The following is a 144,179-nucleotide window of genomic DNA, read 5'->3' on the forward strand; positions in this document are numbered from 1 at the left end:
CTGCAGCACGTTGCTCCTTCATCTAGTTCAGACTTGAAACTTGGAAGGATATTGTGTTGGCTGATTGTGAGATATGATTACAGGTCTGGTTTAGTAATGTTCCCCATACACGCCTGGTTGAAGATAAAGGCGGTCAGAATTGGATAGCAATAAAGAAAGATAAATTCATTTTCCCAGGAGGTGGAACACAGTTTATTCATGGAGCAGATAAATACTTGGATCAGATTTCAGAGGTTGGGCAATTCTTTAGTCCTCTGTAAGTATATGCATCTTTCTTTCTGACATTGATCAGTGTTTCTTATATTGAATGGGCAGATGGTTCCTGAAATTGATTTTGGCCGCAATATTCGAGTTGCCTTAGACATTGGATGTGGAGTAGCAAGTTTTGGTGCCTTTTTGATGCAGCGGAATGTGACCACTCTGTCAATAGCACCCAAAGATGTTCATGAGAATCAGATTCAGTTTGCACTGGAGCGCGGTGTGCCTGCAATGGCTGCAGTGTTTGCGACACGGCGTTTGCTGTATCCAAGCCAGGCTTTTGACATGATCCATTGCTCAAGATGCAGAATTAATTGGACCCGTGATGGTACTCTCTCTCCTTATTTTTCTTCTTTTGCCCCCTCATTATAAAACACTTTTTGTTTTTGAACATTTTGAGTAGGGAGTAAAGTTAATCAGCTAAAAGATGCATCTTCTTATATTTTTTTAAATTGAAAAATGAAATTGTCAGGATGAATTAGAAATTCCTTGAAATGTTGCCATTCAAAGTCTAGGAGTGTAAATAGGCTCATACAGTTCAAGATCGGCTCAAGTTTGGTTTGTTTTTAGCTTTTTTGAAACTCGATTATCAAAAAAAGGAACAAAAAAGGAGGCAATTTTGAACTACAATTGAATCACGTATGATATACAAGTTAATCTTGAATACTTCATTAGTAGCTCAAATTTTACAACTGTATATACAAATTATACTATTAAATTAAATATTTATAAAACTTATATTGCATGAATAATATTACCTGTATTTAACTGCATGGAAAATTTAATATAAAAAATTGAATATGTTAATAACTTATTGGTTAAAATAAAATTAAGGAATCAAATGCTCAAATATTTTAGCCAAAGAAAATGTCTATTTTTGTAGCTTTGAAGGAAATTAAGCTTGAGCTCAAGATTGAGCTTGGCGTTAACTTGATCTTTTCTTAAAAGAGCTGGGCCATTTTGAGCAATGTATTTCAAAATTTTACAATCTTGAGCCAAACTTCATTACTGTTAAAATTATATGAGCTGCTCTTGAGAATCCTATTAGTCATCTGGTTTGCACTCCTAACAGAGTATAATGTAATCTACATGAAATGCTTATTAGTGAGGTGACCAGTTGTTTTTATCGTTTGCTAGTAATGTATATGCATTTGGTGCTCCTTGACAAGTATATTTGACAGATTTGTTTACCTTTGGCTTGTGATGAAGATGGGATTTTGCTTCTTGAGGCCAACAGGTTGTTAAGAGCAGGAGGGTACTTTGTTTGGGCAGCACAACCTGTTTACAAGCATGAAGAAAGCCTACAAGAACAATGGAAAGGTAACTCATCATGCCAAGTTTTATAGCAGTCTGTAGCTGTCTACCATACCTTTCCGTTGTTTTAATATTTCAAACCAAAGAACCTGGCTAATTAATCTTTTAACTAAGTCTATTTATTAGTAACTCTTCCGATATAACATGTCATGAAAATTATTATATTTGGGCTACTCAGATTCATATTTGGGTTTATGAATTTACAGAAATGGAGGAACTAACTACTAGCATTTGTTGGGAACTTGTAAAGAAGGAAGGATATATTGCCATATGGCGAAAGCCTTTGAACAATAGCTGCTATCTTAATCGTGGCACTGAAGTGCACCCTCCGCTTTGTGATTCCAATGATGATCCAGACAATGTTTGGTATGCCCACACACTTCAACTTCTCTCAAGTAACATTCTTCCTGGACTTAATACCATCTGTGTGGAATGTCATGGAATAGGTCAAAGATGGTTAACTTATTATAGATTGGATTCATTTAATAGCTCGACTCCACAATTGCTATAGGATCCTTGCCTACAAATCCTTATTATTTTCTCCAATGATGATCCAGACAATGTAAGTTTATGAGGGCGACGCATGAGAGCTTAGGTCCATCACATGGAAGAAAAAATTTATAAGATGGGTACAGGTTAGGTTCCGCATGTAGATTGACTTCTTGGCATGATATTCCTTAGTCGCCATATTTTCCATGTTTATGAATGTGTAAACTTAAAGGAGGGAAGTATAAGATTATGTATGTAATACTAAAGAAGAGTATTAGGACCAAGGATCTGGATGTTAGCTATTGATGGAAAGGGGTAAAATCAAATCCATAGGTAAAAAGTTCAGAACACTCAAATAAAGAGACCAGAATTTTGTTAAAACTAATAGAAATCCTGCATTTCAGTTATATAAATTTGGGGAAGGTGAGGAAAGATGCAGAGGCACTGGCAGTAAGGCTATGAAGCGTTCCATGAGAAGTTAGCACCTAAAATAAACCATACATATAGTATGAATTTCAATTGCCCTTGACCAGATGTACAGATTGTTCTCCTTATTTTAACCATCTATGTGTACTATTTTACAGGTATGTTGATTTGAAGGCATGCATCACTCGATTACCTGATAATGGTTATGGGGCTAATGTTATTGCATGGCCTGCACGCCTTCAATCTCCACCAGACAGGCTCCAGACTGTTAATATCGATGCCTACATATCCAGAAAGGAAATCTTCAAGGCAGAAACAAAATACTGGGAAGATATAATAGATGGTTATATCCGAGCTTACCACTGGAAAGAGTTGGGTTTCCGAAATGTGATGGACATGAGGGCTGGATTTGGAGGGTATACAATTTAAACATAAATTTTTACATTCTTCACCTTGTTATTACATGGTCAGATTCAAGTCTTTAAAAATTTGAAATGTTGTTCTTAATTTTTCTGAAGAGATTTGGAATTATTTTGACAATGGCAGGTTTGCTGCTGCAATGCAAGAACTGCAATATGATTGCTGGGTTATGAATGTTGTTCCTGTTAGTGGATTCAACACGTTGCCTGTTATCTATGACCGTGGACTAGTTGGAGTTATGCATGACTGGTATGAACAATTGATTTTCTATTATATGTTTTGAGAATCATGGTTTTGGCCATTTCTTGGCATCTATACTACCATAGGAATCAAATATTTTTGCACAACAAAGCTGTGTCGAACATTTGTTTTCCAATAAAAAATGTAATCCTTGTGTTATTCTTGGGTTTAGTAAAGAGGGTCAGTAAGTTAAGTCATATTTACTTCACGTTTTCTGGTTCACAATTCACAATCCATCTCTCAATTTCTATAACTCGAGATTCATAATAAATCTTCAAATTTTAGTTGTTCTATTCTCAAACATGATGGCTTTATAAGATTGCTAACTCCTGTAAACAAGCCAACATTTTTCATTAAATTCTAATTCTGTTTGTGTAACAATTTGATATATAGAAGCATAATAATGGGTCAAGACAGAAAATAGCTAACATACACTTGAGCTCAGGGAAAAAAAAAAATTACAATACATGCGTAAATGTATAAGCATAGGCATTGTATTGCCTGTTGTATACAAAAGACAGCAGCCATCTCTTGATTTTTGTATCATTCAACCACCACTTAAAATAATCCTACATCTTCTATGGTCAACATCACCACTAGTAAGCTCTCCTGCAGCTAATTTACGACAATTGCTGAAATTTTGGAAGAGAATACCCTTTATATATACATATACATATATATATATATACCCTTTATATATACATATATATAGATATATATATCTGTGTGATGCATTTGCTCTCATATGTCACAGGTAGGAACGGTGAAGAACTCTTGAAAAGTTAATTTGCTGATTAAGTTGTTTTCAAAGCATTAGCTCACATCATGATGTTCCTAGTTTTTCTGTACTGCAGTGGATAAAAATACATTAAATTTCCATATCTCCTTGCTTGTTTCATGAAGATCCTGTCTTAATGCTTGAATATATATTTACCAGGTGTGAGCCATTCGACACCTATCCAAGGACATATGACTTGATCCATGCAGCAGGTCTCTTCTCTGTTGAGAAGAAGAGGTACAGACTCTGCTCTTTTGTTTGTGGCAATTTATTAGTTTGTACATTTCCACTGTCGTGTGGAGTAGCGCAAATGGAATTATTCTGTAACTCCTTAATTTTTTCAAAACTCAGATGTAATATCTCAACCATAATGCTTGAGATTGATCGGATGCTGAGGCCTGGTGGACGTGTGTATATACGGGACTCGGTATCTCTAATGGGTGAACTTCAAGAGATTGCAAGTGCCATGGGATGGGTACCTGCACTGCATGATACAGGTGAGGGTCCCCATGCAAGCTGGAAGATCTTAATAGGCGATAAGCGATTATGACATCCTCTAATGGTACAAAGCATGTTGATGTCCAGCCAACCTGAAATCTTACCAAAGTCAAATAGAAAACTTCAGCCTACCAATTGTACGCGTTTTTTATTATTATTTTTATTGTTTTGTATATTAGCTATCAATTCACAATGGTGCAGCGTCCTAATGGGGACAAGAAACAAAGGAAAAAAAAAAAAAATGATAGGGAAAGAACCACAGTGGTAGATGTTTCAATGTTCACTAGTTGTTAGTAATACAAGTCTGGTTTATTTATTTAACCTTTATCCTTAACACGGTTTTGTATTTCAGTGGTTTCATTCCAAAAACAGAAGTACTCGGGCATTTCGGGATACAATTTATATAAGCAACTGAATGGACTCAAAGCTATGATGGAAAGTTCTATCTCTTCTTAAAGAAAGACGAGTCTAGCTTGCTAGTAATCTAATTCACTCCACAATATTATCCTTTAACCAGTATTACTATACCAGTTTGAGACCATTACTACTCTCCATTAGTAACCTATAATCGACAATAAGCTCTAATGGCAATTATTGTCTATGATAACAATTTCCAGTCTTGTAATCAATTAAAATTAAAACGCATAGCTCATCAATCTGAGTTGACTGATATAAGCCGGATGCAGGAACAAAGAAACTCCAGCAGAACGCTCATAAGAAACAATATTCAAAAAACCTATACAGATCCAGTCTTTGTACCATATACCCCTAATGTGAAACTTGATATGTATAACAAAATTTCCATCTACAATTAAAATCTCATCCACAAGGAAAACTGACCAGGAACTCATATACCACACTGAATAATCGCTGCTTCAGATCAGCATGACAAGAAACCATCATTGGACATCCATGTTGTCTAGCTAGGATCCTTATGGGCTGCTGTATTGTCCTGTTTTGAGAGATAAGCTTCATATATTTCCACTACAAGTCGGGGATCTTTCTCGACAAGCTCCATATACTCCTCGCGTTTAGTAAGCTTGTCCATGTTGTCAGTGATCAATGACAAGGCTGCATCTAGCATATGTTTGGCATTGTGCTGGTGTGCAAATGCATAGTTCATAACTGAATTGTCCCAGTTAAGTTTGGACACCAGAAACTTTTCGCAATAGGCCTTAAGATGCTTCACCTGATATTTCTCAGCCAATACTAAAAGTTCACATGCCATATGTTCATCAAGGCATGCCTCAGCTGTGTACAAATAGTTAACAAATGCACGAAGGGCATCATATGATACATCACCAATCTTGATAGTGCCACTCAGGCTTTCTTCCATCTCATTCTCAAGCATGGCTCTGAACACTGGGGAACGACTTACCTGATTATATAGTTCAAATGATCAAAAGGGTTTTAGAAGTGAACAAAAATATGATCAAAAGGGTTTTAGAAGTAGACAAAAATATAATGGTATCTTCAAGGAATTCAACATCTTTAATCCAAAGTACAAACCGAGAAGACAGTAACTTGCTTAAATGATGAATCAAGAGACTCCAGAAACAAATAGAAGCCGTCTTATACATAGCATCCTATAAAGTTGGCAGATTTTTTTTTTTTTTTTAATGAAACAATACTAAAATTGAGATTAAAATATTACCATCTCTACTTCTTGATGAAACAATAGACTCCAGGAAAATCAAGACTGTGAAAGTAAATGTTAAGTGAGAAAGTCATGAATACAAAGCCAATTTAACTACCAGCAAACTTCTCACAATGAAAATTTGACTAGATAATGCGAGGTTAGCCAATAGTAGTTCCAGCAAAGCAAGTTGCCAAACAAAGAAGAAAGACAGAGAGAGGGCAACATATTCGTAGGAGATGCCACTAGAACGTGTTCTTGGTATGCTTGCACAACCTTTATAACATATTGCATGCTCACACACACGGCACATTTACAGGCAATGTTTTTGAAAAATTCCTCCAGAAATTACACTTCAATGTAGCATATTAAAAGAGGCGTCCAAATCTGTTATCCATTTTGGTTCCAAGGTTAATAAACCACTAAAATGAGCACCATTTCCAAACCATTTTTTTCTTCTCACCGCTACCAAAATTCATTTATTAAAAGTGTTCTCTTAATGCATAAAGAAACTGGAGCTTTAAAATTAAAATACGATATCTAGAATTTTTTTAACAATGTCAAATTACCTACTAGATTAACCAATGATTCATCAATATTTGACAAACCGATTTGACTAATTGCTATATAAACAAACGATTCTGTGAAGAAGTTATTCAACAAAGATCAATAGGCGAAATGGGTTTTCTTCTATTTCATTTTCCACATCGTAATCAACTACAAACAAACCGAACCACCAAAAGAATTCAAAACCAAAGGGGGGAAAAGGAAAAAAAAAAAAAGCATACAAGTCGAGCAATCAGTGAAATGGGTACTGACCAGAACGGCCTTATGAGCCGGCACAGGCACGGCGGAGCCACCGGTGGCATCCTCGGAGGCGACCAAAACGATGTCGGAGAAGCAAGGTGGGTGGGACCTACTGGAGTGGTGGTGATGGGGATCGATTGGGGACCAAAACTTGAGGAAAGCAACCTTGGCTTTGAGATCTTCGATCTCACGCTTGAGCTCCTCTTCCGTCTCGTTGGCCTCCTCGTAGCATTCCTTGCATGTGCCGGCGTCACGTGCGCCGTAGTCTTCCTGGCAGGATATGCACCTCATCGTCTCCTCCGTGCTGTCTGGATCGCTTTCACTTTCAGTGTCCGTCTGGTACTGGGGCCTCACCGACGTGCAACGGCGTCGTCGCATCTTACTGCGGAGGCGTGCGCGTGTTTGTACGCAATATGTATATGTGTGACTCTCAGCCGATGACTGGAAAAAGAGTTTTGCAATGTGGGACTTTTTTTTATTGTGGATGTTTAATTATATACCATAAACTCCAGCGAAGAAAATACACCCAAAAAAAAAAAAAAAAAGAAGGTAACTTTTAAGATATATTTTATTTTATTTTATAGAATCACCTTGAAAATTTTATTTATTTTGAAATCAATGTATTATTCTATATATAATATATTAATGTACCACTAAAGTGTGATCCTCCAATTGAATTATTAGATATATTTTACTGCAAATAATAATAATAATAATGATGATAGTTATTATTATTATTAGTTTTTGGTTAGGTTATAATAGTTAATTAGTTATTATTATTTGATACATTTGCATAGTAAAACCTTACATAATATTACATTAAATAACATATTTCGTTTTAGGCTAATGATACTCATACTATATCGTCTAAACTATTGTATATTTTACTTTGCTATCCTAATTATAATTTATATAATATTTCGTCGTTGTAGTTTAATCATGCTATTTGACAAATTTAATTGTATACTTTACATGAAATGAAATAAATAAATAAAATTGTAAATAAGTTTTTTAAGGAAAGTTATATGAAGCTTTTTATTCAGAAAAAAAAATTCCTTTTTTCTTTTTTAACAGAAAGTTATGTAAGATTTTTGTGGTTAATTACATTAAATTATCATTCAAATTTTCTTATTTAAGTGTCATTCTCAGACAATCCAATAGCAGAATTGTTGTTCTTTTAGTGATGATCCAAAGTTAATATATATATATATATATATATATTTGTGTAATAAAAAGTTAGTAAATAATGTTATAATTTGTTTGTTTATTTATTTATTTTTTGGTAAATAATATTTTAATTTGTTTAGCTTGAGAATAAATTACATAATCTATTTATCACCAAAAAAAAAAAAAAAAGTGAGTACAAAATGTATGTAATAAAGAGCAACTACATCTATTAGTTATTATTAACTTTGTAATTTATATTGGGACTCACATGTTATGAAAAAATAGAAGGTATATCTAATGTAAGAAAAAAAAGTATAAAAGATGGGTTTAGATTGTTAAGTCACGACTTTATACGTATTGTTTGTTAACGTATTTTTTTTTTTTTGTAAAGTGTGTATAATTATTTATTTAAATGATTTGTTAATGTTAATCGATGATAGTTAAAAATTTTCTAGTAAAAAAAAAAAATTAAATGAAATACAAATTTAAATTATATTAATTTTTATTTTTTATATTAAATGTTATATTTAGCAAATTCTAATATTTACTAATTAATAATTAAAATAAATAAACTAATATATAAGTATAAAACAAAAACAGAAAACAAAAATGATTATTATTTTTTATAAAAAATAGAAATTTAAAAGATAAACTAACGAAATATATTAACTATTAAAACTAATAAATAAAAATGAGCGAACAATATTTACATTATTTTTAATATAATATAAGCTAATATATTTTAAATAATAAAATATAAATATAGCCAAAAAACAAAAAGGGATAAAAAAATATAAAAAGAAAAAAGAAAAACAATCGAAAAGCGGAGTAAGAAGGCAAGCATTTTTATTTCAAAATTTAAAGAGAAAGTCCAAAGTCTTCAAGGATAAGACCTTCCCTCGCAGAAGCCGCTCTTCAAGATTTTAAGCGCTCCATAAAATTTTTACTTACTTTTCCCTCCTCTCCACGTAAGTTTCTACTTCTTTTTTTCTCTCTCGCTTTCTCTGATTTTCTTTTTCAATTTTCTTTCACTTTCTTTTTTCTACTTTCTGCTCCGTTTGGCTTTCAAGAAAAACCGTGTCACAAATAAAAGAAAAGAGAAAAATCTTGATAAATTCTTGAAATCTTTAGCTATTATCATACGCTTGAATCTAGGGGAAAAAAAAGTTTATTATTCCTGAATGCGACTCAGACTTCCATTTCGGCTTTGGTTCTTGTTAGAATTGTGTTTCCTAGAAAACTTTAGTATAGAAGAAATGCTTGGTAGTTGGGATTTTCTGGTTTTTCATTATGTTCGTTGCTCTACAGTTTTCTTGAATACCAAACGGCCGAATTTTTTAATTTAGAGAGTAGGTTTTGGGTTTATTTTGGATATGGTGGTGTTGGGTGGTTTGTTATTAATGCGGATTTCTTAAAATCGTGAGCACATAGGTTGCATTGGGAAACCCTAATTTCGTGCTCTTAAGTTGGGGGAACTAGGGTTTTTTTACTTGTAATGGGTGTTGAAGAAGGAACGAGCAATGGTGACGGTTCAGAATGCTCTGAAGGGGTTAGGTTTTTTCAGAGTGATGTAGTCAACAATGGGTTTGAAGTTGGCACTGGAACTAACATGGGTGACGGTAGCTCCGGAGCGAGTGAGTGTATTCGAACTTACAAGAGGCGGAAACATTTGAAGTCAACCATGGAGAGCAAACTACAGGAAGATGGAAGACCTTATGCAGAGGCAGCGAGTCAATTAGTGGACCAGGTTTGCTTCCCTTTCTATGCATGCATTGTCTGTGTGTATTTTTTATTTTTAGTTATTTTATTTTTTTATTTTACTTTGCTTGTATGAAGTGAATGCTGTCTTCCAGTACTTGTCAATTTGCAATATTGGTCTGCTACTTTTATTTATTATTATTATTGGTTATCCTTCGACCATTTATTAAGTTTAATCTTCAGGTCTCATTATAAAATTACAGCTGAAGCATTTTAAGATGTTTCGGTTAATGGAAAAGTCAATATAAATTTGTAACTGTATATAAAAGGAAAAAAAAAAAAAAGTTGTAGGTAGGATCATAATTTTTTGTGTAGTGAGCTGAAGATAGAAAATAAACCATCACTTTGAAGATTTTTTGAGGAGTGAGAGAGCTAGGCCATAGTGGAGGAAAATGTGACTGTGAATCTTTCTTCCCGAATGCATTCTGGAGCTCACTAGGATAGAATGAGCATAAAGAGGTTCATTTAGCAAGGAGGAATTTTAACAGGGAAATTATAGGATTTCATGGATGTATGTCAATAAGCCAAGTAAAAAACTTTAGGCCAACTGCTTTTTAAGCATTGTAGCCTAAGGCTTAGCCATTGACAGTTGTAGCTTGGGACTTAAACAAGTTTGGTAAGTTCCCTTGACAATAAGTAACTAGATTGTTGTTATTGCGGCCGTTTTGTGTTATAATTTGTGGAAATGGGGGTGATCAAACTTCAATTGGAGGTCCCCTGTAGATTTTCCCTTTTATAGTGTCATTGTTTTTTGTCTGGTGGATTTGTAGATTTAGCTATATTGAGGTTACTAATGGATAGAGGGAGGTAAAAAAGTCAGGTAAAGAGCATGTTAAAGCATCCACGACCATGGTTATGCAACTGATGCAAGAACCAGAAAGAAAAAGAAAAGAGAGAACCATGGGCGATATTCAATATTCCGTATTCAAATAATAGTCTTATTTATATCAAAGAGACTTAAACTACCAAGGAAACTAAATTAAAACCAAATCAACTAAATTCCAAAGTAATATAAAACTCTATTGGGATCCTATGTTCATGGAAATCCCAAATTGCTCAATATTCTAACAATATATTCAATGTTATTTGATAAATATCATGATTTAGCCTTTCTGCATCAACAGTCCTGTGTATACTTATATTCATGTTTGTTTTTTGTGTGGGAGTGGGCTACTTACTACTAGAGGAGTATATAATTGATCTAAAAAGCGTGCACAATATCTTACTGATTTGGTGTATGTGCAAACAACATGACGATGTATATTGGAAGATTAGGTAGGGAATGGATGGTTTGTGATGGTTAACAAAAGTTATGAAGTGATGTTAATTAGTATGCTCTTCAGAAATGATATATGTGTGAGAAGCATCTTCTATAGTTGTATGTAATATATGCTGGTATGCATATACAAGTATGCCAATATTTTTTACCGCATACATATGTACATTTGCATATGTGTTTGTGGTGTTAAAATGGCAATGGATTATAAATTTGTAGATCAAGATTTGAGTGTGAACTAGAAAGATGCACATAGGTGTCCTGGCTTGATTTATGTGCAGACATTGATGAAGACACATAAGTTTGTGTTTTTCTGCATGGAGAGAGGATGGGTTGGATTCAGTTTTTTTTCCTCTCTTTATTTTTTTGGCATAGAGGGAGGGGATAGGGGTTTATGATTGAGCAAGGGATGATATCACATTAGATAATTTAGCAATTGCAGTCATAGCATGCTTGCTTTATCCATATATCTGTATGCTAGTATGTGTTTGTATCGTACATTAACCTATATTTGTTGTTGTGGCATGCATTCTGATGCTTTCATACCTATATTTGTTGTTTATGAATTAATACTTGTTGTAAGATGCCTGTGATGGTTAATAGGTAAGAAGTAACCCATAAACGGTGGATAGTTGACAATAAAATAAGCTAAAATTTCAAATGTAAGAAACTTTATTATATAATAATCAAGGCAAACCAAGTTAGCAAATGATAGTCAAGAACCTCTGTGATTCATGGATGATAACTTATACAGTTTGAAGTACATGAATTGTAAATCAGGAAATGAATCATCTCATCATAAACAAATGGTTATGAAATTGATAACCAGGATTGGCCCACTTGTCCACCTTAGCTATGAAACTTCTAAAGAATACACAATTTACAATCTTAATTTCAAAAGTTCTGAGTTTCTTTTTAGATGGCTTATTAATTAGGTCTTGGGATATTATACTTTTATCTAAAAGCATTTTCAAGGATTCAATTAGAGTTGATTATCAGGAAACAAAAGGAACTAAGTAGAGTGAAGTGGTGAAGTAGGGTTTTTACATGCTTCTCAATACTCGAAATATTTAGGGTTTTGACATGATTGCTGGAAAGGAACTAAATTTGGATGACTAGAGAGGGACTAGTAAGCTGAATTTATTTGGAAAAAATAGCTGAACTTGAAATGATATATGGATTTGAATGATAGAATATGGAAAGCTATAAAATTTAAATTGTTTGTGGTTTGTCTTTGAATCTGGACAGTATTTTGTCAAAACACGTTAAACTGAAAGCAAAGCGTTTATTCATAGCCTACTAATTTGCTAATTGGATGAAGAAAGAATTTTGGACTTAAGGAGGCTATGCAATTATTGAGGCCTTCTTCCTCCATGTAAATGCTGGTCCTTGCTATGTGTTTCTCTTATTTCATGGAAGTTTGTAACAATATTTGAAGTTGCTTTTTTCCTATTTAATGATTGATTTATTTATAAATCTCCAAAATTACAAGTTTATAAATGCTTATGTGCTTTTGATGAGCAGAATGCATATAATACTTGTAACTCTGTGTAATTTTTAGATGCTTAGTACATCTTTTAGTTGGCTGATGTGCTTATAGTTGCTAGTATCGTATGATGCTAATCATTAAGGACTGAAAATAATATCTGTCTTACTTGTATTGGAAATTGCAACATATTGTTCATACATGGATATGCCTTGTAACAATATGTATGATACATAAAAATTTATTGAAACAATGTCTTTTTGTGTAAAACGGGCTACATGTTAAATTAGGGAGCAAAATTTCCTTAACACTCAAGGATGAAGATTATGATGCCATTAAAAACGAAATTAGTGACTGAAAAATGATGTATAGTTGTTGTGTGTTTAGGACTTTTATGATCAAATTATGATGTTCATAGTTACTTTAATGATTTATGCTTTTATCTATGTTTAAGATGTACGTCAGTCAGGGACAAGGAAAATGATTTTTTGGGAAAACCATAAACATCTATAACTAAATATGACAAATCCACATACAAAAATACGCATGTATAGCATATTATGGTCAAATTGTATCATAAGATATGCAATACTGTATGATACACTACACTTTTTTATTTTTTTGGCAAAACGATACATGTTATGATCCACATTTTGACAACTGTGGATGCACTGCTTACAACATTTATGGGGCTCAGGCAAGTGCTTTACAATGTGGCTATAGAGTAATAAACCTTATTTAATTGGAAAATTAGGCTCCTGTCGTTTTATGTTGTCAATTACTCTCTTCAATATTTGTGTCTGCTTGTTAGAACATGTTGTGAATGCTAATTATTATAGAAGTGCATCTGGCTGCATTTAGTTATCCATGATAATTGCTAGCTGAAGAGTGATTATATAGCCATTACATTGAGTGAATGGATTCTTCCTCCTTGAATTTATGGTATTGTTCTCAGCAACATTTTTCTAATTCTTAAATTTCTATATTGAGCCATATTTTATCTATTACAGGCCCTGAAAGAGCAACAAGTCATGGTCATAGGCAGCAATTCTTGTGAGCAAGTCTTCCTCCATTTGAATGGCTCAGATTATTGTTCACAGAGGCCATATAGAAATGTTGTATTGGAGCACTTATATCAGTCATTAAGTGATGATGAAGGTGGCATACAAGGATGCATCCGGGATGCACTCGAATTTTATCCAGACATTGGTCGTGTGATGACAGTTAAGGTTTGTGCTGTGACGATAGTCCATATGTTCCCTAATGATGGCTGATTTAAATAATTTATTTTGTTTTAAATCCATTTCTTTTTTTCCCCTTTGTGTGGTCAATTTAAATAATTTATTTTGTTTCAAATCCATTCTTGTTTTCCGTTTGTTATTTTTTGTATTCGCTGGTTATTTTGCAGGAGTATGATCATCATGTTGGCCATAGGCGAGAATGCTCTTCACCAACAGGGTGTCTCTTAAATGGATTTCGGAGAGAAGATAGTGAACATGCGGGTATCTCCTCTAATGGATACTTAGATACTTCAAAATGTACTGTAACTGAGACTTGTCAGCGTGCTTTTTTTAATACTTTAATATCGGAAGACTTTGCCTCATTGTGCAAGCTATTGTTGGATAATTTCCAAGGAATCAAGGACAATGTTTTTGACTTTAGTCTTATAAACTCAAGGATGAAAGATGGAGCTTATGAAAGTTCACCTATGCTTTTCCTCTCAGATTTTGAACAGGTAAGTATGATAGTTGTTATGTTATCAAAAAATTATTGATTGAACTTCTAGTTGTTGTCCAGTATCACGAAGTGGATGTGCTTAACAATATGACTTCTAGCTTTTAATCTTTCATGTATTGGTATAAATGATTGGTTTTACTGTTGGGCCAATAAATTTGCTTGAATTCTGATCTGGTATTTGTCATGTAAAAGAAATGAAGAGTGGAAGGTTAAACTGATTGTTCAGGGAATTTTGTAGAGATTATTCCTGAACTTATCTTGTGATTCTGTGCATATAATTGATGGTTTTCATGCTTTTACCAAGGACAGTTATGTGGTCTTCATGTTTCTGTTTTCTTTATGTTTGATGGTAAATGCATATTGATTGTGCCATCCTCTTCTGCTTCATTATCTGTTCTTTGGATTTTGAAATGTCTTTCTTTATTGAAATGTGAATATTTATTTTATGCATTTTCTTTTTTTTCTCATGGAGAAATTTCTCATGCGTCTCACATTTAGGAAACTTGAGATCAATGTCCAAAATTTTAGTCTTGTTGGGGCAACTGTGCAGATGTGTATTCTTTTTTTCTCCATGAAAGTGAACCTTATATTTTTGCTTATATGTATTTTCAACCTGAATATGTTTCCAGGTATGGGCAAAGCTTCAGGGAATTGGAACTCAAATGATTTCTCTTGCAAAAAGCCTCTCTGAAATTTCAAGGACTTCCTACAATAAACAGGTAAGATAAGTCAATTAAAGGTTTTTTGTCAATCTAGGTGTCTTGTATTTTATAGTTTATCTCTCTGTTATAGAAATTTATCTCCACCTGCACATTATGTTATGGTTTGCTTGTATGTCTCAAAAAAATTAGTTGTTTTTTGCCTAGGTTGGAGGTTCTGTCCGCAACACATTTCAAGATGGAAAACATGAGGTAAGTGAGTTCTGCAGTCAGTGTAAAATGAGTTTTAACTGGATTTCAAAAGTCAAAATGAATTTACTTAGTTTGGTTTGATACTAGAGGAAATGTTCCTGTGGTTTGCATTGTTACATTTCAAGTTTTGCATCTCTTTCAAACTGATTGGGATTGTCTAGCAACTTCCATATCCTTGAATTTAATGACTGTTTAAAGTGAAGAGTTTTGTTTCTTTGTTTTGCAGAGAAAATATTTGTGTGTGTGTTGACAAATCCTAGGGGTTTGGCTTGTTGTTTTGTGACAAATCCTATTGTTTTTTGCCCCTTTATTTTATTTCCAGTGTATGCTTTTTTAATATCTTTAGGGCATATACAAATTGATTATTGCAGAACAGCATGATGAGACGGTTAATTGACAACTGAAAAATTCTGAAATCTATTTTTGTTGGCCCATTTTTTAACATATGCATCTCAGTTATCACTCTTATGAATTTGTTTCAAGTGATTAGTTATGATGCTACTTTAGAGGAATATACTAAACATTGTTACTTCAATGCAGTTGCATACCAAGCAGTCTGACTCTCACCCTAAACTGGAGCAATCAGATGATTGTGGTTTATACAAAGTTTGCACTTGTATGCGCTGTGGGGACAGTTGTGATGGGAGGGATCGTCTAGTCTGTGATTCATGTGAGGATATGTATCATGTCTCCTGCATTGAGCCTGCTGTCAAAGAGATTCCCCACAAAAGTTGGTATTGTGCCACTTGCACTGCAAGTGGAATTAAATCACCTCATGAAAATTGTGCAGTATGTGAGAGGCTGAATACGGTTAAGACCATAGTAAATGGAGTTGGTAACGACAGTGCTCCGACTAATGGAGAAGCACATAATGAATTGGGAGAAAATTCAAACTGTAGTTCAGATGAATGGTTTCACTCATCAGAAATGGGAAAAGGCTCATGTGTTTGTAAAATTTGTGGAAATGAGATAGAAGATGGCGAAAAGTCAAAAACATGTAGTCACTCAGTATGCCCCAGTAGATACTATCATGTGAGGTGCCTGACAAAAATGCAGCTAAAGTCATATGGTCCACAATGGTACTGCCCTTCTTGTCTGTGCAGAACTTGCCTCACTGATAAAGATGATGAAGATATTGTTCTATGTGATGGCTGTGATCATGCCTATCACATTTATTGCTTAAAGCCACCCAAGACTTCCATTCCAAGAGGAAAATGGTTTTGCAGAAGATGCAACGTAAGAATTCGATCAATACGGAAGGCAAAGAGGGCTTATGAAAGAAGACAGAAGAAAGGCAATGGAGAATTTAAGGCATTTGAGAATAATGAAAAGAAGTGGGTTGATAAAGATAGCATGGAATCAGATAAAAATAGGGAAGGGATAGACATGCTTATAACTGCGATGAATTTATGACGATGAGCAAGTGGCTGGAAATTTCAGTGAAATGTTTTGAATACAAGAAGGTATTATATGAGTACGAGATTTTGAATGGTTTCTTCTATGGGCAATAAATATTAACATGTAGGTGTATCGCAGGATGCTCGACATTTTCCATTTGCCTCATTATTTGGGAAGACTGATATTTTGGTAGGGTGTAAACTGTGTTAGATTTGACTGACTTTTTGGATACGTATATCGGGGAAGACATGATTCTAAAAGCTGTATATCTACTACATCGGTCCCCGCTTAAAGTGGAGGGATTGAGAAACAATACCAGTTTGGTAAAGTGACCATTTTAACCATCTCTTGTTGAATACCCTAAACGCTTTGTACCATGTAAGTAGATATTTTTCTAGAGCTATTGAAAAGGCTATGTTTCTCAAGTCATGTTGTAAAATGCAGAAATTGTTGTGTAACACCTGCTCTTGGTAATCAAAGAGAAGGATATTTTTCTTCACGAAGCAGCTATGCTCTGTCTCTCTCTGTTTTTCATCTTTTTGGATTTGTTAATATTTGCTTTCATTATGACTTTTTGCCATCGTTTTATTCCTTTCCAGGAAGCATACTGTATCCTTTACTTGGGTTCTTTAAAGTGGATTTTGCAAAAGACTGGCAGTTGATTGTTTCTTCGACCAAAATTGCAAATTTTCAGGTTTCAGCCCTCATCCTTGATTTGGATTAGTGAATAGCATCATTTCCCAGGATTCCTTTTTCTACAACTTCTATTCCTTTGCTCATTTCTCCCCTATATGGAAGTCAAATGAAATACATCTTCTTCTTCTACTTTTTTATTTTTTATTTTTTTTGTGGTGGTGGGAGAACAATTGTTAAAATACCACATGCACTCTCAACGTGTCTATTCTTTAAGCACATCAAGCTAACGAACCACAAGCTGTCACCTCAGAGATCTAGACTGTCATTTTTTCAATGAAGTCTTTACTAAACAGCTGGGATTGATGTTTAAACTTCATTTGTTACTATGGACGAGCTGTTAGATTACATATAGTCTTGGAATTTCGTCCATGAATATGGTCAATTATTGGAATTATATGTAATCTGATCATCTGATAGGCAATGTCTAGTAATTTAGCCCACATCACTAATCATAGCAAAAATATATATATATATATATATACATATAATTTTGCTATAGCCGGTAGATGCATACTTGTAGTTTTTATATGTCAATAGCTTTTACATTGTCAGGCAGTATGTTGCCTAAGGTAGAAAATACTGTACACTTTCTGAAAGGTAAGCATGCACACTTTTTGCAAGATAAACATGCAAGCTTATCAAGTAGGTTATATATATATATAGATATTATATGGTGCGGATCGCATCAAAAGGCGTCTGTTTTGCTGTGTATATATACACAGTATACACAGCAGTCTGCATACGGACAATCCGTATCGTAGAACTACTCTAAATCTAAAAAAAAGCAGGATATATATTATGTGTCCATATTATCTCTTAGATCTAGGGATTTAAAATAGCATGGAAAAGGGGAGAATTAAGGGCATAACTAATATATGATAAAAAAAAAAAAAAAGAAGAAGGAATATATCACTGGTTGAACATGAATAGAAACACTGGTGTAACAGCAATAAAGACAAAAATGAGAATGGAAGATCCCATTCATATGTACATTAGGATTGAAACCGTGAAACAAGTGCGTCAGTGGGCAGCAGTAACTAAAGGGCAGCTCCGCAGCACAACAGTCTCGAATGTGATACCTGGTCCGATGCCCAACAGTAGACCCAATTCTAAACCATAACCAGTGGTCTCCTTCCCTTCCTCCATTGATTTCTTCCTCGAATAACAAACAGAACACATGGAGCTCCCATATTCCCATACTCTCTGAGCACATGCCTTGTGGCCCTCAGTTTGTCCTCTTCTAGACCCAGGTTTTGCTGAATCTCATCAACAACCGCTCTTCCACCTGGATGGACAGCATAGAACAATGAATTCCAATCAACATCATCCATCCCAAGTTTCCTAAACGATTCCTTCAACACCCCTTCAATGCTGCTTCCCACCATCTTGGGAATGTTCTCCGCTAAACGGTAAGCAAAACCCATCTCCCTCAAGTGTCCCACAACTGCATCTCCGGAGTCCGGAACAATTGATTGCCCGGTGGAAACCACCTTGAAAACCGGAGCTTGATCAGCATTGACATTGGCACCGACAATTGCGACTGCTGCACCGTACCCGAAGATTGCCTGACCTATGAGTATGTCCAAGTGTGTTTGTGAAGGTCCATGGAAAAGCGTTCCTGTGATGTCAGAGCAAACGAGAAGCACACGTGCACCATGATTGTTCTCGGCGAGATCTTTGGCTAGCCGGAGAGCTGTCCCTCCGGCGAAGCAGCCTTGCTGATAGATCATGAACCTGTTAACTGTAAGGTTGAGACCAAGAAGCTTTGTGAGTTGGTAGTCAGCTCCCGGCATGCCGGAAGTTGTGCAGAATATAAGGTGTGTGATCTTGGAGATGGGTTGTCCCCATTCTTTGATGGCTTCCATTGCTGCTTGTTTACCAAGTTTCGGTACTTCAGAAACCAGAAGGTCTTGCCGTGCATTAAAAGATGGAGCTTGATAGGTACATATATTTGGGTTGGATTTTAGAAACTCTTCTGTCAAGTGCAGGTATCGCTTGTTTGTGGTAGATTTTTTGCCTTCAAGCACGAAGTGTCAAAATTTTCTTAATTTTTCTCTTATCCTGGACAAATTTTTGTCCCATGTGCAATGTTAGGCAACATGTTGATTGATTTTTTTTCCTTTTAACATAAAATTTGTCCTGAATTCTTTGATTAGAGAATTAATACAAAATATTTATATGTTGGGTTTTGCATGATTGAGAGAATGTAACATAATTGAGGAAATGAAAGGGCTATAATATAGATAGAGAGCTTACAGATGCGCTTGAACTTTTCCTTTAGATGGGTCAAGTGGTCACTGTTGGTGATTAGGAAGTAGAAATCAGGATAGTCTTTTTGGTAGATACAATTTGTTGGATTTGCAGTGCCAATTGCTATTATTTTGGCTACAGCCTTCTCGGCTCCTTGAACATCTCCATTACTAATCTTTTCCATTGATGCTTGAAATGGTTTTGATACCGTAATATCCCAAAATTTGGAAAATTTGTATGATAAGCCTGCAATTAAGGGAGAGATAAGCAGGGTTTTGTTGCCGCAACTCTGTGGGCTTTTATAGACTAATCTTGTAGTTTAAAATGCTGCAATCTGTCAACCAAAAATAAAAAATAAAGTTCCAGTGTAACAACTAAGAATTGAATACCTTTGTGTACTATTTCTTGATTTGAATTAATTGCAATTCAGTACATTTATGCTGGAAAATTTGCATTTTGAACATTTAAATTTAACATATTGCAATTTAGTTCCTCAACTTTAATTTATTATATTTTGATTCAATTTGGATATTCTAGTTTAAAAAATTTTTGCTTATAAAAATGTCTACTATAATAGTCATAAATGTATTTAATCTTTTAAATAAAAAAAAAAATCTAAAAGTTTATGATACCCCCTTTCTTTTGAGTCTCCCATTTATGACCTCATAGTTGTAGATTAAAGGGTTTATCACTTGACAACCTCACTTGATAAAAAAAATAATACTATATGGTATAACAATAAATTAATCACTTACAAACGTCATATAATATATTTTGTAAGATGTTAAAATAAAATATATAAATCCTATAAATAATTAATTAATATTCTATTATAAATGTCTTATTGCACTGCATTACCTAAACAATATAACAATATAAATTTTTATCCTTCACATATCTGCTGTCGATTTTCTAATCTAAATATTAAAAGAAAAGGAGACAAAAAAAATGCAGCTTTAATATGTATATAAAGGCAATTATCAAAACTTAGAGGAGATAAATAATGTCTTCCAACAAAGAAGTAATTAAACAAAGAATGAGATTGCATCGACTTTAATTGGTAGATGCAATTCCATGTATGCCATCCAAAAATAATAATAATGATAAATGAATGAATCAAATGAATCAATTATATCGTGAACTCAATTAGATATTCCACTCATTTAGAAGCCATTATTTTCTCTCTCTATATATATAATATTTTACAATAATTATTTCGCCTCTATACACTTCTTTTGTATGTTTTATAATGGCTCAAAATCCCTTCTTCCAGTCTTAGTGACCGCGAAACCAGAAGTCTAGGACATTATTAGACATATATATGTATATATAATAGTACAGTTTATTATTGTAAATGCAAATAAAAAAAAAATCTTATTTTTTAAATCTCAATTTTTAATACACACGCACAAGTTGAAGTAAGATAATTTAATAAAATTTTGATGATTATTAAATTATATTAAAATTATAATTTAAAATTTAAAAATTGATAAATATGTATTAAATGATATACTAAAATTTTATTTTTAAAATTTTAATTTTTAATATAATTTAAAAATTAAAAAAAAAATTATATTAACGATCCTATTAAATATCTTATTTAATTCTGATTTTATATATAATTTTTTTTTTTATATTAGAGATCGTATTAAATATTTTATCTAATACTGATTTATATATATATATATATATATATATATGTTATATATATTATACTATGTTTTAAAAGATTTAAGGCCTCGAGCCAAGGCATTTTAGGATATGCCTGTGAGACATATGCTTTACGAGATGGGACAAAAATCTTAGGGCACAGAAATACATTTTTTAACGGCTCAAATGGTGAGGAATACATGTCATCTATATAGTTAAATCTAACCTCTTTGTTTTTTATTTTGTAAAAATCTATTTTACCCTAATTTAGGTTTATAAATTATTTTTATAAATTAAAAATGTATATGTATTGTATATTTATTTATAATTTATTAATTTTATATCTTATATAAACTTTAATTTTATGTATTTTGTAGTTTAAAATTTATTTTTATTTCTTATCTTTTTAGTATTATAATTTAATTCTTGAAAAGCATACGTTTCAATGTCTTCGAGCTTATGTCTCACCTCGTGTCAGTCAAAACACCCCATCCTATGCTTTTGTCTTTCAAAACATTGATATTATTACTATTATTAAGTGTATGGTAAATGCTAGGACACTATCATATTTATCAAATTTATTTATTAAATACTACATATTTAATATATTATTAATTGATATATTAATAGTGAATTTTTAAATAGATAATAGATTAAAAAAAAAAGCTAATGAGATATTATCATATTATTTATCACAGTAAATGAATTTGAAGAATATTTTTATAGTCCTAGCTTTATTAAGAATCTAAAACTACTACATCATTTTATACCAAAAGCTTGGCTAATAAATTTAGTACATATAGCAGCATTGCCATCTATAAAATCAAAGTAATTTTAAGGACCTATTTGAAGTGCTTTTCTTAAGTAATTATTTACTATAGCATTTTTTTTTTTAAATAAGTGCTTCATAAAATAAGTGGTATAATATTTGCCTATATATAACAAAAAAATACTTCTAAATTTATTTTTGGTATTTTTATATTTTAATTAATGCATTGAAAGGTTTTTTATTTATTTTATTTTTTATCATCTTGAAGTACTTATTTGGAGAAGTTTCAATTTGGTACTTAACTTTTTTAGAAACACTTAAAATGTTCTTTTTTCTTTTTTTATTTTATTTTTATTTTATTTTTAATGGAAAAAGCACTTCCTAGATGCTTTTTCTGTCTTCATAGCCCTTATTTAAACTCGAAAGCACTAAAAATGTTCTTTTTATTTTTATTTTTTTAATTTTAATGGAAAAAGCACTTTCTAATATTTTTGCCAAACACATAACCAGATGATTTTTCTGTCTTTGTAGCCCTTATTTTTTTGGGTAAATAAAACTGCATTAAGCACAAAAGAGGGGAGGGGAACCAGAAGGAAATATCCAGTTACCCCAAAGAACATACAGCAGTTTCCTCTGAGAGGATATGAGCTAAAACAGGAGGAGGACAGTTACATAAATTAGCAGTAGAACAAAACAGATAAGAATTATCCTTCAGAGCTGCCTTTGCTGCAAGATCTGCGCATTGATTAGCTTGCTGTGGGGTCTAAGAAATTGTCCAGTTGTTGTCCTTCAGTTTGTCTCTGAGATTTTTAACCAAAGACCACGACTCCCATTCGCTAGGTTCGGAAGAGTCATTAAGCTGATCCACCACCAACCGGGCATTACAGAGCCAATCCACCTCTATCCAAGAAGACTCCTTTGCAATAGTTACTGCACATTCGATAGCTTTGAGCTCAGCAATATCGGGTCTAACTGAGGGTATTAGTTTGGCAGCGAGGACTTTGACTAAACTCTTGTCGTCCCTAGCAATAAGAGCGATTGCTGATTTGTCTGAAGAGCACACAACATCCGTGTTATGCAAATTCTACCACTTTGGGGGGCTTTCCAAACTATGTCTCTGCGAGGATGACACCTGCTCTTCTTACCTAGAGCCACAAGCTTGAATTCCTCCACCATCGATTCCCATCTAGCCGAAGCCTTGGCTATAGAGCTTCTGTTTTCATAGACCTTGTCATTTCGTAATTCCCATATAATGTAAAGAAAAGTGGCTAGCAATAGGGAAGTGTAGTCTTTTCTTCCTAGGTTTGAACACAGCTGATGAGAAGGATTCATACACCACTTCACCAGCTCCTGGGCATTACTTGAGGCAACAGAATCCAGTCGAAGTCCCCATTTACTGCTGAAAGCCATTGCTCTTGCAACTGGACATTCTACCAAAAGATGGGAAGACATTTCTTTGGTAAAACCGCAGAAAGAGCAGCTTGGATCCCCCTTGCCAGTGCTTTCAAAAATAGTTCCCTTCAAAGGCAAAACATCTGCAGCGAGTCTCCAGAGAAACATCTTGATTCTCTCGTGGATTTTAGCTGTCCATATCTCCTTCCATATACTTTTATCAGAAGCTCCATTACTAGTGAGGATGTTATAGCAACTTTTAACTGAAAAAAATCCGTTGTTGGTGCTTATCCAAAAGAGTTTATCTTCGATCTCTGATCCATAGATCTTAACTCTATTGATGGCTTCCACTATTTCTTGGTCGCACAAATCTTGCAACTTGGCTTCGTCCCATCTAAAATCGATAGGGGTAATCAGGTTCTCAACTCTCCTGACTTGGGATTCAATAGCTCCCTCTTTTATTTTAGGGACTTTTCCTTCAATTTCGGGATCCAAGGATCCTTCCATGGGTCAACGGTCCAGCCGTTTCCAATCTTAAAGCACGAAACCTTCCTGATCAAATCTTTTGAGCTAAGTATTCTTCTCCACACAAAAGAATTCTCGGCTTTAAACTTGCATCCAAAAAAGGATTTGTTTTTTAATGTACTTAGCTCTTAAGATACGGTTCCATAAGCAATCTTCCTCCTTGGCTAGTTTCCATCCAAGCTTGGCTAAAAGGGCTACATTGAAATCTTTGAACTTCCTGAAAGCTTTGGGTTTACATAAACTTCCCCAATTCTTCAGAGCTAGATAATGACTGCTACCTTCCTTAGCTCCCCACCAGAACCTTCTGACAATAGCTTTGTAGCCCTTATTTAAACTCGAAAGCACTAACTATGTTTAATTTTAAAAGATTAATTCTATCTAAATTAACAAAGAAAAATTAAGAAAATTCAATGACTATCAAATCCACCAAATAAGAAACTGATTATTGATAATATTTATTTAAATATTACATAATTTTTTGTTTCGAGCGATATATATGTTATATAATATTTGAAAAAAAGGAGCAACTAATTCTTTTTCTTATATAACTGTCCATTATGGATTATTAAGATATAACATTTGAATATTTTTTGTGTCTTCCAGAACAACAACAGAAAGCTAATTTCTTAGGATCCTTTGTTGGCTTTTTTCAGTGCTTGATTGTGCTTGGGGTTTTATCACAACCTTTCATTAAAAATTATCTAATCCAAAGATCAAAATGAATACCACATCATTTAAATTAGCATACATGATCATCAAAGCCTCAACACATGGATTCTTCTATTTCACATTAGATCTCATGTATTTTTCAAAAATTTTCAAATAAAAATTCATTTTATAATTTTAAAAAAGAGGCTGAATCGCATGTGCTACTTCATGATACAAAATAATAGATTAGCTTAATCCATTTGTACTTCGAAGATCCATTCAGTCGACGAGAAAAATAAAAAGAAAAAGGATACCCATTATTTCTTCTTCTTTTTAACTTAACCACTACAGAACAAAGAACCAAAAGCAAACCCCCCCCCCCCCCCCCCCCCCAAAAAAAAAAAAAAAAAGGAAAAAAGAACCAATCTGTATGTTCACGTACCAGTTCTGATTCTTTTACCTCATGACGAATTCTGGAAAACCCAATCTGAACCCTATTATTTTTGGAGAGGGAAAAAATATATATATATAAAGCTTTTGTTAAACTTAAAAAAGCGGTTTTACTTAATTGGAGATGATCATGGGCTCACTCAAAAGTTCCAAATCTTGATATCTTTTTGTTTTTCTCCATTGCTGCTGGTTGTTTTTCCCTTATTTTCAAAACGTGGTTTTCTATGGATGAGCGCGCGGAGGAAGTTGGACCCCCCCCCCCCCCCCAAAAAAAAAATAATAATAAAAAAATGTGGCTTTAGTGATCATGTACTATATTAATTATTAACATATGATATTCATTTTCATCGTTGAATTAGATAGTTTTTAAACAAAAAGCTATGAAAAGTCAAACATAACCACATACTAAAAATAGCCACCACAAGATCCTGGTCCTGAAATATTACCTTACATAGTTGGTCATATCATTATCAATTGATAAACAACAAGATGATGTCTATTCTATTCTTGTAAGATAAATTATTTCACAACTTACCCAGAAGAAGAATATCCATGTGCACGCCCCCCTTATTTATATATACTTCTTTCATCAAATACCATATAGGTTGTAATACTCAATCAATTCTTATATATATATATATATATATATATATATGTAAATGCAAGTTCTAAATGCAAATTGATAAATTTATAAATGCAAGTTCTTGTGGTGCAAGTAACAAAAATTATGGTACTTCTTTTTAATGTATTTTGTAGTACTATAGAACTATTAAACTTGCATTTAAATCAATTTGCGCTGTTTTTCTATTAATTATTTATTTATTTTTGGAATCAATTTGTGCTTGCTGAGTGCGTGGTGTCCATGTAATCGATTTTTAATTGTCTACATGAATAACGTTTCTTATCAGAAATTTATGAAAGTAAGCGCTTGTCTAGTTGGCTAATTAATTAACAATTTTTAAATGTCATGTATTTTGTTGATTGGTTATCATCACAGTCAACCGTGAGTACTGATCCGGATCATTTTAGTTTGCTAGTTGAGCATGTGACTTCTCTTGATTAAGCTTCTCTAATGCTGACACATATAATTTTGTTATAGAATGCTGACACATATGTGTTACATGTAATTGATCAAGTAACACATAACATTTATAGCAAAACTATATAAATATGATTGTAGTCATCCACATAGAGCAACTGCCCCCAAGTATATGTAATTCTAATCATATATCATATTAATTATTTGTAATCAGGATAATAAGTCTAATAAATTGTTGCCCACCACATGTTGAGGGCTACTACCCGATAATAGTAGCCATGATTTATTATATATCTTACAGGATTTTGAGTAATTATTACACTAATTTTGATTGCGGCTCAATTGTATCAGGATTAATATTTTAAGCTTGAATTGGGTTGAAGTTGACTTTCTAATTAAGATCTATAATCATCACTACATATATATATATATATATATATTCTCTAAAAGGAAGATGCTCGGAATTCTCAAGTAATTTCAAGTTTTTTCCTTTCCCCAAATGAATCAGATTTCAAGTTTTTTCCTTTCCCCAAACCATAAATCATGAAATGGCGTGCAATTCATGGACTGAAATGTCAATTTTTTTGCTGATCATGAAAAGGAAATAAATATTAGCACGTGCAGAGAATAGTTCGTATTTAAATTTGTCTTTAATTAAATCGTGTTGAGACTTGAGACCTCATGTGAGGATTGCTAATTTGGAGTTTTTAGTCTATTTTATGTGTATGTTGTTTTATATTTGATTATGGTTTTTGAGAATTAATTCATTTTCAATATCCGCATATTTTTCTTCGATTGTGATACCATTACCAACCATGTGTTTCCAAGTTTTGTACACATCTCTGTTGAGCTTCTATGTATGGTATGCGGATCAAAATCTGGCACTTAAATTGTAATGTCTCTTTAAAGGTGCTTCTAATTGAAATTTAAGTCCCTAAACTCTACTAAGTCCTCTTTCTTCCACACTTTTTGTACTCTTTCTGACACCCTCCATTAGAATTGGAAAGATGATACTTTCACGCACATAAATCACTAGTGCATAAGTTGATCAAAAAAATCAATAGAGCATAAAGCTCCATAATTTGCACAAATTCTCACTTGATCTTTATTGAACCACCTATACTAATAGGTTTAGGGGCTTTGATTTGTTATTTTTCTATCTAATTGTGTATTAAGAACGCATGATCAAAAACAATATTTAAACTGCAATTTTAAATTATGTACCAACTGATCTCATGAAAAATGTTTTTATTTATTTATTTATTTTTTGGATTAATTACACATTCTTTTTTTGAAGTTTTAGAATTATATAAATTGGATTATGAAGTTTTTAAATTTGTTTCAAATCAGTTTATATTAACTACCAGGGTTAATTTTGCCATTAAATAACGCCAGTATACAACATGTTGACTTCATAATCTGTTTTTTCAACCAAAAATATATATTTTTGAAAAAATAATTTTAATATTTCTCTATTTTATATTTATGAATTTTTTATTTGAAAAATTGTACTATTCCTATTTTATTTAAATAAAAATTTCAAAGAAAATAAATATTTTTGAACTTAAAATTAGATAAAAATAAAAATTAAAAAAATTAAAATTTTGGTCTAATAAAACTATTTTTCTTAGACTAAAAATTTAATAAAATAGTTTTAATAGACCAAATTAATAATAATTTTTTTATGCCCAAACAATTAAAAAAAATTAGACCAAAATAAAAAAATAAAAATTCGACAAAAAATAGAAATAAAAATAAATTGGAATTTTCAGGTTTTTTAATAAAAATATTTTTATCATACCAAAAATTAAATAAGGTAATTTTATTAGACCAAAAATTAATAACAATTTTTTACACCCAAACCATAAAAAAATAAAATCAAAATAAAGAAAAATAAAAAATATATATATATATATAATTGGAATTTTTGCTCTAATAAAAATATTTTTATTAGATCAAAATTAAATAAAATAATTTTATTGGACCAAAAATTAATAATAATTTTTTATGCCCAAATCACAAAAAATAAAAATAAAAATAAATTATAATTTTTATACGTTTAGTTTGGTCTAATAAAAATAATAAAAAATAAATTTATTATTATTGGTTATATTTTTATTATTTTATTTTCATTTGGTCTAATAATTTATTTTTATTATTTTTAGATCCTTATCTTTTTAAGCAAAAATTTTTGATATTATTTTTAATTTTTCCATAATTGTTCATTCTTTGTATACTTGAATAATTTGCAAGCGAGTATAGGTAAATTTATCACTTTTTTTTAGACCAAAATAAAAAGCCATAAAAATTCAAATTTATTTATTTTTGTCTAATTTTTAATTTTTTATTGTGGACTATTTTTTTATGGTTGCATAAAAATTACTATTTTTTAAATTATTTTTTTGGCTAAAAAATGAATTATGACATTATTATGATGTGAGATGACGTTAGCCTGCTCATGTCATTTAACGGCAAAGTAAAATTTGAAACTTCAAGATTCAATTCGTTCAATCGTGAAAGTTGTGGGTACTAATGTGCAATTACCTTTTTTATTTTTTTTACATTAGTTTCTAACACTGATAAGCCCTAATATAACAATAGGAACGATCAATTGTGTTATAAAAATGTATGATAAAAAATAATACTTACATTAGAGAACATGGTCTTTTTTTTCTTTTTTTCTTTTTTTTTATATTAGTTTTTAACGCTGATAAGCCCTAATATGACTACAGGATCGATTAATTGTGTATAAAAATGCATTATCAAAAATAATACTTACGTTAGAGAACATGGTGTTTTTCAAAAATAAAATATAAAAAAATTGGAGAGAGAGATTTCATCATCAAGTCCAAAACCTTAAATATGAGGTTATTATTAGTGATTGTCACCGATTAGACTATTTCAAATGGATAATTAAGAACTTAGGTTGAATGTAACCTAAAGTAACCAAAAATAACAATAACAATAATAATAATAATAATAATAATAATAAAATTGAAAATCTTAAATTATACACCAACTGATGTTCATGATATAATGGTTTTATTTATTTATTTTATGATGGTTTTTAACAAGTTGATAAGGCCAGATAATTAATGGGATCGATTACAAGCAAATGAAATAATATTATATGTATATATATATTTTTTATCAAAGAAAAATTTTGTCAGTATACTTTAAATTTAGAATTTAAAAATTCATCATTATAAGTTATTGGGACTAACCTGTATTATATCAATTGATATATAAAAATTTGAAAAATAAGTTGGCCATTGCCTCTAAATTAATACTAACTAAAATTTTTTGCTTGGTCTATATAAATTGAAAAAAAAGAAGAAGAAGAAATTAATTAATTAATTTGGATTTTTTCTCAAGTTTAATGCTTGCTATGTGGACGTCCATGAATATCAAAAAATTAAAAGAAAAAAGGGGTATTTGCATCATTAATCCTTAAACTATATCATCAGTTGCACTTTAATCCCTAAACGTTTTTGTTTTGGCAAAATCATATCCCAACTCACAAAACAATGCACCGTTAATCCTTTTCCATCCATTTTCTAACGGAAGTATCACGTGAAATCCTCATGACCTTAAAAGGAAGGATAAACATGTCTTTCCACACCTCGTGTATCTTAATCCAAGGTTCCGAACCATAGCAATATCACTCTGAAACCCAAACCAAAGGCACAATAAATAAATAAATAAATAAAATAAAAATATATTCGGGTTTCAAAGAAATCAAATGCTTGCTTTTCAAAATCAAATCCCGAGCCTATACTTTAGCTGCTTTGTTTATAGGCCATTTTATTTCATTGTCTAACAAAATTCTTCCATCAAGACAGATATATATATATATATATATATATTTTTTTTTTTGTAATATCAATAAGTTTGGCACCTTAATTATTATTATTATTTTTTTAAAGAAAAAGAAATTTCTGATGAGGCACAAACCTTTAATGGGATATCACAGACACCCAACCCCAACTTTAGCACCCTCCAAAGGACGTCCACAAATATATTAAAGCTGTATAATTTATTAGAGAGAAAAAATGTTAAATAATTTGTTATCCAATTTATTAGGCAGATCATATAAGCTTTATATATATATATATATATATATATATCTTTTTTTTAACATATCCCTTACTTTTCAAGTGGTTAGGAATAGAACTTTTTTCACTTAACAGACATTTAAATATTTAAATAAAGAAAACTTTTTTTTTTTTTTTGGGTAAGACACATTAAAATTGAGACACAATTATAATTAGATATTTTTGAACCTAAAATTAGATAAAAATTAAAATTAAAATAAAATTGAAATTTTCAATCTAATAATAATAATTTTATAAAACCAAAAATTAAAAGTAATTTAAGGGGCTTAACATATTTCACCATTAAGGAAGAAGTCTACCGGCAACTACTTGACATATTTGTCTACTTGTATTTATATGGATGTAGACTTGTTAATTTTGTAATTCGGTAATTATCAAAAGGTTAATAGCATTCGGAATCCTTGATTTTTACTTTTTGATATTTTGGTTTTTAATTTTCAGATCTAACAATTTAGATCTTCAATTTTTTAATTTGTTAAAAATTTGTTAAAACCTCAATTTTAGCCAAATAAGTTTCTTAATTATTGGTAAAGTACACATACTCACACTCATGCACATATAGTTGCATTCCTCGATTAAGTAATTTAACTAAGGGTGTTACAATATGAATATTTTATATATAATTATAATTATTTAAGATTTTGGTTTAATGCTATATAATTTTATTATACAAAGTGCCTCTATTTTAATATCACTATGGTAACATTTCTGATTAAACTATTTCAATTTTAATTATAATGTAGTATATTAGTAATTTTGGTTAATTAAATATCTCAAACTTTAATTATTTATTCTGCATCATTTTAGATTATTATCTTTACATTTAAATCTCACATAGATAACTATTATATAATATTAAATTTAAGATCACATTAATAGGTCAAAAGTTTTTCATGATATTTAAAAAGTTTTACTAATAATATATACAAGCAAATATGGTTCTAGAATACTTTCCCTAATAGCATGCATAATCAATTTCTTCATAGGCAATATCATTATTCAAAATGAAACATTACCACTGTAAACCATATCCTGTTGCAAGTAAGTCTATACTTCGACCTCTCTTCTATAAATGTTCTTTGGAGTTATGTGTATGACACATTTCGGTCGTTAAGATTACAACTAATTCATCATTTGGCTTGATTTCGATCATCTCTTGGTTAGTCTTCTATGACATTGTGACTTCCCTACATGTAATTTTAGGGATTACATTGAGTATATTGTTAGGGCTGTTAAGTTAATAAGTAATGGCATGTTGGGTTTGTTTAGTGGAAATTTTAAGTTTGTTGATCCCAAAAGACATTTATTATTCTAGTGTTATTTCTGTTTCGTGCTGTCATTTACGACGATCAAAGTTGGTCATAGCTTGAAGAACAGGCTATGAAGATTGGAAATGTCGGCTTGTGTTCACAATCGAGAAAGAGCATATACTAAGACCTATCTTTAATTTTTTAAAAAAAAATAAATAAATAAATAAAAATAACTGTAAAACACATGAAGCCCCTTAAACTATAAGTTGGTTATGGGACCCGTAGGACATGCCATGCGCGTAGATGATAGGGTACTTGCATGGTTGCTGCATGGCAGAAGGCGTGTTAGTGAAGTTCTATATGTGATGCTTATCTGTACATATTATTGCAGTTATTGTTTTTCCTTCTTGTAAATGTTCATGGTGGTATCATGTAATGGTAGTTACCTGCTTTGTCGGAGTAGTGGGTCAGCTGGAGTGGTTACACTCCTCATTAGTCCTCAGTTGTACGTTATGTTCATTGTGAAAGAAATTATTCTCCTCTTCCCTATCTCCGATTCTCTATTTATCCCTCTTCTTTTCTCTCTTTCTCTTTCTCTCCTTTTGCACGGACCTAAAATTGGTAACAAAGCTTGGTTCCCCTGAAAAAAAAGAAAATGGAGAGATGGGGAAGGTCCAATGTGAGTTCCGGAATGATGTTCAAGAGACTTTTGACCGATCGACATGAGATTAGCATAGAGCAGATCAATTCCACCATGCAACAATTCTTACTAAGTTGCAGGCCATGTGAGTTACTTTAAGGAAGATCCAATCGGAATGGGAGATAAACCCTTTTTCCCTTGGACACTCAAACAATCGATCAAGTATGAAACCTTGGCAATTCTCAATTAACAAATCAGTCTGAATCAAATCAAACAAAACTCAAACTCTACTTAATGGAGAGGATCCAAAAGGATGGATTTACAAATGTGAACAATATAATGAGTTCAAGGAAGTAGAACACCAGCACCAAGTGCAATTGGCCTTTTTCCATCTGGAAGGAGTGGCCTTGCAATGGTTTCAGTGGATGAGTAATTTTAAGGACCCATTCTCTTGGGCTGAGTTCACAAAGGCAGTCCTCCATTGTTTCGGTTGTACTTATCATGAAAACCCATATGAAGCTTTAACCTGTCTAAACAGGTGTCCACGAGGTAGCTCTTTAACCTATTTGCCAACAAAAGTTGCAAAAATTATGTATTTTTTTTTTTTAAAAAGCTTTTGATCAATTATTACTTATGTAGGTACATTGTAGTAAATGATTATTATTGGACTTGTATTTGGATCTAGTGTGCGCCTTTTTTTTTTTTTTAAAAGAAAAAAATAAAAAATAAAAATTGTAAATCAGTGGTGCCATTCTAAATGTCCACTTGAACAACTTTGATTAAAATTTTGTAAAAAGCAATATTAATGTTGTTTTCTCGGTTTCTGGTTTCACCTTTCCCAACAACATCAATACGCTTCTCGATGCCCACATTATCTCAATACTCCTCCGCCATAGCGAATCCAAGCTCGTTTAAGTTGATCAACCATACTCTTCCTCATCGACTCAAAGCCATTTACTTTGTTCCCATCGGATATCCCTACCCCACTTCTATTCCTTATCCTTCACGAAGAGGCCTAATTGGCGACCATTTATTTTACTACACGAGCATGGTTGAGTTGAAATTTGGCAATAATATGGGTTGAATTAGCGTTGTTGAATTTGTTCATGGATCTACCAACCCAATCCAATTAAATTTATTATACTTTTGTCACTGTAGATTAAATTTCTTGTGGTGCAAGTAACAAAAATTATGGTACTTCTTTTTAATGTATACAAAGTGAAGAACTATTGAACTTGCATTTAAATCAATTGTGATGCCTTTTTCCTTTTTAAATCAATTCGTGCTTGCTGAGTGCATAGTGTATATTAAATGTCCACATGAATAACATTTCTCATTAGAAATTTCTGAAAGTAAGCGCTCCTAGTGGGCTAATTAATTAATAAGCCTGTTAATTGGTTCTTATCACCGTCAACCGTGAGTATATACTGACCCGATAATTTTAGTTTACTGAGCATGTGACTTCTCTTTCATTAGGCTCCTCAAAAATATCACTATACATATATATATATATATATATATAACTTTGCAATAAAATGTGAGCATATTATTTATATCAAAGATATGCTAATCAATTACATATAATCGATAAATTATATATATATATATATATATATAATTTATTATAACGGATGGACTATATATAATTGAATAAGCAAGACATGCTCATATTTTATAGTAAAACTATACAAATATGGATGTAATCGACCATAATATGTTGAGCAATTGCCCCTGTTTACATGTAATTCTAAATATATATATATATATATATATAATATCAATTACTTGTAATAGCAGCCCTGATATAATCTATATCTTATAGGATTTTGAGTAATTTAGAACTAATTTTGATGGTGGCTCAATTGTGTGAGGGTTAATATCTTAAGCTCTAATTGGGTCGAAGTTGATTTTCTAATTAAGATCTATAATCGTCATGATATATATATATATATATATATATATATATATTCTACAAGGAAGATGCAAGGAATTCTAAAATAATTTAACTTTCTTTCTTTTGTTTTTTCGTTTAAATGAATCAGATTTTCAGCTTCATCATTACATGATTAAAAATTATTAAAACCATAAATGATGGAATGGGGTGCAATTCATGGATTGAAATGTAAACTTTTTTCCTGATCATGAGAAGGAAATAATTATTAGAACCTGCAGGGAAAAGTTTGTATTTAAATTTTAATCAAATTGTGTTGAGACTTGAGACCCCATGTGAGGATTGCTAATATGGAGTTTTTAATCTATTTTATGTGTATGATGTTTTGTATTTGATTAGGCCTTTTGAGGATTAATTTATTTTCACGATGCATTTATTTTTCTTCGATAGTGATACCGTCACCAACCTTGTGTTTCCAAGTACTTTGTTGAGCTTCTATGAATATGTGGAATTTGGATCAAAATCTGGCACTTAAATTGTAATGTCTCGTTAAGTCCTTAGACTCTACTAAGGCATTTTTCTTCCACATTTTTTGTACTCTTTCTCACACCCTCCATTAGAATTGGCAATATGATACTTTCATTTACATAAATCAATGGTGCATAAGTTGATATTAAAAAAAATAATAATAATAATCAATAGTGCATAAAACTCCAAAAATGGCACAAATTTCTCACTGGATCTAATATAACAGATAATCATTCCGATTGATTACAAGCAAATGAAATAATATTATATCAATGGGAAGGAAGATTTTATCACTAGGCAATTGAATTTAGAATATAAAAATTTATCATTAATGATTATTGTTAACCAACCTGTATCATGTGGATTGATATTAAAAAATTTGAGAAATAAGTTGGCCAATGCCTCTAAATTAGTACTAACTAATTTTTTTTGTTTGCTCTCTATAAATTGAAAAAGAAAAACCAAATTAATTAATTATTTTTTATATTACAAATTAATTGATTATAAACACATGTTTCTCGGGATCGGGACTTCTCAAGTTTAATCTTGCTTCGTGGACGTCCTTGAATATATATCCCAGCACCAACATCCAAAAATTGAAAAAAAAAAAAAAAAAAAGGAAAAGAATTAGATCCCACGATATGATCGTGGATGTCCTTGAATATATATCAATTAGGAAAATTTAAAAATTGAAAAAAAAAAAAAGAAAAAAAAGAGGAAAAGAATTAGATCCCACGATATGATCAAGGATCTGGTGACTACCAATTTATAAAAAGATATAAAGACTTTGATTAATTGCTTATCCTTGATGTGTCGTTTTCGTTGAAGTGCACACATAATATTTTTAGTCTATTCAAATATATATATATATATATATATAGATATGTATACAGAAAGGCTAGTCTGAGGACCGACCGCATGGGTTATATGCGGACCAAACATGTGATGAAATTTCCTGCCTTTCGATTTGCACTGCTGGCATCTACGGCCCAACTTCAAAGCAACTCTCACTTAAGAATGGCTGGCCAAATTTTCCCTGAGCCCTTCCCACTCGAAAGGACTTTGCCAAAATTCCCAATCGCACCAGCAACAACCAGCCAAAATTCCCAGTCGCACCAGCAGCAACCAGCATTGGCATCCTTGCAAACCCACCAGATTGCACCACCATCGTCACAGCATTGCCATCTTGCAAACGCACTAGCTCTCACCACGATTGCCACCCTTCTCTGTACCCACCAGCTCATAATCTTCTACTCTGTATGTCTGTATTCTGGCTCTTCATATCTGTGAGTGAGTGAGTTTATGTTTTGTAATTTTTTTTTCATTTTGTTTTTTATGTTGGTGATTTTATGTAGTCTTGCATAGTTGAAATTGTTAAATGTGGGATTGTGATTTGGGTTGAGAAATAACTTGAACGAAGGCCAATCTTCATGATGATTTTCGAAAATTTAGAAAATGATACTTTTCGCAGAAAAAGCATGAATGTATGCATGTTGTTTTTCTTTCCTGGTGTATAAATACCACTGTTCACGCATATTTTCACGCGTACTGTTCATTGTGTAATAATCAATTCACTTACTCTATCATAATACTAACATGAAAGAGATATTTACACCACTTGTTTTAAGAAAATAATACATTTACTATTTATTATTCTTATGCAATTTGTATGATCATACTTTGTACAAACCATACTGCTCATCTATATAGGTCCTCACAAAATGAGGAAAGTCCTCAACACACCTCGGAATATGATTCTGAAGCTGATAGTTTGTCTTCCACAGGTATGAAACTAAGTGGCATCTTATGGTCTTCGATATTTTATTGAACTAACATGCTGCTAATCTAAGGACTTGCTGGACTTTGGCAGGTCTGCATGAGAAAACGAAAGGATGACCTATCTTGCAACAGATTTGGGAGAAAAAGTTTTTTTATCTTTTTTTATTTTGGTGTGCTTGTCTGGGATTTTCTATCTTATAGCAAGCACTATCAGCTGACTATGTAAAATAGAGATGTGTTTTGATTATTAGATTGAATGTATACTGGTTTTGCCGTATATTCACATGCTACTCTTTATGTTTGGAACGTTTAATTTCTGTACATCATGATAAATGAAGAGAAGAGCAGCCATTTTTGCAACAGATTATGTTCATCCACATACCACTGCCATTTTGCCCTATTTCAATATTCTAATCTGTCATGTTATTGATTTACTTCTAAAATGCCACATTGTACTTCACCACCTTAGTTTATTTGTTATAAGACTTTTGGCCTGTTTATTTCATCTTTCTCATGTTTTTTCTATGCCTGTTTATTGGACTTATGCTTATTAGGAATTTTCTGGCCTCTACTTAGGTGTGTTTGTCAATAGATAGATTGACATCTCAAAAAAAGATCTAAAAAGTCTTAAGCTAGATGAAGCACACAGAAATATCCTATGGGACATTAATAATCGATATGAAAAAGGAAAGTGCTCTAAGGAATAGGATGCTCAATGCTGTGGTAAATTCTGCAGAGAACAAAAAGCTGATATTTTGTTCGTTGGTTTTGTAGAAAACTAGATTATTTTCATGGGATTCTGTCATTGGTTGGTATATTTGTTAACTAGGATAAAAAAGCTATAGTCCAAACTAGTACAGAAAACTTAAGAAAACAAGCTTCACGATTACTATTCATGCATACTGTTCACATGAACTGTTTACCTGTGTTTAAACATTCCTCTTTTTCTTACATTTTTTTTTCTTTTTTTTTTATATTGCAATAACTATCAGCTTAGTTACTAAAAGAGAGTTGAGTTATGATTATAGACTCCTCAAATTGCCATGTATTGGAAACATGAAGTCTTGTTTGATTATTTGACTAAATGTATGCTAGTTTGCTTTTAGTCTAGTTTGCCGTTTATTTACCAATGTGGTTTACTTCAGTTAGCAGGAAAGAGAAGCTGGAGATTGATGTTTATACACAGGTGTTTTAGCCCAAAAAAAAAAATCTAAAAAAAAAAAAGGATGTTCAAACACAGGTGAACAGTGCACGTGAACAGTATACGTAAAGAGTAGTTCGGCAGTAACATAGCTCGGCAGCAACACAGTAGCTTGGCAACAGCACCAGCAGCAACACAGCAAGCTCGGCAGCACTACCAACAGCACCAGCAGCAACACAACAAGCTCAGCAGCAGCAACAACAAGCTCGGCAGCACCAGCAACAACACCAACAGCAATACAGGAACACCAGCAACAGCACCAGCTGCAACACAGCAAGCTCGGCAGCAGCAACAACAAGCTTGGCAGCACCAACAACAGCACCAGCAGCAATACAAGAGCACCAGCAACAGCACCAGCAGCAACATAGCAAGCTCAACAGCCAGCAACAGCACCAGCAGCAATACAGCAGCACCAGAAACAGCAATAGCAGCAACACAACAAGCTCGGCAGCACCAGCAACAGCCATGCAAGCTGTAACAATGAATAAACTAAACTAATATTATTTTCTTTTTCCAAAGCCATGCAAGCTGTAATGAATTAAAGAGAGAGAGAGAGAGAGAGAGAGAGAGAGAGAGAGAGAGAGAGAGAGAGGGAGGCATGGCTATACGACAAGAGGTACAGATAAAGCTTCACCAAAATAGGAATCTGAACATCAACTTAATAGAAACAAAACATACAGCGAGCTTAATAGGATACATATGGTGCTACATAATTAGTTTACCAACCGAAAAAACATATTTATTGCTTGACTACATTACTAGGCTAACATTTAAAAGAAAATAAATAATAAAAGTACAAGAAATATGATAGTCTTAATGTCATATTGGTTGCTCCTTTTGGTATTTTTCTAAATTGCTTCAAGCATATTATTAGATTTCTCCAATTGCAAAGATAAACGACGAACTTCACCGATAAGTACATCTATTTTTTCTAGTTTAGCTTCCCCTTCTTTTGCCCAAATGAATTTACCACATCCTTTTTCCTGTGGCAAGTAAACATATATAATTTAATTATTTTATAAACGAAAACAAATAAAAATTCAATACATAAAAAATTGTATACAACCTGTTCTCCATCTAAGCATTTCCAGAATTGATGATTTGGATTCTTATCTATCCTTGATGTTTTTAAATGCATATATTGCTCACATTAGCACATTCGGATCGGTTGAACATCACTAGTACTTGTTGACATGCTTACACAACTAATCTCCAGCTATAACTTCTAAAGAACACAAGGCATGATTTAATATGGTATAGAAAACCAAAAAACATAAAAACCACCAGCAACCTTTCTACATGAATGAATGAATCTAACTTAGCAATACCAATGATTATAAAGCAATAGCAATAGCAACCATTAAATATATATTATATCTTTTCGAACCTTTTCACTTCAATTAATTATCTTAATGTTTTCAAAAGCTTACATGCATTTTTCCCACTACGCATGCGAGGCTTGATAAATAGACAATTTCGTTGTCTATATTCTGCTGAAGTAATTCCCATTGGATTGTAATAACTCTTAGTAAAACTTTGTCATCAGTCAAATAGTATTTTGAATTAATATTCAACAAGTAGTTTTACCAAGAGTTTTCATCGGCTTGACAAATGCCCGTCTTGTCTTCTTTGCTTTTTAATCTAGACTATCTGTGTGATCACTAAAAAGAACATGAAATCCATCCATAGACTAATAATTATTCCATGTTATCAATTAGATTCTTAAAGAAAGCAAAAATAGAGGATCGTAGGACCTAATTTAAAAAAAAAACAAATTAAAAAAAAAAGGATCATAGGACCTCGATCATAAGACCATATCAGGTTTATATTCTTATTGCTTTATGTCCAAATAGGATTGCAAGACGATTAATCAGTTTAGTCTTTTTTAATATATTTCTGATAAATTTTCAGAAAGAACAAGGAGGTAGCATTGGAATCATATTGGAAGTAGAATGGAATGAACCAATTAGCAACTTCATAGCAGACAAGGTAGGTGCTAAAAGGGCTCAGTCCTAATTTATTGCCTCCTTGGATTAAAAAAAATAAATAATTAGATGGTCCAAAGATCACATGTCCATTTCAAAAACTTGTATGGAATTTATATGACATGAAAGTCTTTGTTAGAGGAATCAGTTAGTCCTACAATCACATGAAATTTGCAACTTTGATAAAAATAATTAGATGTTAGTGAGATCATCACATGGTCTACTTCCACACAACTATGTAGAACCTATATATGGTCCATATAATGTGAACAGAATCAAGACAATTAGTTTGGGGACTGCATTGTAAAAGGAAAAATATATATATAGCAGCATATCTAGTTGCAACATTAACGTTTCAATCTCCCAAGTTTATAATTTAATTAATACTAGAATATATAATCAACAATCAACAATAAACAATCAACAACCACTAAATATAAGGCAAAAGCAGAAGTTGCAGATTTAACCTGGAGACTCTCGATAGTGGAAACAGTTGAAAATCTAGGGCAGGGCTGGCCGGTAGAAGCAGCCAAGTTTGAACTTTCAACAAGCCTATTTATTGATAAATCATATCTGGGTGTTGAAGGAACAAAAAGCTCTATTCAACATGAAAAACAAATTAAACCATTTCAACTCAGACCTTATCAATATTCATAGGGAAACAAAAAAAAAAAATGGTCAAAATAATTTAAATATTTTCCTCCACTGTTCTGGTAACCGATCTGAAACTATAGTAACACAGATTGCTAAATTTCATTTATAAAGAACAAAAACAAAGATAAGCAAAAGGAAAACGATAAAAATCTGGGATAGGGCTGGCCGGTGACTGATGGAAGCAGCAGAGAAGTTGCAGATTTTATCTGGGGTAGGGCCGGCATGGGTGGGGCTGAACGGCTATCCCAAGAACTGGAGATCGATGGCATGCAACGTCACTGGAATGGAGAAGATAAACGAAGCTGCGAATGGGAGGAGAATGGGAAAAGAAGAGAAGGGAATTTACAAATGGGAAATGGAAGATCTGGCCAGAGAAACAAAGCTGCGAATGGGAGAAGACAAGAGAATTCTCACGTGAGACCAACTTTTGTCCAGGACCATTGATGCCAAATGTGCAAATTAAGGGGCAGAAAATTTCATCACATGTTTGGTCCGCATATAACCCATACGGTTGGTCCTCAGGTTAGCCTCTTTGGATATGTATATATATATATATATATATGTATTGGGAGCTCATGGATAGTGATGCTTGAACCTAGACCAAGATCACCTTTTCAGGTTGCCTGATTACAAGGCTGCATGGTGTGAGCGTTAATTGATAATGTATTAACGAATATAATGTGAAAAAATTAAAGTTGGTTATTATTGTATTAATGTTGATAAAGGATAATGTTATTATTAACTTTCTAGCTATTTACATTTTTGAACCATTTTCTCATAATTTATTCCAGAGAAAAAATTGTCAAAAAGTTGTTGTCCCAATTTATTAGGCAGATCATAATAAGCTTTCCTACACACACACACACACACACACACACACACACACACACACACACACACACACACACACACGCCACCTTTTTAACATTTCCCTTACTTTTCAAGTGGTTCCTTGTATTTTTTATTTTTCAGATTGAGACACATTATTTAATTTAATTTATTAACATGGTTCACGGTGCTATATCAAATTGGAATATTATTCTATTTTATGGAAATGCAGAAGATCCAAATCTCATATGGGTTCTATATGATCAATTTAGTATTGAAAATCCTTTAACCTGTACTTGTTTAAGCAATTTTCAGATCGAAGCAATATATTATTAATAAATTAAATCATTATTTTTTTGTTGCTGTAAATTAAACATTCATGAGAACAGAAAGCCATTATGTAAGCTCTCTGGTTATTCTGTAAAAGAATATATAGATTTGAGAAGTCTACTGGCAACTTGACATATTTGTCTACTTGTACTTTTTTGGACATAGTCTACTTGTTAATTTTGTAAATCGAAAATTATCAAAATTGCATTTAAAATCCTTGATTTTTTGAGTTTTGAGATTTAAGCTTTTAATTTTCAAAAATAACAATTTAAATCTTTAATTTTTTTTTTTTAAGTTGTAACAAACTGGTTCAGTCCTCAATTTTAATCAAATAGTTTTCTTAATTTTTAGTAAAATATATACACACACACACACATGCGGATATGGTTACATTCTCCGGTTAAGCAATTTAGTTGGGGGTTGCTACTATATGAATACATTATACATAATGAAAATTATAAAACATTCTATATTTATTTGGTTCAATGCTATATAATTTCATTATATAAATGTCTCTCTATTTTAATGTCATTACATTAACATTTCGAATAAAATTGTTTCATTTTTAATAATAATGGACCATACTAGTAATTTTGGTTAATTAAATATCCAAAACTTAATTATTTATTATGCATTATTTTAGATTATTTTTCTTAAACTTAAACCTCATGATAACTATTATACAATATCAAATTTAAGATCATGTAAATAGTCCTAGAATTTTCATGATATTTATGAAGTTTAACTACTAATACACACAAGTAAATATGAAAACAAATATAACTTCATTTTATTAATTAGTAATAAATTTCTAATAAATATAGTTGGACGACCTCATCCCTAATAGCATGCATAATCAATTTGCTCACAGGCAATCTCATTATTCGAAATCAACCATTACCACTGCAAACCAGATCCTGCTGCAAGTCTAGACTTCGACCTTTCTTAATTTGCTGTATATATGTTCTTGGGAGTTATGTGTGTGAATATATATATCTATATATATATATATATATATTTTTTTTTTTTCGGTTGTAAAGATTACAACTAATTCATCATTTGGCTTGAATTGATCTTCTCTTGGTTAGTCTTCTATGACATTGTGATTTCCCTATATGTAATTTCAGTGACCTTACAATGAGTACATTGTTAGGACTGTTATTTTTACGGGTCATGAAACAACTGTTTTTAACTTTAAAGTTTGAGAAATTATACTGTCTAATTTCCTTTTTACAAGTTAATCAGTAATGGCATCTCAATTTGGTTTATTTAGTGGAAATTTTAAGTTTGTTGATTCCAAAAAGACATTTATTCTAGTGTTGTTTCTGTTTCGTGATGGCTTTTTACAGCAATCAAAGTTGGTCATATTGTGGGAATTACTTCCTTTAAGTGAGCTTGAAGCACAGGCAATGAAGATTGAAAACGTTGGCTTGTGTTTGGAACAGAGGAAAATTGCTCTGGAGTCAAATTAGAGTGTGGAGAAAAATATTCCATGGTTACAATCGCCCAGTAGGAATTTCAGGCTTCTATAGAAAGATCTTGGAATCCACTTCATTTATCGTTTGGGATTTTTCTTTTGGTAGACAAGACCCAGGCCCACTCATAATCTGTTGGTTCCCCTTTTTTTTTTTTTCTTTTTTTTTTTTTAGTGAATTGAAAAAAATACATTTAAGCCCATTAAACTATAAGCTGGTTACAATTTTATGTGCACACTCAAATTTAGTGGAAATTTTTCTTAGCAAAAAAAAATATATATGTATATATTTTTTGAAATTTTTAAAAGTTTGCACAACATAAAATAAAATATAAAAGGGTATTATGCAAAATCTGAAAAAACTGATAAAAACCCTCGTCATTTTCTTATTTTTTATCTACGGGGGTAGTGTCATACTGGTTCTCTCCGACCATGTGTAACGGCACTGGCGATGTGGGGGTGCACTCAGATGTGTATTTGGAAATCAAAGACCGTTCCAAGGATGTGATAATAAGTGGCGGGAGAGAATGTGTGCAGTGCAGAGGTACTGTTGGTGCTCTACTGGAATCCGGGGGTCAACAAGGTGGCGGTGGTTGGTCAGCTGGACGAGTTCCGGTGAGAGACTCCTTATGCATTTGTGAGTTTGAACAGATGGGTTTTGACTGTAATCCAAGTGAAAAGGAAATGATAACAGCTTTGTAAGGATAGATTGCCACATTACATGGTGCCAAATTCGGTGGTGTTCAAGGAGGAGCTTCCTAAGATAGCCACCGGGAAGAGACAGAAGTTTGTGCTTAGAGATACTGCTAACTCTCTGGGATTGAGCTGTTATAGAGCTGTTTTGAATCTCTTTTATTTGCATGACAATTTGTATTCGAGTATATTTTTGTAATCTCTTTTCACTGCATTTGTTTTCACTATTAAAAGACTAGGCCAAGACTAAATATAGCTTATTCCATTAACATCACCAAGTCTCATGTAACAGAGGAAACTCTATACTGATGCCACTTCGCCACTATATTCTTTCCACCAACATGGTGCTCTATCTGGCTACCAAATATTTACAATACAAAAATTACGGTCCTGTAAAAGATGGTCGGTAATTCTTCTGCGGTTCTTGAACAACTATAAAATCACACTTTCTGTTACATTTTCATATGTTTTCCAGAGAGCTTTCAGACTTATCACCAACCATATAACGATTTGTACTATTACTTAAGCCTGATAAGTGAAGCTGCTTTCTCCTCTTTACAAGATGTAATGCAGTTTGCCTATCATCTTGAGCCTCCTTGGAATCAGGCTGCAAAAGAAGGCAAATATCAAATCTTAATGCGGTATATTAAGAGTAAGTCTGATGCATATAGGACTCTGGCCAAAAACTTAATTCTTCCACCATTGAGAGTGTATTAGAACAAACATTAGATCCTTCTACTCCCAAGAACAACTTTCTGTTTTATGAAAAAGCATTAATAAGTTTATTAGACCACAATATGATCCATCAAGCTCGGTAGGTCAGACACAATTGGATCACAAGACAATTGAAGAAATACGTAATAACAAGCGAAATTCTTGAAGCTGTACCTTGATGGCTAGTGCTCTGTCAAAGCTTTCAACAGCACTATCAGGCTCCCCAAAGTTCAACTGTGTTCTGCCAAGGGTAATCCATGCCTGAAAAGATCAAATTTTCAAAGAAACAAAATATCACATAAAAAGCAAACTCAACGAACAAGCTGCATAGTAAATGCTATAAAAAGTAATTCATGGTGAAACCAGTCAGAGACTCCAGAGAGGGACAAAATTAAATAAAACAGATATAAAAGAAACTGATAAATCATCATTAATACAGCACCGACAATGACTACCACTGTAAACATTTTGGATTTTTTCTAGTTTTACTAGCTATAGGTGCAAGAACTAAAGGATGTCACTGAAAATACATATTTTTGAGAAACAACAAAAATACAGAACAGGAGACATTAAGAATGAAAGAGTAAAGAACGACAATTAATTTCAGTTAACGGATATAGAAAGCAGAATTGGGAGTGAAGTTGTACACAGTCCAAACAAGGCATTGAAGGAAGACATGTTTACTTTAGTTGAGAGCTTCAATCCAGATATCCAAAGTATTAACATGGCCAAAAGGAAAGTAATTAGCCCAAAAAGGATTGTTCCATCAGTCAAGGTAAGGTGCCTTGCTTACCGGTAGCATGAAAAAGAATTTGAGCAGAAAAAGACCACGGTCAAGATTCAAGATATTTCTAAAGATCAAAGGCACCTTGACAAAAAGCTCACCTGGAGCAGTTGGTTTTGGTGAGCTTGATTCTTAATTCGTTTGCTAGTAATACATTGAAAGATAAAAAAGGCACCTAGAGTGGTTTTCATTCCTAAATAACCTTTAAAAGAAGAATGAATATAGATTCATTGGTACACAATTTCCCCTCTATTCTCTCAAACACCAGTTGTCCAGAAAGCTCTCCTCTTTCAACCTCCATAATAGAAAGTGACCTTTAGTAAATCTCGACCAATAAAGGCCTTCTTGGTTGAGCCACAATGTAAAGAATCCTTATTGGCAGAATATGACATGGCAGGATTAAGCTTAGATGACACTCCTTGAATGTGATTAAGTAAACTATATATGTAAAGGTACAGCCACATTTTGAACTACCAAGGTATAACTTACCTCAGCCCATGAAGGATCCAACTCAGTAGCTCCTGCAATTCGAATCCATAGATACGTATATCAAGGCATTGACAGTTGAAAAACATGGCTCCGAACATGGAAAAAAAATAATAATAAAATGGAAGACAAACAAACAATCAAACCTGACGCTTTTTGGACCCTTAACTAAAACAAGGGAATTAGATAGAGAACTACGTAAATAAAAAAGCTTTAGCATTTGGAATGTAAGGAGCAGAACATAAATGAATATATCCCAAGGTTTTGACCTTAAGAAACTAAATGATAGAATGTGCTTAATGATGTTTAAGAAACAGATTGCTACATCTTGAACTATCACAAATTGATAATAATAAAGTCATATTATAATCACAAAGAAATAAGGAGGAGGGCACACTAGTTGCTGCCTTCAAAGCATTCCATGCATCTGCTATTTCAAGTAAAACTTGTGCCTTCTGTTCATGCAAAACCGCATTTTCCGGAACCAAAGTAAGTGCGGCCTCCCATTTCCCCAGTGCTTCACCGTACTTGCCAGCCTTCAAAAGAAGAGACTTTTTATGATAAATATGCCACCAAAACATACAGATACAAAAATAATCTATGACAAAATAAATTTTAAAAAAATGTGGGCGAAACTACCATCCTATGTCTTTATTAAAGACTACAAGAAAGACACGTGCTTGTTCAACATTCAAAAAGTTACAATTTCATCAACTGAATGTGTTACCCATAGCATGTATATCAATGCCTCAATTTGAAAATCCCTCATTCTCTTTCCTTCAATTCATTCATTCATTTTGCTACATTTCCTACAAGTTTCCAAGAAAGGAAACTATTCATATGATGTATGGATTGGCATGTTTTTACCTCCATAAAAATTATTATCCCCCACCACCAAAAACCCACTTTTCCAATTGGAATTGGAAAATCACTATACAACCACCAATTGCAATTGGGGCAGACTATTTGAAACCCAAAGTTGAGCTTGAAACACCCAGTAGCAATAAATTGATAGCCTTTCAAAAACGACCCTCTTCAGAATTAGCTCGGTTATATGCATGTCTACCACAAATTTCGTCATCCACAAATTACAAAAACGATAATGAATTTTTTTTTTTTTAATTTCTTTTTTTTTGTGGGTACCTCGGCAAGCTTGTTTCCCTGAGCCTGAAAGGACTCAGCGAGCTGTTTTGCCTCCGAAGATTCAGAGGGTTCACGAGCCGCAAGGATTTGAGGTGGGTCTTGTTGAGTCGCAAAGCCAAATTTGTCATCATCACCATCCTTGAGGTACGCAGTATCAGCATCGTCGTCCTGGTGGTCGAAAGGGAGGTTCGGGTAGATTGATACAGCCCCCAAAGAACGCTTTTTGTTGTCTTTCCTCTTGTTCTTCCATGTTAGTTTCATCTTTCTCTGTCTGTCTCTCTCTCTCTCGGTTACTGTTTCAACAGTCAGACCACTCTTCTTCTTCCTCCTCTCCTCTGTTTCTCGTATTTGCGTTTGATATTGGTTTTTGAGGTTCTTTGTAGGGCCGGTAAAACCGACCACACACAGTATTCCTTGAGCCTGGCCCAACCTAAACACACACAATTAACAATAATTTCTCCATTTATTTTTTCCTTTTAAAAAATAATTATATTATTTTCAAAGAATTGTTTTCTACTTTTCGTTGAGTCATACTAACTTTGAGAACACCCTCAATGTTTTTATTTATTTATTTATTTTTTAATTCTTGGATGAGCCAAGGAATTCTATAAAATAATAAATATGTACATATTAAGTCAATTTCATATAAGATATTTCTAATGATTTTAACATGAGAAGTCAATTCCACATAAGATGTTCCTAATTAGTTTATTTTAACATAAGGAACTTCTTTATCAATTAGCTCTTAAATTATTAAAATCCTGTTTAAATATCAAAATTAATAGGAATTTAAATTTTTTTAAGAAAATATACATTTTTAAAATGAATAAATTATAAATTTAAGGAAAACTAAATTTCATAATGTAGGAAAATAGGTGGAAAATGAATTCTTAAAAAAATGTGATTTTAAATTTTCTTGAAAAACTAGTTTTATGTATTTTATTAAAATAAATTATCTTTAATTTTTAAAACACAAATTAATTAATTAATTAATTGTAAATCTTAAATATCCTTGTACAAATCAAATACTTTGAAAAATAATTATAGAAAATTAATTCCCAATAAACTAACTCTTAAAAAGTAATTTTTTTCAAAATTTCTACACTTTTCAAATAGAGCTTAAAAAATAAAAGAAAATTTAAAGGAAAACAAAACACCAAAGGCTAAAATCTCAAAGAAAGATGTTATTTGTCACATTCATTGACAATCACAAGTGACATTCATATGCTATTTGGTAATTTAATAATAATATAGGCACCAAAATATCGAGCAAATATGTTTACTGATTGATACATGTTAAAATATTATTAGTTGACATATTCACATAATTTAAATATAAATAAGTGAATTAAAAAATGAACCAATTAAAATATTATTAAAGAATTTGATAAATAAAATTAATGAATATTTTGATAATTATGACATTATTGGTGGTAATTTAAATGGTTATCTAAAAAATTTACTTTCCCAAATTAGAATTTTAGAATAGAAAATCAATACATAGTTAAATGTTACCAATTAACAATTATTATATCAACAATGATCCTACAAAATTAGTGACAAATAGCAAAACTGAATTTTAGAATGTATTATTGGCCTAATATGAGTTTAAAATTATCCAGGCAAAGAATAATACTACAAACATCAATTAATCTACCAATATATCTATTAAAAATATACGTGTCAGTATTTGATTAGTTTATATTTAATAATATTTATTGCTTTAAGGGTTCACTCATTCTTTTTAGGTTATATTAGTATGTTAATCAATTAAATAGTCATATGTGTATACTTGCTAAATATGTTAGTAAACTAGATGGTGCTTATAGTATTACTCTTAGGCAAAATAAAATCTATATGAACCATGGATACAAATATCAAGCATCTCCAATTACTCTATTTATTGTTAGATTTTTTTTATATTTTTTTGTCACATAAAAAAATAGATAGCCACTCAAAATGAACTTTTCCAATGATTTTGTCTAAATATCTTGCCAAACTTATATTGTAAGAAATAAAAATACTATCAAAGTTACTCTTTTACTTTTGGAAACTATGTCAACATTATATAATTTTCTTCAAAATAAAATGTTTCTTCAAAAGTCAATATTTTTCCCAAAAAAACTTAATAATATATATATATATATATATATATTCAGTTTGTAACCATAAATATATTTTTGTATATTATCATTGAAAAACGGTTTAAAAATATATTATATCTACATTTAAATATCAGATTTTATACTATATAAGCAGCAATCTATATTATTTTTGAAGATGCGCTCATCTTAAATAGCATAAGAAAACTAACCAAGATTTTCCTCCATTCAAAATCTATATCTACATAATATATAACGTGTTAGCATACTTTTTTCTAAATTCCTTTCATTTTTTTATTTTATTATTTTATTATTTATTTATTTATTAATTTACCTTTTATGGTTATATCCAAAAATAAATTTAAAATAAATAAAATATTTTATTTTATTTTATTTATCAAATAATTCAAATAGATCAAATATGTAAAATGTGTTTGCATATATATAGTTTCCTTAATTAAAAACTTAATTTTAGCAAGGATGAGAAAAAGGTTGCATAGAAAATCGCGGCATCAAATTATAAAGCTTCATATTCTCATTCGTTGAAAAAAAAAAAAAAAAATCTATAGCGTTGCTATTGAAGAAACAGAGGAATGAGACTAAGCCAGGAGTGTCAATTAAGCATGGGATGGTGATTTGATTGAATCATTGAAGAATTTTGATTTATTTGATGGGAATTGGATGAAAGACGATTCGTATCCACTTTATAAATCTGGTTCTTATTCTCTGATCGATGAGCAGTTCAATTGGTGTTCATAATGGAAGCCTAGGCAATGCAATCTCCAGAGGTGTACACATATATATTTAGATCGTCTTAGAAAAGTTTTTATCTTTAAATTTCTCAACTTTGATTTGGTTTTTATGTAGTTTCGAATTTGGGTTCTGAAAATCGATATGTGAAAAGTACCAAGTGTTGTTCTTTTATTGTTGGTCTCCTTTTATGGAAACTCATTTTGATATGTGTATTAAAGAATATGAAATTTTGATTGTCTACTGCTGAATATTGTGTTTAAGTTTTCATTTTTTGGTAATGTTTATATCAATGTCAGAGTTTTCAAGATTCCTGGGAAGAGAAGAGAGAAAGAACAGTGTCATCTCCCCCCTGTATTGCGGTCATGTGCTATGCACATGCTTCTTCACATCAAGTCTTTGATAGAAATTGGAAAGCCTATCGATGCAAGCTTTTAAGAAGTTGAGGATGCATAATGTTTTTTTTTTTTTTTTTTTTTTTAAATTAGGGTGTAAAATGTAAAGTACGTGTATTGTTGTCAATATTTTTATTTCAAACATTAATATCTATTATAGAAGAGGAGATAAATTTAAATTTCAAAAATTAATACTATTTTCTATTACTACAGTTTATAATTTTCAAATTTGATCTTAACTAATAATAAGAAAGTTAAAAAAATAATTTACTCCCTTTTTTCTTTTTGAAAAATTTAATTTCCTCTTTATTCTGTCTTAATATTCAAACATGAACCATAACTTATTTCTATGTGTCAATTATTAATAAATTTGTACAAAAAATTAAATTTCTCATATAAAATTTTAGTTTTAAAAATAAAAATTAACTTGTATGCATTCAATTAATAGTTGACATCTAAACGTCGATCTACTGGAGCACTTAGCAACAAAAACAATCTTCAAATATAAACCATGAAAGCATACTAGATACATACTCATGCGATGTACAGCAAATATAATTGCAACACATTATTTTGATAATATAATCGTGCATCGCATAAGAAGTATAACTGTAATAGATGATTTTGATTATTTAAAATGTGGATTTCGTATTTAAAAGTATAATTGAATATTTTTGGATTTTAGGTTTAGGGTTTATAATAATGTAAATTTTTTTGGTAATTATACAATGTAATGAAAATTGTATAAGATTTATAACCATCAATTTGATTACTGAGCTGATTTTTGTAATTTTATTCAATCTCGAATCTTGATTACTATCATGTACTAATTTTATTTTATTAACAAGAATGATAATATTATTAAATAATTATTATACTATTAATGATAATATTATTAAATGATTATTCTACTATCTAATTGTTTTTATAATTATTATTATTCTTGAATATAAAAAAGAATTAACTCGAATGATAATGATATATATTAAATTTAAATTTAAATTGAAAATTTGATAATTATCTATAATTTTAATGTCAATATAAAAAGATTATTGAAGATTTTTCAAAAAAATATCAAAACATGACTTTTATTAATCATAAATATACATATTTATACAAGATTTAACTAATATTTACAAGGTAAAATATTCTATATATAGTACAAAAAATTGTAAATAGAAATAATAAACTATAAAATTTAATGAAAATAAAAGAAAGATCCCTACAATTAAAAATATATATATATTAAATAATGGAAAAGATTTATTGGAATACAATTATTCCATTTAAATTGAATTTTTTATCTAATCAAATTAAATATTTTATATATAAAAATAAAATATATTTGAAATTTCTATTTTGATGGAGAAATAAAGATATATTTTAAATTTATATTTCAAAATATAAATTTCAAAAATCAAAATTTAAAAGTCAAAAATTAAAATCCAAAATCATGTTTTATCAGAAGTCTCATAACTCTATAAGTAGAGAGAGAAATCAAAAAAGAAAAAGATGCTAAAAAAAATAGTAGAAAAAGGTTAAAAAATACAAAGAAGAGCAAAATTGAAAAAAAAAAAAAAGGAAGAAAATTTCATCTTTTATTTGGACACAAAAAATTACATAAATAATATAATTTTATTTTGTTAGTAGAAAAAATTTGAGACATCCCTTTTAGAATATAATTGTTAAATATGGTAAAGTAGAATTTATATTTAGAACAATTTTTTTGATTTTATTTTATTTACTAAATAAGTCATATATATTTGGCTTTTCATTAATACAAAGAAATTAATTACTTCTAAGAATAAAAAAAGAAAAGAAAATTATAATTTATCTATTAATATTTTTGTTGATTTGTTATATTTATTTTATTGTAAAATAGAAAGATGTTATAAGTGGTAATTAATAATTAGATTTTATATATTAATACATATACATATATGGATATATAATAAATGAAGTTTCAATATCAAAACATATAGATTTCAATAATAAAACCAATTTTCTTATTTTAATCTTATTAAATATATGTAATCGTAAATAAATTATCTTATAAAGTAAAAAAATGTTTATTAGGCAAATAATAATAATAATGAATATAATTAAATTATATTATAAGTATTTTATATAAGAAAATTAATTATTGCAATAAATCAAAAAATACATTTGAATTTTAATTTGAATTTTGTAGATGAAAAATATTATATAAATACGTTTAAATTTGAATTTGAATTTTATACGTGGAAAAAAATTAGATAGATAAATACTTTTGAATTTGAATTCTATAATTAAATTGTATTATATATAGAGGTTAAATATTTTATTCTTAATAAATTTTTACGATATAGATTAGAAAAAATTAAGATCCAAATATATTTAGTAATAATAAAATTTTTAAATAAGTTTTCAAATATAGTTAGATAGGTTGATTTTATCAACCAGATCAATGCTACCAAAACACAGTGAACATTCAAAGTTCAAATTGTAAGAATTTAAGAGGTTTCAAACTTTGATGATAAATAAAAAATTAATAGTATTGAAATAATTTTAATGGATGAATATTTTTTTCTTAAAATATTGTTACATATTATTATTATTATTATTATTTTGTTTAAGTATATCTAATTTCTATTTATTTTTAATTTACTGTTTTAAATTATTTTAAAATATTTTTATAACAAATAATATATATAATATAATTTAAAGTTCAGGACGTAAATGTGTATGTAATATATAATAACATCAAAATTTAAATATTATTATTTACAATATTATATATATTATCTCAATTATTATAACAGTATGATAGTTAGTAAAAAATTTTTTATATATTATTATTAGATTTGAATATAATTAATTATTATATATTATTTTTTAAATTATTTATTATAATTATATATGTCGTGTATCATATGCAACTATACTAATTATATTAATCCAAAAATAAATAATTTATTATTATTATTATTATTATTTTTAAACTTTAGTTTTTGGAGGGACACTGACAATGGAAGTCATAATCATCTTACGATAAGGTACATATGTGAGCATGGTTGCTCCACGTGTAATGCCAAACACGTATTCTAAGGACCGTTCCAGTGGATCATTGCCCATAAACTTGGCACTCAAGTTTCACCCTCTTCTTCTGATTGGCTGCTTACCACTTTAAAAATGTTCCTATAAAATAGGGAAAAACAATTTCCGATCCAGGCAGACACATTTTAATTAGGAATTGAAAAAAGGATACAGGGCAATTAAGAATAACAATGGAGGGGAAGAGTAAGAAGGATGCAGAGATGGTGAAGGTGAAGATGAAGCGTTCAGAATCTGATCAGAGAGAAGGAGCATATTGTTTCAAAGACAAAGGAGGGTCTGTGTTTCCTGCCAAAAGAAAGTTAGTCAAAAAGAGCATGTTGGATTCGATGTTGTTTTCTATTGGCTCTGCTTTCAGTCCAAAAGAAAGTTATAGAAAATAGAGATATCCCATAAGTAGTTAACTACTACAACTAGTAAATGAGTGTCATACTGCCATTTCCTTTTGACTTTCCATTTCCATGTTATGTAATAAGAACTTTGTTTTCTTTCTATTTCTCCACTTATCTTCTTTGCTTCTTCTTCTTCTTCTTCTCTCATTTTTTGTTTGATTTTATTTTTTTATTATTATCAGCATACATATGTGGATTAATAGGTATTATATTTTACTATCATGTTTTTTATTTTTATTTTTATTTTTATTTTTGTTTTGAATGGTTTGAATAAAATATTATTAACAGTTATGAATCAAATTAAATTATGTTATAATTTTGTGTAAGCTGCTGGTTGACTATGAGATTAGTGGGTGGGTGAGTATTGGTCACGTCATGTCACAAAATTAGTGAAAGCATCCATTTTTTTAAGCTTGATCCCGACCATTTCCATAATTATGAGACTGGTGGGTGATTAAGTATTGGTCAGGTCATGTCACAAAATTAGTGAAAGAATCCACTTTTAAGGTTGATGTCAACCATTTTCATAATTTTTTTTCCCAGCATAACTTCAACCTTAATTTCTTAAATATGGATGCGACTCGCATAACTCCACAATTTAATCTAAACTGGGCGCATAATCATGTAAATATACATATATATATATATATATATATACACACACACGCATATACTAATTCAAAACTGAGATTTTAATTTATTTTATTTTATTTTCTTGTTTGAAACTTCTCACCCTATTTCTATAATTACTTATATAAATTCTAAGAAATCAACTTCATGCCATTTATATCCCAACCAACAATTAAGATAAAGAAATTTAAGACATCGATTATAGTTGAACAGCAAACTGAACATGATATATATTTGCATGTGTAATTAATTACATTCTGGTGGAATTTTTGTAGTATGAATTCCTGTAACTAAATAATAATTTCCAAAGTTCTAGAAGAGCCTCAGTCGTCAGCATTAACACATTGAGTCATCATCACTTAATCAAAATTCAAAACCGCTGAAAAAAAAAAGGGGCCGGCCTTCTTTTCGATACCTAACTTTCTAAGAAAACAGAGATACATATATAAATGGAAAATCTAATCGACTGTTGGGTCATGATTTAGATAAAAACGATCTTAATTATGAAGTGATTACGCAAGCAATAGCGTTAACTTTCATGCATGAATAAATTATGCACATATGTCAAACCCAGTTAATGGTTTGGCGAAAAAATTCATATGGGTACCCACAAAAAAATAAATAAATAAAAAATAAAAAAATAAAGAAGGAATAATTGAGGGAATTCCAAGTACTTAAGGTGATGTTGATACGTTGATACCATACTAATATCATAACTTATTTTTTCAATTACAAATTTTAAATATATATATATATATATATATTTTTTAAAAAAAAATAAATTTTTTTATTTTATATTTAAGGTTTTTTATTTTAAAAATTATATCTATTTCTATTTTATTTTAATTGAAATTTTTAAAAAATTAAATTTTGTGGATCTAATTAAACAAAAAATAAAAGTAAAATTGGACTTTTTGGTCAAATAAAAAATTTTATTAGATGAAAAATTAAATAAAATAATTTATTAGATAAAAAATAAATAATAATTTTTATGACCTAAACCATATAAAAATCAGACCAAAAATCGGACAAAAAATAAAAATGAAAAATAAAATTGGAGTTTTAATAAAAAATTTATCAGACGAAAAATTAAATAAAATAATTTTATTAGATTAAAAATAAATAATATATATATATATATATTTTTTTACCTATACAATAAAATATTAGACCAAAATTACACAAATAAAAATAAACATAAAATTGAAATTTTTGTACTAGTAAAAATATTTTTATTTGATGAAAAATTAAATAAAATAATTTTTTTAGACCAAAAATTTATAATAATTTTTTATGATCAAACCATAGAAAAACAAAATTAGCTAAAAATTAAAAATAATAAAAATAAAAATAAAGTTTAATTTTTATGCTTTTTGTTCTGTGCTGATAAAAATAAAAAGAATAAACTTAATAGTATTGCTTTTATTTTTATTTTTTTATTTATATCCAGTCTAATATTTACTTTAGTTATTTTAGATCTTTATTTTTTTTTTAAGCAAAATCGATTCATTCTATTTTTAATCTTTCTATGATTGTTCATTTGTAATAAAATTGAGTGATTCGCAGATGAGTATAAATAGATTTACTACCCTTTAATTCTTAGACCAAAGCAAATAAATAAATGAAAATAAACATTTATTTTTATTTTTTTAATTTAGACTAATTTTTTTTAATGCTTTGGGCATAACAAATTATTATTAATTTTGTGTCTAATAAAATTATTTTATTTAATTTTTAGTCTAATAAAAATATTTTTATTAGAACAAAATTTCAATTTTATTTTTAATTTTTATTTTACGGTCTAAAAATATTTAATTTCTTTGGAATTTTAATTTGAATAAAATAGGAATAGATACAATTTTTCAAAATAAAATAAATGATCACATCAACATAATATTAGCATACTTACATCATCTAATAGTAAAATTAATTATGATAGCCAATTGAATTAATTTATAATAAATTTGTAAATTTATTAATAAATTCAAACAATTCCACACATTATGATTCAATTTATATAATTTTGAAACTTTAGGGTACTAATCTACAATTAACCTAATATATTTATAATATAGTGACCCTAAAAATATAGAAAAAGAAAAAAGACCGTTTTTTACTTGAACTATCATGTTGATCAACCATAAAAATCCAATTCACCAACTTCTGCTGAATGATTTTTTTTTTACCCTCGTAATTAAAATTTTAGACACATCATAAATTAAACATAGATATACAAGATTGTCATATTAATTAAATCACCAAAACTAAACAATAAAAGCCACAAATACTTATTCATCAAAAAAACAAAAAAAAAAAAAAAAGAAGAAGAAGAAGAAGAAGAAGAAGAAAAAGAAAGAAGAAGAAGAAGCTCAAATACTTCATAACACCTATGCATGGAAAAGTACATTACTTACCATATAATATATATATATATATATATATATATATATAAATTACTAGATAAAATTTGGAAAAAAACTAATGTGAATGTTGGACCAAAAAGAGAATAATCGAAGAAGAATGCAATCTTTTTCTCCAGTACTTATGTCTCCCCTGTATATATTCCCATTCAGTTAGGGTCACCCACATCTAGGGTGTATTTATAGGAATTTGAACATATGACCTTCAATTAATATAGTATAACACGATCAGCTAGCGTCACCCGCATCACACCCAAAAATGCATTTTTCAATCGCTGCCCATTTAGTCATGTCTATATTTTCGGAGTACCATTTTCCATTAGATGATGAATAGATTTTATGAACTTCTATTTATTTACTACGTTGTTCTTACACGTAAATTCCCTTAATTCAACTCATAACATCAATTTTAGAATATTTCTTTGTGCTTTAAGCTCATTAAAAAGGGAAAAAAAAAATGACCACATATAGTTATAGAAAATAGTTAAAAGAGCAAAATAATAATAATAATAATAATAAAATAAATTTAAGTATTGTTCGGTAACTTGTTATTTTTAGTTTGCGTTTTTTTTTTTTTTTTCCCTACCTGATTCTATTTCATTTTCTTATAAGGGTAATTAAAATTTATAAAACATTTGAAATAACTGTAAACTTTAAGAGAAAGAATAATAATAATTTTGTTCTATTATTTTTTTTAATTTTATAGTTAATTGAAATGCATAATAAATTCTAATAACACTAACAAATATTCAAAATAAGCAAATTATATACACTTAGTATAAAAAACAAAGAAAACAAAAAACCAATATGTTATTAAATGGCACCCAAAAGAATGAATTATGAAAATTTAACATGTAATAATTTGCATCTTGTAAGAGTAAAAAGATCATAATAATGGATGTATAGTAGCATTTGGATGTATCTTATGCTGTACTCATTCGTAAAGAATAATACGATAAAATAATAAAATAAATTAAAATAAAAAAACTACCAATACTTTTGCCACATCTACGTGTGTTTTCCCGTACACTTATTATTACTCCATTCGTAAAAGGCATTCAATTTTGTAATGACCCAGAAAAGACTCGGGCCAAAATTTTCACTACCCGACACCACTTCCAATCAGTCGAGATTGGAACCTGCAATCTGGCCTTGGATATTTCATTATCTACTTCTTTGCATCTAAAGGAAACCAAATCTACATTGTTTTTTTTTTTTGGTTTTTTACATTTCCTTGTTTGGTAAAACTGTTTTTGATTTTTGTTCATTTGATATATATATTTTTTACATTATTGGATAACAACTAGCCATGAAAATAATGACAAAAGATAATAAATCAAAATTTAAAAAAAAGAAAAAGAAAAAAAAAGAAAACAGAAATAAAGTGATCGATCACTTTCCATCCCTTTTTCTTCTTAGAAGCGGAGCCAGTGGATGGTTACTTCGCCTTCAAGTTTCCCTCTCTTGCTCTCATTGGTTAAATGATATATTGTTTTAAAAGGTATTGCTCTCATTGGCTAAATGTTACATTGTTTTAAATCAGGACAACATGGTGGCCCACACGTGTGGAACCCATCTCTTGGAGCAGTGCAAGTGCTTATGAAAGCACTTAAATTTTTATTTATTTTTTTATTTTCTTTAAATCAGGAAGCGAAAAGAAGGTGGTAAGAATTATGGATCGGGGAAAGTCGAAGAAAGAGGCGGTGATGCTGGTGATGAAGAATGGTTCAGAAGCAAAAGAAAAAGGAGGAGAACCACTTTTCAAAGCCAAAGGAGGGAGTGTTTTCCCTGCAAAAAGAAGGTCAATCAAACGAATTATGTTGGATTCAATGCTCGTTTCCATTGCCTCTGCTTTCAATCCTAGTCCTCCATTCTCTGACGAAACCACCAAACCCATTTCCATATAGTCATGCCAATGCATTATGCTGACCACCAAGAAGAGATTCTGATGTTACATCATCATTTCTCCACAAGAATTTAAGCGGTTAGAAAGTGAACTTAATATACATATATAAAGCTATGTATCATGTTCACCTCCATTTGTAGGCTATTTTGACCACTTCAAATGTTAATTCCTTTTCATGGAGTTCCAACTCCTCTGCTTCACAGTGTCACTGCTATTATCATGTACTGTTCTTATTAATTACTTTTAAAAATCAATATATCATTTCCTTTGCTTGTCATTTTTTTATTTTTTTATTTTTATAATTATTACTTACAGGTGCAACCTTAATCTATGTTTCTTCTTCTTTTTCTTTTTCACTGTTATAATTTTTTATTATTATTACTATATTCTGGAGGGAAAATTAACTTGGTTGCTTTTTTGCATTCTTTAATTTCTAATAATTAGTAATCTTAAAACATTGAATTTACCTATAATTACCAAAGAAGATATGCATGCAAATTAACGTACTGCATTTTTGCTATTATTTTTTGAATGGATATGAATAAATATTATTAAAATAAATTAATCAAATGAATTTATGTTATTTAGTCCCAAACCAAAAAAAAAAAAAAAAAAGGTTATGCTATAGTTTCGTGTAAATTAACTGGTTGATTATGGGAATGGTGGATGGAATATATTGGTAGGTCATGTCACAGAAGTAGTGAAAATAATCCATTAAGTTTCAATTTCCTCTTTTGACAGTAAACAAGTGCTTATAATAATATATATATATATATATATATGGATGGAATATATTGGTAGGTCATGTCACAGAAGTAGTGAAAATAATCCATTAAGTTTCAATTTCCTCTTTTGACAGTAAACAAGTGCTTATAATAATATATATATATATATATATATATATATGTATATATAACTTATTAAATCTTGAAACTGCGATTTTATTTATTTATTTTGAAAATTTTCCCCACTCTTATTTTATTATTATTGAAAAAATTCTAAAAATCAACTTCATGCCATTTATATCCCAAGTCGCAACCAACAATTAAAATGAAGAAATTTTAAAATATTGATATTTAAGGTGCAGGTTGATAACAATTTCATTTTCTATTTTTTATTTTTTGTTTATGTTTTTTATTTTTTAAATTTTATATAGTTTTTTATTTTATTTTAATGGTTTGTTAATTTTGTTGATGGTAGTTAGACATCTCTATTAATTGTAAATGAAAGAAATAAAAGAAAAAATATGAACACAAAATGAAACACAATTTAAAATTGTATTGATTTTCAATTTTTATTTTTGTTATTTTTTTCCTTCGTTAATATTTACAGATAATTGATGTATATAACAAACTCTAACAATTATCAATTAATATTAAAAACATTAAAGTAAACAAACTATCCACAATAAAAAACTTGTTAACCTTATTTGTTTGTTTATTTTATATGAAAAACACTAACTGTAATGGAAGTGCAAATTAAACATAATATATATTCGCATGTGCAAGTACAGTTTCCTGGAATTTTCGTAGTGAATAATAATTTCCAAAATCCCGAGTCCTACGTCGTACAGTGTCCACTGATATGGATTATAACTTTAATACTTTTGTGAACATTCTGAATCAAGGAGAGGGGCTATCATACCAAACTATCTCCTGATCCTTTGGCAAGCTTTTACCTTTGGTTTAGCTTGCCTCTTTTGGTTAATATAATTCCTAAATCTCATAAGGAAAAGAAAAAAAAAACTGAGTTGTGAGCAATATTAAGTCATAATTGAGTCATCAGCACATAATCAAACTGTGAAAACAATAATACTAATAAAAATAAAAAAGTGTCATTATGACATAGTTATCATTATAATTGAGTTTTTGAGTTGTACCGACATTCATAGATCAAATCAAAACCACTTGGTTGACCACCCCAAAAAAATCGATTATTAATTGAAACTGCAACAGTATAAATCCAATTGACCAACTTGCGCCTAATGATTTTTTCCCCCTTGTAACTAAAATTTTAGGCACATGAATTAAACATGGATCCTGAATACCTCATAATACCTGTGCATGGAAATGTACATTACTATATATAAATACGAATGATGTACCCTGAATGTTTCTCTATATTATGTTGCTCGGTATAAGATAAAATTTGATAAAATTGTTAACAAAGGTGGTAAAAGACACACTGTGAATGTTGGAGAAAGAGAGAATAATCCAAAAAGATTACTGCATGCAATCATTTTTTCTAGTAATTATGAGTCTCTTTTGAATGTATTTCCTTATATTGGAAAAAAAGACATTGAAAAGAGTAAAAGAGAAAGAAATGGAAACAAGGTTTTATTTGACAAGAATGCAGATAAGGAAACAAAACCAGATCTACAGCTCACACCAGCACCAGATAAAAATCTGCCTTATACGCAACCTATATCAGATCAGCTTACACCAGATATGCTAACACTCACACCATTAATACCAAATCTACCTCCAGAGAGGAAGGAAACACTCAAATCAACAAACAAGGAAAGAAGTGATATTGTAAAATACATTAAGGAAGTTTCTATCTAAAAGGAAACTTTCTCCAAGAATCTACTGGTTGACTTCCTGTGCAAGGCAATTTATACCCGTTAGGATTTTTTGCTTTCTATCAAAGAGTTATTTTTTTTTTATCTTTCTTTTGTATATAGAAATTTCTTAAAGACACTTCTCAAATTGCCTTATGAAGTGATCTTCTCTTTTGTACAAATACCATAGTTTTCTCAATGAAGGATGCAGATAAGAAATTACAAGTTTTATCAAATATTCTTCATTTTTTCATGGTATCAGAGCGATTGACTTCCGCAAGACTCTCTTCTGTCATGGATGCTCAGAATAAAACCTTCTCCCAAAACAGAATTCCCTCAAATTCCCCTGCAGAACCAGTACTCACAATTCAAGCCTTCCATCAGTGTTCCAGTTTAGTTTCTGCAAAACTAAATAGCTCTAATTTCCTTCTCTGGCGCTCACAAATACTTCCATTGGTCCGTAGTCTTGGAATCTCACATCATTTGACCAACCTTGAACCATCTTGTGAATTTTGTCTCGATGAAAAGGAGGTCTTGGTACTTAATCCAAATCACAGCAATTGGATTAATAATGATGGACTTCTCACAATCTGGTTACTTAGTGCTATGTCCAACGATATTTTAAGTTTGAATGTAGGAATAGACAATGCCTGTTCTCTCTGGAAATCCGTGGAAGATCAACTGCTGCCTACAACCAAGGAGCAAGAGTATCGTCTCAAGAACAGACTTGCATCTATCAAAAAGGGTTCCTTTTCAACAGATGAATACCTACGTAAGTTCAAACAGGTTTGTGATAATTTGAGTGCTATTAATGCACCTGTTTTAGATGTGGACAAGGTGTTTTCCTTTGTTAGAGGACTTGACCCAAATTATAAGGATTTCAAGGTAGCCATGCTCACAAAACCACCTTATCCATCATTTAATCAATTTGTTCTAGCTTTAAAAAGCCATGATCAAATGACTGAAACTGAAAATGAGACAAGCAAACTAGAACTTGATCAACATCAAGTTTACTTTGGACAATGTGGCAGAGGAAAAAGACGTGGAAACCAAGGTGGTAGATTTAATTCAAGAGGTAAAGGCTTTACACCAGCAGGAAAGTTCACTGGAAACACAGATAAGAAGAAACCAAAACTGAAAACATTCAATGGTCAAGGCTCGAATCAAAGAACTGACGGTAAAGTTTTCTGCCAAATTTGTGACAAATCAAATCACATTGCTTTAGACTGCTGGCATAGGTTTGATTACTCCTACACCGAAAAGGAAGTTCCAAAGGCATTAGCAGCTCTCAAAATCACAGAAAATGATGAAAAGTTTTATGCAGACTTAGGTGCAACAGCACACAAGAGTAATGATGCAGGTAAGATTCATAATTCCTTTCTCTGCACAAGTAAATATAACATATATGTTGGAAATGGACATGGTCTATCAATAACTCATGTAGGAAATACAACCATTTGAACAAATAGAGGAGATTTAAAACTCAAAAATGTCTTAGTAGTTCTTGAATTGAGAAAAAATCTGCTATCTGTTAGGCTATTGACTAGAGATAATGATTGTGCTTTTGAGTTTTCTTCTAATGGCTTTGTTATAAAGGATTGGAGCAACAAAATTCTAGCCACGGGCCATAAGTAAGGGAAGCTCTACGTCCTTGATGGTGAAGAACATCACGCTTTAAGCACAATAAAGGCTTCTTCAAAGACTTGGCATCAAAGGATGAGGTACCCAAATAAATTTTTTTTAAGAATTCTTCAGTCAAAAGACATTATTAATATTTCTAATTGGACAAATAAATTTAGGGTCTGTGAAAGTTGTCAATTAGGAAAAAGTTGCAAACTTTCTTTTAGTTTATCTAATAAAATTTCCAAGTTTCATTTGGAAAAGGTTTACTGTGATTTATGGGGACTTGCCCCAATAATTTCCTCACAAAATATTCGATTCTATGCTGTTTTTGTTGATGATTTTTCTAGGTACACATGGCTTTATTCTTTAAGGAAAACTCTAACTTCTTTGAATGCTTTCTCAAATATCAAAGGTTGGTAGAAAACCAACTTGATCATAAGATAAAAGTCTTCCAAAGTGATGGAGGTGGTGAGTTCAAATCAAATATGTTTCAACAACATCTGCATAAGTATGGTATTGTGCACCAAATATCTTGTCCAGGTACACTTGAACAAAATGGTATTGCATAAAGAAAACACAGGAGTATCGTTGAGATGGGACTCACTGTGATGTTCCATGCAAATTCACCAATGAAATTATGGATTGAAGCCTTCTTAACAGCAACATATCTTTTAAATAGATTGCCTACTAATGCCTTGAAGCATGAAATTCCTTATTTTTGTCTTTTTAACAAATATCCTGACTATACATATTTAAGAACCTTTGGTTGCAGATGCTATTCATATTTAAGAGATTATGGCAAAAACAAATTCTCAAGAAAAACATTGCCTTATGTGTTTGTTGGTTACAGTCCTCAGCATAAAGAGTTTAGGTGTCTATATCCTCCAACAAATCGCATTTATATTTCTAGGCATGTTGTTTTCGATGAAACCAACATACCTGATCATTCTCTTGATAAAAACATGCCTAAAAAATTGAACTAATCAATTTTCCTCAAAATGAAGATAAGTTGCAAGATCAAGATTTTCACGCTGCAACAACAAATGCAGCAGAAATAAAATCTTCTTTATTTCCTAGTAAATGTGTTTATGCAAATTCTATTGAGTATCAACAGGTAACAATGACAGAACCTAACTCACCTACAGAGGCCATGGAATCTCCTGGTAAGTACACCATTACTACTGACAGGCATTAGGATAATTCTCAAAATAATTCAGAAAGCACTCCCATTTCCAGTCCTACTGTCGAACATGACAACAGTCTCCAAAATAATCCAGACAGCACTCCAATTTCAGACCAGTTCACCAGTGAAGAAAACATAACAGATAATGTTTTCTCTATCCATAATCTTGAAGGTTTACAAAATAACTTATTTGTTAACCTGCAGATACCTGCCACAAAGATTCAGTCACCAGCAAACAAAGATCCCATGATCACAAGGCACAAGCGTCAAACCAATCCTACTTTGGCATCTCAAATAACTTTATTAACAAATACAAAACCTCGAACCATCAAAATAGTTCTAAAAATTTTTCACTGGCTTGCCGCATGAAGAAGTGGATACTTTACACAAAAATGAAACCTGGACACTTGTCCCATGACCACAGCACACCAACATCATTGGTTCAAAATAGGTGTTCAAAACCAAGTATAAAGAAGATGGAACTATAGACCGATACAAGACACATTTGGTAGCTAAATGCTTCACTCAAATAGAGGGATGAGACTTTGAAAAAACTTATAGTCCAGTCATAAAACACACAACGGTAAGACTAATTATTTCTGTTGCTGTAACCTGTAACTGACAAATTAGGCAACTAGATATTAAAAACGCTTTTTTGCATGGACACCTCAAGGACAAAGTCTACATGGAGCAACCCCCAGGTTTTGTTTCTCACACTAACCCACATCATGTTTGTCTTTTAAGGCAATCTTTGTATGGACTTTAAACAGACTTCTTGGGCCTAGTTTGATAGATTATCTCAGTTTCTAATTCTTCTTGGTTTTTTGTGTAGTAAGGCAGACCCCTCCTTATTTGTGCTTCATCAAAACAACTCTATCATTTTGCTTCTTGTATATGTTGATGATTTGCTTTTGACAGGTAACAATCCTGAATTGGTTTATCATCTCATCATAACTCTCACTCAGGAATTTACCATCAAAGACCTTAGCTAACTTCATTTCTTCTTTGGCATCGAAGCACGGTACTTCTCAGGGCGCATGCTTCTCACTCAAACCAAATACACACACAACCTTCTCACTTGAGCTAAGATGGTCGAAGCAGCTCACATCAAGACTCTAATGGCCACCAAACTCACCATTCAGCCAGATGATCTCATCTCTATTGATCCTATTGACTATCGTCGTTTGGTAGGTAGCTTGCAATATCTGACTTTCACACGGCCAGATATTACACAAGCAGTCAACAAAGTGTGCTAACATTTTCAAAATCCGACTATGCTCCATTTATGTGAACTTAAAAGAATACTTCGTTATCTCAAGGGAACAATGGACTACGGGATTTGATTTCTTCAATAAAGCTCTCTGAACCTGTCTGGTTTCTATGATGCTAATTGGGGTGGATGTCTCATTACTTGTCGCAGCACCAATGATTATTGCATCTTCCTTGGGGCCAATTGCATCTCCTGGTCTTCCAAGAAACAACCCACTGTGGCTCGGTCCAGCACTAAAGCCGAATACAGAGCTCTTGCCACTGCTACAGCTGAACTAACTTGGCTTAGTTTTCTTCTTTGTGACATTGGCATACACAAATCCCACAGTTGCTTTGTGATAATATCAGTACTCTACACATGATAATAAACCCCATCATTCATGGTCATACTAAGCATATCCAAATCGACTACCATTTCGTTCGTGACAAAGTTGCTGTTGGACATTTGGTCACCCAATATGTCCCCACCTTTTGCCAAATTGTTGATATACAAACCAAGCCTTTACCAAGTGATAAGTTTCAATTTTTTCATTCCAAGCTTGGACTGCTCTCTTTACAAAAACTCACAAGCTTAAGGGGGCATGACAAGAATGCAGATAAAGAAACAAAGCCAAATCTACAGCTCACACCAGCACCAGATAAAAAGTTGTCTTATATGCAGCCTACATCAGATCAGCTTACACAAGATAAGCTAACACTCACACCATTAATACCAAATCTACCTCCAGAGAGGAAGGAAACACTGAAATCAACAAACAAGAAAAGAAGTGATATTGCAAAATACATTAAGGAAGTTTCTGTTTAAAAGGAAACTTTCTCCAAGAATCTGCTGGTTGACTTCCTGTGCAAAGCAACTTATACCTGTTAGGATTTTTTACTTTCTATCAAAGAGTTATTTTTTATCTTTCTTTTGTATATAGAAATCTTAATTGCCTTATGAAGTGGTCCTCTCTTTTGTACAAATACTATAGTTTTCTCAATGAAGGATACAAATAAGAAATTACAAGTTTTATCAAATATTCTTTATTTCTTCATTATTTTTACTGCAATTTTTGCAGTGAAATATATAAAACTACGTTTTGGGAGAATAACCACGTTCTATTGATGTGAAACGTTCTATTGATGTGAACCTCAAAAAAGAGAAATCTAAAATAGAAAATGGTAATAGATTTTTATCTCAATTTATTTAAACTGAGAAGTGAAAGTAATAATAATTAAGAATCACAACTAGTCACACAAAAAAAAAAAAAAAAAAGAAAAAAAATTAATCCAATATAAAAAAAAATGTTTCTAAAGAATTTAGAAATATTTTTTTTCTTTTCTTTTAGGCCTTAGTTGGTAAATGATAAAGATAATAAAAACTTAATTCATTTGAGAAAATGACATTTTTTTTGCATTTGGATATAAAACAATGTGAAGCCAAGATCCTCTGTCCTGTTTGGTATCACATTCCATGTCTCTCCAATAAAATTGTGACACGTCATTTTAAAAAGTTTAGAGCAAACGGAAGTTTTAACACCATAGGTTTACAGTCCATTTTGTCATTTGCCCTTTCTTAGGATTTCATTAAAAAAAAAATGTCCATTTAGAAACAGAACTCTGTTTGCCAATTTCACCATCGTTAAATCATCTAGAAATTTTCATGTGTCCATCTCCATGAATGGCTCTTAAGCACTTATCAACCATATACAAAATGGCTATGACTAGCTTAACTCTTCTCCCTAATATCTAAAACACAAAGAAGAAAGGGAAACAAAGAGAAATAAAAGGAGAAGAAAATTTATGGAAGGTACTAGTGCTGTAAACGAGAAGGTTATGCCACCAAATACCCAATAATTATATATTTGATTTCAGTTTTTACCATGGGTATGATTATCAAGAGAAAAAAGAAAACCAGGGATGTGAAATAATGGAAGAACCAAAAAGACTTGTCAAATTCACTAAGAAAAAAAAAAAAAAAAAAAGAGTTCAAACTTAGCAGTGAGAGATCATTGCATAGGAGTTTTTTATTTTTATTTTATTAATATTATTTTATTATTATTATTATTTTTTTTTGGGAAGTGGATGATGAAACTATAGAGTAGGCAAACGGAAGAAAAAACACAATGAGAATTCTACTTTTTGTAAAATTTTTAAATAAGGTGTCAGTATCTCAATAGAGACAGAGAAGAAGATAGGTAAAGGGAATAGATCATCTACATTCCAAATTATGTGAAAAAGTTATTCATATTTATGGTGGTATCATTTTTAGATTTACTGAGAAATTAATTTTAATAAAAACAAATTTTGTTTTTAATTTATTATACAAAATTAATTTAATTACTCATAAATATCATCATTACTAATAAAAAATTACGAGAAAAAAAATAATTTCCAGTATATAAATTCTTAGAAAACTAAATTCTATAAATTAATTTCTTTTTAAATTTGACACTTCCTAAACAAGATACTATTATTTCATTAGTATTGGAAAAATTGACAAGTTGAATGTACTTAAAAATCATTTCTATTAGAAATTAAAATAAAATATTCTAAAAAAAGAAATTAGGACAAAATTTTATTAGAAAATAAATAAGAATCGTCATCTATCAAAGAATCTTAAAAATATACCTTTTTTTATACGTTTTGGTCATCTACGTTTTATAGCAGCGGTAACCATTACTAATCGAACCCCCTTAGTTGATGCCGATTAATTGATTGACTAGATAACTGCACCACCTATTGTTTGTCGATGCAATTCGGTCAATCGGTGACCACAATTTCACAGTTATACTATAGATGTGTTAAAACCCTTAGGATTACAGTTGAGCTAGAGATAAAGAAAAAAGATAAACCAAGCCACTTGTTCGATATGGTTTGCCGATTGTATTACATATGTTCTAAAAGTTGCAGAAGATATTAATTTAGATGAACCAAAAATATATGTAGAAACCTTAAAATAAAAGGATTCGAAGATGTGGAAAGCTGCCATTGACAATAAGATTGATTCTTTGCTTAAGAATTAAATTTGGAAAATAATTGAAAAATCAAAAGGGGTAAAGTAGTTGGTTGCAAGTTGGTTTTCAAGAAGAAATAAGGTACACCTGAAGTTAAGCCACCAAAATTTGAAGCAAAGTTGGCTGCTATGGGCTATGCTCAAAGAAAGGGTGTTAATTTCAATGAAATCTTCTCTTTGGTTGTTAGGCATACTTCTAGTCGGATCTTGTTGTCACTTGTAGTTCACAAAGACATTAACCTGTATCAGCTTGATATCAAGATAGTTTTCCTACATGGAGATCTTAAGGAGAAGATATTCATGGCACAGTATGAAGGCTATGAAATTGAAGTCAAGGAACTCAGGTTTGTTTAATATAGAAATCTTTTTATGACTTTCAACAAACTCCCAAGCTACGATATAAGAGTTTGACAATTTCATGCTTGTAACTGGCTTCAAGAGAAGCATGTTTGATAGTTGTGTTTATCACAAGAAATTATTGAATGGCATATATATATATGTACATCTTCTGCTTTATGTTATTGCTTGTATGTGAGCATAAATTTGAGATCGACAAGTTGAAGAGATTGATGAGTTCGAATTTAAATGAAAAATCTTGAAGAAGCCAAGAAGATACTGGGGATTTATATACTTCAAAATATAGAGAAGCATAAGATCTTTGTTTCTCAAAAGAAGTATATTCAAAATGCCATGGAGAAATTAAACATGGGAGTTGGAAATCTTGTAATTACTCCCTTAGCTGCTTAGTTCAAATCGTTACCAAATCAGTGTCCAAAAACTCAACAAAGAAAGGGAAATTATGGCCAAGATACCATATGCTAGTACCATGGGATGTATCATGTATCTAGTGGTTTAGACAAAACTTGACATTACTCATGCAATTAGTATGATTGGTAGGTATAACTGTAACAGCCCAGACCACCCGCGTCCGATATTGTTCTCTTTGGGCTTGGGAAATCCTTTTACAATCCAGCCCTCAAGGTTTTATCAAAATGCATCGTACGGAAAATGTATCCATACCCTTTTATAAGCAGTGTTTTGTTCCCCTTTCCAACCGATGTGGGACTTCACAATTCTCTCCTCTTAGGGTCCAGCGTCCTCGATGGCACATCGATCCGGGGTATTGGCTCTGATACCAACTGTAACAGCTCAGACCACTCGCATCCGATATTATCCTCTTTGGGCTTGAAGAATCCTTTTATAATCCAACCCTCAAGGTTTTGTCAAAACGCGTTGTACAGGAAAGGTATCCATACTCTCTTATAAGCAGTGTTTCGTTCTCCTTTCCAACCGATGTGGGACTTCACAATAACGGTAATCTTGTAAAACCATATTGGGAAGCACTCAAATGGACAATGAGATAAGATAATTCATGAAAGTTAGACTCTTGTATAAAAGAGGTGAAAACAATGGTGACTATCTTACTAGATTTGTTGATGCTAGCTTGGTGGTGATAGAGATAAAAGAAAATTCTTGATAGGTTATATTTTCTTAGCTTGAGGGAATACAATTAGTTGGAGAGTTTTATTACAACTTGTTGCTCTCTCAAGCACTAAAGCAAAGTATATTGCTACAACTGAAGCTACCAGAGAAGCATTATGGTTTAAATGAATTGTCAATGAACTTGGAGTACTTCAAAGCTATGTTATTGTCAATTGTGATAACCAAAATGCAATCCTATTGGCAAAGAATCAATCCTTCTCAGATCAAACAAAACATATTGAGAAGAAGCATCACTTTATTAGGGACATAATTGATAAAGGTGAAGAAGAGTGCAAGTGTAAAACATATAGCAGACATGTTGATAAAAGTTGTTCCAACGGACGAGCTTAAGCCACATATGAGCCTAAGTAAGGTGCTTAATAACTTATGAGGAGGTAAGCACATAAAGAAGTTAGAAGAAATTGAAGATAAATTTAGAGTCAAGATGAAAAGATATTTAGTAATGACTCTAAATTCAAGTTATAATAGTTTGGTTTGGTAATAGAGAAGAAGAAAGAAGATTGGGACAAAAGCTAAGGCAATGTGCCCTAGTACATGGCACCGTGACACCATGATGAGTTTTCCTAGTGGCGAGACTGTGATGTTGCCCATGTGGGGTTGTGGGGCTATGGCGTTGTTTTCTGGCGGTGAGGTAAAGCCACCAACACCATAGCCTAGGTCGTGTGGAGTCACAAAACTGCAACATTTTCTAAATTGTTGTTTTGTTAAATGTCCTTGTTGCTCTTATTATAAATATATCTCTTCTAAGTTCATGAGTAATATTAGAGTGTTACAAATAATGGTTTGTTCTTCTCCATTTTCTAGAGACCTGGATTGCCATTTGTTGGGGATTTAATCAAGCTTATAATTTCTTATAGAGTGATCAATATAAAAACCTTCTTTTTTATTTGTCCTTGGACATAGATTGTTGCAGTAACGATCGAACCACGTAAATAACTTGTGTTTTCTTATTCCTCTTGCATTTATTTTTCTTTTCCTTGTTTTATGTTTGGTGGCTGTTGATCTAGCTTGGATGTATTTTTTTGACCTTTATTATTACTGCATATTTATTTGCCTAGATTCGATTCATAACCACCTAAGTCACTGTAAATAGTGATTCTTAAAGGATGTGGAATCTTCATAAATAACTTTTTAAGTAAGAAGTGAATCCTTTTTCTTGAGAAAAAAAAAAAAAAATATATATATATATATATATAGCTTCTTTCATATGGAGATTATGCAAAAGCCCGTTTGAGAATATTGATTGGTTAGGAATCACCTTCTTTTTTTTATTTTTTTATTTTTTTTTTCATTGAATGGGCTTAAATGATGGCCCAGGCTTGTATTTAATATTTTGACCCATGGTTCATGGGCCTAACGAAAAAAAAAAAAGGAATTCTGAATGGTTTTATTTTATGATTAAAATTTAAGGTGAAATTACTAAATACCCCTTCAAATTTTATACAATTTTTATTTGCCCTTTAAACTTTTCTTTTTGTAAACAATTTTCTCCCTGAATTATTTCACGATGTCAAATTGCCCTCTATCTATTATTATTATTATTATTTTTGGCTAAACAATATAAGTCTAAATTATATTTCTTTAACAAAATTGGGAAAAATAAACTGAAATATTTTTGTATTAGTGTTATTGTTCAATTTTGATTTAAAATAAGATATAACTTACACACACATATTGTTTGTATAATAATAATGCTACATGTTCTAAAATAATTACAAAATATATTTATTAACTAATATATATTAAAATATTATTGATTGACATATTTATATAATGTAAATATAAAGAAGTAAACTTTTAAATGAATAAATAAATTTAAAAAATAATTAAATAATATCACTTCATTCACACATCGTTTGATAAATATATTTGATGAATATTTTAGTATTATTATTTATAATTTAAGTGGGTATTTAAAAAATTTATTTTCCTAAATTATAGTTTTAAAATAAAGTATCAATACATAATTAAATACTATAAACTAACAATTGTTGCATAATAGTCCCACTAAATTAATAATAAATAGTACAATTCAATTTAAAAATGCATCATTGGTCTAATATGAGTTTAATAAACAAAATTTATATGAATCAAAGATACAAATATCATCTTGAATAGCATTAGGAAGACAGTCAGGACCTTTTTTCATCCAAAATTATATGAATCCAAGGATGATTAATTTACTTTACAAATTTTAGTTTTTGAAGTGACAATAATAAAAGAAGTTATAATCTTTTTACCATAAGGTCGATATGTGAGCACGGATGCTCCACGTGCAACGCTGGACACTTTTACTCTTTAGAACAGTTGCAGGGATGATTATTCCATGTACTTGGCGCCCAAGTTTTGCCCTCTTCCTCTCATTGGTCGATTACTACTTTAAAAATGTTACTAAAAAAAAGGGAAAAAACAATTTTCAATCCAAGCAGAAACATTTTAATTTGGAATTGAAAAAAGGATAAAGGGTAATTAAGAATAACAATGGAAGGGAAGAGTAAGAAAGATGCAGAAGAGATGGTGAAGGTGAAGGTGAAGGATCCAGAATCAGAGAGAGAAGGAGCATGGTTCAAGGACAAAGGAGGGTCTGTGTGTCCTGCCAAAAGAAAGTTGGTCAAAAAGATAATGTTGGATTCGATGCTGCTTTCCATTGGCTCTGCTTTCAATCCGAAAGAAAAGATATAGAAGATAGAAATATCACTCTGGCTCACTCTCTGCTACTTCAAAAAATGTGTGTAATTGTTTCCATTTCCATATTTATGTAATGAAACTTTGTTTCTTTCTACTCATTTACTTATTGTAACCCCCTTTGCTTCTTCTTCTTCTTCTTCTGTAATTTTATTAGTATTCTCAGCATATATATATATATATATATATATATATATGTGGATTCATTGGTATCATATTTTACTATTATTTTTTTTTTTTTTTTTTGAACGGATATGAATAAAAGATGTTGACATTTATTAATCAAATCAACTTATGTTATAAATTTGTGTACGTTTGTTATGAGATTGGCGGGGCTCAGTATTGGTCAGGTCATGTCACAAAATTAGGGAGAGGATCCATTTTTAAGTTTGATGCCAACCATTTCCACAATTTTTTTCTTGCATGACTTCAACTTTGATTTGATGAGTGGAGTTGTGAGGGCGTATTAACTCCACTCGTCAAACATTTCCACAATTTAATCGTAAACCGGGGCATAATCATGTATATATATATATATATATTTATATATAGAAATGAGATTATATTTTATATTATTTTTTGTTTGAATTTTCCCACACTATTTTATAATTACTGATATAAACTCTAAGAAATCAACTTTATGCCATTTATATCCCAGCAAACAATTAAGATAAGGAAATTTAAGACACTGACTATAATTGAACTGCAAATTTAGCATGATATATATTTGCGGGGCAATTATATTCTGGTGGAATTCTTCCTATTAAGTAAATAATATCCGAAACAGAGCCTCAGTCGTCAGCATCAAGTCATTGAGTCATCATCACATAATTAAAATTCAAAACCGCAAAAGTGAATAAAAAAATAAAAATGTCATTATAACATATTTTTCTTAATATTGTTGTCCCCCCCAAAAAGGAAAAGGAAAATGACCGATTCTTAATTTAAGTACTATGTCAACCAAGGATAAAAATGCAATTCACCAATTTGTGCTGAATGGTTTTTATTTTTCCCTCCTAATTAAAATTTTGGGCACATGAATTAAATATCGATATAATAATATTGTATTATTAAAATCACCAAACGAAACTATAAAATGCTCAAATAATTCTTAACACTTATGCATGGAAAAGTACATTACTTACTTTATATATATATATATATATATATATATATATATATATATATATTTTGAGACATTACTTAATATGAAAAACTAATGGTGAAGAAAGGTGCTCAAACACTCAATGTGAATGTAGGACAAAGAGAGAATAATCGAATAAGAAGCATGCAATCATTTTTCTTGTAATTACAAGTCTACCATGGAATATATCCCCTTAGACCGACAAATACATGTTAGAAACAAGGTTTTATTTTTGGTTAAATTTCTTTTAAATACATTTGTTATTATAATTATATTTGTGATTTTTGAATATAAAAATTAATTAATATAAACTAATAAATAATTTTTAGATATAATTTTTATAAATATAGATTTGATTATATTTAAAACAAAATTGAAATTTTCCCTTCCTTTTTTACTGCAATTTTTGCAGTGAAAGACTATTTTTTATGACAACAGTCACTTTCTATTTATCCATGTCCAATCGCACTTTCTTCTTCCTCTTCCTCTTTCACTTTCGCCTATTCGCGAATGATTCTGAGAGGTTCTTCGTGTAGAGACAGGGTTCGTTGGTCTTGGACCAGCCCAAATACATGCAGTAACACTTGGGTCATGCTTTTCCCAGCCCAACCACATTTATTTTTACCATGATTTGTTGTGACCCGAAAAAAGAAAAAATTGCTACGCTCGCTTGAGTTTGTTTATGGATAAACTATTGCACTCAATATTCCCTCCATTAATTATTTTTTTTCTCAAGATATTAGTGTTAGGGAATTATTATTCAAAAAAAAAAAAAAAGTGGCTTTTATTGCTAGCTTGTCCTTGTACTCATAGAGACATTCCTTTAATATATATTTTTTGAACAGAAGAAAAATATGGGACATTCTTTGAATATTTCCTTTACTAGGTTGTCCACACGGGTGCATTACCTTAATTAAACTCATAACATCAATTTTAGAATATTTATTTGTGCTTTATGCTAATTAAAAAGAAAAAAATGACCGCATATTGTTTTAGAAAACAGTTGAAAGTGCAAAATAATAACAACAACGACAATTATAATAATAATAATAATAATAAATTTAAATGATGTGTTGGTGACATGTTATTTTTAGTTTTTTATTTTTTTCCTACCTAATTCTATTTAATTTTCTCATAATAGTAAAAATAATAATAATTTAAAATTATTTTTAATTAAATGTTTCTTTTTTTTTTTTTTTGGCCTTAACTTTGTAATTAAATGAAATGCCTGGCAAATTCTAATTACACAATCAAGATAGGAGATTACATACAATTAAATATAAACTTTTTAAAAATATATATATATATATATATTATTAAACTGCCCCCTAAAGTGGATAATGAAAATCTAACATGTAATATTCTGCATTTCGTAAGAGTTAAAAGACCATAATAATGGATCTATAGTAGCATTTAGATGTACTTTATGTTGTTTTACTCAAAAGAGTAACACTACCAAAAAAAAAAAAAAAAAAGGTATAAAAAAATCTATCAATATGTTTACGACGTGAACAAGTGTTTTACTATATATCTAATAAATATGTTGATAGACTTCTTCCCCTAAGTCTCACTGTATTGATTAAAGGTGTTCAACTTTGCAAAGACCAAAGAAAAAGATTGAGGACGAAAAATTTCACTACCCTTACACCCTGTCAAGGTGGAATCTCGGACCCTGGATATTTCATTATCTATCCCTCTCTTCTAGAGGAAATCAAATCTACTCATTTTTTGTTTTTTGTTTTTGTTTTTGTTTTTATCGTCATTATTGGACAACAACGAGGCATGAAAATAATGACTAAAGATTTTAAATAAAAAATTCTAAAAAACAGCAATAAAAGTCATTGATCACTTTCCACGTGCCAATGCCACAACACACTTTTTATTCTAGAAGCATGCTTGTGGATAGTTAGCTCCATAAACTTAGCCTCCAAGTTTTCCTCTCGCTCTCGTCGGTTAAATACTGCTTTGAAAATATTGTCCCCGTGAAGGAAACAAAAAAAAAAAAAAAAAGAAAAAAAAAATTCCACAAACACATTAAATCAGGAAGTGAAAAGAAGGTGGTAAGAATAATGGATGAGGGAAAGTTGAAGAAAGAGGCAGTGATGCTGGTGATGAAGGATGGTTCAGAGGCAAAAGAGAAAGGAGGAGGACCACCGTTCAAAGCCAAAGGAGGCAGTGTGTTCCCTGCCAAAAGAAGGTCAATCAAACGAATTATATTGGATTCCATGCTCGCTTGCATTGCCTCTGCCTTCACTCCTGGTCCTCCATTCTCTGACGAAACCCCCAAACCCAAACCCATTTAATCATGCCAATGATTGAGAACAGAGACCTTGTTGTTGAATTACCATTTTTTTCAGCCATGTCTAATATTTGTCTTCATTTATAGGTTATTCTGGTCATTTCAAATGTTAATTTTTTTGAATGGATACTAGTATGAGCTTATAGAAGCAATGGTGATTCAACATCTTCTCTTCTTTACTGGGTCACTGCTATTGTTAGGTATTGTTCACGCTATTGTTAAAAATGAATATGTTATTTCCTTTGCATTTCATATATGTAATAACACTTTCTTCTAAACCCTAAAAAAAAGGGATAAATTCACTGAGGATATTTTGATAATTTAAATTTTTATGGGATTGTATAGAATGTTTTTTACATTGGAAAACAATTTTTTTTTAATTAATTATTACTTATGCGACCTTGATCTGTATATGCATCTTGTTCTTCTTCTTCACTGTTTTGATTTTTTTTTTTTACTATTATATTCTCAGCTGGAGAGAAAATTAACCCGGTTGTTTCTTTAATTTATAGTAATTAGGGATATTGAACGTAACGCTCATGAGAACATTGGATTTTCCTATAATTATAATTACCAGAGGTGATATGCAGATTAACCCAAATACGTGAATTAACAGGTATTGGGTACTATATTTTTGCTATTATTTTTTGAATGGATATGAATAAAATATTATTAAAATTAATTAATCAAATCAACCTATATTAATCAGTCCCCCCAAAAAAAAAAATAAATTATATATATATATATATATATGCTATAGTTTTGTGTAAGCAGGTTGATTATGGGACTGGTTGGTGGAATATTGGTAGGTCATGACTCATGTCACAAAAGGAGTGAAATAAACCATTAAGTTTCAATTTTCACAATTTGATTGTGAACCAGTACTCTGTTCATAATAATTTATATAACTTATTGAAGTTTGAAACTGCCATATTTTTTTTAATGAAATTTCCCACTCTATTTTATTATTGCTGAATAAATTCTAAAATTCAATTTCATGCCATTTATATATATATATACCAACTCCCAGCAAACAATTAAAATGAGGAGATTTGAGGACAATTATTTATTTATTTATTATTATTTTTTTAATTCCGAAAAACACTGAATTTAATGGAAGTGCAAATTAAACATAATATATATTTGCATGTGCACGTACAGTTTCCTGGAATTTCTGTGGTAAATAATAATTTCCAACATAATCAGACCGCCAAAAAAAAAAAAAAAGTCATTATATGACATACTTTTCTTATGGTCGACTTTCTGAATTATATGGATCAAATCTAAACGACTGCCAAGAAAAAAAAAATATATATATATATATATATATATCGATCTTTCACTGAACTGCAACTTGTGCCCAATGATTTTTTTCCCCTTGTAATTAAAATTTTAGGCACATGAACTAAACATGGATATAATGTCATATTAAATCATAAAATGGAACTATAAAAAAATTCAAATACTTTTTTTTGGTGAAAAATAAAAAAAATAAAAATCAAATGCTTCATACCAGCTATGCATGGAAAAGTACATTTCATTACCATTTATAAATATATATTACCATATATAAATATATATCCTGAATTTTTCTCAACTATATATATATATATATATATATATATTGCTAGCATCTCTGCGCTATATGTTGTTTGATGTAAGATAAAATTTCGAGAAATGGTGAAGAAAAATGGTCAAAGACGCAATGTGAATGTTGGACAAAGAGAATAATTGAAAAAGAAAAGTGTATGCAATCTTTTTTCTGTAACTGTGAGTCTCCTGTGAATATATTCCTTTCTAATGGAAATACAGAGAAAAAAGTAAAACACAAAGAAATGGAAACAAGCTTTTATTTTTACTGCAATTTTTGCAGTGAAAAATTACGTTTTAGAAGATCAGCTGCTTTCTATTCAACCTCAAAAGGAAGAAATCTGAAATAAGAAATGGTAACTGATTTTTATTTCATTTTGTTTTGGGTTTTTTAATAGAAATATTTCATTTATATCCCTAAAATCTGGATTAAATGCAAAAACATCTTTCAAATTTTTAAATAAATCGTCTGAATTTTTTGATGGCATTCTAAATTACTTTTATATCTTTAATAAAATTAAATTATCTTCTGTACTTTTCTTTTTTTTTTAAATAATTAATTTGAAGATTTTAAAGTTTTTTATATTTTTAATTAAATTTATTTATACTATGTTATAATTATATGATAATATTAATCACATAAGTTTTTCTAAATAAATTATATAGTTTAAAAATATATTTAGTTAAATATATTTGAAAAATTATAATACATTTAATTAAATATATTTGACGAGTTATATTATATTTTAACACATTTAATTAAATATATTTGACAAATGATCACTTAATTAAAAAAGCTTATATTAAAATCATGGTTTTTTTTTAAATAAAAAACTATCACATACTTTAAATAAAATTAGCTATAAACATAGATTAATAAAAAATTTTAAACCTTCAAATTAATTTTTGCAAAAAAAAAAAAAAAAAAAAAACATTTAAAAGTAATTTAAATTACTGAAAAAGTGTGAATGGTATCTGAAGGAAGGATGCCCAGCCAATCCCATTAATTTAGGCCATAAAGCTGGGGTTATGCACATGGTGGATTTTGGCTATAGCTTCTGTCAGATGAAAGTTATATAAAAGTCCGTTTGAAAATATTGATTAGTTAGGAATCACTTCTTTTTTTTTTTTTTTTTTTCCCTTGAAAAAAAAATCACTTCTTATTTAGAAAGTAATTTATGAAGATTCCACCTACTTTTTAAATCACTACGGTTTCCATGAAATAGCTGAACACAACTATGCAAAATGTAGAAATAGAATAACTATTCTACAATATTAATTTTTATTATGTTTGGTACATTTTCAAATAAAAAAATATTTATTCAAAAGAAAATAGATAATCCTTTAAAAAAATAACTATTTATTTTTAAAAGTTTAGAATTGTTATTCTTATATTTGTATATAAATAAACCTTAAATATATTTTTATCATATTTGTAATTTATTTAAATTTAAATGATTTATTATATTTAAAAAATATATAAAAAAAATATAAAAAAATAATTTTTTTATTAATTTTAACCAAATTTGGTGTTTTTAAATGCTAAACTTTCAATCTAATTCTTTATTGTTATTAAACATATAAATGAAAATCATTATTCTATTTTTTTTTTATATAATCATAAATAGGTATTCCTATTTTAATGGAAATATCAAGTTTTGTTCTATAAGTACTTTTTTTATCAAAAACACTTCTATTTTCTTTTCGGTGCTTGAATGATCCTGAGAATCACTTCTAGAGGCACTTTAACTTTTGCACAACTCGATGCACATTTGTTTTTCCTCCGTAGTTACACAATGATTATTCAAACTACTCCTTTTGCCCCGTTTGGTTTGGCTCGTGTTAAAGTTCAATGGATTATGAATTTTTTTAGAAAAATTCAATTTTCCATGCATTTGCTTTTTTTTTTTTTTTTTTTTTGGGTAGTGAAAAATGTTGACTAATGAGGAAAATTATTTCAAAAAATAGATATTATTTTAAGATTCTCCAACAGATTCATAATTTTATTTTTTTACTAATGAAAACTTTATCCTAATATCCTTTTTTTTTTTTTTTTGGAGAATATATTATCCTAATATCTAATAGATACAATTTTAACTATATTTAAATCCTCCATTTTTCCATTACAAAAGAAATACTAGAAAACCAAAAAAAAAAAAGAGAAAATAATTCTTAAGAAAAATCGATTCCCCTTTTTTGTATTGGGTTGATCTTTTTTCTTTTTCTGTTTTTTTTTTTTCGTCTGGTTGTGATTCTTAGTTGAGTGATGCTATTTACACAGTTGGAATTCATTTTCCCAGTGCACTTTCATCTAAAATTACTAAAAACACCTCTTATTTTTTGTTATTATATTTTAAAAATTTTAAGCTTACTTTCCATTATTATATTAAAAATTTAAAATACGCTGGCATAGAGCAAGCTTCATGAAAAATTAAAAAATTCTGGAATCAATAGTGAATGAAAAAGATGTAAAAATCAAGGTTGGAGATTTTGGACTCTCGAGGACTTTGGTATAAGGTATGCCGGAATATTTAGACACTGATTATCATTGATTGCTCAAATTGACAAGAAAGAGCAACATATTACCTATACAAGAATTTTGTGCATATATTTTTGATATGGTTTAGAAAGAATAAAACTACTTTTGATAATGGGATTTTTGATGGAAGAGAAGGCAAAATTTAGTGCTACACGAATATTGTCTGAAATCCAATTATTCGACAAATCAAGAAATGGAAGTTGGGAAGCATTCTTTCATGCCCATATCAGCAAAAGGCAAGAAACTGTTGGCCATGCGATGAAGAAGAAGCCAACATAAAACCTTAAAAAAAAAAAAATCAAATTGAAAAAAAGAAAAAAAAAAAAAAAAAAAGAGTTAAAGGACTTTTTTGTAATTTTAAATAAATTTTGCAGTGGGAAATGGTATACCAATCGTGTCAATAACAGCACTATTAACTCTTTTGTATTCAGCATTACAGAGACTAAACATTTCTATATATACATAAAAGAGACTAAACAATATATACAGAGACTAAACAAACAGATTGTTTCAAAAGCTAAGTGGCTAACTCCAATTAACTCTTAATTTGAGAGAGATTTTACGTTCACACATGATAGACTGTATATAACTCATGCAGAATTTCTATTATCTATTTTTCTCAAATTCTTTTTAATTTTTTAGGTAAGTTGCTTTTGAAATATTAAACTTTATATTTTTGGAATCACTAATATTATAAGGGAATATCGATTAGGCTTTTCTTATATTTTATTTTTGGAAAAAATAAGCTTTTCCTCTGCATGCAATTTATAAAGTAATTAACTTATTTTGTGTAGTTTCATCTGAAAAAAAAAAAAAAAACTTATTTTATCTAGCAATTTAGTTTAGAAAACAGCAAAATACCAAAAATCCTACGTATACCATAAAATGGACTTGTATAGCACCCATATTGTTAGGTATTTGTAATTAATTGGAAGATATTCTAAATTGCTTCATTGGTCATCAATATTGATGGAAAAAGTTAGACCAATAGATGACAAAACAAGTAGATACATTAAAAAAAAAAAAAAAGAAAAAAAAATCCCCATTTTTAATAATTCTATATTTACATTGACTCTCGGCCTTAGTTTCTTTGAAAATTCCACACAAAGACAAAGAAAAAGCAAGTCAACCAGACATTGAAAGGTGTCTGACGAACATACATACATTGCTATACAGCTATTTACATCCTAAATTTCGAAGAGCATTGAACGCATTTTTCAACGTTGTATCTTGGACTTGACTTCATTCTTATTAACTTCTACATCCACTTTATTTAGAAAAAAAAAAAAAAAAATTTCTTCACTCACTTTATTTTTTTATTTTTTTTAACATTACAAATTATTTTAAATTTCTGTATTTCCATACATCCCTATAATTTAAATTTATATTTTTATAATATAGATGAAAATGTCCAACTATTAAAACTATTTTAATGGCCATTTATTGACTCACTTATGTGAATCTGTAAATACAAATTAATTAAGCGTTACATCGAGCGGACTCTGATATTTGAGCTTCTCTCAGTGACAAAATTAAGCAGGATCCCATGAACAGAGTCCATTACAGGCTGAAAAAAATAAAGGGCGAAAACTTTGGGCCGTTCAAGAGTGTTAATTTGATGGGCGGTAAAACTTACGGAGCCCGTTGAAGCCCATATAAAGTCATTTTTGGGGTGCCGCTATTCGCGCAACTAGAATTGCTGGCTGCACATACATCTCAAGTAAATTTACCAAAATCCCATAATAAATTTACATCTCAGTTGGAAGCGTACTGCTATTATGCACCACAGATAGATGCAGAGACTGTGAAGGAAGCTAGACTGTGCACATAATTGAACTTAAAGTAAGCCTTCTTATCTATCCAAGGATCGTGGAATGCTGTTTGGCCTAGGTATTTTGGGCTCATCAAAGAACAATAATTGCCCCTGAATTATACCTGGATAAGGTTAAGGTAAATCTCCACTGCTTAATTTTGTTAATTTGTCAATGGATGAAGATTGTGCTTGCTTTTTTTTTTTTTTTTTTTTTAAAAAAATTTTTCTTTTTATTTAGCTAAAAAATCTTGTTGAATAGCATGGTGGACTCTACAACATCATTACTAGAATCTTAGGAGACTAGAATAAAAAGTGAGGGAGAAGTTGTAGACATTAATATCGACCAAGATTTGACAAGTTTGTCTGCAGATACTATCTCTAGAGCCTGTTTTGGTAGCAATTTTTCACAAGGAAGACAATTTTTCGCAGAACTCAGAGACCTTCAGAAGGTCATGTCTAACCAAACCATTGGGATACTTGGATCGAGGTAAAACTTAAAAGCCTTTTACAGTACATTTCTAAACATCATAGATGGAGTTTATGTGTTAAACTCATCTCTAAAATCATATTATACTCGCGGCATATATTTGATCCCAACATTTGAATGAACTAGACATACTTCATATATGCTGACATACATATAGGTAAATAAAACCATATAGATACATGCCAACCAAGACATATAGAGAGATTTGGTGATTAGAGAAGGAAATCAAATCAATGATATTCGCAGTAGTGACACATGGGGTTGAGGCTTTCCTATGAGGACCTTTTACAAATGATACTAAATGGTGCCAAAAATTACAACGATATCGATAGCCTGTCTTTAGGAATGAGTCAGGACAAGTTCATAGCAGATAACTTCAAGAACATATACTTTGTTGTCCATGAGACCAATGCCATCGCAACATCATGGAGTTTGATGCTATTAGCTGCAAATCCAGAATGGCAAGCTGGTGCTCGTGTTGAGGTGCTTGAAATCTGCAGAGATGGAGTTCCAATGCTAATATGCTTCAAAGCATGAAAACATATGTTCTATTTGCGACGTCCAATTACTTTGATTTATAAGGTTTATATGTCTTTGTCTATACTATCCAAAATAATGGTGACTTTATTTTGAAATCTTCACAACTTACCATGGTGGTCATTTAAGAGTCACTGAGGCTTTACCCACCAGCAATTTTCGTACTAAGAGAAGCCCTGAAGGACATGAAGTTCAAAAACATTTTGGTACGAACTAAAAGGAGTGAACATTCAAATTCCAATCCCAATATTACATCAAAACTATGGGGGCCTGATTACCACAAGTTCAATCCTGAGAGGTTTCAGAATGGGAGTTCTTAGAGCTTCCAAAATTCCTCGTGCTTATATACCACTTGGAGTTGGAATTCGTATTTGTGCCAGCCATGACTTGGACATGATAAAGCTGAAAGTGATTTTATCTCTTATACTATCAAAGTTCTGCTTTTCTCTCTCACCAGCATACCAACACTGCCCAACTTTTAGGTTGGTTATGGAACCTAAAGATGGAGTTACATGTGAGTCCAGCCGCACCACCGCACAGACAATGTGAAGACTGATACAGCTCACCATTGTTGACAATGGTTGCTGCATTTAACACCCAAAAACAACTTGCTCAACAATTGTGGGCAGTGGCAGAAGTCGGTGCTGACTGTCAGAACTGGTTGAAAATGGTGGCCATGCAACCGACCTTATGAGCCTATAAATAGGCTCCATCTCGTTGCATCTCCAAGCCAAGCCGAGCAATCTCAATATCATCCCAAGTGAGGAGTGTTGAGAGGTGTTTACACTCCAGAGAGAGCTTGAGAGAAGAGTTGAAACTCCAGGAGAGAGTTTGATAGTAAATAAAGAGAGATTCCACAGAGAGATTCCACGTGAGAATCCGAGAGAGAAGTTTTATGTTTTTGTATTATATTTTTAAGAGAGTAACAGAATTTTTTTTATTTTTCTTCTCATATATATTCTCTACAGTGGTAAGAGAACCACAACATTACACATGTGAGAAGACTTTTTAACTTAAATGAGAAAATTCTGACAATGTGGTGAAGTAATCAGCATGCTATGAGTTTGTGTTTATTTGGATCTCATGCTCCTTCTAAATGTTTAGCGTTCATGTATTTAAAGGCAAGAAAAAAAATAACTGGATATTGTAAAGGCTGAGGTGATTAAGTGTGCTTCCTTTGGGAGTATTTTTTATGAAAATGATCTGACTTTGGTATTGGGAAAGTCCATTTGCAATATTGTTTGGAGTTAATACACTTCACAACTGTACAATTCTTAGAAAAGATAAAAACCATCTTCCATTGAATGGGTGTATAAAGTTTAATGAAGTTCAGAAAGAACATTAAGCTAATTTGAACATGGGCCATTGTTAAGCCATTTATTCCATCTTCAAGTGGACAAATTTGGGCCCATCGAAATATAGTTTTTGCACCTATATAATCCCCTAATTGGAACTTTCTTGTTGGAAGTTGCAAGCCTAATATAGGCCCCTAACTCGAAAGTGCACCAAAAATAAATGAAACCTCATAAATAAAAAAGATTTCAGTTGCTGTTAGCTTCATTCGGATATTCAGAAGAATTTTTTTTTTTTTTTTTGGGGTTCTAGATTTAGTTATTTCCAAATTATTTATCCAGTTTCATGTAGTAATGGCTTTTTTTTAGTCCTGCCATTTTTCATTTCAAATAAGGTATTGAACTCAGTTGCCAATGGTACTGTCAACTGTCGATATCTCTATCAGCCCCCTTATTCCCATATATATATATATATATATTATCAACTCTTAAATTGATTTGCTAAATTTCACAAAAAAATTTTCAAACAAAATTTTAGATGCTGTTACCATCACAAGTGATAGTTAAATAAAACAGAAAAAACAAAGAGCGAAAATCTTAGAAATTTGGCCAAACTGAATGCAGAAACTATTTTCTAACTAACTGCAATAACTGACAATTGGCAGCAACTAAAATAACAGAGGACCAAAGAAGTTAAGTTGATTAGATGGAAGTTGCTGATGTGGAAACTGATTGAGTGAGCTGAGCTGAAACTGCAGCGCTTAGTAGACGATGAGCTGGATTAAGCTTTAGAACTTGAGTCTTCACCAAAAAATCTATTGAAAATTCAATACCAATCTAACTTTACTGAAACTAAAGAAAGAACAAACACACAGAAATTTACGAGGTTCAGTCCATAATAGACATGAATCCTTGGTGAACTCATTCTAAGAAGTTCTTAGCACAATGAACAAAGCTTGATACACCATTCTTTCTCATGGTATAGATTTCTCTAGGCCCTTAAACCAACCCAAAACCCCTTCTACACCCTCTCACTTTCTCACAAAACACTCACCCGCAATGTTCCTAGACAATACCAAGAGAAGAAAACTAAGTACAAGAGGTTACAATGAAAAACAAGAAGAACAATGGCGATGGATCAAGAATGAAAGCTTCTGTTGCAGCATATCTCTAAATGTTAAAAACAGAATCTTGCCGAGTCAGCTTCAAAAAGCATTGCTTCTCTTAAGGTTCAGTTATTTTCCTTTTGGTTGAACGGCATTGTTTGATGACCGAACTTAAAAACTCAAGTCTGCCAACATACAGAAAGGATTCACAGCACTTTTAATTGTATAAACAGAGAAATATAATGGAATACACAAACACACACATAGTGAACATATACTATAGTAACGGAAACAGTGAAGCCAACGTGCCACAAGGCTCTAACAAATTTATGAGAGCAGTCAATACCTTAAACATACGAAGCCAACACAGGAACTTGATGATGATACAATGGAATCCAAGAAAGAGTAGACATTTAACTCCATAAAACCTGTAACAATGGAGATCGAAGTAAGTGTAGGGGATGGAAATTGATTTAGTTTCCAAAAGCGACTTATGTATATGATGTACCTGTAGAAACCTGACATCTTTGTATCAAAGAGAGAAACAAAATACGCAGGAACATATTCTTGTAATCAGGTATACCTCACTCTCCAACTTGTCAATCTAACAGCAAAGCTCGAAGATTTTAAAATACCATAGGGAAAAAGAAGAAGGTAAAAGTATGTGTGTACTATTGAAAACAATAAACTTTGGAATATTCAAAAGAGGAAATGATTTACTTAACCTAGAAGGAAAGATATGCCTGGTGCTTGATATTTCTCTAGGCCAGGCAAGAGTTGAAGAAACAGCATATTTTAGTGCTAAATGCCGAAAGTTTTGGAATATTCACCTCCTATTTTCTATCCATTTACATAATTCAAGAACAGGGGTTAGTCATACTGTCATAATGCCATGTACCACCAGAGACAGTAGTAGTCAGAATACTTGCCTGCTTTCCACATTCATCAAGCTAAAGATAAGCCCTACAGCACCGATATCAGCAGCTGAATATTCACGTGGCCCACTTCGAAGTCAGCTAGTCCACCTCCGAACTTTAATTGAATCCAATAACATAATTCAAGAACAGAGGTTAGTCACACCTTGAATATATAGCACCTATCAATAATCAATATTTGCATCATGAAATAAGAAAAGCATCTTCTATATCAGTGCTGAGATAGCATGGAAGGAAAGCGTGATTAATAATTTAATCACACCATGGCTAATCATTTCTATTAACTTTGTCACTAGCTTAGCCCAACCTTGATAACCTGCTTCTCAGTCATACCACATTGTTCTTTGTGGCGGTCTTTCCAATTTCCTACGAATAGATGCTAGCAACCAGGCAGTCAAAGATGCCGATGATTACATATACATATTTCTTGCATTAATAAATCACTACAGTTGATCGCATTCTTACTTCTTTTTAAAACAATTTAGAGGGGAAAAAATCAGAAAGAAACCTAAAGCAAACGTTTGTTGCAGAAATGTGTGTGCGTGTGTGTGCATGCCTTAAGGATAAACATACCTAATACTGTAAGAACAAGTTTTATTCAAGTATATATCCGAACAAATAAAAGTATTATATTTGCTTAATAGCGTGATAAAATGGTACTACTGTTGTCTGTTCAACCAAGTGATACCTTTTTCGTTATGAGTTATGACCGATCTTGATTTGAGGTTGAGAAGAAAATGCTTATCTGCTTTGCCATTTTATTCCCAAACTGATAACAATCTATGCCAGAGAGCTGAAGTGTGAAACTCTTCCACCAAGTTTAGTAGCATCATATATGGCATCCTGAAGCTTCTCAAGCAAACTTTCAAACTTTTGTGTCTGCTTCTCCTTTGCATCAACAAGAAGTAGAGCTTTCATGGCAGATACGGTTTTGTGTTTTCAGGCTTGCAAGCAATCCAATCTCTTCCAAATGCTGCACAGCTCAACTGCTCAAGAATTGGGACAGAGACAAATTAAATAAATAAATAAAAATGAATAAAAAAATATATTAAAGTCAGCGATCATCATTAAAAGATATGACAAATTGCTACCACAATTGATTATTCCATGAGTGCGATATGGGATGGATTAATGGCTGGTTCCGTACAAGCATCAATACAATTCCTAAGCCCGGCATTAAGGAGAAATTAAACAAATAGCTTAGATTAATGGGAAATTTAATAGGTTAAGCTAATATATTGCTAATAAGGCATGTACAAAAATACGAGCTAGAGATCATTTATATTATGATGCAGAGCATATACATAGCTCAACTATGTACAGTGTAAATGACGTGCATATAGATCAAACTAATTTTTGAATGCTACCGTACAATTATGAAATTAATAAATCGAGGCGAACATTGTTTATCATTAGTTGCTTTTCAACTTTAAAGTGTTAAAAGAACAATGGTAGCCAAAGAACTTCCCAACTCTAGAAGACCATAAAAGCACATAATCATAACAGGAGATTTGGTACTAGTACTTAAGTTCATGAATTACTAAATATGTTTATTTCAAACTCAAATCACAGGTTTTCTTTTTTCATAGCCCTGAGAAACAGGGAGCTTGCAATAATTTGTATCATATATATATATATATATATGTATGATACAAAGATATATATATATATATATATATATATATATATATATATATATCTCTGTGTATGAGTGACAATTATAATATGTGAGCAGCAGAAATTATTTTCAAAGGTGAGAGAACTAGTTAAATTTAAATTTGTAAAATGGTTTTAAAACTTATTCCGAAGCATGAACCGATCAAAAACAGGCAACTAAGGGAGCTTGAAATAATTTGTATCATATGTATATATGTGTGTGTGACAATTATAATATGTGAGCAGCAGAATTTATTTTCAAAGGTGAGACAAGTAGTAAAATTTAAATTTGTAAAATGGTATTAAAACTAAATTGAAAGCACGCACTGATCAAACTTAGATGTGGGATTTTCAATAAACATATAATTCCCCTGTATTTGGTCTACCGCAGGAGTGCAAAAATAAGCAGCAAGCTGTAGGAAGAAATCCGTGAGTGATGAAATTTTTGAGTATATATATGTTTATGCACAATTATAAATGGCATCATCGTCATAATCAGTTATAAAATAAGATAAGCTAGATATATGAAGAAATTTTTGAGAAATAAGGATATACGAATGAAGCTGCAGTAATAAGTGGGAAATTCTATCATGATATCATAATTAAGATAGATAATATATAACACACCGAATTGAAAGAAATAGATAGATAGACAGATAGATAGATATATGGAATATACCTGTAGAATATGAAGTCCTGATCAATAGATTTCAACATTTGGAATGTGGGCAATCTTGGGCCAGTCCTCACCAGATGTTTTATTATATCTTTGTAATAAGAATGGGCAGGAGATAATGGTCAATCTCCTTAAAGCGCGTAGCATCTGGCCTTCTGGCAATGAAATCAAATTGGGGCACCCCCAAATACTAAGATGTCGGAGTGATGAGTGGTTGCCCATAGCTTCTGGCAACGATTTCAAATTGGTGCACCCCCAAATACTTAATTGAACAAGATTATTAAGTGACGTAACCCAACTTGCAAGTCCCTCTCCCATGTAAATCCTAACCAACAACGTTTTTAAATTAGGATGTGGCTGCAACAATTTTAACGACTTTTCGTATTTTTCCACAAGAGTATGATCATCAATATGACCATCAAACTTCAAAGAATAAGATAAAGTTAATTCTTCTAGATGTTGCTTCTCCTGTAATTTTGAATTCTCTGATCCTTCAATATCAGGTCTTAAATTTTCAATCCGTAATACTCTCAGGCTGTTAAGGTTGCGTAGTTCGCCAACCTCACCAATACTCATATTCTTTCTCCTCGGCCTCCTCGACTGTTTGATATCACGATCAGCAGCCACAACAAACATATTTAATGTTTGAAGGCAAGTCAGTTCTCCAAGTCTACATGGCATATGACTCAAACTACGACAACCAATCAACAAAAGATGCCTCAGGCTCACCATTTTATGTATATCTTTTGGCAAACTTGATAACTTCCGGCACCCTTCAAGATTCAATGTTTGTAAATTCTGCAGTTTGGTGATAGAATTAGGCAGCTCTTGGATTTCATCAAAATGCGAAAGATCAAGATATCTCAAATGTTTTAATTCACCCAAACTACTGGGTAGCTTCTTCACAGAACGAAAACTGCCCAATGCCAAAGACCGTAATAACTTAAAACAACTTCCCATACAATTTGTCAGTACTGATTCCAAATCAGATTCCGAATCATACCAAGGTTTTTTTATAAAAGGAGGAGAATAAAATGTCCGCAACTTATAATTTCGCCTAAGCAAGGGCGATACATTTTTCAAAAATGATACTGTATTGTTTACGGAAAGATCAGGAAAAGATACATGAACAAGATTTTCATCAAAATTGATAAAATCTTTATCTATTAAGACACTACCTTTACCAGCCACTAAATTTGCAACATCATGCATGAGATCATGCATTTTGCAGCTCCAGATATTACCCCATTCATCTTTCGTTGCTTCTTGAAAAAAGGACCTCCAAAGTAGATCCAAAAAATATCCATAACCAATATCTTCTAGACATTGGTTTTGGTCTGCCTTAATAAAACCTTGTGCCATCCACAATTTTATCAACATTTGCACCTCAAACTCATGATCTTTTGGAAACAAACTACAGTAAGCAAAGCAATGTTTCAAATAAGAAGGGAGATGATTGTAACTCAACTTGAGTGTGGGTATAATAATATTATCTTCTTGCCGAATTGCTTTAGCAAGCTCATTGTCTTTGAAAAACAACCAATCAGCTTTTGAGGTTTTGAAGTACAATATGCTCCCTATTGATTTTATGGCCAGAGGAAGTCCTTTGCATTTTTCTACAATTTCCTTTCCTAAGGCCACGAAATCAGATTTCTCAATATCTAGCCTTTGCCCAAAAGCCTGTTTTTCAAATAAAGACCAAGACTTATCTTGGTCTAGAACCTTTAAATGATATACTTGAAATGGACGGGTTACCCTAGCAACTTTTTCACTACGTGTGGTTACTAGAACTCTGCTACCTCTTGCACCGCCCATTAACAGGCTACTCAAGCTATCCCATTTTGTGGAATCCTCATTCCAGACATCGTCCAGTACAAGAAAGTACTTTTTCCCATCTATTTTTTGTCGAAGGCGCCTTTGAAGCTGATCTAGCTCAAGGTTTTGATCTATGCTCCAATTGGATGCAGATTTGATAATTTTTCCAATGACTGATTTCAAATCAAAGGCATCTGAGACACACACCCAAAGTGTTAGATCAAAATGCTTTTTGACTACATCATCATCGTAAACAAGTCGGGCAAGTGTTGTTTTTCCTAATCCTCCAATACCAACTATGGCAATGAAGGAGACACTCTCAATAGTTTCAACATTCACCAGGTATTCTAGTATTGCCTTTCTATCATCATCCCTCCCAGTGACTTCTTCTTCACGTACGTACGAGTGACTCTCTCTTGATATAGGTGAGACTAATTCTTTTTCTTCATAGCGAACCTCTAAACTAAAGGTTCTATTTTCTTGGATCTCATCTAGAGCCTCTCTTATTTCTTTTATTTTGTGACTCATGTTCAGCCGGAAAACAAGTTGATTTGAGCTTGAGAAGAAAATGCATACCTGTTTCTCATTTTATTCCCAGGCATCACTCTGCGTCGGAGAGCTTCAATCTGAAACTCGTCCACCAAGTTATCAGCATCATACACAACAACTTGAAGCTTCTGCAGCCAGTCTCTAACTTGATGGTTGTGTAACTGCTTCTCCTCTGCATCAAGAAGTACAGCTTTGACTGAAGACATGGTGTTTTCAAGCTTCCGGAGGTCTTTTTTGACACCCCAAAGCAATCCTATCTCTTTGAGGGCTGAAGAACCCAAATTCAAAATGATTGCTTCAGCAATATTGAAGAGAATAGCATCTGCCATTTGTGTTTTTTTGGAGGTGATTAACGAAAACTAAAACTCGAAAAGGCCTTTGTTCAAGTGTCTATAGCATATAACAGGTTGGTGTACAAGCATGTGAGTTGAAGAACCTTCACTTGCCAATATTTATAAGAATACAAAACCATTCACCTAGCTTAGAGAGGTATACATTCCTTTCTTCTAAATTTAACTTGATCAGAAAAGTATTAATAAGAATGCAAAACAATTCACCTAGCATTGAGAAGCATATAATCCTTTATTCTACATTTAACTTGATCAGAAAAGTATTAATAAGAATACAAAACCATTCACCTAGCATTGAGAAGCATATAATCCTTTCTTCTACATTTAACTTGATCAGAAAAGTATTAATTCGTTACTTCAAAAAATTTTGAAAGTTTACTTTGCTTTTGCCAAAAGCAATATCATTGATTCTTTGCTTAACTTGTGGGAACATACTTTCCAGTGCTGTATTAATTCTTGCCTTGTGGAGTGAAACTATTTCTCTTCCGCCCTTTGATTCATGATATATAATTATTCAAAAACAATAATGTGTACATTGTTCTTTTTTATTCCTTTAAGATTGTAGTTAATTGAGATGCCTAAGAAACTCTAACTAAAAGTACGGAAATTACAAACAATTAAATAGAAAAAATAAAAAAAACCAGCATCAAGAAAGGAATCGAATGAAATCAAATCAATCATGAAGCTTTTGAAGCCAATCTCTGGCTTTATGGGCTGTGGTTTCTGCTTCTCTTCTGAAATCTTGAAGTTTACATTTCTCCAAAGCAATTTGTATATTTCTTTAATTACTTTACTTTTGCACTTTTTTTTTTTTTTTTGTTGCTTATAATATGTGAATAAAGTATAGAAATTCATAATTGGATTTGCTTTTTTGTTCATTTATTTTATTTAATCATTAATCTTTAATTTGCTTAATCTTCCATTGGTATTGTTCTTTTGGTTTTTAGAGTGGCAAACCAGTGGCTGGATTATATACATTTGCTAATTCTCTAAATGTATATGGTAACTAACATTGCTGGCTTTTTCCTTGCCCAGAGCCTTTGTTCCTTCATGATAATATAATTTATCTTTGGTGGGCGATACTTTCATTTTGCTTCCTTTTCAATTTTTTTTTTTGAGTTTTATTTTTTAAATATATATTAGAACCAAAATGTTGTGTTTGGCTTTGTGGTGTGTATGAATCATCCATGGAAATAAACAAAGATAGTCAGAGCATATGCAGCATATTGTGCTTGCAGATTATTAAGCCCATTCACCAAGGACCAACAATATTAATTAATGTTTGTTTATACTTGATTAAATCAACGTGAAAGAAAATAATCTTTTTAGTTTAAAAGGAAAAGTTGCTATATATCCTGATCTCAATAGGAATGAAAGTTCTTTTCTTTTCAATGTTTTAAACGTAAGAATAATAAAACTAAATCATGCTTATATATTAATTTCTAGTATTGCTTTTTCTTATTATAATTTTTTTACTTATTTATTTTAAACTTATAAATGTTTAACATAGTGATGAAGGGATAAAGCTTAATTAGAATAGATTGTCAGACTTAACAACACCTTCAATCTCTGTATGACAAGTATTGTATTTCAGAATACATTTTGGCACTCTTCTTGTACATAGGATAAGCTACCATTAAATATGTTGGCACTCTTCTTGTTCACAAGGCTTAACTTTTCTCACTCTTTTATTTTCTTTTTTTCATTTTTTTTATTTTTTTTATTTTGTGATTGTAATTTCTTCGGAACCTTTTTTTTTTTTTTTTTTTTTTTTGGTTTGCTTATATGCTCAGTGTTGTGTTTGGTATATGCTCACTCTTCCATCTTGCCAACCGTGCTTCTTCAAAATGATTATTTTCCACCAAGGAAGAGTGCTTTATTAGATGCCTTATATATATATATATATATTTTTTTTTTTTTTTATTGTGGGTTCATTCAAATTATAGAATTTGAAGTTCTTTGGCTAAACAATTGTGTGTGTGTGTTTGGCATGGCATATGAATTCATTTTACATTGCAGGGTTACTCATTACATTATGATCAAAGGCTTAATGCCTTTAGAAAAAGAGGTTTGTTTCTTTTTTGTGGCGTTGTGTTTTCCTCTTTAAATGACATCAACTAGCACCTGGGTATGTGGATGTTTTTTCTTGGAGCTCCAAGTCGAAATGATTTGAGAAGTAGGCATTGATATGCTTACGTAGGACATCTATGGGCTGCTTCAAAAAAAAAAAAACAATTTTGATAATCTAAGATTGGAAGCAGTTAGCTATCAAGTTGAAAAGGTCAAACTTCATCTAAGATATTATTATTTTGGTAGATGACCTAGTAGTGGCTGTTGAGGTATTTTAGTGTATCCTGATGCATTTTGTTGAATGTGAGTTTGTTTTTTGTTGGAATAATAAACCAAATTTAATGTTTGCTGTCCCTAACATATATATAGTAAATATGTATGGGAAATGTAAGACCATTTTAAATATGGTTCATGAACTATGAAAAATGTGAATGCTTATATATCCCTGTTTTTGTCTATTGAAGCAAGGATGTGTGAAAAAGATATATATAAAAAAGATTTTATGTATTTGCTCTGTTTACTCTCCTTCTTAAACGTGTAATGAATCTTTATAAAATATAAAAACCAACAGGTTTTTTGTTGCTGTTTGAATCACTTATCTTCTGCCATTTTGACCCTAAAAAATCTATGCAAACACATAATACGTGAAACATAGTCCACTTGTTCTGAACTTGCATCGAGTATAGAGGAACTAGTTTTTGACGTCAGCATCTTTCAAAGAATTATGATACTCATTAACTGATTGTAAAGAATGACATTACTTTGTTTATTACTTTATTGTATCTGTTTGTTTGATTGGACAACTCTAAATACACATCAGTAATGGCTGTAAACAAAAATAAAGGGTAGTATGAGTATACCTTGGGATCAAGAGGAGAATGTCTTGGATGGTAAAAAAAAACACTTAAACGAGTGAGGAAAATGACTAGGAAAATAATTAACAGATTTCCTGTGTTCCATCTCCAGTACAGGCTATAGTGCTCCAGAAATGTAAAACTAATGCAACAAACGACATACAAGTATGGTAGAGCAATGTGGAAAGTAGTAATCTTAGTAACAGCTGATCCGACCCTCTTTATTACAAATAAAAATACTGCATGCAAAAGTGTTTCTATTATTCATTTTTGCAACTCTATGCAGAAGGTTAAGGCTCAGAATTTCCATACTTAGGATATTTGATGGACATAAATATGATACTGAAACATTCATAATCAAAAGCAACTGTGCTTACCAGGAAGTCTTTACCTATATGACAGGATGTTGAGAAGTCTTTATTTAAGAAGAAATAATGCCCCAAAAAAAAAAAAAAGAACAAAAAGTAAATAAAACAAACAATAAGAAATTTACTCTTCCAAGGAAGTACAAGTCAGAAATTCAGTAAAATCTTCAACTACAAAGTATTCTTCATTAGTTCATGCATGCTTGTGTCTCAATACTATCGTTGCTTTTTATTATTTTTTTATTATTGTTATTATTATTTTTTTGTTAGAGTTCTTACCTTCAACAGACTGAATGGAACTCTTTCAGACTTTCAAGTCTTACAACAGGTGCAGAATATGAAAGTATTACCTTAAGTTTTAATACAAACATGGGGGCTTTCAATGTATACATTTGACTCTGTGTGCTTTAGAGGCATAGATTTAGATTCAAGGAATCCTGGTAAAATACCAACCTTCTCATCCTTGGAAATTATCATTGTTCGTTTGGCACAATGTAGTCAAGGCCTTTCATAAGTGAGAAAAACACAGAACTCAAAGAGGGAGAAGATGTAGATAGTAATTATTTTGACAATAAATTTTTGTTTTTTTTTCTTCTGTACAATCTTGTCTGTAAGTTTACTGTATAACAATTGCTTACCACATTATCAATGTGATTCTGATGCTTAATTAACATATACTTAACAAGCAAACTTAGTGGGAATGTTCCAAAATCGATCCCAGGTAGAGAAACCACGTAGTAAGGTTTCTCCAACGTAAACTCACATCAATTTGCATTATATATATGTATATGTTTTTTTCCAGATTTATATACATTTGATCAAGGAAGAACTATATTCTTTATTTTATCATAATGATTGATAATTATATCTGAAATCCAACTCTAGAGATAAGCGGTTATAGTCTTATATATATATATATATATATATGTATCCTGGTGGTGGAGCAATCCACTTTTTGCTGGATGGCCTATTTGAGTAAAGCTCTTTATGAAACATTAATATTATTATTTCATCGTTGTATTAAATTCTCTCTCTCACTTTCTTTCTCTCTCTCTCTCTCTCTCTCTCTCTATATATATATATATATAGGTACATATCTATATATTTTTCTCTATGATATTTATCCATCTTGTTAAATGAGCAGCTTGTTATACATGTCTCTGAGCGAAATAACAGATCTTTCCTTTAACAATTTTAATGAAAGCTCTATCCCTCCCTCTTGTAATAAAGGAAACTTGTAAGAATATTGTTTTCTTTCAAATATATATCTACTTACTATGGCTTTTTGCACATTGATTTTTCCTTTCACTTTCTAATTCTTTTAAACTCAATGTTGTACTTGTTGATTCATCAGGAATTTATGCAAAGGCTAATCTTCACATGACAAACGGTAAGCTTCAAAGTGAACTTCCAGTTGAACTAGCAATTTTAATTAATTTCTCCTCTCCTCTTCAAATGTAGTTATCCTAATGCTTTAGTTGTTTGTCAACAATTGCACCAATCAAGATTACTTGTGGAGTACCTGAAAAACTCTTTGTGAGTAAGATGTAACTTGACATCTTTTAGAATGAAATTTATAAATGTCTAACTACATGCTTAAATATCTATACACAGTATTACGTATTTGCATCAAAATGAAGCAAAAGAATCTGTGGGAATAGTAATGTTCATATATCTGGATATTTTGTCTCAAGATTTCTATGTTGTTTGTAAGCAGAGGTGCACTCTTGACATATAAACTGTGGGGAGTAGCAGCGACCATTTGAGGCACCATTTACAAAGAGGATGATCAAGATAAAGGAGGCGCCCCAAAGTATGGACATTTCTGGGATGTGGATGAGGGTAGTATTCTGGAGAATTTGATGACTTTAAGTACTTGCAACTTGTATTTGAGTGAAACTTGTGAGCCACTCCATCCGAAACTGCAGATCTATAAATCTAATATGCTAGCTGCACCATGTAATCAACAACAGCCAATTGACCAAGATGTTATGCAGGTACATTTTATTATTTTTCTTGACAAATTTTGAGGGTTTTATTCCTGTCTCTAGTTAATGATTTTAAAACACATCAAGCATGGTTTATATAATTGTTCTTATTATTATTATTGCTATGAGTCATTAGATGTAGATGCTAGATCATTCTGAGTTGCAGGTTTATCTAACAGCATGGCTTGCACTGGCAAAAAATGGATATTGTTAGGTAAGAATAAATTCGGGAACACTGGGCCCATTTCTGTTTTCTATTCTTTTGAAGACTTCTTATTTGCATATTCATTCTTTCCATGTCTTATATTGCAAAAACACAAACATCAAGATTTTTTTTTTTTTTTCCTTGCTTTAGGAGGGAAAAAAAAAAAAAAATCTTGGAATGCAAAATATGCAACCAATGTAGTAAAATTGCTTGTTATCGGTTACGTAACAAATTTTAATGTAAATTATGAGAGCATCAGTATCAAACATGTTAATGTAAATTAGGACCCCTAACCGAAGCTCTCTGGTTTCTTTGCAGGATCTAAAACAAGCTCACTTCGAGGCGCTCTAAGTGGAAAAGAAGTTCTAACAACTATTCGAAAGGAAATTCTATCATATAACTTTCAAAATACTAACAACCTAACAAAATGCTGTTTTGATGAATTAAAAAATAAAATAGATAAATAATAAATAAACAATGTTGTTTCCAAAACTATGTCATTTTGGAAAATGAGGAAAAAAGAAAAAGATGAAAAACGGAGAACATTCGCCTTCTTTATATATATATATATATATATATATATGAAAATTCTTTTATTTATAATATTTTTGTTTAGTATGATTTTTTTTTTTTTGTAATTAATCATATATAAGAAAATTATCCTATATTTTTGTATTTGTAATTAATCAACTAAGAGTAAATTTACAACAACAACAAAAAAAATAAAAATAGAAAAATATATTTAAATTCAAATAATAAATTAATGTTTAATAGTAATAGATAAAGAATTTAACTCTAGCTAGAAACTTGATGGAGATTGAAAAGTTTATTATGAGAGAAAGTCCCAATAGCGAAAGTTATATTTATTTTGTCAAAAAAAGAGGTTTGTAGGTAGGTTAAAATAATACACAAACTCTAAAAGCATTTATATTTTATACAATATCTAAAGAAAGTTACTTTGACTATTGTATTATAAAACAAAAAATAAAATAAAAAATAAAATAGCAAAGGAATGAAACTTCTTCTAGTAATTTGGGTTGGGAGGCCAAGTGCAATTAATGAACAAAGATTAATAAAACAAAAATTTAAAGGAATGTCGTTTCACATGTAACCGGCTTCATCGGTCGGTAACCTTTGTCACTATCGCTTCCCGCAACCAAGTCTTTTATTATTATTATTATTATTATTATTATTATTATTATTATTATGTCTTTCTCTCTAAAGTTTTGCGGTTCATTACGCCAAAAGCTTTCAGAACTATTAAAGCTATCAAGGAAGCCAAATGCTATAGAGGCTTTCTTTGGAAGAAGAAGGTCTGTTATAGAGCTATTAAGGGATTTACTTGCTTCACCTTGAAGAACTTAAAAAGATAAGAAATAAATTAAAAATATATATATATATAGAGGGGGAGCAAGAGCCTAAGGTAAATCCATCCTTATATACATATTTATATGCACACACATGATTTTGCGACAGTATACAATTTTACCCACCTTTTGATGGCTTTTATTGCACAAAATTACATGTAAACGTTGTTTAATTACATATAATCACGTTGATTGGATAATGATAAATGCTAGTCATTCACCATAAAGTAAAAAATGTCGCTATATTAACTTATTATATCATGAAACTGCGATTTTATTTATTTATTTGTTTATGAGATTTCCCACTCTATCTTATTATTACTGAATAAGTTCTAAAAATCAATTTCAGGCCATTTACATCCCAAGTGCCACCAACAATTAAAATGAGGAAATTTTAAGACACTGATATTTTCTTTATTTAATATTATTATGTTTTATGAAAACTACTGATTGTACTGGAAGTGCAAATTACTATCCAAAAAACATGGAAGCGCAAATCAAACATAACATATATTTGCACACGCAATCACAGTTTCTTGGAATTTATGTAGTAAATAATAATATCCAAAGTCCTAACAGAGCCCCCGTTGTCAGTATTAAGTCAGAATTGAGCCATCATAAAAAAATTATTATAATAAAAATAAAAATAAAAATTGTTATTATGACATACTTTTCTTATAATCAGATTTCTGAATTACACCGTATATTTATAGAACCAAATTTAGATTGATCCTAATAAAATAAATAAATAAATAATTTTCTGACAGTAAAAATCCAATTCATCAACTTGCGCCTAATGATCTCCTTTTAATTAAAATTTTAGGCACATGAATTAAACGTGGATATAATGTCATATTAAATCACAAAACGAAACTATAAGATGTTGTAGAATTCTGGAACTATTCTAGAATAAAGAAACTGAACAAAAAACACACAAATTTATCGAGATTCGGTCAAAATCGACCTACGTCCTCATTGCTCAGGTATTGAGCTTTCTGCACTATATAAATGTAGTGTTTACAAGCTTACTCACAAACCATCAATGGTGGATTCACGCAAGAATATCCAAAACTAAAACCCAAGATCCCAATACATCCATTCACTCTTCGATCTCCACAGAGATCTCTCTCAAACCCACGTTGAGAATACAAAGAAAACAAGAAAGAATGGCTTTCAGAAACTCAAGAGACTCACTTTGCACAAAAGCTCTCTCTCGAATGGTTTTCAAGCTTTTTCACTCTCTGTTTTTCCCTTCTATATCTGATATATGAAGACGAAGACCAAAAAATACATATATGTATTTCCAAAAACAAGAAACGGTGCATTCAACTAATCTCCAACAGCTCCTACGTGGCAAGCAAATTGCTGTAATTGAAAAATATATGAGATGACTCTTCTATCCTTCATTAACTGATGTGGCAGCAAAGTGTTGCTGTTTTGGAACCTGAAAATTTCCTCTTCTTTCTTCTTTGACCGGCAACTTGTAAACACATAGATAAATGACCAGATTTGAGGATTATTTTACTCATATATCTCCACCTAATCCTCAAATCATCATCAGATGCAGAAATTTACAACACCATCCCAGCAATCTTCAACTCTCACCAAGTTCAGCCTGCTCCTGCTCTGAGCAAGCTTTTGCAGGCATTAAACTTGCTCACAGGTAGGACTTTAGTTCCCATATCGGAGGGATTAAATTCAGTTGGTATCTTCTCCAACTTAAAGACTTGCTGAGTTATCATGTCACGAATGAAGTGGTACTTGACTTGAATATGTTTAGACCTCTCATGGAAAACAGGATTCTTGCACAAATGAATCGTACTTTGGCTATCTGAATATAACACAACCTCTCCATCAAGCACCTTCAACTCCATTAGCAATCTTTTAAGCCAAATTGCTTCCTTGGCAGCTTTAGTAGCTGTTATATACTCACACTCTATTGTTGACAAAGCCACAATTGGTTGTAATTGAGATTTCCAACTTATGCAATTCCCACACAAAGTAAATGCATAAGATGAAATGGACCTTCTCTTGTCCCTATCTCCAACATAATCCGAATCTAAGTAACCATTGAGCTCAACACTCTCTTGATTACCTCTGTAGATCAATCCCCCATACAAAGTCTGCTTCATATATCTAAGTAACCATTTTATAGCCTCCCAATGAGCTTTACCTGGATTAGCCATATATCTGCTAAAAACACTAATAGCATGTGCAAGATTTGACCTTGTACAAATCATTGTATACATATATGAACCAACAGCATTGGAGTATGGAATTCTTACCATATCCTTTTTGTCTTGCTCTGTAGTAGGACACTGATCAGCAGAAAGTTTGAAATGTCCTCCAAGTTGAACATTTACCACCTTAGCATTATCCATAGCAAACCTTGAAACAACTTTCTGCAAATAAGAAGTTTGCAGCAACTTCATCTTTGATTTTCTCATATCTCTGGCAATTGATATTCCTAAAATCTTCTTTGCTACCCCTAGATCCTTCATATCAAATTCAGATTTAAGCAACTCCTTGACTGATTGTATTACCTTCAGATTTGGACCAGCCACTAACATATCATCAACATATAAAAGAAGATAGACAGCTCTATCACTCATAGTATCCTTAAAATATAGACAACTATCAAAACCACTTCTTATAAAACCAGCTTCCATCATAAAAGAATCAAATCTTTTATACCACTGCCGTGGTGATTGTTTGAGACCATATAACGATTTCTTAAGTAAGCACACAAGCTCTCCACCTTTTTTCTTAACTTCAAAGCCTTCAGGTTGTCTCATATAGATGGTTTCTTCTAAACTTCCATGTAGAAAAGCTATATTTACATCAAGCTGCTCCAATTCCCAATTAAACTGAGTTACTAAGGCCAAAATGGTCCTTATTGTGGTGTACTTCACAATTGGAGAGAAAATCTCATTATAATCTATTCCCTCCACTTGTGTAAAATCCTTAGCCACAAGTCTGGCTTTAAACCTCACTGGTTCAGCATTTGTAATACCTTCTTTGACCTTATAAATCCACTTACAATCTACTATTTTCTGATATCTAGGAGCTGGTACTAAGTCCCATGTTTTATTCTCATGGAGTGACTTCATTTCTTTTTTCATAGCTTCAATCCACTAAGCAACTTGCTTAGACCTCATAGCCTCCAAATAAGACCTTGGTTCATGGTCTACCAAGTCTTGATATGCAACCAAAGCATAAGCTATATAGCCGGCATAGTTATACTTTCTGTTAGGTTTTATCTACCTTTTTGCTCTATCTCTAGTTAACAAATAACCAGCTAATTTTTTATTCGACCTTGGAGACTACTGTACCATTTGCTCTTCAATTGTGTCTTCATCAGAAAGTGATGTGGCTGCTGTCTTTGATCCAATTAATTCACTCTTTTCATCAGCTGGCTACCTCTCAAACTCATCAGCACCTTGACCATTATCATCACCATCTTGGTTCTCCATCTCATTGGATAATTCAAGCTATTTCTTATCCAATTTGTGCTCAGATTGTGTACCTACAGGGTTAGTACCTTTGCAAGGCATTGTATTTTTATCAAATATCACATCCCTGCTTATTATGACTTTAAAACCTGAATTTTCTCTAACCAACAACCTAAATCCCTTGACACCTTGAACATAGCCTAAGAAAACACACTTCATACTTCTAGGTTCAAGCTTTCCTTCAGATTGGCGTGCGTACACAACACAACCAAACACTCTAAGATTATTATAATCTGGTTGCTTTCCAGACCAAACATATTCAGGGGATTTAAACTCTAAAACAGTAGATGCAGACAAATTAACTAAGTGCATGACAGTCATAATAGCTTCACCCTAAAATAATTTTGGTAATCCTAAAGACACAATGTAACACCCCGTCCCGAACCATGTCGGAATTTTTGCACGTTGACCGAGGTTGACTGTTGACTGTTGACTTTTTGATCCGGTTGGAATTCTAGGTTGACTGAGGTACCGTTATGAAGTACATGTTGGTACGAGTTCGTAGACTAGTAGCACGTTGAAAACGGAGCTACGGTTTGAAAGTTATGGGCAAAACAAGTTGGGATCCAAACTGTCCAAGGGGTACCGGAGTTGACTTTTTTATTCATGCAAAGTTGAGCTTTGACTCATGCATGGTTGTGAAGTACTAGTCGACACTAGTCCATAGACTAGCAACACGTCCGATTTGGACATGTTGTTTGGAAGTTATGGACTTGTAGAGTTTTTCAAATACTGTATTATTTTAATATTATTTTTGAACGTGTAACGATGTGCCACGAGTGACTTAATGAAGGTGACCATGTGTCACCATGTTGAGAAGCCACATGTCAACCATGTGTAATATCATATTATTTTATTATTATTTTAAATAATAATATTATTATTAATATTATTTAATTAATTTTAATTTATTTCTTTTTATTTTCCTTTTTCTTTTTCTTTTTCTTTTTCTTTTTTTTTCTTTTCCCCATGTGGGAAAAAAGGGCACGGGCCCTTCTTCTTCTTCTTCCTCTTCTTCTTCTTCTTCTTCTTTTCTGCTTCCTTTCCTTTTCTTTCTCCCTCTCGACCTCACCGTATTTTTCAAATTCCTGCCACCCATAAGCTACACGCGCCGGCCAGTGATGAGCGGAGGGAGGAGGCGAGCTCGGCCGCCAATTTTCAAGGTCACCAGCCGCCGGACGCACCCCGATCGGGCCGGAGAAACCGCCGGCCGAAAAAATTTCTCTCTCCTCTTTTCGTGTGTATTCCGGCCAGTCCAGTCCAAATTGCCACCCCTCTCCCCCTATTTTGGGTCCTCTGAGTCCAAATATGGCCTCCAATTTCCAAAATTCGAAGTGGTTTGTGAGATGCGAAGGAATCAAAACCGGCCGAAGCTTTCCGGCCACCTCCGGCGGAATTGGGGTCGATGGAGACCGGATTTGTAATCCTCGTCGTTCAAGCTTTGATTTGGTATATTATTCGACTATTTTGGATAACGTTTGTGTTTAACCCCCTGGGTACCGGGTATTATTTATCCGATTAAAATATTAATTTATTTGACTGTGTGTGAATTGTGTTCTAGGAGCACCGGTGAGTCGTGGAATTGATCCCATTGTGGATCATGGTTTAATTGCGTGCTCCAGGTGAGTGACCCACCTTTGAAAATATTTTTGGGGTAATTAATTATATTTATGTCGTGTTAATTTGATATCTACAGTTATGCTCATGTGGTGTACTTTAAATATAATCGGGAAAAATATTATTTTATATTATATTTACCCATTGGTGCTAAATGGAATTTTGGGGTCATTAAGAAATTCCCGACTACTATTGTATTGTGATTAAATGGTATTTATTACACATGAGCAAATATTTTCAGTAATTCGTTGTGTTTGGATTTTATATTATTTTTTATCATAATTGGTTTGAATATTTTATGAAAATATTTGTTTAAAATGGTGGTTTAATTTTAAAATTATGCCCAAGGTATGTTAATTGTTGAACCTCGTATTACGAGAAAAAGTATGGTTTATTTGTTATCGATGTTTTCATACCGGTTTGTTAAATAAAAATATGTGGGATGGTAAGTGCGAAATTTTGATATATTTCCCACGGTAATTTTGAAAAACGGTACAGTTGGTTTAATAATTATTTTAGACGCATTCATACAGTATTGGTGTTCTGGTATATGTATATGTGGTTCAGCGCGCAAGTATATGTATATGCCATTGGACCGTGGGCAGGCAAGTTTGTTATTGGTCACAGCCGCCCCCTCCTTGGCCGGGATGATGGTTTCAGCAGCGGTACTGTCGGGACGCCGAAGTATCGTTTGCAAGTTTCTCTCTTTAATCTCCCCGCCAGTCGGTACTCAGGACGCTGGGTATCGGAGGGCATCACCGGGATATGGTATGGTGCGTCAAGTGTAAATTTTCAGATAAAGTTCCAAACCCCAAAAGTGTTCAAAGTTAATTATTATGATTTATTACATTTTAATTATATATTGGGGTATTTATTTATTGTTTATCAAATGGTTTGATCCCTTGGTTTTCGGGAAGTACGAATATCGGGTTTTGTGAAATTGTTTTAAAAGGGGAACATTTCCAACGGAGTGAATAGTGAGGGTTTTGAGAGAAATTATTACTTCAAATGTTTATTTAATTATTTATTTAATTGTTCGGTATTGATTAATTAAATTCCACTGTTTGGTATATTATTAATATTAAAGGCATTCAGTAGTTAGGATCACTCACTGACATGATTAGCATCTCACGCTCTTAAATTCCGTTCCCCTAGGTCCAGGTTAGAGACGTTGATTGTCCGGGACGAGCCCAAAATCTCAGTTCGTTGCCGAAGGTTCAAAAAGTATTTCTTCCCTTTTTCCTCTTCATCTTGTATTACTTCTTATCAGTCATTGTATAAATTCCACATTTATTTGTATAATGCTCTGTATACTGTATTGGACATGTAGTTGTTCTTTATGCACTGAGTTGCTGTTATATTTTGAAGTGCTGAAATTTGTGGAATCAATTTGTAGTATTGTGGGAGGAATAAGAGGATGAATATAGAAGTGTGTTTTAAGTGCAGGTAATTTTTTGTTAGTCCTACCCTTAGGGGAGGTGCTACCGGATTTTCCGTTGGAAGGTTCGGTGGTATTTCCCTGGGATCAAGGCTTGTCTAGGGTTCCGGGGAGGAATCTTGGACGGGTCCTGACACACAAGCATACATCTCACTTTGTTAAGCAGTGTCCTATTCATCCTTTTAGCTACACCATTTTGTTGTGGTGTGTGCTTTACTGGTCTATGCCTTAAAATAGCATGGTTTTTAGAAAAAATATCAAACTCATTATTACAAAATTCCAAACCATTATCAGTCTTTAAAGCTTTAACAAGTTTATTAGTTTGATTTTCAACAAGTAACTTCCATTCTTTAAACTTTGTAAAAGCTTCATCCTTGGATTTCAGCAAATAAATCCATACCTTTCTAGAATGATCATCAATAATAGATAAAAAAATATCTATTTTCACTTTGAGTTTGTACTTTGGCAGGGCATGCACATAATCTAAAACAAATTTAGCTTTACTTGCACTCAAGTTAAAACCCAACCTGTGTTGTTTTCCTAAAACACAATTTTCACAAAAATTAAGTTTGCTGATCATATTCTTGCCAAATACACCCTGCTTATTCAAATAATACAAGCCTTTTTCCCTAATATGGCCCAATCTATTATGCACAGATTTATTTTATCCACAGATGATCCAACAGATACATTACTAGAATTAATAACAGTTTTACCAAGTAAAACATACAAGCCATTTTTCTTAACATCTTTCATGGCAACATATGCACGTTTAGTAATTTTCATTACACCATTTTCACTTTTGCATGAATAACCAAAATCATCAAGCATTCCATGAGAAATCAGATTTCATTTTAAACTTGGTACATGTCTCACAGAAAAAAGAGTTTTCACGTTGCCATCATACATTTGAAATTGAATATCACCAATGCCAACAACTTGGCAAGACAAATTATTACCTAGAAGCACTTGACCACCATCACACTTAGTGTAAGACTGAAAGGAATTCAACCTTGGACACATATGAAATGAGCAACCAGAATCTAATACCCACTTAGAGCAATTTTGTTCAGAAGTTACAGCAAGAACCTCTGCAGGATCTGAATCAATGGAGACTATGGCCAAGTCTCCACTTTTTTGGCCTTTTTGTTTTTCATCTCTTTTTTTCCTTAAAAAAACTCTTAATAAAGTGACCTTTTTTCTTACAATAGAAACATTTCTTACCTCTAGGCCTAGACTTAGACTATAATTGTCTCTAGATTTGCTTCTATGGTCATTGTGACCCCAACTTTTATTAATACTTCTGTCTTTTACATTGAGTCCTTCTCCTTTGTTTTCAGATTTTAACTCTAAATCTCTAGACTTTAGGGCACTCACAACTATTTCTAAGGACAACTCATCCCGACCATATTTAATTGCATTCTTGACCTCTCTATACATTTCTGGCAGAGAATTAAGCAATATCACAGCATTATGTTCATCACTTAAAACAACCTTACAATTAGCAAGATCTAAAATCAATCTATTAAAAGCATCAAGATTGGCATCTAAGTCTTTAGTAACATCCATTTTGAAGCCAAAAAATTGTTCAAGCAATAAGATTCGATTAGGGAGTGATTTTACCAGATAAAGTTGTTCCAATCTGGTCCACACCTGAGCTGTGGTTTGGATGTTATCCACCTTCCTCAGAACATTATCTGAAAGATGCAAGATGATTGTGCTCATGGCTATTTCATCATTCTCCATCTTCTATTCTTCAGTAATTGACTCAGAGAAGGAGTTGTCAATTGCTTTGGCCACCTTCATCTGTACCAAGACTGCTCTCACTTTCTTATGCCATAAAAGGAAATCACCTTTCCTGTTGAAGACCTCCAATTCCAACTTGGCTGACATTGTTGAGGATTGAAAAGAGAACCCAATTGCAGAATTAGTTTGACCAAAAAACGAAGGTTGAACCCAAATTGCAAAAAGACACGAATCAGAAAAATGTTCTCCAAGATTATAACACAAGCTCTGATACCACTATTGTAGAATTCTGGAACTATTTCTAGAATAAAGAAACTGAACAAAAAACACACAAATTTATCGAGATTGGGTCAAAATCGACCTACGTCCTCGTTGCTCAGGTGTTGAGCTTTCTGCACTATGTAAATGTAGTGTTTACAAGCTTACTCACAGACCATTAATGGTGCATTCACACAAGAATATACAAAACCAAAACCCAAGATCCCAATACACCCCTTCACTCTTCGATCTCCACAGAGATCTCTCTCAAACCCATGTTGAGAACATAAAAAAAACAAGAAAGAATGGCTTTCAGAAACTCAAGGGACTCACTTCGCACAAAAGCTCTCTCTCAGGTTGTTTTCAAGCTTTTTCAATCTCTGCTTTTCCGTTCTATATCTGATATATGAAGAAGAAGACCAAAAAATACATATATGTATTTCCAGAAACAAGAAACGGTGCGTTCAACTAATCTCCAACAGCTCCTACGTGGCAAACAAATTGCTGTAACTGAAAAATGCATAAGATGACTTTTCTATCCTTCATCAATTGATGTGGTAGCAAAGTATTGCCGTTTTGAAATCTGGAAATTTCTTCTTCTTTCTTCTCTGACCAGCAGCTTGTAACACATAGATAAATGACCAGATTTGAGGATTATTTTACTCACATAAGAAGCTCAAATACTTCATAACACCTGTGCACGGAAAAGTACGTTCCTATATATAAATATATATCCTGAATTTTTCTCTATATTATGCTGTTTGGCATAAGATAAAATTTGAAAAAATGGTAAAGAAAAGTGGTCAAAGACTCAATGTGAATGTTATGGACAACGAGAGGATAATTGATATAGAAAAGTGCATGCAATCTTTTTTCTAGTAATTATGAGACTCCCCTGAATATATTCCCTTATATTGGAAAGACAGAGAAAAAGGTAAAAGAAATGGCAAGAAGGTTTTTATTTTTACTGCAATTTTTGCTGTGAAAAACTACTTTTTAGGAGCATAGCCACTTTCTATTAATGTGAATTTCAAAAGAAAGAAATTTAAAGTAGAAAATGATAATTGACTTTTGTTTTATTTTATTGTAGCTGAGAAGCGAGAATAATAGTAATTATGAATCACAAACGTAGAAAAAGATAAGACCAACCCAATAAAGAAAAAGGGAACTATAGTTCCCACATAATTTTTCCTTTTTCTCTTTTTTTTTTTCCTAGTATTTTGTTAGTAATGGAAAAATGGAGTATTTAAATGTAATTAAAAACTGTATCTATTAGGACAACTTTCATCAACAAAAATAATAAAATGCTTAATTTATGGAAGAATCTTAAAATGACATCTATTTTTTAAAAATCATTTTCCTTGCTGACCCAATTTTTTCACTCCAAAAAAAATTAGAAAATGCATGGAAAATGCTTTTTTTTTTTTTTTAAGAATTTCATATTTCTATATATATATATATATATATATTTTTTTTTTTTTTTTTTTTTTAAGGCTTTCGTTACTGTGTGTTCAAAAATTTGTTTTAAGTAATTTAAATAATCATTCTTGTCAATTTCTATTAAAGGTTAATTACACAATCCAATTAACTTTTTCTATCAGTGATAGTGATGGTGACTAGTATGACGACTCTGAAAATGATGAATGAAGAGAAACATCGTCCATCAAGGGTGGACACGACCACAGCAGCTATATCTCTAGGCGGCGACAACAAAACTTGTTGACGTTTTTCCTATTTTCAAACGAAAAAAAAAAAAGGGCCGGTTCTCATTTCCACGTGTACATGGATTGTTCGAGTAGTGTCTAACGGTGTGCATTATTTAATTCTTGCTCCATAATTGCTTTGCCAGGCGCCAAGTTTCCCATCTCATTTGGCCGTGTTCGTTTAATTTGCAAACTTTACACGTCCCAAAGATTATTACACAACGCCACACACACATTTTAGGAAGGAAAAAAAAAAAAAAAAAATAGAGTTTGGTAAAGAGCCACTAAGAAGCTACAACAATAGTGGAGAAGCTGAACCTAGCAGGAAGAGAAGTAATCTCATGCCCTAAGAAAGAACCAGAGATGGTGGAGTTTTCAGAGCTAAGGCTCAAACCCAATAAGAAAAGGAGTAGCGTTTTCCCTGCTAAAAGACGGTCAGTCAAAAGAATGATGTTTGATTCGATGGTCAAATACATTTCCTTTATTTTCTGTCCTCGCCGTCCGATTTCCAGTGAACCAGAGTTCGTCGGAAGCTGCCTTCCACACCACAACACAAAACGACAAGCACCATGAAGCCCAACGTATGGGCTCCATGGCAATGCAATTTTGTGGCTAAGGATATTCTATATAATTTTGATTATGTTAGTGTATCTTCATTTTGTTAAGGTCTGGATGCGAGAATATTTACATGTGATGACTAAAGCATTGCCATGATTATACATCTTATCACATGTGGATAGACATACATCGAGACATTATATAAGTGCGGATTCATCTTCCCCACTCACCAGCCATTTGTGCCCATCTTATATATAAATATATATATATATATATATATATATATATATGTGTGTGTGTGTGTGTGTATGTGTGTACAAGAAAGACTTTCTTGGTTGAATTATATTTCTATTTTTTTTTTTTTAATTTGTTATACCGCATAGTTTCAGATTAATACACGAGCTTGGAGCTCTAAAATTATACATGCGAGGACACTTTGGCTTTTCCCGTTTGGACCAAGTAAGTAGTATATCAGAATAAATAAAAAAAATCCGTACCAACAAATAATATCCAAACACCAAAAAAAACATTAAAAAATTATAAAAGAGAAAAAGGTCATATACAAACAAGAGCCTAGTAGTCCTGTTTACCACAAAAATAAAAAAGGAATCCTAATAGTCCTCATCAAGTCTTTTTCTCATCAAGCCGCGCACATGAAATCAACACGAAATCATGACTTCTATAGAAAAGTAGGTCATGAAAAGTGATAAATGACGCAAATATGAACCGAGATGCAAATTAAGAAAGTGGATTTTTTTATTTTTTTTAATCGATAAAACAATTTATAATTTTAAAGAGAAAAAGGTAGGTCTCGAATCCAAAATTTCAAAAGGAAAATTTTCCATACGATGGTCAAAGGAGTCCAGGTGGTGGGACCACCAAAATAATACTTCGATATGTGTAAATTGACTCGTTTTTGCATACATGGACTATACCTCCCTCTGCAACCCATCTGTGGCCATCAGATCTCTTCTGTGATTTTACTGTCCAATCTCTCTTTCAATCTAGCTAGCGACAATTAAATTTTAAGCTTAAAAAATAAAGTGGAAAGGTTTTAAGAGGAAAAAAACAAAAAAAAACAAAAAAAAAGAAAAAAAAAGAAAAAGAAGAAGAAGAAGAATAAGGGAAAGATAAAAACTTTACCTCTTTGAATCGGTAAGAGCAAGATAACGAGATAGGATTTCTTCTTCTTATGATGGTTGGCTCAAAGTCTAACCGAAAAATCGGAATAAAGTTTATAATGCCCAGATTCTTTGGTCTCCCGCCTTAAAGCAGAGTGATTATATTCGTTAAAAAAATAAAATAAATGAATAAATAAAAAACCTTCTGATTATTATTTATTTCACAATAACCCGGCGAATATAGGTATGGATTTCATTAATATTGCGATTTTTATTTTTTGTTGAAAATGGGTACTGTTAAAAATCATAGATCTGCACATTGGTTATGACTTTATATAAAAATTTAGATATTTTAATGAAACATATTTATTAGCTTTTGAATTTTTTTTTTTTTTTTTTTTGGGGGAGGGATTCTTAAACTTCTAGTTTGATTTGCAGAGATGGAGAAAAATCATGACGAAAGTGAATAGATAGATGAACAAGGCAAACGACGGTAAGATACGAAGAAAAAAGTTAGAGAAAGGAGTAAATGTAAGAAAGGGAAAGAAAATTTTACCCTTTAAAAAATAGACAAAGCAATACCACGTGTTAATTGGCTAAAAAAAGAACCCAGATGCCCCATGGCAGTATGGATTGGAGCCAACTCACTATAGTCTTAACTTTAGCAATGATGTTACAACCATATAATCTATATACCTAATTTTTTGAGCTTTTGGAAGGCAACTTGGCTATTTAACTAAGCCTTTAGAAGAAATGGCAACTTGGCTATTTAACTAAGCCTTTAGAAGAAATGGCAATTTGATATATTCTCTGTTTTACCATTGTCAGTTGTTATGTACTGTTCTTCCTACGTTAAAAAATGAGTATGTCATCTCCTTGGCGTTTCACATATGTAATAACATTTTTTTTTTTTTAATTATTACTTACAAGTGCAACCTTAATCTTTGCTTCTTCTTCTTCTTCACTGCTTTAATTATCATTATCATTATTATTATATTCTCAGCTGATGGAGGAGAATTAACTTGGTTGCTTTTTCTTTAATTACTGTAGTAATTCGAGATCCTGATCAGAGCTCTAATGAGAACATTGAATTTTCCTATAATCACCAAAGAAGATATACAGATAAACCTAAATATGTGGACTAATAGGTACTATATTTTTGCTATTATGTTTGGCATGCATATGAATTAATATTATTAAAATTAATCAAATCAACTTATGTTATTTAGTCCTAATATATATATATATATATATATTATCTAAGTTATGCTATAGTTTTTTGTAAGCTGGTTGATATATATTGGTAGGTCACGTCATAAAAGTAGTGAAATTAATTAATTTCAACTTCCACAATTTGATAGGAAACCGGTGCTCGTAATAATATATATATATATATATATAAAGTTAAGATAATGGAATAGTTTTAATATTAATTATTTTTATTTATTTTTTAATTATTTTAAAAATTAAAATTTTAAATTTTAAAATAATAAAATATAAATTTAATAACGTATTATTAGAAAAATAAAATTTATCAAAATCATCTAATATATATCCAATCAAATTTTCAATATTAACATTATACTTTTTTATTAAATTTTTAATTACATTAAAAATTAAAATTTAAAATTTTATTTATTCAAATTATGTGAACGATTGGATGATACTAATATATAAGATATAACCTCCTAAATCTTGAAACTACATTTTCATTTATTTATTTATTTTTGAAATTCTTTATTACTGAATAAATTCTAAAAGTCAACTTCACGTAATTTATATCCCAAGTCCCAACAACAATTAAAATGAGGAAATTTTAAGACACTGATTTATTTATTTATTTATTACTATTAATTATATTATTATTATTATTATTTCTGCACAACACTAATTGCTATGGAAGTGCAAATCAAACACAAATACATTTACACGTGCAAGTACAGTTTCCTGAAATTTTTGTAGTAAATAATAATAATATTCAAAGTCATAACATAGCCCCAGTTGTCAGCATTAAGTCATAATTGAGTCATCACCGCATAATCAAACCGTAAAAATAAAAAATAAAAATAAAAAGTCATTATGGCATACTTTTCTTAAAGTCAAGTTTCTGAATTACACTATTCACCAATAGAAGTTTGTGAATTACACCCTATATTTATATAAGATCAAATCAAAACGACTTAGGTTTACCCAAAAAAAAAAAAAAAAAAAAAAACCGATTTTAATTGAACTGCAACAGTAAAAATCCAATTCACCAACTTGTGCGCCTAATGGTTTTTTTTCCCTTGTAATTAAAATTTAAAGCACATGAATTAAATATAGATATAATTTCATATTAAATCACAACATGAAACTATAAATAGCTTAAATACTTCATAATACTTATACATTGAAAAGTACATTACTATATCTAAATATATATCCTGAATTGTTTGGTATAAGACAAAATTTGGAAAAATGGTGAAAAGTGGTCAAAAACTCGATGCGAATGTTGGGCAGAGAAAGAATAATTGAAAATTCCTAGTAATTATGAGTTTCCCCTTAATATATTCTTTTTTATTGGAATGACGGAAAAAGAGAAGAACTGGAAAAACAGTTTTTATTTTTACTGAGATTTTGTAGTGAAAAATTACTATTTAGGAGAATTCTATTAATGTGAACCTCAAAAAAAAAAAAATCTAAATTTGAACGAAAATGTTAAATAATTTTTATTTGAGTTGAGAAGTGAGAGCAATAGTAATTAAGAATCACAACCAGACAAAGAAAAAGATAAAAGATCAACCCAATACAAAAAATAAAAAATAAAAAAATAGGAATTAGTTTCTAAAGAGTTTTTTCTTTTCTTTTCTCTTTCTTTTTCCCAGTATTTCGTTAGTAATGGAAGAATGGAGGATTTAAACTAAATTAAAAATTGTATCTATTAGAAATTAGGATTAAATATTCTAAAAAAGAAAAGAAATTAAAATATAATTTTCATTAGAAAAATAAAATTCTAATCTATTGAAGAATCTTAAATGACACTTTTTTTTTATATCATTTTCCTAATTGGTATATTTTCCACTACAAAAAATAAGTGCATGGAAATTGCATTTTTCTAAATAATTTCATATTCCCGTTAACCTTGACACTAACCAAATGGCTAGGAATAAAAAGAAATTTTTTACATGGTGTTCAAAAATTTGTCCAAGAAAATCGCTACTTTCAATAATAATTGCTGATTGCCAAGAACAAAGAAAGTAGAATGAGTTGTGCAAAAATTAGAGTACGTTTATAAGTTATTCTAAGGATCTTTTAAACACGAAAAAATTATTTCCATAATGTTGGGAAGGAAAGAAAAAGTACTCTTAGTTTTTTCATTTCATAGAAATCATATAGTTCTGATTCTGAAATTAGGTGGAATCTTTAGAAATCACTTTGTGAATAAGAAGAGAATTTTTTCCCCCTTCTTTTCAAAGAAATAAAAAGTGACTCCTAACGAATCAATATTCTCAAACGGGCTTTGTATAATTTTCATTAGACAGCCTCTATCCACCAATTACAGCATCCTTCGTGTCCATCTTGTAATTTAAGAATGGGCCTATATGAATCGCCTGGACTTGCGTTTAAAATGATTGCCCATGATTCATGGGCCTAGCTAAAACATAATGTGGATGGTTTAATTTTAGGATGAAAATTTAAGGGGAAATTAAAAAATACCCCTTCAACTTTATCCATATTTTAATTTGCCCTTTATATGAGTAATACTAGGGATGCTAACTAAATATATCAAGATATGTACCAAAAGATACATATTAATATTTTATTAATTATATATTCTTAAACTTAACGTTAGATAAGTGAACCTTTTAAATGATAGGTATATATTCGTTCTCAATTTTGTGATTGGTAGGTCCAATGAGCCCGCTTATATGATTGTGTTTTTTATAGATTAATTATAGTACAGGATAGACCCAAACTGCTTTACTGAGGCTTATAAATGGGAATGGATTGGTTGGTACAAAAATCATGATAGAATCTACCCCAATTATTCTACATTGAGCCGGTTCACTTGGGGATGTTTATAAATTCATGATCTAAAATAAATAGAAAATGGATCTTGGATAGCATCTGGGATATAACCACTCTTTTATAAAATATGCCTAATTATGGTATCTCTTATTTTTTCAAACCTATAAGATTTCAAAGCCCAAGGTTTGAGTTCACACACGAATCAACAAAGCTTTGTTAAACCAAGGCCAAAGCTGAATTATTAAGCTCCATTAGATCCAAGCACTAAGCTTGAGCTACTTCATGCATGTTTTCATTGACTTTGCTTTGTCCCACATGTTAAAAACACAGTCACGAGCCAGACTTCTCATTGCCCAATAATCCTCTACTTTTCCTTAGAAATATGCATTTTTCTTTTTTAAACTTTCTTTGAGCTACTTTTCCTTAGAAACTTTCTCGTTCTTCCTGGAACAATTCATGTTCTTTCTTTGGATAATGTAGCAACTCTAGAATATTTTGTGTAAAAGGATGAAGACAGTTTCTTTTGTTTACAAGTCAACTGATACGAACCTAGGACGACCTGCTCCTAAACTCGTATTATATTAGCCCGGATCTTAATTAAGTTCAAGTTCTAATGGAATGGACCTCAACCCCTAACCAACCTGTGGTTAGAAACCTTGGTATAATGTAGACGCCACAATAGGGGATGGAAAACCTATTGATAAGTCAAGCTAAAACAACCAATTCTCTAATGGTGTTTTAGGTGTTCTCAAAGAACAAAGAGATAATTAATCTCACAAGTATTTTCTCAATCAAATCAAAGTCGTATTCTTATTGATAACTAAGCCTTTAAATAGGCTTTGAAAGAAACAAAGTAAACCCTAAAAAGCCTAGGTAAAACAGGCCACACAATAAAGAGTTCTATGGTGGCCGAAATTCTCACTCCTTTCCTAATCTAATTTGGATTAATTAATTCTTTTATTTTGAATTAGGAATTAATTAATTTACAATGAAAATAATAAAATAATAACTTTCCTAAACTTATTTTTCCAGAAAATAAATAAATAAAAACTAAAAAGTAATGGTAATTTCCTAAAATAAAAAGTAGAATCAAATTAGGAAATTATAATACTAGCTTTTTGACCAAGTTGACTTTGACCAATCTTTAACCAAATTGAGCTCCAAATCAGCTTCTAGATGCTTTTTAAGATGCCAAATAAACTGAATATGAAGGCCCACACGTTGCCCATGCTTGGAAAAATAAGAAAAGGCTAATACAGTAAAATACAGTAAAGACAGCAAGCAATACAGCAAATTCGGCCAAATTGTTGAAGCTGTCCGTACAAGCCCTTTTTGATTGCATTTGAGGCTGCTTTAACTTGATTCCATGACCTCTTAGGCAGATGTATTGAAACCATAAAGCATTGGAACCATTTCATGCTTCTCGGACTCCAAAAATGTACCAAAACCGTCACCCGGGTCCGTATCGGCTTCCACCACTTGGATGCTTAAAATAGGCTTTGTATGTTCAAGTATGGACAAGCTCTGTTGAGATTGATTACCCCCTGTATAAATACTTCCAGGTTGTCCTTAAATCTCTTAATTTGAGCTCTTGTGATTGGCCTAATATTCATCCGTGTCGAGTTAGCACCCCAGCGGGTTATTGGTTGAGCAGGCTCGGGCGGAATCACATCATCAACTGATAGCTTTTATTAAAAGAAAAACCATGTCACAGGACTTCCCAATGGGAAAGGGCTACGGAAAGTCCATTGGAAAATCCTATGTCTGCTAGATTAAACAAGGGAAGAGGAAGAGAACCGAGCCAGATGTTTTGTCTATTTAAAGAGGAGCTATTCTGATCTAGGGGGAAGAACCTTATTCGTGCCCATATCTTCTTCTTTAGTTATTATCTACATTTATTATGTTCCTCATTCAAAACCACCAAACTTCCTTTTATTTCCAAGCACTCAAGCCATGCCTACCATGGATACTTTTTATTGAGTCATCTAGATGCTACCCAAACTTGTCATGGTTTTTGCTCCCACTTCCTTTTCTCATTTATAATCTTTCATCTACTTATTGGAGAAATGATATATATATATATATATATATATATTTGGTTGGTTGTGTTGTTGGATTATTGTTTTGATTGTGATTTGTTGTATTCATGACCAGGATTACTATAGAGATCGTTCATACGATATTTTAAGTGTTGTAACTGAACTTCCACTCTAAAAGACCAAAGAGGATAGCTAAGGCTAAGGAAGACTGGTATTTGATACTTTCAAACCCAGCATTTTCTCAAAATCATCTCCTAATAGTATAAAAAACTAATTAAATATTGACATATCTCTTTTTGTATACATTTTGATATATTTATTTGATATGTCTAACATTATTTTAATTTTTTTCTTTTTTTTAAATGCTTTCTCCCTGAATTATTGCATAATGTCAAATTACCTTCTTTCTAAACTTTTTTGCAAGAATTTGACAAAATTGAGTATGTAAACAATATATGTCTAAATTATAACTTCAGTTTTTTTTTTTTTTTAACAAAATTGAGAAAAATAAGCTAAAATATTTTTGTATTAGTGTTCCCAATTCAATTTTGATTCAAAATAAGTTATAACTTAGGGGGTGTATTCAATTGAAATTTTAACTAATTTTTATGAAATTGAAAATTTTTTAATGTATTCAATATAGACTTTTAAAGATTTATAAAAGTCATGAGATATTTAATATGGATTTTAAAAAACTTTTAAAATGTTAATAAAAGTTAGGATACTCAATTTAGATTTTTAAGACTTATAAAAGTCAAGAGATATTCAAATTGTCAATAACTTTTATATATTTCAATAAACCATGGATTTTAATTGACTTTTAAACCAAATATATAATTTTTTGCATCAAAATTCTCTTCTCATTTATCTCAAAACTTTAGAAGACTTTTGAAAAAATTAGAATGATTGAAAATTTTTAAAACCTTCCCTCTCCTTCTCTATCTCCTTTTTCCCTTCTCTCTCCCACTTTGTCTACCATATACCAAATAAGAATATTTTTATAAGAATCACATGATCTTTTTCAGTTTACCATTTTTCTTTTGATTTTATTTTTATTGTTATTTTTATGTGCTTAACTTAAAAGTTTTTTTTTTTTTAAAAAAAAAATGATCAATTTCGTTGTATTTTTTTTTTAAATATATACATAGGGAAAAGTACAATGAACTTGTGATTTTGTTCGAGCAAATGATTTAATGGCTATTTTCATCATTCTTCTTTATATCTTTCATTTATTTTATTTTTTTTTTTAGTGCAAAAGTAAAATATCTCATATATTTTTAATACCAAGAAATACTAAAAAATTAAGAATTTCCATTTCGTAAACAAATTTTACTTTTTAGGTGACTTATTTTTTTATTCATCTAATAAAAATATTTTTTTCTGACATGGACAATATAATTTTGTTATTACAAAGGCTATATTATATTTAAAAATCAATGAAAGTCTTAATATCTTTTAAAATAAAAGCTTATAAAAATCCATTAAAGTCATTAATAAACCTATAAAAGTCTGTGAACATAAAAGTCTATAAAAGTTTACAAAAGTTGTTAATAATTCACATAAAAGCCTATGAAAGTTTACAAAAGTTGTTTATAATTCTATAAACTCTACAAAAATCTACAAACTTTTAGAAAGACAATTACTTTTAAAAAGTCTATAAAATGTTTTTAAAATTCTGATCAAATACATTAAGACAAATATTGCTTATATAAGTAGTTAACTTGAATATTATATTATCAATTTTCATCAAATTCTAGCAAAAAAAAATTTTAGATGGGACAATTTGACATTAAGCAATAGTTTATGGAGGAAATTGCTTTTATAAAAAAAAAAATAAAATAAAATAAAATAAAATAAAATAAAAAAGCTGCAAATTGGAACATGAATGAAAGTTGGGATTTCTTTGGTAAATGCTTTCAGTATTGATTTTTGTTAACTATTTTCATTATTGATCTGGTTCGGATGAAATTGATTCATTTATTTGATTGTAGATGGTTTAGTGTCTTACATATACGTGCGTCACAACTTTGGAAGATCTTGGCGTATGGAAGGGGAAATACAATTAGTCAAATATTGATTCCCAGTTAATGCATTTTCAAAAGTAAAAGTCCTCCGAAAATTTTAAAGATTTAAGCCTTGTCATATTCAAGAAGTGACAAATAGTTGGACAAGGAACTTAGAAGATTCATCATGACAGATGCATGCACATTTACTGTTTCGTAGTTCGACATAACACCAAATAAGAAGAATTTAGTTGAACAGTTTTCTAATCAAGTTTGTTTCAACCCCATTTTATACGGCTATAGTCCAAACGAGAATCAATATAACAAGCAAAGGTAGGAAAAAGAAAAAAACAACAAAAGAGAGAATCCAAATTTCCCACCCACTTGACCCGTTAATATATTTTTTTTTTAAATTTTTAATTTGTCAAAAACTTCAAAAATTGCGTTGGACTAAGCGGGCATCAAATCACAAATCCCAGTTGCAAATCCACACCACGGTTGACGAAACAAACAGACATGTTTTAATTTTATTTATAACTGAATATTAATTTATATTAACCAATGCTGACGAAATAAAAATACATGGTGGAGTCATCGTTGTCGTTCATTGTCGCCGTCGCCAGTGGATGATGTGTGAAATCAATGGAATCAATGGAAGATGAAAGATGGTGGAGTTTAGGGCTTGACTGGCTTTGGGGAGAGAATAATACAAATTGTCAACTCCACTGCTAGTGACACCGCCGAAGGAATCGTCGTTGCTGAGGAGCCATGGTTGGACTGGTGAAGTCGCCGATGAATTACTGAATCTGAGCCAAAGCGGTGAGAGAAACCCTCATACGTAACAAGCAGTGAGAGCCACAGGGAGAGGATGGGCTCTCATATTGTGGAAAAATATTTAGTTTTAATTTTAGTGAAAAATGTTATAATTATATTAAAATATATAATTAAATATAAAACATTATATATCGGCAAGCGTGAGGATACCTCACAGAATAAAAGTATAAAACAGCATTAAAATTTTAGAGGAAAAAAAATATATATTATAATATAATATATTTATATTACAATATATCAAGACCCGTTCAAAATTTTTCACCGGAATCCTAAACAAGCCCTGATTCCAGGGAAACCCTACCGGACCCTCCTATGGAAAATCCGGCAGAACCTCCCGGACCCTCCTATGGAAAATCCGGCAGAACCTCCCCTAAGGGTTGGACTTACCACAAATTCCTGCACTGAAAACACACTTCTATAACGTCCCTTTATTCCTCCCACAATACTACAAGTTGATTCCACAAGTTTCAGCACTCCAAAAATAAATACAGTAATCCAGTGCATAATAAAATACATAAGTGTCCCATACAGTATACAGAGCTTCATGAAGTACTACTAAGTATAGAATACAGCAAGAGTGAAAGAAATATTACAACTGCAATAAAAGAAGAACAGGGTACTTCACGAACTAAAACAGCGATGAAGATCAAGTCCGCTCCGGATGAACACCGACAACCTGGTACCTAGAGGAATGGAATTTGAAAATATGAGATACTAATCATCTCAATGAGTGACCCTATCTACTGTACAATATAATACCACGGTAATAAGTAGATAAATAATAATTAATTGGAAATAATAATTTCTCTCAAAACCCTTACAATTCTCTCAGTTGGAAAAGTTCCCCTTTTAAAACCTTTTTACAAAACCTTTTGTTCGTATTCCCCGAAAACCAAGACATCAAATAAATACCAGAAACAGTAATAATTATATTTTTAATTCCAATACAGTTCAAAATATTTATTTAAAAAAAAATCCCAGTTCTGAAAATCACTTGATGCACCCACTATATACCAATGGCGCCAACAGTACCCAACGTCCCAAGGTACCGCCAGACAGGAGGTTATAGAAAGAAACCGGCATACGGTCGCGTGGCGTCCCACTGAGCCGCTGCTAACTGGTGTCCCGGCCATGGAGGGGTGGCCTACCCTCATCCGATGGCAACCACAGGACAACCTCATAATATCACCTGCGCGCTACTCACACCCTCCTGCGTGCTAATCACATCCGTGTGCACAATATCCATATCACATATAAACAGAACACCAGTACGTGCACGGTGTATCTAAAAATCATAAAATCCACATATTTAATTCATATATCAAATTTCACATTTTGCATAAACATAGCGGGTATATTCCATCCGCTGGAACCCGGAAATTCTCCACAATTTCTTTATAATCAATATCATAAATTCCATGATTTTCAAATCCACCAACTCCCAAATCCACCAATTCAAATGTTCACATTTTCCCAATAGCATAAATAATTTCTCGAAATATAATAATTAAATCTCACAATATTTCATGGGCATATTTTATAAAAATTGGAGTCACCAACATAAACAAATATTTTCCTTGAAGTATTTGAAAATCAAATCATGCCCGATTTAATATTAAAACCACAAGAATTTCAAAATTCTCAAAACCATAAAATAATTTCACATGGCATAAATTTATATAATGCACATTTTCTTAAATCCAATAAATTCACCAATTAAATCCCAAAATTAATTTGAAGGTGGGTCACTCACCTGGAGCACGCAATTAACCTAAGATCCACCATGGGATCAATTCCATGACTCACTCGTGCTCCTATAACACAATTCACACAGTCAAATAAATTAATATTTTAATCGGGTAAATAATACTCGGTACCCGGGGGGGTCAAACACAAACGTTATCCAAAATTGACAAATTATATGTCTATGGAAAGCTTGTGAGATGAGGATCACATTACCGACCTCCATTGAGTTCAATTCGACCGGCGGTGGCCGGAATTTGGTCGGAAAGATTCGGCCGGTTTTGATCCCTTCGTATTTTGCAAATCGGCGGGAGTTGAGTTAATTGGAGCTCAGAATCGGAATCAGAGGGTCCAAATTAGTGGGAAAGGACCGGTTGCACGATCGATGGCTGCCGGAAAATGGGCAAACCAGCGTCACACCGGCCGCTGGCGTTGGAGGCCGATCCCGGAGATTTGTCCGCCGGTGTCGTCCAGCTGTGGGCTTTCACGTCGGTCGGTGCGTGAGTGGTTTCGGTGGCCGGAAAATGTGCAGCAGGGAGAGAGAGAGAGACGGGCGGTGGGAAGGAAGAAAGAAAGAAAGAAAGAAGAAGAAGAAGAAGAAGAAGAAGAAGAGGAGGAGGAAGAAGAAGGATCGGTCCCCCTGGCCCTTTTTTCCCACGTGGGGGAAAAGAAAAGAAAAAGAAAAAGAAAATAAAATAAAAAGAATAAATTAAAAATAATCAAATAATATTAATAATAATATTATTATTTAAAATAATAATAAAATAATATGATTTTACACATGGTTGACATGTGGCTTCTCAACATAGTGACACATGGTCACCTTCATTAAGTCACACGTGGCACATCGTTACGCATTTAAAAATAATATTAAAATAATACGGTGTTTGAAAAACTCTACAGGTCCATAACTTCCAAACCACATGTCCAAATCGGACGTGCCGCTAGTCTACGGACTCGTAGCGATGAGCACTTCACAAACATGCATGAGTCAAAGCTCAACCTTACATGAATAAAAAGTCAACTCCGGCACCCCTTGGACAGTTTGGACCTCTACTTGTTTTGCTCATAACTTTCAAACCGTAGCTCCGTTTTCAACGTGCTACTAGTCTACGAACTCGTGCCAATGTGTACTTTGTAACGGTACCTTAGTCAACCTAGAATTCCAACCGAGTCAAAAAGTCAACTTTTGACCCCTTCGGTCAACGGATTAACAGTCAACCTCGATCAACGTGCAAAAATTCCGACATGGTTCGGGACGGGGTGTTACAGGAGAGGCATTCCAGACCAAGGGCAAACAAATCTATCTTATTCTAATTCCAATCCTGAAAACTGATTCTTCTTAATATGTTTAGTGAGCAATAAAAAAAACTGAAATTTGTAAGTAATTAAATTTAATATTATATAATAAATTAAAAATAAATATGTATTTTTAAAAAATTTTAAAATTATTTTATCTAAATTTTCAAAATGACACCTTTATAAATGGGAATAAATTTTCATATATTTTCCTACATTGGTAGGAATCTAATTCCTCGATCTACATTTTTCCATCTCACAATAAATATCAAAACAAAATAAAATCATTACTTTTTCAAAGGAATTAAATTCCCACTAACTTTACAATTACCCAAACATATCATAAGGGTAAATTACTAATTTTGCAAATGAAATGATTATTTATTCCTTTATAATAATTATTCTTTTATTTAAAAATATATTCAATATAAAAGAAATTAATATTGTGGAATAATTATTATATTCATATATTTATTCTGCATATCAAATATATTATTAACAATTATCTTGTAGAGTTTAACATGTTTTATTTTAACATTACATAAAATGATAAAATAATATATTATTCAATTTACTTAGCATGTGATTATTAAAAATTACATAGGTTGATATTGTGGAACATTCAGGAGGTAAATCTTTAGCGCGAGCTATTAAATTTAGAACTTAAGATCTCATAGATCTTTGGCTCTATTATAAATAGATTTGTTTATTTCTTCTTCTTCTTTTTTTAATTTTTTATGACTCTTTGATAAAAATAAAATAAAATTATCATTTTTTTCCTCTAAGTTTAAGCTATTGAAAATTGTATCACATTTATAATTTTAACATGTAAAATCCCTTTGGTATGCTGAATAGGACATGATTATTATTTCGGACTGAGTAGGAGGGGACGGGATGAATATTAATCCTGTTTTGTACTCGGTATCAGTTGAATTGGATTATTTTTCACAATATAATAAAATAAATATAATTTATTATTATTATTTTTTAAAATTAAGAAAAATGATTTGAATTAGGTAAGTCCTTTATCTATTTTTTAAAAAAAGCTTATCTAATTAATTTATTAATATTAATTATCAAAATTGTATATACTAGATATCAATAAAACTTTTCATATATAATTGTTATATATTGCCAAGTTAAAAATATAAATCAATAAATAATTGAACTAACTATAATATTGAGGAAAAAACAAATATAAAACGTTTATAAAAAAATATATATGAAAGGAAAAAAAAAAGACGAAAACTAAGTTAGTGGAAAAAACAAAGATAAAAATAAACAAATTAATTAAAAATTAAAATCAAAAGATAAGAAAAGAAAGGAAGAAAGCTAAAAACCTTAAATTAGAAACTAATGGGGAAAAAATGATAAAGGAAGATAAAAAGATTAATAGTAATAATAATAAAATGAAAGAAAATGGAAGTTGAACAAAAAAAGAGAATTGACGCTGTAGAAGAATTTCAACAAAGATTCGGGTTGAAAAAACTGATACCGTAAAAATAAATAAATAAATAAATAGAAAGTGTGCTTTCAATTGTAACCCACCCATTAAGACGGGCTCTTTATCGCAGGTACTTCGCACTATTTTATAAATCGAAGATTTTTTAATATTTACTCTAAAAGGTAGGAAAAGACGACGTCAAAACACGATGCTTTTAAATAATACCATAAATATTATAATAATTTATTCAAAAGCCATAAATATTCATATCATTTTAGAGTAACGGTAAAAATAAATAAATACTTGAATAACATAACAACAATAATAACAATAATAATAATAATAATAATACAACAACAGTAATATACTTAAAGAATATTACATAACTTTTTTAATTAATATACCAATAACAAACATGACATAAAAGCTTTATTGGAATTTGTGTAAAAGAGATAATAATCTAAGTATGATGTGCCTTATACATATTTTATAAATTATTCAATTTGAAAACTCTTATACATTTAATAAAATTTAAATATATTATATATTTATTGGATTGAATTTTTTTGAATTGGTTATTTTAAAATAATAAAATTAATAACCGATCTAATTTAGATTTTAAACTTTCAATCAAATCCAATTCAGTCTAATTAAATTGATCCAATATTTGGATTGGATCAGTCAAACTCATTAAATCAGTTATAAATTTGTAGGCCCACTACCGAACATGTCATAATACCTTTTATTAACAACAAAAAAAGAAAAACCTTCTTCACCATGCTATATGGATAATGCCTGTGTAGGTGAAACCTAAGCTAAGTAGCTATATCATTATAATTATATAAGGAAGAAATGGATGATTAAAAAGCATCTAGTATTAATTAAAATGCATCTAGTATTAATATTAAATAGTCTCAACCACATTAAGAAGACATAACACAGAAAGTATTTTAGTTGAATGAAGAACAAATCCGCGTGACACGATAATGTCCAAATGAAGTAATTGGTCACACTCGCACCCTCTGATGGGACCAATTATTTAGCTGGCAATCTTATTCACCAAAGAATTAGCCAGCTATCCAGTCGTAGAAGAAGTGACATGGGAATCATTCTCAGTTCCTGAGAAAAATTCAGTATAACGGTACATATATCGAATTTTTGTTTCAATTGAGTCATTTTCGAAATACCAAGTATTATTGAGGACAAAGTCAAAGACAAGGAAATTGAATCCTTCTACAACGAGAGAGTTTCGTTTAATGTCCTATTCAGACATGAAACATGGTGGTCTAAGCATAAAACATCTCGGTGTTCAAGATGGTTCACGATTGTTTTTAATTTTTTCTTTCTTTTTTTTTTTTTTCCTGAAACTTTAATGCTCATGAAAATGTTTTCAATGAACTATGTGATTGTTGATTTTAAGCATCGATAAATTATAAGTTCACAGTGTACCCCCTCAATCAAACTAACCCTCTAGTTCTTGTGGGTGTGAATTACAAAATTATTCTGCCTGATGGAAAAAATAAAGATCGCACCAAATATTTTTGTTGTCTTTTGTTGAAATTGAAACGTCAAATCTTCCTTAATCTCGAGAGCGGGAAAAAAAAAAAAAAAAGTCATCCTTAATCTTATCTTTTCCTTAGGACGGCGTAATGATATAGACATTATTTAAATAAATATTAATTTGGATGGTGTAATGATATAGACATTGTTTAGATAAATATTTACTTTTAAAAACTTTGATAGACTTTATAATTAACAAATTAATTGGAATATGATCATATTAATAAATTTTCAAAATGACATAAAACTTGGCCAAAAATCAATTCTATTTGAATGGGGAAACATAGTAAATTACTAACGGAAATATTTTAAATTACCTTTTTAATATATATATATATATATATATATGAAAAATTAGGGGCAATGGTCCCCTCAAATCACAATGTGGCTTACGCCCCTCTATTACCAAACCTACATTTCTTTTTTTTTCTTTTTTTTAACCCAGATAATTCAAATTGACAACTTTAGAAATGATGTAGGAAATGATGCCGAAATTGAGAACAAATGAGGGTAGGTTGGACTAGCCGTGTAATTTAAGTTGGCACATTTATATATAATATTATAATTGGTACTAATAGCAAACTTTAGACAATTTTCTAAAGTTTCGAGACCTTTAATTTCTTTAATGCTCCACTTTTTGGACTAGTCCTAGAGAAGTTACCGGTTATTAGTGAAAAGACTAGTATAAATATTCTTTAAAAAATTATTATTTGTTATCACTTATAACTAATATTAATAATTGAATTCAAGCTAATTATAAAAGTGATGCTATGTATTTGTTACTGCTCTTATCATTAATAATGGAATTGAAGGCTAATATGACATTTTTAATTCAAAATTAAAATTATAATAGACAAAGTAAACCAATAAGATAGTTGCATTAAATTACCATGCACGTATATTAGTTTTATTGATAATGATTATCAATAATAAAAAATAATATTATTTGCCATCACTAATAAACACGATTATTATTGACACCTACATATTTAATAAAGGATTTATTATTAGAGTTTTAGAATAAAAATAATAAAATTAAATGTTTTAATTAGAATTTACCATATAAATTGTTGATCGTCATAGTAATGATAAAAATTTTTTTTTTTCTTTCTGTATAATTTTATGCTTTTAAAAAGCCAAAAGTTATTTAAGTAAAGCTATTTATGGTGATTGGTACATTAAGTGGATTATATCAAAGTTCAACTGCATTTTAGTATTATATTTTTGGTCAAATTGCAAATTAGATTCTTGAATTTAAAATGTTCAACATTAAGTCTTATGATTTATTTTATATTAATCTAATTCTCCAATTGATTAACAAAAAATTGACTAGTTTTTCAATTACAAACCAAAAGAGGGAAAAAAAAATCATCAGTCGACTGATGAAAAAGCTAATCAAATTATTTTTTTAATTGTTAAACTTTTTGTTATTCAAATTGAAAATTGAACTAATATTATTTGTCATCACTTGTTACTAGAATTATCACCGTTGAAGCGGACTTAACATTTATTATTATTATTATTATTATTATTATTTTAAAAGTGACCCCTACTGTAAAAGTGCTGGCTACGTCCCTAGTGAATAGTGCGATAGATAGATAGATAGCAACAATCTAGAAATTAATGAATGAAAAGAGAAACATGGTCCATCATCCTTGGACTTAACGACAGCAGCTATCTTCATTTGGGACGGCAAGAAAAATTGTCGACGTTTTTCTTGTTTTTAAGTATTCAACCAAATAAAAAGCAAAAAAAACAAAAACAAAACAGCTGGTTCACATTTGCACGTGTACATGGACAGCACACCATGGATTGTACAGCTAGTGTCACAACGAGTACATTATCTAATTCTTGCTCCTTAAGTACATTGCCCCCAAGATTCCCATGATCATTTGGCTGTGTTAGCTTGTAAACTTTACACGCTGCAAAGATTATTACACAACCCCACACACACATATTAGGAGGGGGGAAAAAAAAAAATAGAGTTTATTAAGGAGCTAATAGGAACCCTAAAGAAGCTACAACAATGGCTGAGAAGCCGAACCTTGCAGGAAGAGAAGCAATTGCATGCCCTAAGAAAGAGCCAGAGACGGTGGAGTTTTCAGAGCAAAGGTTCAAACCCAACAAAAAAGGGAGTAGTGTTTTCCCTGCTAAAAGAAGGTCAGTCAAAAGAATGATGTTTGATTCAATGGTCAAATACATTTCCTCTATTTTCTGCCCTCGCCGTCCGATTTCCAATGAACCAGAGTTCGTTGGAAACTGCCTTCCACACCACAACACAGAACGACAAGCACCATGAAGCCCAACTTATGGGTTCCATCGCAATGCAATATTACGGCTGTAGATAATATTATATAATTTTTATTAAGTTAGGTTATCTTCATTTTATTATTATATAATTTTTATTAAGTTAGGGAATCTTCATTTTATTAAAGTTTGGATGCCAGAATATTTACATGTGATAATTAAAGCATAGCCAAAATGAAAAAAAAAGTGATATTAGAGCGTATAATTTGATTGTATGTCTTACCACGTATGGATAGTCATACATCGAGACAATAATAAAAGTACCTCAAACTCTTCATCTTCCTCACTCACCAGCCATTTGTGCCCATCTTATCGATAGGTCTGATATATATGTACAAGAGAGACTTTCTTGCTTGAATTCTATTCCTTTCTTTTTTTCCTTTTTTTCCTTTTTTTTTTTTCTTTTCGGTTGGTTTTTTTTTTTTTTTCTTCCTTTTTATACCCCATGGTTTCCAATTTATTCACTAGCTTGGAGCTCTAAAAATATACATGGGAGAACATTTAGGCTTTTCCCATTTGGATCAAGTACGTTATATGTTTTTTTTTTTTTTGGGTAGTTAATGAGCACTTTACATAGCAAAAAGTAATATCCAATCAGTTTCACCCAAAAAAAAATAAAAAATAAAAAATAATTTATATTCAAACAGGAGCCTACGGTTTACACAGGGAAAAAAAAAAAAAAAAAAAAGACCCTAGTAGTCCTCACCAAGTTATGCACAGGAAATAAGCATGAATCATGACTTCTATAGAAAAGTGGGTGATGAAAAAGTGACCAAAGACTCAAATATGAATACAGGTTCAAATTAAAAAGTGAAAGTGAAGTCTCAAATTCACGATTTCAAAGATACGATTGTGAATATAATATCAACTAAAGCAATTTCATTTGATAAATTAAAAAGCAGATTACATGTTGTCTTTTAAAGCCAGCCAAAGTGCTACGTGAGTTCTCCACATACTTCTTTTCTTTTTTTCTTTCTTTTTTTTCTTTTTCTTTTTTTTTTTTTCGTGTTTTGCTAAATTGACTGATAGGCTTGATATATGGAAAGGGTAAAAAGATGAACCCACACATGCCACATGGCAGTACGGATTGGAGCCAGCTCACTATAATCTTGACATTATCAATAATACCACAACCATCAAATTATATACCAAAATTGAGCTTTTAGAAGAAACAGACGGTAATTTGGGCTTTTTAATGGACGGCAATGTGAGCTTTTAGAAGAAACGGTGATTTAACATCTTCTCTGCTTCACTGTGTCGCTGCTATTGTCATGTACAGTTCTTGCTACCTTAAATATGAGTATGTCATTTCCTCTGCGTTTTATATATGTAATGGCACTTTTCTCTTTTTTTTTTTTTTTTTTTTTTTTATAAATTATTACATACAAATGCAACCTCCTTCTTCTGCTTCTTTTAATAATTATTACTCACGAATGCAACCTTCTTCTTCTTTTCTTCTTCTTCTTCTTTTTCTTCTTCTTTTAATAATTATTACTTAAGCATGTAACCTTCTTCTTCTTCTTCACTGTTGTAATTTTATTATTATTATTATTATAATATTCTCTACTGAAGGGAGAAAATTAGCTTGGTTGCTTTTTTGCTTTTTATAATCAATTTCTAGAAATTCGAGATCTTGATAGGAGCTCTCATGAGAACATTGAATTTTCCTATAATTACCAAAGAAGATATGCAGATTAACCGAAATATGCAGATAAATAGGTATTATATTTTTGCTATTATTTTTTGAATGCATAATAAATAGTATAAAAATTAATTAATCAAATCAACTTATGTTATTCAGTCCCAAGAAGAGAAAAAAAAAAAAAAAAAAAGGTCAAGTTATGCTATAGTTTTGTGTAGGCTGGTGAATAAATATTGGTAGGTCATGTCACAAAAGTAGTGAAATTAATTAAGTTTCAACTTCCACAATTTGATCGTAAAACTGGTACTCATAATAATAATAATAGATATATATATATATATATATATATATAGAGAGAGAGAGAGAGAGAGTTAAGCTCAAATAAAAATTCACGTCACGAAATGATGGTTTTAATGTTAAATATTTTTTTAATCTTTAGATCATATTAAAAATTAATATTTAAAATTTAAAAATAATCAAATATAAATTTTATGGTATATTCAAATTTTATTTTAGAAAAATAAATACTATTGATATTTATTATTAATAAATATAATTTTAAATTTAAACATTTGATATAATATCAAAAATGAAAAAAAAAATTCAACGTCAATCCTAACATTAAAAATCCAATTTAAATCCATCTGTATATATATATATATATAACTTATTAAATCTTGAAAATGAGTTTCTATTTATTTATTTATTTTTCAGATTCTCTGTTTTGTTATCACTGAATAAACTCTACAAATACTTGACATCATTTATATCCAAAGTCCCAGCCAACAATTAAAATGAGGAAATTTGAAGACACTGTTTATTTATTTATTTATTATTTTTATTTATGAAAAATACTATTTTAATGTAATTCAAAAAAAGAAGAGAAAATATAGTTTTTTCACAAATGAGTTTTTTTTATTTAGTTTGAAGGGAAATTCAAAAAAAAAGACGTGTAACAATTTTATTTATATATTATATAGTTTTGCAAGTGCAAAGTATAGTTTCCAAGTCCTAACAGAGCCCCAGTCGCCATCGTTAAGTCATAATTGAGTCAGCGTCACATAATCAAACCCCTCCAAAAAAAAAAAAATAATAATAATAAAGAAGAAGAAAAAAAGAAAAAAAGAAAAAAAAAAAGCCGTTATGGCATATTTTTCTTATAGTCAAGTTTTTGAATTACACCCTATATTTATAGGATCAAATTAAAACGCCTTAGGTTGACCAAAAAAATTCTATTTTAATTGAACTGCAACATTAAAAATCCAATTCACCAATCTGCTTGCGCCTAATGGTTTTTTGTTCCCTTTGTAATTAAAATTTTAGGCACATGAATTAAAACATAGATATAATTTCATATTAATTCACAAAATGAAACTACAACAATCTCAAATATTCCATAACACCTATGCAAGGAAATGTACATTACTATTGATAAATATATATCCTGAATTTTTCTCAATATTACGTTGCTGGGTATAAGATAAAAGTGAAAAACTATCTTCTAGTCGGATAACCACTTTACATCGATGTGAATCTCAAAAGAGAAATCCAAAATAGAAAATGGCAAGTGATTTTTGTTTCATTTTATTTTGGGTTTTTTGACCCAATACCCTTCCAAGTTCCAATTAGGGTCTGAACGAAGGATGCCCAACCTATCCGATTAATTTGGGCCATAAAACCACAAGGGTTGTAGATAAAGGCTGTAGCTTCGGTCAGATAAAGTTATATAAAGCCAGTGTGAGAAAATTGATTAGTTACGAAGAATTTCTCGTTGCTTTATCCTTTTTTCTTTTTCTTTTTCTTTAAAAAAAAAAAAAAAAAAAAAAAAAAAAAAGAGGGAAGAATCACTTCTTATTGAGAAAGTGATTTATGAAGATTCCACCTTTTTTCAGAATTGCTACTACATGATTTCTATGAAATAAAATAAATAAGAGAACCTCTTTTTTCTTTTTTCTTTTTTCTTTTTTCTTTTTTCTTTTTTCCCTCCCAACATCATAGAAAATACTTTTTTTTTTTTTCTTTCAATGCTTGTAAAATCCTAAGAATCACTTTTTGAATTCTAACTTTTACACAACTCATTGACCATTTTTTTTTTGCTCCTCTCTTGGTAACCACTCAATGATAATTTAGAGTAGCAATTTTCTAAGATTAATTTTTTGAACACCAAGTAAGAAAAGTCTTTTTGCCCCCATTTGGTTCGTACCAAAGTTAATAATCGGAATATAAAACTTTTAGGAAAAATGTAATTTCCATGCATTTGCTAATTTTTTGTAGTGAAAAATGTTGACCAAGGAGGAAAATGATTTTAGAAAAAAATAGATGTCATTTTAAAATTTTCTAATAGATTAAAAAAAATTTATTTTTTTCGAATGGAAATTTTATTGTAATTTCATTTTATTTTTGGAGAACATTTTGTCCTAATTTCTGATAGATATAATTTTTAATTGCAATTAAATCCTTAATTTTTTCATTACTAACGAAATACTAGGAGAAATTACAAACAAAAAAAAATTGAAATACTAGGGAAAAAAGAAAAAATTCTTTAGAAACTAATTCCCTTATTCTGTATTAAGTAGATCTTTTATCTTAATTTTTTCGTCTGGTTGTGATTCCTTCTTAATTGCCATCACTCTCACTTCTCTCAGCCCAAAAAAAGGGTTTTCAGCCCAATGTCTATCAAAATGGGACCCGTTTGAAGGATGCCCAACCCAATAAAATAGTTTTTGTTCTTCCCATTAATTAATTATACATGCTTACCATTTCGCCCCATTAGAGGGGAAAAAAAAAAAAAAAAAAAAAAAATCCTACAAAAATACAAAAATTCCTCCTCTCTTGACTACAACCCATAAACCCATTCAAACACTGTAGGTGAAGTCCCACTCTTCTCAACGCCTCCGCCCTTATAAGGTCCAAGTGGTGGTCTTGTTTGAGAGAAACAAGGAGAAGAAATTTAAATATAGTTTTGTTTTCAATTTTTTTTTTTTTTATATGCTGGGTAAAAAAAAAAAAAAAAAAAAAAAAAGGCCTAACCTTGTAGTATATCGGAAAAAATATAAAAATGTCCATGTCTCATCCAAAATAAAGAAATATATCCATTGTTCTCTGGTTCTATAATTTGCCCTAATAAATGAATTGTCAATTATACCCCTTTAATTTTATTTTTTTATTATTTTTTTTTCCCCTTAGTAGTAGAACCTCTTTGATAATCCAGGTAAAAAAGACAAATCAATGCTTTAGGCCTAGGTCTTCTTCAACCTCATAATCCGATCTTCTTCACCTCTACAAACAATCCAATCCCAATTCTCTCTTTCTTAAGCTTGCCCACATCCTTCAGTTCTCTCCCCACCTCAAAGCCTAAGTCATGTCTGCAATCCTTTTTTCGTTTCTTCTAATTTGCCCAAGTTCCAATCAATCATTCTCTCTTTCTTCTGATCCATCTAAACTTTAATAGATGATGACAATGTCAACTGAGGTGGGAATGAGGCAATGATATAGGAAGCCCTTCAATTGATGATCAAACTTGTTGTGATAGAACCCATGTTCTTAAGGAGGTAGCTAATGGATGTGGTGGATGCGATTTGAATGGAATCAAGCAAGATGACACGCCCAGCCTCCATTAGGGAGGGAGCCCTTCATGGGATGGGGTGTGTAATTGGGAGCAAGGTGTAAACAAAATTAAGTAAAACTACCCTCCTCTCATTAAAGAGGGGCCCCCCTTCCATGGAAAAAGGCGGGGGTAGAAGATGGGGTGTAGGAATGAGCCCCCTAATGAGGATGGTTTTACTTAATTTTATCTACACTCACACTCCTCCCCATGGTAGGGATCCCTTCTCTAATAGGGGCGATAGCATATCGTCTTCAACTTTGGACTGATATGATTTTTCTTTGATTTTTCTTCATTTTTAAATTTTTTTTCCATATTTTCCTTATTCTTTTTCATATTTCCCTCTAACCATTTACAAATTAAGATGAAGATTATCATCCAAGTAAAAAAAATATGTAAAGCTATAAATGCTGATTATGTCAATTATGTTGTTAAGTTTCTGGGTAACGTTCGACAACAATGGAGGGTGTAAAGCAAATCTTTTTTTGTGGGTTTATTTAGACAATATGATGAGGGTATTTCAGGCATTCGTTGGATAGAAAAAGTGAAAAAAAAATGGGTAAATTTATTTGAAAACAAAAGATTTGGGCATTATTCTTCATTTTGGCTAAGGGGTGGGCATGTTTTCCCTTTGCGTATCTTGTAGTTGAAGTGCGGGCTTATATGATAGCCTGGACTTATTGTTTAACATTACGGCCCTTGATTCGTGGCCCAATTTAAAAATTTTTAAAAAAAAATGTAGATGATTTTATTTTAATTACAAAATACCCCTTCAACTTTTATATATGTTTTATTTGCCCCTTAAACTTTTTTTTATTTTTTAATAAATTTCTTCTTGAATTATTGCAAAATGACAAATTTCCCTTTATACCTAACAATTTTTCACTAGAACTTGACAAAATTGAGTAATTTAACATTTAATAACCATTATAAAAATAATAGAGTTTTCAAAATGTTCTTCAATTTTATTTGTCAAATAATGTGGTAGATAATGTGGCAATATTTAATTGGTTTATTTTTTTTATTCATTTGTCTATTTAAAGTTTACATATCTATATTTAAGTTATATAAAAATATTAACCAATAATATTTTAACACATATTATTTAGTAAATAAATTTGTTGAATATTTTGGTGCCTATAGTCTTACAGTAATTATTATTTATATAAACACGGTGAATTGCGCATTGGTATCTTGAAGTTTCAGAATTATACAACTTAAACCTGAAGTTTGGAATTGTAAAAATTAAATCGTGAAGTTTCAAATTTGATACAAATTGGTCCAATTGGTTAACAAGGTTAACTTTACCATTAGATGACATCAACTTATTGATGTCATAATTTGTTTTCCAACAAAAAAAAAATTTAATTTAAAATAATTTTTTTCCATTTCATATTTATGGTTTTGTATTTGAACAATTGTATCCATTCTTATTTTATTTAAATTAAAATTCTCAAGAAATTAAATATTTTTGGATCTAAAGTTAGATCAAAAAATAAAATTAAAAATACAATTGGAATTTTCTGTCTAATAAAAATATTTTTATTAGGCCAAAAATTAATTAAAATAGTTTTGTGTTAGTATTATTGTTCAATTTTGAGAGAGTTAGAAACAATATAGGAAATAATTGAAAGGCTTATATATGTTTCATTATCATAACTGAGGCTTTTATATACATTTACAACGTATGAAGACTATATAAGAGATAACAACAGTATATTAGGCTAACATACATAAGTAGTTAGTACCTATCTAAACTGCACCAGCCACTTACGGTTGTGACATATGATTATTCCTTAGAGGTATAGTTCTTATCTTATCATCTTCAAGTTCAAAAGTATGGCAGACAAGTTGAGCTTGGACCTCAGATTGAAGAAACGAATGCTAGGTAAGACCTTAGTCATTATGTTGGCAATTTAATTCATTGTTGGAACATAGTGCACTTCCAAACAATTTTGCACTACATGATCACAAATAAAATGTACATCAACTTCAATATGTTTAGTCCTTCGGTGAAAAACTGGATTGTTAGCAAGTGACCCAACTCCCAAGTTATCTTATCACAATACAGGTCTTTGCGGTATTCTAACACATAACTCACCTAACAAAGATTGCGATCAACTTAACTTTGCGGCACAAATTGTTAAAGCCCGATACTCAAATTTTGTGCTTGAATGAGACACAACATTCTGTTTCTTAAATGACATGAAACAAGATTATTTCCTAAGTAGACACAATGTCCCCCTATACACATTAGATCATCAATACTAGACTCCTAATCAGCATTTGTGCATCAAAATAAAGATTGATTAGTAGAAGGTATAATAAGCAACCCAAAATTTGTAATGTCCTTAAGATGACGTAGCATTCTTTTGCATGCTAACCAATAAACATCGGTAGGATTTTGCGTAAACTGACTTAATTTATTAACAATGAAGGAAATTTTGGGCCTTGTGAAAGTAAGATGCTATAGTGCTCCAAGGATGCTTCTGTACAAGAGCTTGTCTTTGAAAGAAAGCCCAATGTCTTTGCCAAGTTGTACACATGTACTGGTCAACGTGAGACTTTGTTTGGGGGCAATGTTTGTTTTGTGCAGCAACTCAGCACTATATTGTGATTGCTTGAGATGCAAGCCATTAGAATTTCAAATAGCTTCAACACCAAAGAAGAAAGAGATAGAACCAAGCTCTTTTAAGGACAAATGAGAATCTAGCCGTTGAATAAACTTATTCACAACAACAAAATTGTTACCTGTGATCAATATGTCATCCACATAGATCAAAATCCAAAGAATACCATGAGTGAAATGAAGAAATAGAAAAGAAGGGTCCAATTTTGATTTCCAAAAGCCTCATTGAAGTAGCATGTTACATGATTTTTCATACTGGCGTCTATTTTAGATCATAGAGAGACTTGCCAAGTTTACATATATATTATGATTTATCTGGGTCTTCAAAGCATGATAATTGAATCATAAATACTTCTCCACGTAGGACACTTTTAAGAAATGCATTGTTTATGTCAACTTGGCGTATTGGCCAACCATTTGAAACTGCTAAGGACAAGACAATTCAAGCATCAATCAGCTTCACTTATCTAAAAGACTGTTGGTTTCTTTTATCATATTGTCTCATCAGATCATATTGTTTATATCTTCTTATGTTTATCAAAAATTATACTATCCATATCTTGTATCCAATATATGTATATAAGCACATCAACTATAACTCAAAATAATCAGAAAAACATAATATATCATTTTTTGTCAAACCTATTATCTTAACTCAAATGGTGGATGGCTTGATCACTAGACTAAAGGTCACTTTATAACCAATGCCTGGGTTTTGATGAAACCCTTTAACTACAAGCCTAGTTTTATATTTTTGTATTGTTCTATCATGTTAGAGAAAAATATAAATAAAATGAAAAGTTCACATTCTATAAGTTTGGAATTTATGATAATTTAACATGATATCAAAGCTAGAGATTCAAAAAGTTTTAATTTTAAAACTCAACAACTCCATCAAAAAATACAATAAAATAAATAGAAACACATGTAAGGACCCAAAAAGAAGCCCAAAAAGAGATGGGCCTGTATGTGATGAGAGTATTAGAGAAAAATATAAATGAAATGTAAGTCCACCTTCTATCAGCTTATACTTTTCGGATCAGTAGTTGTAACACCCCGTACCAAAAAAATATACATGATTAAACAAGTTTGACCAAATTGACTAAGTCTAACCAAGTTTGACCAAGTGAACAATATATATGTTCAAGTTAACTTTTTCGATAGCCAATATTTTTTATTTGACTAAGGTACCATTATGTAGATCTCATCGATACGAGTTCATAGATTGGCGGCATGCCAAATTCTGAGTTATGGATAAAAAGTTATGGTTCTGAGAAATTTTAAGCATAAGTTTTAAATGAGTGTCCAAGCCAGTCCCCAGTTTTTGTCTATTAGTGACCCAAGGCTTTATATAAGCCTAGGTAAGCACTTCAAACAGGAAACAAAGCCCAAAATACCCATTTCTTCCCCAAAACCCGAGAAATTCTCTCCTCAGACCGTGGATCCGAACTAGGTCGTTTCAACTCGTTTACCGTCGAACTGGGTCACTGCTGTTTTGCCCATTTTCGGCCAACCACCACTTCCACACGCTAGCCAACTGAAAATATCACTTGAAGGTGAGCTCATCCGTGAAAATTCATGGCAAGAAGTGGCCGGACGTGCCCAGATCGAGCCGGCGAAGTTTGCGGCAACCGGTGAGGTGGGTCGCCGGATTTTCTCATTTTTTGGCCATTTCAGGCCAACCCATACATCTTTTCCACTATTTCCAACCCCTCTAAGCTCATTTCCATGGTTATTTTGTCTAGATTCCTCACCGTTTGAAAGATCTGACAACGGGAAGTTCGGTTGATGCTTCAATAGTATTTTTTGGCCATCAAAGGAAACTTTGGACCAAGGTGAGCATACTGATGAGTTCTTTGTCTCTTGGGCTTTCCGTCAATATAAAGTTTTTGAATTTTGGAGGTCATTTGATAATTTTTCCATTTTTGAATTAATTAGTTAATTTTCGGATAAGTTGGGGACTGTGTTTGACAAAATTGGTCAAATTAGTTAAAATTGGAGTTGAATTAGTAAAATTGGATATTATTAGGACTCATTAGGTGGTTTGATTTCAAAAAATTAGGCTTTGGGTGAAAATTCCCAATTTTGGGTACCGGATCCTAAGGACACGCGGTATAATTGGACTGTTCGGTGTCCAATTTATGCAATTTTGTAGTACTGTAAATCATTTTGAGACATTTAGGTTATACAAGTGTCTCTGTTTTAGTTGTTTAGAGCCTGAGGAATATTTTATTATATTACAGGCACTCGAGTTGAGCCTGGAGGCAGTCATGTAAAGGAGCAGACATAAGCATCTACAGTACTGTGAGTAGTTATTAGTTTTAAAAATATTTTGGATATATAGTATAATATATATATGTGGTTTGAGTATTTTACTTATACCTATCGTTTGATTTGAATGTTCATTCTATGGATACATGAGGGTCTGCTTTTACATATATGTGTTATCATTTTATATGATTTTTATCAATATTTTAAAAGTTGGGCAATTCTAATGAGTTCATGAATGAACTTGTGATATTTAAATATTTGGTATTTGAATTGAGGTTTTAAATCACTTTGGAAATTAATCGATTTGAGAAAGCATATTAAAAATTATATGATTTTAAGCATGTTCAAATATTTTATAAATTTTTAGATGCTTAAAATCGGTTTATGGTGAATATATTTCATTGTGATATTTTTTTATTTTAGTAAGAAATCATGATTTGAAGTTTTTTTTTAAATATATAGACAAGCGGTTGAACGTGAATATTAAATTATGATTTATGATACGGTAAGATACTATATCGGTTATTTTAAATTGATGTACCGTATAGTACCAGAGTTTGGTTTAGTATTATATTACAGCACGCTGGGTTTACCACGGTGCCGTGAGGTCGGTTTCATCCAACGGCTATTATTACCACGGACTGTGAGGTCGGATTTATCTGACGGTTTATTATGATTATCACGGTGCCGTGAGGTTGGTATCATCCAACGGTTTATTATCGCTACGGACCGTGAGTTTAGGTATATCCCGATGATTAATTATTATTTCCACGACATCGTTCATATATTGAGGGTCGTCAGGTGGGTGTATCCCACGGTTTACAGATTAATACATCATATGGTACATTGTATATGTTTGTATATATTGTTGATTTACAAATATTGTGGTGATTTTTGCATTTTTATATTTATTTGGTGGAACTGTATTTATTATAGTTTATGCTCAAATATTTATATCTTGATTTGAGACATTTCATAATATTACAATGATCGTTCATTCATATTTTTGAGCATCGGTTTTTATGATATTAATTGAGGTACAAGTTTGGGTTTTGTGAAATTATTTTTAAAAGAGGAACTTTTCAAACGAGTGGAATGAGAGGTCTTGAGAGAAAGATTTTTCAGAAATAAATCATTATTTTTCTATTATACTCTACCACTCACTGAAATTTCTTTATCTCACATTTTATTGTTTTAAATTCGTTCCCCTAGGCCCAGGCAGCTAGTAGCAGTCTATCTCGCGCACAGCCTATCGTTTTGTTCCTTCCACGACAGCAGTCGTATTTATCTTTTCTTTACCTATTGTTATCTTCTTGACTTATTTATTATTTATTTGTACTCATAGACTTTATTAACACTCTTAAAATGCTCTGATTTTAAATATGGGACTCAATAGAGATCATGATACTCATGTGTGTAGTTATGGCCTGTAATACAGTAGGCCGGTTGTAGACTTATATATATATATATATATATATATATATTGAGGTATTAATGTTAATGCTAGTGTTTGATTATCTACATTTTAAGGTGAGGTTCCATTAGATATTTTCTAGGGATTATCCAGTGGAACCTCATTAGGTGGGATCACCCGGGAGGTCCTGGGAGGGTTCCCGGGACGGGTCCTATCAGTAGTAATTCAACATATCAAAACGCCTCTTGATTTTAAAAATCCACTTATTTCCAAGGCATTCTTGTGTGAATCAAAAGGAAAAAGAATCCAAGTATCATTTTTTTATTAACGCCTGAATTTGTTCATGCATGGCATCTATCCATTTTGGCAAAGACAACGCCTCCTTCATGTTAACTGGTTCTCTGTGTAGCGGATCATCAATATCACAAACAAAGGGTTTCATTTTGAAATGCCACATTTAGACCAAGTTATCATAAGGTGAGTTGAAGTTGGCTTGGTTAATGGTAATTCAACATGAAGTTGAATTTCTCCATGGAAGCAATTATCATGTAAGGAGAGGACAGAGAGAGTAGTCCCCGTCATCAGGGAAGAGGAAGACAAAAAATCAAAATAAAAAATAAAAAAGGAAAGAAAAAAAGGGACACATGGCACGTTCTCAGCAAGAAGAATTACATCTTTCCTGATGATACAACGTTGTAAAATTGGCTAAATGGCCCTATATACTGTGGTGTATCATGCATGGCTATGTGTGCTAACAATTTACTTAAGCTATTTTAATGTTTCAACTTAATTTAATTTCAATGTATATATATGTTAAATTTAATTTAGTCCATTTAATAAGCCATGATCTTTAAGTTATTAATTTTGGCCTTTTATTTTAGTCGTGACTTTCGTGATGTCTCGATCAGTAGAAACTTAAAATATTAGTGTCCACCTATTGTACAGTGAGTAATTGTAATTAGCATTTTAGTGAAGCATTATTTTGCCATTGATATTCTAAATTGTGCAAAGTAATTGAGCTGCTAGACTCTAACTGCAATTTCCCGCATGACGTATGAATTAAAATATATGTTCCCATGTCTTAATTCTATCACATAATTTGTAAAGATAGTTGATATTCAATAAATAAATTGCATATTTGGATTCGCTACCACGTAGATGAAAAGTTGAAGGAAAAAAAAAATGTAAATGGAATGAAAAATAAAAGTTGGAGAAAGGGCACTTCTATTCAGATAAAATTATTAGACATATTATATTCTACACACATTTATATTAAATTTTATTTACTTTCTACACTAATAAAATATGTCAATTTTATCATTCATCTGATACACATGTATACCATAGCGCCTATAAATAAAAACATGATATACCTAACCTGGATGATATTGGTCGGCGCTCCTATATACATATGTGACAAATGAATCTAAACCGTTTAATTTACACAAAGGTAAAATTGACATATTTTATTAGTGTATAAAATAAATAAAATTTAATAAAGATTTGTGTAGAATATAATGTGTCTAATAATTTTTGTGATATGAATAGAAGCACCATTTTTCCATCTTTTTTTTTTCTTTCCATTTATGTTTTGTTTTTTTATTTCCTTCAATTTTTCATTTACTTGGTGGCAAATCAATTGTGCAGTTTATTTATCGAACATCAACTATCTTTACAAGTTATGTGATAGAACTAAGACATAGGGACATATATTTTAATTCATATGTCATGTGAGAAAATGGAAATCGGATCATTGTCACGTCTTGCCATCATCTACGTGTTTGGGATGGAATGAGATGGAAGCATGACCCCAAAAGCTTCACACGGCATACCATAAGGCAGAGAAGAAAGAGAGGGTATCAACACAAAATGGAGTGATTTAAAAGAAACAAACATCGACAGCTTTAGCTCAAAGGGAAGCTAAGTGTCACGTCCCGTGCAAAAGGAGTAAAACCCTTGAGGTTTAACCGGAATACTCTACACTCTCCATGAAGAATCAAGAGAAGCCCGGAATATTCTAGAAGATTCAAGAGAAACCTAGACTAATATAGATTGGAATCTCTCTAGAATACTCCATGTAAATATCTTGTACATAACCCTAGAATAATCTAGAACCCTAACTAGATAGGTGACATGTGTACATATCTAGAACCTTCCTACATGCCAAGCCCTCTATATAAAGGGGTTGGACTCTCATTTGTAACACATCCAAGAATCCAAGAATCCAAGCATTCTAGTAATACAAGTATTCTCCACATTCTCTCAAACTCTCCTACTTCCTACTCTCTTACTCTTAGCTTCCGCATTGTGTTAGCTTGTGAGCAAGGCTTACTTAGCAAGGGAGGTGCTAAGTGCCGCACGGGAGTGTTGGAAAAGTTAGGCCCGTGACATAAGGCTGTAAATTCACATGAAGTCTTAAAATGTGGCATTTTAGAAAGTAGAAAGGTTGAAATTGTCAATAGATTCATCTTCAAATCATTGGCATCTTTCCAAGATTGAAGATGCAAATGATGCAAAGATGTATCTATTTACAATTTCAAGTTCAGAACTCTATGAAGTGTCACATTTTACGACTTGATGTGAGTTTGAAACTCTATCTCCATTTGAACCAATGCTGATAATGTTTGTTTCTTTTTCATTGTTTTTGTTTTGTTTTGATACGCTCCCCCCTATTTTCTCTGGCTTACATGAGATTGTTGTCTTTGCATATATACTTTTATTTTATTCATGGTAATGATGTATTTCTTTTTTTCTTTTTTAAATAATTTATATGGCAATGACAGTTGAATTTTATCCAAAATTTACATTTATCATAATTTACACTTTAAGTTGCTATAAAGCTTTCGATTGCATTTCATGCAAAATAACACATAAAATTCAAATATCCTAACCATTGCAATCTTAGAACTCAAGAAATAAAATTGTTAACATGGACACCATTTATCTTAAAAACTACAAGAGTTTTCAATCTGCCACTTTGATAATTACCAATGATAAGTGTCTGGCAATTGAGATTGAACATTATAACAAAATCCAATTCATTATACTTAAAACATCTTAACCAGTGGACTTTGTTGCATGTAGTTGCATATGGATGAATGTTACCTATGCATAACCATACCTAAACTGGGTTGCACACTATCATTTGTTCCATTGCATAAGAACATTTAAATATGTATTTTGTTTTGATTAAGTGAATTTTGTATGTATCCAATATTATCAATTGAACTATGTTTTTTTATATGGTTTTATTTGTTTTTTACGTGGTTTTATTTACTATATTGGTATATTATGATCAGTATAATTGTAATTGAAGTAATTATAGTTATCTAAATATATTTAAAAAAAATATTTCAAAAATATTTCAAAACCTATTTGAAAAAATATTTCGATATCAAATTAAGATTCTTGGACAAAAGAATTCATATTGTTTATTAGGGGATATTGAGATTCTTGGACAAAAGAATTCATATTGTTTATTAGGGGATCTCGATTTATCCAAATTTTACGAGTAAAATGTTTCCCTAATTTGACACAAGTTCTAGATTTTAAAAGATGGGATATTGCTAGGTCATCGTCAACCTCCATATTCCATACCTTCAAATTTAAGTTTCGTGGCATTCGTCCATATTTTTTCTTTTTTTCTACTAGCACCCAATCAAAAAATGCTGCAAATTTGGAGAGACAAAATCTCATTAAAACCAATCAGTGTGCATATTGGGGAACGAACAATCTATAGTAGGGAACGATAGATATAAATATATATATATATATATATATAGAGAGAGAGAGAGAGAGAGAGAGAGCAAGAGAGAGATGGAAACTAAAAATTAATTACAAAATTAAGTATCGGATGAGTGATACCATCAGCAATCGTGCTGGAGGCGTTTGGAGTTCACACAAACATGTAAAAAAGAGAAAGAGAGAGAGAGAGAGAGAGAAGATAAACTGCAATGAAAGCTAGAGCTTCTATATCAATTGCTCAAATAAGATGCCCTCTGAGAGCACACCCTGAAACTAGAACATCAGCCTCAGATAGATGCTTACCCCTGATCTGTCTCACATTCACATAGGGACAGATAACATATTAAGTGGTGGAATCATTTTAGGAAATTGGGCATTACAAAATTAAAAGATAAAGGCATAAAGGAAATTTTTCCACCCTTATAAAAAAGTAAGGAGGGAAAAAAATCTAAAATTTGATATCGGAGACATTTGTCTTTATACCATAAGAGAGGCATAAATTCTAATAACCCTAATTTAAGCATTGGCTTATACGATGGTCTAGATTTATTTTTAACATTATGGCCCATGATTTGTGGGCCTAACCATCTAAAACAAATAAAGTGTGAATAGTCTTATTTTATGATGAAAATTTAAGGAAAGTTATAAAATGCCCCTCCAATTTTTATATATATTTTATATGCCCTATAGACTTTTTATTTAAAATAAAAGAAAATTTAACTTAAACCTTTTCCGTTCTGTCTTAATTATAGTCAAATCCATGCTTTTGAAAAATTATACTTAAAATTTATCTATCAATTTTTTTAATTAATTTTTACAGTTAAAAATTATAAATACAATTATGATAAAATTGAGCGAGTCTTTAAAATTTGTCCTTAAAATAATTTTCTAGTTGCATTATTGCATAATGTCAAATTTCCCTCTATGTAAATATCTTTTTTGCTAAAATTTGACAAAATTAAGTACTTGAACTTCTAATAACTATTTATATTAACAATATATGTCTAAACTATAACTTTTTTTTTTAACAAAATTAGGCAAAATAAACTGAAAAATTTTGTATTAGTGTTATTGTTCAATTTTAATTTAAAATAACTTACAATTAAGACACATACTATTTATGTAGGTAGCTAATTCGAATATTGATGGTCGATTTTCATCAAATTCCAGCGAAAATTTTTAGAGGGGGCAATTTGACATTAAGCAATAATTTAGGAGGAAAATTGCTTTGAAAAAAAAAAAAAAAAGGTTGAGGTGCAAATTGAAACATGGACGAAAGTTGAGAGGGGTATCTCGTAATTTTTTTCAAAATTTAAATATTTATTACTATATTCATTGATTTTACGAAATTACCAAATATCTTTTTTTCTCTATATTGGCACTTTATTAGGAATTCAATTTACAAAAAATAAAAAAAATAAAAAAATAAAAATTGTTTGACATTCTTTGTTGATCTGGTTCGGATGGCATCGGTTCATTTACTTGATTGTGCCCGCTTTAGCGTCTTATAAGAATGTGGCTCATCAGAAGAAAATGAACGATGAAGAAAACAAGAAAAAGAAGAAGATGAAGAAAGAGAATGATTTTATTAGTGATTTTATTAAATAATATAATGGATGATAAAGTAATATTTAATTAATTTGTTTTTTTAATTTATTAATTTTTTAAAAAAATTTACTTATATATTTTTATATTATATAAATATACAAACCAATAATATATATATATATATATATATATATATATATATTAAAACAACTAATTAATAATATATGTTATTTGATAAATATTTTTATGTCTATTATATTACTGTTTTTTTTTTTTTTTTTTGGGGATATTTTCTTATAAAAGTTCCAGATTAGGTCCTGGTTACACTAAGCAAGAGTATTTATTACAAGTAACCAACTGATGAGCCTTAACAGCACGTAACAGCTGTCAACAAATTAAATAACTAGACCTCAACAACTTTGATGAACTGTCAGCTCAACTGGATGCTGAGCTTGCGTTGACACTCCATCACCAAATGACT

The 144,179-nt window shown here is 31.0% G+C and overlaps 6 protein-coding genes and 1 pseudogene across 10 annotated transcripts in view; 2 read left to right on the plus strand and 5 right to left on the minus strand.

Annotated features, from left to right (window-relative positions):
- Positions 1 to 4,744, plus strand: part of LOC107421124 (probable methyltransferase PMT10) — a 6,251-nt gene extending 1,507 nt beyond the window's left edge. Inside the window, exons 2-9 of the mRNA XM_016030294.4 lie at positions 84 to 233; positions 316 to 586; positions 1,468 to 1,578; positions 1,779 to 1,938; positions 2,646 to 2,903; positions 3,034 to 3,156; positions 4,085 to 4,162; positions 4,277 to 4,744. Of these exons, the coding sequence (XP_015885780.3) occupies positions 84 to 233; positions 316 to 586; positions 1,468 to 1,578; positions 1,779 to 1,938; positions 2,646 to 2,903; positions 3,034 to 3,156; positions 4,085 to 4,162; positions 4,277 to 4,475 (1,350 nt within the window). The 3' untranslated portion in view covers positions 4,476 to 4,744. The remainder of the gene's footprint in view (positions 1 to 83; positions 234 to 315; positions 587 to 1,467; positions 1,579 to 1,778; positions 1,939 to 2,645; positions 2,904 to 3,033; positions 3,157 to 4,084; positions 4,163 to 4,276) is intronic.
- A 280-nt stretch (positions 4,745 to 5,024) lies between these two features.
- LOC107421125 (BTB/POZ domain-containing protein At4g08455) lies at positions 5,025 to 7,336 on the minus strand. The gene is made up of 2 exons (XM_016030295.3): positions 6,879 to 7,336; positions 5,025 to 5,801 (listed from the first exon to the last, which is right to left on the minus strand). The coding sequence occupies exons 1-2, from the start codon at positions 7,242 to 7,244 to the stop codon at positions 5,343 to 5,345; spliced, it is 825 nt and encodes a 274-aa protein (XP_015885781.1). The 5' UTR covers positions 7,245 to 7,336; the 3' UTR covers positions 5,025 to 5,342.
- A 1,526-nt stretch (positions 7,337 to 8,862) lies between these two features.
- LOC107421123 (PHD finger protein EHD3) lies at positions 8,863 to 17,621 on the plus strand. Of its 5 annotated transcripts, none has more exons than XM_016030293.4 (7): positions 8,863 to 9,001; positions 9,465 to 9,780; positions 13,564 to 13,782; positions 13,962 to 14,288; positions 14,920 to 15,009; positions 15,157 to 15,201; positions 15,742 to 17,098. In XM_016030293.4, the coding sequence occupies exons 2-7, from the start codon at positions 9,529 to 9,531 to the stop codon at positions 16,612 to 16,614; spliced, it is 1,806 nt and encodes a 601-aa protein (XP_015885779.3). In that variant the 5' UTR covers positions 8,863 to 9,001; positions 9,465 to 9,528; the 3' UTR covers positions 16,615 to 17,098. The 5 variants fall into 5 exon arrangements, 1 of the variants encoding a protein (XP_015885779.3); XR_001581748.4 differs by adding an exon at positions 17,199 to 17,621 and having other exon boundaries at positions 8,886 to 9,780; positions 15,742 to 16,977; XR_007241463.2 differs by adding an exon at positions 17,199 to 17,621 and having other exon boundaries at positions 8,886 to 9,780; positions 15,742 to 16,922.
- LOC107421100 (chalcone synthase-like) lies at positions 17,362 to 19,754 on the minus strand (annotated as a pseudogene).
- A 2,973-nt stretch (positions 19,755 to 22,727) lies between these two features.
- LOC132803765 (uncharacterized) lies at positions 22,728 to 23,863 on the minus strand. Its single transcript, XM_060817279.1, has 2 exons — positions 23,110 to 23,863; positions 22,728 to 23,014 (listed from the first exon to the last, which is right to left on the minus strand). Exons 1-2 carry the CDS (start codon positions 23,861 to 23,863, stop codon positions 22,728 to 22,730), a joined length of 1,041 nt encoding a protein of 346 aa, XP_060673262.1.
- A 19,766-nt stretch (positions 23,864 to 43,629) lies between these two features.
- Positions 43,630 to 46,930, minus strand: LOC107405937 (uncharacterized). Its single transcript, XM_016013029.4, has 5 exons — positions 46,514 to 46,930; positions 45,768 to 45,906; positions 45,374 to 45,405; positions 44,275 to 44,361; positions 43,630 to 43,993 (listed from the first exon to the last, which is right to left on the minus strand). Exons 1-5 carry the CDS (start codon positions 46,772 to 46,774, stop codon positions 43,847 to 43,849), a joined length of 666 nt encoding a protein of 221 aa, XP_015868515.3. The 5' UTR covers positions 46,775 to 46,930; the 3' UTR covers positions 43,630 to 43,846.
- A 37,699-nt stretch (positions 46,931 to 84,629) lies between these two features.
- On the minus strand, positions 84,630 to 90,436 carry LOC112489986 (putative disease resistance protein RGA3). The gene is made up of 4 exons (XM_048475236.2): positions 88,097 to 90,436; positions 86,450 to 86,747; positions 85,173 to 85,858; positions 84,630 to 85,011 (listed from the first exon to the last, which is right to left on the minus strand). The coding sequence occupies exon 1, from the start codon at positions 90,434 to 90,436 to the stop codon at positions 88,118 to 88,120; it is 2,319 nt and encodes a 772-aa protein (XP_048331193.2). The 3' UTR covers positions 84,630 to 85,011; positions 85,173 to 85,858; positions 86,450 to 86,747; positions 88,097 to 88,117.
- Between the last annotated feature and the right edge of the window lie 53,743 nt (positions 90,437 to 144,179).

The sequence above is a fragment of the Ziziphus jujuba genome, chromosome 5, assembly GCF_031755915.1.
Source record: "Ziziphus jujuba cultivar Dongzao chromosome 5, ASM3175591v1".
Taxonomy (NCBI): Eukaryota; Viridiplantae; Streptophyta; class Magnoliopsida; order Rosales; family Rhamnaceae; genus Ziziphus; species Ziziphus jujuba.

Coding starts and splice junctions, on each gene's coding strand:
- LOC107421125 (XM_016030295.3), bottom strand. CDS start 7,244: ATGCGACGACGCCGTTGCACGTCGGTGAGGCCCCAGTACCAGACGGAC. Junction 5,802..6,878: donor CGGCTCATAAGGCCGTTCTG/GTCAGTACCCAT, acceptor CTATATAATCAG/GTAAGTCGTTCCCCAGTGTT.
- LOC107421123 (XM_016030293.4), top strand. CDS start 9,529: ATGGGTGTTGAAGAAGGAACGAGCAATGGTGACGGTTCAGAATGCTCT. Junction 9,781..13,563: donor CGAGTCAATTAGTGGACCAG/GTTTGCTTCCCT, acceptor TATCTATTACAG/GCCCTGAAAGAGCAACAAGT. Junction 13,783..13,961: donor GTCGTGTGATGACAGTTAAG/GTTTGTGCTGTG, acceptor GTTATTTTGCAG/GAGTATGATCATCATGTTGG.
- LOC132803765 (XM_060817279.1), bottom strand. CDS start 23,863: ATGGAAGGATCCTTGGATCCCGAAATTGAAGGAAAAGTCCCTAAAATA. Junction 23,015..23,109: donor ATTCAAGCTTGTGGCTCTAG/GTAAGAAGAGCA, acceptor TGTGCTCTTCAG/ACAAATCAGCAATCGCTCTT.
- LOC107405937 (XM_016013029.4), bottom strand. CDS start 46,774: ATGAAACTAACATGGAAGAACAAGAGGAAAGACAACAAAAAGCGTTCT. Junction 44,362..45,373: donor TGGATCCTTCATGGGCTGAG/GTAAGTTATACC, acceptor TGATCTTTTCAG/GCATGGATTACCCTTGGCAG. Junction 43,994..44,274: donor ACAGAGCACTAGCCATCAAG/GTACAGCTTCAA, acceptor CTTCTTTTGCAG/CCTGATTCCAAGGAGGCTCA.
- LOC112489986 (XM_048475236.2), bottom strand. CDS start 90,436: ATGAGTCACAAAATAAAAGAAATAAGAGAGGCTCTAGATGAGATCCAA.